This window comes from Podarcis raffonei, chromosome W (genome assembly GCF_027172205.1).
Source record: "Podarcis raffonei isolate rPodRaf1 chromosome W, rPodRaf1.pri, whole genome shotgun sequence".
NCBI lineage: Eukaryota > Metazoa > Chordata > Lepidosauria > Squamata > Lacertidae > Podarcis > Podarcis raffonei.
In genome coordinates this window covers 23,322,474-23,466,652 of record NC_070620.1, presented here as the reverse complement: position 1 = coordinate 23,466,652, position 144,179 = coordinate 23,322,474, and the positions used below count along the sequence as shown (strand labels likewise).

General features: G+C 45.5%; 1 protein-coding gene across 1 annotated transcript; it reads left to right on the top strand.

The window, feature by feature from the left end:
• The first annotated feature begins 41,013 nt into the window (after positions 1-41,013).
• Positions 41,014-90,168, top strand: LOC128406088 (U3 small nucleolar RNA-associated protein 14 homolog A-like). The gene is made up of 14 exons (XM_053373131.1): positions 41,014-41,124; positions 42,002-42,075; positions 43,703-43,767; positions 55,170-55,312; positions 56,521-56,676; positions 65,949-66,068; positions 66,190-66,284; positions 67,429-67,552; positions 68,095-68,172; positions 69,347-69,644; positions 86,093-86,448; positions 88,688-88,878; positions 88,967-89,066; positions 89,878-90,168. Exons 1-14 carry the CDS (start codon positions 41,053-41,055, stop codon positions 90,166-90,168), a joined length of 2,163 nt encoding a protein of 720 aa, XP_053229106.1. The 5' UTR covers positions 41,014-41,052.
• Positions 90,169-144,179: the final 54,011 nt, after the last annotated feature.

Genomic DNA, 144,179 nt, shown 5'->3' with positions numbered 1-144,179 from the left:
TTCCCTTCCACGATTTCCTCAATTCTCATACAAATAACAAAACAAGAAAAAAGCAAAACAGATTATAATTATACACCCTTTGGATTCCCAAACTCCACCCCCCCTTTCCCGGTTCCAATCCCCAATAAGCGTCCATCAATCAATCTATTATCAGCCTGGAGACCTCACATCCGAGGCTCTTAATTCTCTCTCAATTCCTCTCTGCCGGTTTTTTTGATAGTCCTTGGTATTAAACACCAAATCTCGGAGAAGCTCTAGTCCAATAGAGTCCATGTTTCTTCCAGCCAGACCTCCATACTTAAAAGTGGAGTCTGAATCTTGTTTCTTACTCCTTTCAAATCCAAATGTCTCTAAAGCTCCAACTTCCACCTTGATCAAATTTGTAATCCTTGGGTCTTCAGATCTCCACATAAGGAGATCTCTCCATTCTTCAGTCTCCAATTCAGACCAAATTTTCACCATCAAGTTCTTATTTTCCTTTGTAGCCATCATGTCAGGCCTCTGGCTCTCCTTTATCATCTGTAAAATTACAGCTCCTCCTTCCTTTTCCTCAGGAACAACATATATCTCTTTCTTCACACTCTCAAAGCTCTCAAGTTTCTCTTCTTGTCCAGCTACATGGGCTTCCTGAGTCAATTCCTTATCAGATTCAATGAGTTTGTTTGCTGTTAAGTCCAGAGTTGCAACATTTGTAGCCAAAACATCAATTTGGCCTTGTAGCTTTCCCAAGAGAACAAAAACTCTGTCCAATTCAGCTTGAATTTCCCCTCCTTCAGCCATTCTTGTAATGTCCCAAAAGCCCCTCTAGATGGATTTTGGTTACTTAGTATTCTTTCCAGTTCAAATCCAAAAATCAAATTAGTTTGTATCAGTTCTTCCTTGTTTTCAACAAAGTATAGTCAAATTGTAACAAATATAGCCAGCAGAAGCAGCAGAAACAAAGTTTTCTTTTTCCGTCTTGACAGCTAATTTGACAGCTGTCAAACTCTTCAATACCTTCAACAGGCTCTCTCGCGGATCACTCCCGGGTCCGGGGGGGTGGCACTTCAGCTCCCAAAATTAGCTCTTATCCTCCAGTAAGGTTTCTTCTCGTGCCAAATCGTGAAATTAATGTCTTTTGCCCAATAATAAAAGAAAAAATTCTCTCGACCTTAGTTAGCAGGTCCTTGCTTTAGGTTGTTTACAGGACGAGGAGGCGGACTTCCTGTTTGCGCCTTCCCCGATCGTACCTAATTCACACCAAAAAAATTCTTTAAGAATCCAATTTCTGTACTACTCACGGGTTGTTATTTTGAAGTCCAAATCACAAGAAGAAGTCAGCGCTCTCCGGCCATGGCAGCGCGGCTTCACTCCACAGGAGAAGCAGTCGACTCTCAACACCGCGCCGCTCACCCCGTCCCCCGTTCCAAAGCCTTTAAAAAGGCTCCTTTGCAGGTCGGGGGGGCGCAAATGGTGCCCGTCAAGTCACCAGGTTCACAGGCTTCACCGCCTGTGATTTTTAGGGGTCCCCGCGTCGCCGCAGCGGTACGACCCTGATCCTGTGGAGCCGATTCCCTCCGGAGCTCGGAGGGAACCCGCCATTAGCCGCTGGCGCTAACCCGGAAGTCCATTCACAGAATTCAAGTTTGTGCTTCAAGAGGCTCAAAGCACTTAAGATACATTATTTCAATAACTCATACAACAATCCTGTAAGTTACGGCAATATCCAGGATGGGTGAGAAAGCAAACAGCGGTTTCCCTAAGGGAACCACATTCACGACAGAACAGAATTTGAACTGGAGATTTCTTAAATTCAGTCTCAAAGCCCTTATATTAAACTTGTCTCAGAAAAGTGACCATTAGTAATGGACAGATCTGCCCAAGTCTGTCCCTTTCCTTTCCACTGGCACCCAATCGTAGGTCTGTTCCATTCTATTTTGTGCAATTCTTTTTTAAAGATAGCATGGAAAAGTTGTACTTAAATTATATGCACTCCCCCAAAATATGTATTTTTCAATGCTTTTCAATGTATTTTCCACAAAAGGTACATTTTACATGTGCTTTAACCATCAACAACGTTTGTCTGTGCTCTTTTTGTGCACTAAAACTTCATTGCAAAATCCAGTTAAGTGCATCCTCTAATGAGGACTTGTGTTCCAATCCACAGACAAGTTTAGGACTGTTGAACTGTGTCAATACATTGCAAAAAAAACTCCACAAAAAACAGACTAATTGAATTATTCCTCCATCCCAAAAGACTACAGAGCAGAAACAGGAGAACCTATGGCCCTCCAGATGTTGCTGAACTCTAGCTCCCATCAGCCCCAGCCAGCATGGGCAATGGTCAGGGATGATGGGAGTTGTAGTCCAGTATGTTCTGGTGGGCCACAGGCTTCCCACTTCTGCCACAGAGGAAAAACCAGTGTCTGAATAAAGCTTTAGATGTTGTTGGAACATATTTACTAAGAATCAGGGCAAAATTTACAACATACATATATACTGTATGTTATAAAGCCAACAGCTTGTACAGCTTTGAGAGCTTCAGTGGCTGCCACAAAAAGTCAAAATTGACATCTCTGCTGGTGCTTGCAGAGACAAAGGCCAAAAGGAAATGAGCTCCGTCAACAGTTAAAGGCCAGACGGATTAACAACATTTCTTATAGCTCTTGTGTTACAGGTCAGCCCTCCAGATGAAGAAAGAGGTTTATTCCCAACCTGCAATCTCTTTAAGTTAACCTTTGACGGACACATGGTACATAAACAAGTGTGCTCCTGAATCGAATTCCATATATGACATTTTTCTTTTTAAAAATACTTTCCAGCCCCCACCGCATGAAAAACAGCAACCGTCATGTAGGAAATAAATTCAGCTTGCAAAAGTTGCCAAAACTTTAGCAATATGGAGAAGATAAAGTTACACTATTTACTTATGCCGCGCCTTATAACAACCTGGAAATCTGGATGTTGAGAACTTAAGTGAAGCAAGGACTCAGCACTGGCAACCTGCAATTAAGCACACAACACTACTGAGAGTGTACAGAGTGCCTCTTTCTCTTCATGAATTGAGAGAGAACACAGCTCCCATTCTACACATCCGGGTTGAAGGAACAAAGTTTCTAGGCCTACAGTGGCTTGAAGTATGGCACTACTTTTAGAAACAAACCACCACTATACCCAGTGGAAGGCCTTATCACAGTAGTGTCAGCAACCACTTCCAACTGGCTTCAATAGAAGGCATGCATTTGGAGTGCAGGATCAGAGTGGAAGTCCCCATTTAAAACCAGCTCCTCTCGCGGACTTCCGGGTTAGCGCCATCGCCTAATGGCGGATTCCCTCCGAGCTCCGGAGGGAATTGGCTCAGCAGGGGTCGGGTCCTGCCGCCGCGGCGACGCGGGGACCCTCAGAAACCACAGGCGTTGAAGCCTGTGGACCTGGTGACTCGGCGGGCACCATTTGCGCCCCCCCCCGACCCGCAAAGGAGCCTTTTTAAAGGCTCTGGAACGGGGGCCGGAGAGCGGTGCGGTGCTGTGAGTCGACTGCTTCCCCTGCTGAGTGAAGCCGCATGCCATGGACGGAGAGCGCTGACTTCTTTCTCTGAACATTTGGATTAAAAGCAACAATCCGTGAGTAACACGGAAATTGGACTTAAAAGGGAAATTTTCTTTGGGAATTGGGCACGACCGGGTAAGGTGCAAAGAGGAAGTCCGCCTCCCCGCCTTGTAAACATCGTAAAGCAAGGATTTTATTACTAAGGTTGTGAGAATACCTTTCTTCTTTGTGGAGAAAAGCAATTAACTCTACGTTGGGGCAATTTAAGTGATTGTGCAGGAGGATAAGAGCTAACATTGAGAACGGAATTCACCCCTCCCCCAAGACCCGGGAGCGATCGGTGAGAGAGCCTGCGCAAGAGACATAAAGACTTTGACAGCTGTCAAACTAGCTGTCAAAGTTGGGGAAAAAGGAGAACTTTGTTTCTGCTGTCTTTGCTGGTTATATTCGTTACAATTTGGTAACAAATTGTTAAAAATAAAGAAGAAAAGGCTAATTTGACTTTTGGGTTGGAACTGGAAGATATTAAGAAACTAGAATCCCTCTAGAGGGGGTTTAGGACATTACAAAAATGGCTGTAAGTGGAAAAATACTGGCTGAACTGGAGAAGACTTTTTTTCTCTTGGGAAAGTTGCAGGAACAGAGTGATGTTTTGGCAACAAATGTGATAATACTGAATGGAACAGTAAATAAAGTTGCTGAGCCTGGGAGGGACTTGACTCAAGTTTATGCAGTTGAACAGGAAAGTTTTGCAGTTGACTTAAAAAATTTTGCAGTTGAATATGAAAAGAAATTTGAGAAATCCGAGAATGTGATGAAAGAGGAACATGATGATTCGAAGGAAAAAGAAGGAGGAGCTATAATGCCACAGATGATTGAGGAGAGCCAGAGGCCGGTTAAGATGGATATAAAGGAAAATAAGATCAGGATGATGAAAATTTGGTTTGAATTGAAGAATGGAGAATGGAGAGATCTCCCTATGTGGAGATCTGAAGACCTATGGAATACAAACTTGGCTAAAGTGGAAACTGGAGCTTTTGGGACATTTGGACTTAAGAGAAGTAGGAAACAAGATTTTGGCTCCATTTTTAAATACGGAGGCCTGGCTGGAAGAAACATGGACCTTATTGGGACAGAGCTCCTTCAAGATTCGGAGTTTAATATAAAGGACTATCAAAAAAACCGGCAGAGAGGAATTGAGAGAGAATTGAGAGCCTCGGACGTGAGGTCGCCAGGCTGACTGCAGATGGACTGATGGACTTTTTGTTGGGGTTCGAAACTGGGAAAGGGGGTGGTGGGGCTTTGGGAATCCAAAGGGTGTATAACTATATTCTGTTTTAATTAATTTGGTTTTGCCACTAACATAAAAATGGGGATTTCGGGGAAGGGAATTGGGGCCGACCTTAGAAAAAGACTTTTAAGAATAAGTATTGACGTATAAAGATTGAGGTTTATAAGTTAAAATTGGTTAATTAAATTGAGGGGGTGAACCTAGAAAAAGATTTTGAAGAATAAGTATTGATGTATAAAGATTGAGGTTTATAAGTTAAAATTGGTTAACTAAAATGAATTAGAGAAAATAAGGTAAAGTTTGGGGACAAGAACTTGCTGAGCTAAAAATTGGCACTGGAATACAAGAAGGGGAGGTGTGGGGAAGTCAAGGAAATTGGTCATTGACAGTAAGAAATGTAAGTTGTATGTGTGTTTAATTGTTTTTTTTCTTTTTCTTTTTGTTTTGTTTTTATTTTTTTGAAAATTTCAATAAATATCTTTTAAAAAAAATAAAAATAAAACCAGCTCCTCTCCCTCACACTCTGCTTGCGAGTATGTATACAGAATGACTGCCAAAGCAATCTTTGCCTGCACACCTGCTCATTCCCTTTTCTTAAGCGTGCGCAGCCAGGACAATGCACTCCTAAGCATGCAAAGACAATAATGCATCTCCACCGAAGCCGGGCACTTGCAAACTTTTACCATCTCTAGGTAAACCCTCTCTCTTAGTCACACTGTGCAATGGCACAGAGAGAACCATCACTCGCTTGCTCACTGCAGCCTGGCAAGGGAAATCTCACAGTGGAAACCTGTCGCAGCTGCAGATTAACATCATGTTTCTAAAAAACACAAGACAGGCTATCAAGACTGGGAAAAGCCTCCTCCAGACTACAAGCGCGCACACATTGTCCCGCTGATGCCTGCAGCACCTCTTCCCACCCCCACCCCGCAAACTGCCCTTCATCCCCATTTCAGTTTCAAAAAATGTCCCATCCCTTCACTCTTTCCTGCTGCCACTGCCAGGCTCCAATTTCCTTGGCAGGCTGAGAACTACACAACAGTAAACATGCACAACGACTAGCTCCGGGGGCTGCCATTTGTGGGGCCAACCTGGAGGCAGAGCCATGATTACAACAAATTGGAGGGGGGTGTTGCTCATGTGTTACCTAACTCTATGCTCCTCACCAACACAGACACATGGACACTTTTTGTGCTTTGCAAGCATTCTCAAGCCACCCTCCCACCAAGACATCTGAGTTTAAAGGGCTGGCCACGTACACTGCAAAGATGCCAACCAATACTTCCCACTCTTCCAAAGAGGGCAAAAGTTGTCCCCCTCTTTCTGAAAACAAGCTTATGTTCTCTTCGCCTCCTGCGGACACACTCGCTACCGAGACTCAGAGAAATCAACCTCCGGGAGAACGGGTCGCCTCCGTTCCGCCTTCAGCAGCCCATCTCTGCCTCCCAACCGTCTAACATTTGGTTACTGCTTCGAGTTTACTGTAGCTCGCCTCCGCGCCACGTTCCTCCTCTCCTTTTCCCTCGCGGACCACGATCTACGTTGCCTGTCCCTTTGGGACCGTCACGGACTTCGCCCTTGTCTCTTGTTTGAGGGAGGGAGCAGGGTACGGGAAAGAAAGAGGGAGGCGGCGGCGGAAAACAGCAACCCAAGACGCTTGGAAGAAAGCAGAAAGGAGGGACCAACCAAGCTTGAGTCTCTGCCATTCAGAAGTGTATATGCCATTATCAGGTCTCTTCTATCGGCGGATCGCCCCGCAACGTGCGCCTGGAGTGGGTGGCCGCTGAATAATTTCCCCTCCTTGCACAAAAAATTAAGTCCAGAATTTAGACGGGGTGGTGCAGCTCAGGCTCCCCATGCCGAAGGCTCACCCCACGCCCTAGATGCACAGAGACTCGCGCAGACCACCGTATCTGCCTCCGGAGGCCAGAGCGAAAAGGGTGTCGACCCCCTCTGTCCGCCCCGTCGATGGAAGCAGAGGAGAAATGGAAAGAGAGAGTAAGGAAGAGGAGGGTGGCGGTGGTCGAAGTAGTGGGGGTAAGCCCAAGCACCCCTTCCTGAGAACAGAAAGTGAAATAATCTGCCTGCTAGCCTGAAGCGACGATCGCTTCCTCCCTCGTCGTCGGCGCCGGAGCAGAAGCGGCCCTGCTGTCACCATCCTGTCTTGGACGGGACCTTACCGCGAAGGGATGACGGGAGGGAGGGTCAGGAAGGGAGAGAAAAGGGCCGCGGTCCAAGGCCCGCTCCCCGTTTCCATGGAAACCTCACTCACACGCCGCCGCCCCCTTCCCTCCCCGATGGCGAAGGAGGGGGGGAGTATAGCTGTCAACTTTTCCCTTTTCTTGCGAGGAATCCTATTCAGAATAAAGGAATTTCCCTTAATAAAAGGGAAACGTTGACAGCTATTGGGGGCGGGGGAGAGGAGAAGTGGGCGAGGGAAAGGGAATCTCCGGGGGCCGTCCACACGCACCTGCTCCCAGGGCGGGCCCGCGCCGGGTACAAGTGGCATTCGATCCCGAGGGAATCCAGCCAAGCGGAGCCGGAGGAGCACAAGGGCCGACCAGCGCGGCTCCGCCGAGCAGCAATGCAGCGCAAGGAACAGCGGCGGTGGCGGCACTGGCAGGGGCAGCCCGAGTGTGAGGACGAGAACGAGCCGCCGCCGACTGCTGCTTGCTGCGGGGCCTGCCGGGAAGTGTAGTCCGGCTGCCCCCACGCCCACCCCGAGCCGGGCCCTGCCCTGCGGCTTACGCCTCCCCGGCTGCACCGCGGCGAGCCCTGCCGTGCGAGCGGGGCGGTTTGTTCTGAGCCAGCCGAGTCCGGAGAAGGAAAGAAGGGGGGAGGAGTGTTGGGGGTGGGGTTGAGAGGAGGAGGGGCCTCGCGCCCTGCCCGGGGAGGGGCTGGTTGAGGGTCTCCCCTCTTTCCACCCCCGGGGTTACCCATTCACACGCACAAAACCAAGTCCTCGGGTGGTACTGGGCACCCATCCCGAAAATATGCACGGTTAGCTCTCCACACCGACGATGTCACGGGACTGGAGAGAGAGAAAAGAGATGGGGTCGGGGTACATCATACATCGCGGGGGGGGGAGTTAGGTGTTTTCTGGGGAGAGATCTACAATTTTGGGTAATCAAACGGGGGTCTGAAAAGATAAAGGGGGCACAAGGAACCCGCGTGGCATTAAGGGAGGGGGAAGTGGATGTTAGGAGAGGCTCAGAACTTACAGGGTTAAGAGTTCTGAGTGACGCCTCACATTCTGAGGAGGAGTTTAGAACACTGAGGGGTGTGGTTTCCTGTGTTCTTTCTGTGTGCGTGTTTGCTCCGAGGAGAGAGCAAGCAGCCATGAGCGCTCTGTCGCCAGGCAGGAGATTTATAGCTGTTGTGTTTTGCTAAGGAATAAAGACTTTAAAGATAAAGAGACTGCTGCATCCAGCCTGAATTATTGCCCTCACACGAAGAACGTTTCCTGCTTCTGTTCCGCTGTGTTTACGCTCTGCTGCTGGAGTCAAGGGTTCCTGGGGGAAGACCAGAGCCCCGCAGAGAAGTGTGCCGGACCCCTCGGACGCCATTGGCCTCCAAAGGTTATGGGAGATCAGCAATAAAGATAAGAAACGTTCACGTGTGTGAGAGACTGCAGCCAGAGGCCAGCCGATGAGACGCTGGGAAGGGTGACTGCAGGCAAAGAGGCTGAGGAGCAGCCAAAGGCCAGCTAAGGAGTAGCTGGAGCCAGCCGGGAGGAGCTGGGATCTGCCGGACCGGGAGGTGCTACTGTACCGTAAGTAGGCCGGGCCCCGGGGAGAGATGGCAGACAGCCAGAAGTCGTCAATCCCTTGTGATAAGGTGGACGGGAGCAAGCCCTGGGCCGGGAGAAGGCAGGCACTGAAGAAAGCAGTGGGAGCCAGGCCAGAGGGGGCTGAGAATTGCTCTGAGGAAGCACCAAGCCCAGGAGGGGCTGAGAGCTACTCAAAGGAGGCACCAAGCCCAGGAGGGGCTGAGGGACGCCCAAGAAGCCCAGAGGGGGCTGGAAGCCCACAGGGGGCTGGGACTGTGTTGGAGGGCTGCCGGAATGCCCCTACATATGAGCTGCGTGCTGGAAAGTAGCTGAGAGAAGAGAAGAACTTTGCACCAGAGATTGGGGGTGCAGGCCATTCCAAGAGTCTTGAGAGTGCCCAGGCTGTTTGGCAGGAGCTGGAGGGGGTTTGCAGAGAAACCACAGCAGAAGCCAAAGGCCATTTTCCCAACAGCAGAAAAGCTTCAGGGAGTGCTGCTGGAAAGGTTGGGGTGCAGAGAAGACCAAAGGCAAGTTTGCAAAGTTTTCCACTCGGCGATGTTTTGTTTGTGCTTCTTCTGACCATCTGCGTCGCAGCTGCCCACAGAGAGCAAGGGAGACAGGGCAGGATGTTTCCAAGGTTGCTTCCCATGGGAACCAGCCGGGTTTCCATGGCAACTGGGCCTGCAGAGCAGGCAGGCGTGGGAAACCGCAGATTGTACGCGCTCCAGAGAGGGGAGGAAACGCTTATCAGCTGTCTGCGTCTATGGCAGTTTTGGACAACAACAACACCTGCAGCGAAAGCCCCAAGGGAGGGGGCAGCAGGAAGTCGGTTGCTAAGGCAACAAAGAAGGACAACTCCGGAGGGGGGAGGGTCCTACGTTGGGTTGTTGACTCGGCTGCGAATGGCCATCTGGTAACAGCGCCACCTGATGGACAAATGTGGAACTGCAAGGCTGTTTCAACTGGGAGAACAGTTAAATTTGCTACAGGTTCACAGGGACATGTGACCCATGTTGCTAACGTGTTTGTCTCTTTCTTACAGGCTGAATTGAAGGTTTATTTCGTGCCTGAGATAAAACATTGCCTGTTGTCTGTACCGTGTCTTTTACAGGAGGGATATTCAGTGAGTTTTGAAAAAAATGTTTGTACAATTTCCAGAGGGGGGAAACAGCTAATAAGTGTTGAAAAAGATCAGAACAACCTCTTTGTTCTGGAAACACCTCTGGAGGGCGAGGGGAATACTGGGAAAGCCACTGATCACACTCATGTGTCGTGTGCTTGCGTGTGGCACAAGAGAATGTCACATGGATCCTGTGAGGACGTTCAGATGTTATCAGAGTGCACCAAAGGATGCAAGGTAAAAGAATGTGGTCAACCTTTGAATTGCAAGGCTTGCAGGAAAGCCAGAAACAAGGGATTTAATCATCCCAGGGTGGAGAGAGTAACCACAAAGCCTTTTGAGCTTGTGCATGCAGACCTTTCTGATATGCCACAGCCAAGTCTGGGCAAGGCCAAGTGGCTGATGGTGCTGACAGATGATTATACGCGGAATGCATGGGTTTTCACGCTGAAAACAAAGGAGGAGGCAACACAACTTATCAAAGATTGGGTTGCTGAGGTGGAACTAAGGTTCTCCACCAAGGTGCAGGGGTTCAAGTGTGACCGAGGTTCAGAGGTCACTGGGTCTGCTCTAAAGGGTTTCTTTCGCCAGAGGGGGATACGTCACAAGGTGACTTCTCCTCAGGAGAGTGGCGTGGCAGAGCTTAGGAGTAAAGCTCTGGTTCAAGCATCAGAGATTCTACTGGATGACTCTGGTTTGCCTCAAAGTTTCTGGGGGGAGGCGGTAAAGACAGCCAATTTCACGATGAACAGGTGCTACAATGCAGTGGTAGGTGACACCCCGTATTTCCTGCTTCATCGGCAGAAGCCGCTTGTGCATTTCTTTCGCACTTTTGGTAGCAGAGCCATGGTGCCTGTACCAAAGTTTCTGCAGCAGGAGGGTGGCCCAAGGTACCAGGAAATGATCTTCTGTGGATATGAGCCTGCGACAAAAGGGTGGAGATTCGCATATCCAGAAGGTGATCAGACCAAGCTTCTGGTCAGTAAACAGGCTGAGTTCTTTGAGCAGGATGGTTGGGCAAGGCGCAAAGTGCGCTCTGGCGTTCACTCAGATTGTCTATCTGACTCTGAGGAGGAAGGAGAGCCAGAGCCTGAACCTGCTGGTGGAGACCAGGTCCCTGAACAGAGTAGGGCGTCTCCACAGGTTGTTAAAGGAGTGTCCAAGAGTGAGCCCTCATCTCCTGTGCGCATAATGGAGAAAGCTCACAGACGTGTCAAGTCAGAGGGGGAATCCTCTGATGAGGAAGACGCACATGCTGGCCCCAGTGGGTCAAAAGGAGCACCCCAGTTTGTGCCCAGGCGGTCATCGCGGGCTACAAAGGGAATTCCACCTGAGAGGTTTCAGGTCACAAATGCGTGGGTTGGTTTCGCACAGTGCGAACCTAAGGTTTGTGAGGTTCAACAGGTGCCTAACAACGATGCCAGGAAGGGGCGGAAGGCAATGGGGAAGGTGTTGAACACTCAGAAGTCCTCTCAGAACGTGATTCGAGAGGGGGTGTTAGGAGAGGCTCAGAACTTACAGGGTTAAGAGTTCTGAGTGACGCCTCACATTCTGAGGAGGAGTTTAGAACACTGAGGGGTGTGGTTTCCTGTGTTCTTTCTGTGTGCGTGTTTGCTCCGAGGAGAGAGCAAGCAGCCATGAGCGCTCTGTCGCCAGGCAGGAGATTTATAGCTGTTGTGTTTTGCTAAGGAATAAAGACTTTAAAGATAAAGAGACTGCTGCATCCAGCCTGAATTATTGCCCTCACACGAAGAACGTTTCCTGCTTCTGTTCCGCTGTGTTTACGCTCTGCTGCTGGAGTCAAGGGTTCCTGGGGGAAGACCAGAGCCCCGCAGAGAAGTGTGCCGGACCCCTCGGACGCCATTGGCCTCCAAAGTGGAAGCCCCGGGTGCGCACGGAGCCCAAGAGAGTCAAGTGGCGTTGCCTACATTGGCGAGCGCGGGGTCTGGGTTAAAGGCGGATCTACACGGATTCTCATGGATCCCCTTTTTTTAAAATAACCCCAACAAATGCAGTGTCAAATCACACCTGGAAGGCACGCCTACAGACTGGACTATAAAAAACGTGGATCCAACACTTTGCCGCGCTGCAGCACCACAGAAACATGGATCCAAGGCATGGATCCTCATGAATTCATATGATTTTTATATTGGAAAAAAATAAAAACACCATGATACTCTAGACCACATCTTAGTCTGTAGGCAGAACCAAAAAAATCACGCATCCACTGTTTCGTGGTGCCGCAATGGCACAAAAACATGGTTAAAAAACAAGGATCTTCATGGATCCTCATGATTTCTGCACTAGATCAGCCCAAAGTCACCATCAGATCAAACATCATGGCTATGGGCACAATTCAGATGGTCCGCCCCCGCCACTTAATGGATCCAAATGGTTTCCAGAGAGTGGTAGAGCATGCTTTATCCCATGTTGATGGCCTTTCAGCTGATTCCCTGGTGGCCGGCTGGAATGCGGCGTTAACCAGGGCTATCATCTGTCTGGCTCCGAAGCGCCCTCTCCGATTGCATGGAGCCCGGACAGCCCCATGGTTTTCTTTGGACCTGAGGGCGAGGAAACAATCGCTGAGACGGCTAGAGCGCCGGTGGCAGAAAACTCATTTTGAATTGGACCGGACACAGGTTAGAGCTCAACATCGAGCCTACCAAGTGGCGATAGTGACGGCAAAGAAGACTTTCTTCACCGCCCTATTGAATCTGCAGAAAATAGTAGCAGGAGACTCTTTCAGGTGGTTTGCAATTTAATGGAACCACCTTTACCACTGGGGCCTTGTAAAGACCCCAAGATCTCCTGCAACGATTTTGCAATTTTTTTTGCAGATAAAGTAGCTCATATTCGGAAGGAGGGTAGACACCACCGTGGGAGCAGGGCTGGGGCGGAAGAGTGCTAGAGCACTGTCTGGTCAAGTTGCATGGAATCAATTTCAATCTGTTACCCCCAAGAATGTGAACAGGCTGCTTGGATGCGTGAAACCAACCACCTGTCTCCTTGATCCTTGCCCATCCTGGCTAATAAAAGCAAGCTGGGAAGGGCTGGGTGATGGGCTCTGTGGGGTGGTGAATGCTTCCCTCTGTGAGGGAGCATTCCCAGACCTGCTGAAAGAGGCGGTCATTAAACCGCTTCTTAAAAAAACATCTTTAGACCCGGACAGTATGGCCAACTATCGCCCAGTCTCAAATATTCCATTCTTGGGCAAGGTGATTGAGCGGGTGGTTGCTGAACAACTCCAGGCATGCCTGGTGGATGCAGACCATTTGGAACCCTTCCAATTGGGATTCAGGTCTCATCATGGGACTGAAACTGCCTTGGTCGCGCTTGTTGATGATCTCTGGCAGGCTAGGGACAAAGGTGACAGCTGTTTCCTAGTTCTGCTGGATCTCTCAGCGGCTTTTGATACAATCAATCATAACTTCCTTCTGGACCGTCTAGAAGAGCTGGGAGCTGAGGGCACTGTTATTCAGTGGTTCCGCTCCTTCCTCCTGGGCTGTGTCCAGAAAGTGGGGGGGGATGAGTGTTCAGACCCCTGGGCCCTTATTTGTGGGGTGCCTCGGGGTTCCGTCCTCCCCTCCATGCTTTTTAACATCTACATGAAGCTGCTGGGAGAGATCATCAGAGGGTTTGGGCTCGGTGTCCATCAATATGCAGATGATACACAGCTCTACCTCTCTTTCAACTCAGAACCAGTGGAGGAGGTGAAGGTCCTGTGTGAGTGCTTGGAGGCAGTTGGAGGATGGATGGCAGCTAATGGATTGAGGTTGAATCCTGACAATATGGAAGTACTGTTCTTGGGGGACAGGGGGTGGGCTGGTGTGAAGGACTCCCTGGTCCTGCATGGGGTAACTGTGCCCCTGAAGGACCAGGTGCGCAGCCTGGGAGTCATTTTGGATTCACAGCTGTCCATGGAGGCATAGGTCAATTCTGTATCCAGGGCAGCTGTCTACCAGCTCCATCTGGTACGCAGGCTGAGACCCTACCTGCACTGTCTCACGAGAGTGGTGCATGCTCTAGTTATCTCCCACTTGGACTACTGCAATGTGCTCTATGTGGGGCTACCTTTGAAGGTGACCCGGAAAATACAACTAATCTAGAATGCGGCAGCTAGTCTGGTGACTGGGAGTGGCCACCGAGACCATATAACACATGTCCTTAAAGACTTGCATTGGCTCCCAGTACATTTCCGAGCACAATTCAAAGTGTTGGTACTGACCTTTAAAGCCCTAAACGGCCTCGGCCCAGTAGACCTGAAGGAGCGTCTCCACCCCCGTCGTTCTGCCCAGACACTGATGTCCAGCACCAAGGGCCTTCTGGTGGTTCCCTCACTGCGAGAAGCAAAGCGACAGGGAACCAGGCAGAGGGCCTTCTCGGTAGTGGCGCCCGCCCTGTGGAATGTCCTCCCATTAGATGTCAAAGAGATAAACAACTACCTGACATTTAGAAGACATCTGAAGGCAGCCCTGTTTAGGGACGTTTTAATGTGTGACTTTTTAAATGTATTTTTATTTCATTTTTTTTGGAAGCCGCCCAGAGTGGCTGGGGAAATCCAGCCAGATGGGCAAGGTACAAATATTATTATTATTATTATTATTATTATTATTATTATTATTATTATTATTATTATCATCATCATCATCATCATCATCATCAGTACTTTGTAAGATTTGATAATCTTTATAGGTCTTTTAAATTTCTTATCTATCTATCTATCTATCCCCTCCCCCTTTTCCCTTTCTGTACTTCCCTATCCTTATAAAATTGAATATATATATATTGAAAATTTACGGCTCCACAGTTTTCTGGGTCGCCCCATATTCATTACCCAACCACCTATGCTGCTCATGGCCAGATCACTTTGGGGCACTGCCATGTTTGTAAAAAGATTCTCATGAAGCACAGATCCCCATGGATCCTTAGGTTTTTTATGTTTGGTCACCCTGAAATCACTATCAAATCACACATGACGTATATGACCACAGAATGAACCACAAAAACCACAGAGCACAGCCAAGGAACAAACACTATATTCAATACTTTGATCCTCATGGATCGTCATGATTGTTAAATGGACTCCACCAAATTATATTGTAAGATCACACCAATGTCCATGGAATGACCAAAATAAAAACTCTATCTGAAATGGTTCTGCATTAGCAAGAACATTGTATTAAAATGACATTCATATTCATAGCTTCCACTGTGAAAAACTGCACCTGGAAATTTTTGACCCTGCTAAACTTCAAGAATATCCAAGGCAGAGATTGTGATGATCTTACCTGTGAATGTAAATTATCAAACCAACTAGATGGAGACCACCAAAGTAACCATGAAAAACAATCATCTGTCTTGCATCAATTCAGCTACAAATGATTTTGGGACAAAAGTTGTTTTTTTTTGGGGGGGGTAATTATAAATGGAGGCTTAACTGCAAGTTTTCTTGCCAACAGATTTTATCAGTGCAAACTTAGAAATAGGGGGTCTCCAATGTGGTGCCCATGGGCATCATGGTGCCTGCTGACAGCTTTCCTGGAGTCCACCACGTGTTTTTAGAAAAAGAACAGGATTAGTGGTGAATTGTGCCCAGCATGACTTCAAATTGTTCATAGTACGTTTGATTGGCTGCAGGGGCATACGAAGGGGCAGCGGGGGGAGGGGTGCCCCGGGGTGCCCCGTTGGGGGGAGGGTGACAGTACGGTTGCTGTACTGGCTGCCGCTTGTGAGGCGTCCATGTGGGCTGCCGCTCTTGCGGTAACTGTACAAGCAGCCCCTCTCACAGCGACCGTATGGGCCGTATGGGCAGCTGCTCTCGCGGCGACTGTACAGGCTGCTGCTCGCGTAGCGTCCATACAGGCAGCCCCTCTCACAGTGGCCGTACAAGCTGTACGGGCAGCCGCTCTCCTGGCGACCATATGGGCTGCCGCACAAGCGGCATCAGTACAGTCTGCCATGCATGCACAGGACATTGTGTGCGTGCCCATCATCCAGGACTTGTTACCATATTATAGCTGCCACAAAATCTATCGGCATGCCACCAGAACCAGGGAAGCCTTGCCAGTTGCAGCTCACACAGTTGAAGCGAAATAAAAGACAGAAGAGTAGATCGGGAAGAAAGTTCCCCAGACTGCAGGAAAAGGTAACAGTAGCTCCAGCATCTGATTCAGTGCGGGCTGCTGAGGGGTTGGACTCCTTAAGATCACCAACTGACTATGAGACACCTGGAAAGCACTCAACCTCAGATGACCTCCACTCCAAAAAGTGGGAAAGAGGATTTGACAGTGACCAATATTGATTCTTTTGATAGCAGCCCCATATTCTCAACAGAAAGTGAGAAGTGTTTGGACAAATCAGTGATTTGTACATCAGTTCCCCCATGGCACAACTGTACCTTCCCCACACTCAGTCTACAAACCATGGGACTTGTGGGTTCAGTTGGCAACATCTGTGTGTATGACTATGACACAAACACACTGAAAGGATCAAACTGGATAAATGACTGCATAATAGATGCCTTTCTTGCCTCCAGGGTGATCATGGCCAAAGAGCTAGGTCACGATGGAACAATTTTCCCATTTACTTGCCACTTCATGCAGATATGTCAAAGATTGCCAGTGCAAGCTCTGAAGAACTGTTTGAGATTTCGAGTGCTAAAGAAAGATGTTTTGATTATTCCAGTAAATGACAGAGAAGTCCACTGGATACTGATAGTAATCATTTTAAAAAGGAAGACCATGCTCTACCTAGATTCCAAACATGGATTGAACCACTCTGTGATTGATGCAATAACATCCTTCTTAGCATGTCTGTATGAGATGGATTCAAAATATCCCTTGTTTTGCAGACTGGTCATGTTTTGCACCAACTGATATACCCAGGCAAGGTAATTCCAGTGACTACGGTCCTTTCACATGTACCATTGCCCATCTGATTGCTTCTGCTGCCCAATTACAGTTCATACAAAAGGATGGCTGCCATTAGACCCTGGATTGCAAAAGAAATAATACAGTACAGTGGGAAAACCTATTTTGAAGGACAAGACAAATATTTTCAAGTGGAAATTGATGCTGTTCCTCCCAAGAAGAGACAAATCTTGAAAGAGAGTCACATTACTGTGTCTCGATCATGCCCAAAGGGATGGAAGGATACACTAACCTATTGCTCAGATATTTTACCTTCCTTGTTTGAAGGCTGCTGGTCACTATGTTTTTTGAAGGAAGGGTGCAGGAGGCCAGTGGTGACCTAACTATGGTTTACTGTGAAGGAAACTGCAAGGACTGGTACCACTGCTTTCGCATAGGCATTGATTCAAAAGATCTTCCAGAGGTTTTTGTGTGTCCAGACTGTCAATCCACTGTGGCCAAATAGATTTTGAAACTGCGAACTGTCATATTCCACAGGTTGGTATAATACAGCAAAATCCAAACATATAGTTTTCATCATCATGGCAGGGATGGTCCTTTTCCATAGAATTCTTATTCATGGAGTTGGTTTTTATATCCTGCTTTTCTCTACTTGAAGGAGTCTCAAAGTGGCTAAAAATCTCCTTTCCCTTCCACCCCCACAACAGACACCTTGTGAGGTAGGTGGGGCTGAGAGAGTTCAGAGAGAAGTGTGACTGGCCCAAGGTCACCCAGCAGCCTGCATGTGGAGGAGCGGGGAAGCGAACCCGGCTCACCAGATTAGAGTCCACCGCTCTTAACCACTACACCACAGAAACGTATCTCTTAAAACTCTGAAGCAAGCTGTTCAGTTCAGCCTCATAGTGATACTGATTTGCGGAGGGAAGGTTGGTGATGAGCAAGATCTGTTCCTATTTCCAACACAGAGCATAGAGTAGTTTCTTTTGGAGACTGAACCTGCAGAGTGTTTCTGTTCAGAATTTCCGTGGCAGAAATTGGCTAAGTGCCTTTATAAACATTCAGCTTCTCAAATCGAACCCCATCATGAAACTTTCAGGGGTAGCTGTTGGAGGTGGAGGGCAGAGAAGGTGCTAGTCCTTACCTCCCTCCTCCCAGCCCCATGATCAGTTGCCCAATGGGCTGAATTTCAGGGCTTTTGCATGTAAAGGGCAAGCTTGTTCTTTACTTGTTTAGACTCTTTAAACTTGGGAACAGATATTTGGCTCCATGACCAAAATGACCAAAAGGGTCAGCTTCTAGAGGACTGGAAAGATTGCATTTCCAATTTTGGAACAAGAGGGAGATAAATTGAAATTGCAGATCTTTGAAAAACTAAAAAACAAAGTGTGAGATTGGCTTCATTATTATCAGATAATGGAGGCATACAATTTGGACAAGAAAATTGGCTTCCAGGTGGAAAAATCAAAATTGGAAACAGAACTGTTAGATCCTAAAACTAAGATTCTGTCAAAGATGTATAACTTGCTGTTGAAATGGAATACTCAGGATGAAACAGTGAAATCTGCTATGATTAAATGGGCACAAGATGTTGGACATAACATAATGATGGCTGACTGGGAACAGTTATGGACCACAGGTATGAAGTTCACGGCATGTAATGCCTTGAGAGAGAATATTATGAAAATGATATACAGGTGGTACATGACACCAGTCAAGCTTGCAAAAATCTATCATTTGCCCGATAATAAATGTTGGAAATGTAAAGAAACTGAAGGTACATTCTTTCACCTTTGGTGGACGTGCCCAAGTATTAAGGCTTTCTGGGAGATGATCTATAATGAAATAAAAAAGGTATTTAAATATACCTTTCTGAAGAAACCAGAGGCCTTTCTCCTGGGCATGGTTGGCCAATTGGTGCCAAAGAAGGATAGAACTTTCTTTATGTATGCTACAACAGCAGCAAGAATACTTATTGCAAAGTATTGGAAGACACAAGATCTACCCACCCTGGAAGAATGGCAGATGAAGGTGATGGACTATATGGAACTGGCGGAAATGACCGGCAGAATCCGAGACCAGGGAGAAGAGTCGGTGGAAGAAGATTGGAAGAAATTTAAAGATTATTTACAGAAATACTGCAAAATTAATGAATGTTAGAATGATGTCGGAATGAAGTTAAGTGGTTTTTAGCAGCAAGGTTATAAAGGAATATGTAAAAATGGGTTGTTAACAGGTGATAATCTAAAGTTATAATATATAAAGATAAAGGATTAAGATAAACAAAGAGGGAAAGGATTTGCTGAATTAACTAATTGAACTGGAATACAAAAAAGGGAGGTGTGAGGAGGTCAGGGAAACAGGCAAATGAAAGACAAGATATGGAAAGATTGATTTGTTTTTAATTGCTTTTATTTTTCTGTACTTTGTATTTTCTTTTTTTCTTTTTCTTATTTTTGTAACATTTTGAAACTTTAATAGGACTTCCGGGTTGGCGCCATTGTTTAATGGCGGATTCCCTCCGAGCTCCGGAGGGAATCGGCTCCGTAGCGTCTGGGTCTGGCCGCTGCGGCGAAGCGGGGACCCTTAAAATCACAGGCGCGGATGCCTGTGAACACAGAGACTCGGCGGGCACCATTTGCGCCCCCCCAATCCGCGACGGAGCCTTTTTAAAGGCTTCGGAACGGAGGCAGGGTGAGGCGTGGTGCTGAGAGTACTCCCTCGCCTACGGAGTGAAGCCGCAAGCCATTGACAGAGAGCGCCAACTTCTTCCAAGACCGATTGGACTCTAAAATATAAACCCGTGAGTAATACGGAGATTGGAACTTTAAAAATTTTTAATTTTGGATTTGGAACGAGCGGGAAGGGGCTAAAAAGGAAGTTCACCCCCCCCCTTTGTAAACAATTTAAAGCAAAGGACTGGGCAGCTAAGGTCGAGAGAATCTGTTTTTTGTTTTTTAATGAAAGATCCTGACTTCGCGGTTTTGATACTATAAGAAGACTTACTGGAGGATAAAAAGAATTTTGGGAGCTGAAATTTCACCCCCCCCCCCGAGACCCGGGAACGTCCTATGAGAAAGCCTGTTGCATTGAAGATTTTGACAGCTGTCAAGTGAGCTGCTAGTCAGCTAGTTGTCAGCTGGAAAAAGAGAACATTGTTTCTGCTGTTTTTGCTGGTTTACTTGGTATAACTTGTTGAAAATAAGGAGGGCTGATACAAAATAACTGGACTTTTGGTTTTGAGCTGAAAGGAACAACAAGGAACTAAAATCCCCCTAGAGGGGTAATAGGGACATTACATCACAAAAATGGCTGGAGTATGTAAAATCCAAGCAGAATTGGACAGAGCACTCGTTCTCTTGGGAAACTTGCAAGATGAGTACAATGCTTTGTCTACAAAGGTATCACTACTACACTGGACAGTAAACAACAGCTTTGAGCCTGATAAGGACTTGAAACAGGAAGCCCATTCAACTGAACAAATAAATGAAACTGAAAGTGTAGATACGATGGAGCAATATGTTGTTTTTGAAGAAAATGAAGGAGGAGCAGGAGATTTGCAGGAGTTAAAGGAGAGTTACAATATGAGGCCTGACATGATGATAAAAAAGGATAATAAAAAGTGGATGTGGAAAGCCTGGTCTGAATGGGAGTCTGGAAAATGGAGAGATCCCTTTTGGAGGAGATCTGAAGACCTGAGGATTACAAATTTGTTGGTGAAAGCTGGAGCTTTGGGGACATCTGGATTTGAAAGAAATTTGAAACAAGAGTTGGAGCACCCCATAGGCTTTGCCTTTAAGTATGGAGGACTGGCTGGAAGCGACATGGATTCTGTTGGGCCGGAGCCCCTCCGAGACTTGGGGTTTAATATCAAGGACTATCAAAGAGACCGGCAGAAAGGAACTGAGAGAGATATAAGGGCCTCGGATGTGAGATCTCCAGGCTAAATAAATAATATAAAGACTGATGGATATTGGTTGGGGACTGGAACCGGGAAAAGGGTGGGTGGAGGTTGGGAATCCAAAGGGTACATAAGGATAATTTGCTTTTTATATTTTTTGTTAGTGGTAAGGAAATTGGGTAAATCGTGGAAGGGAAATTTTGGTCGACTTTAGGAAAGAGGTTTAAGAATAATTAATGAGGTAAAAGTATTGATGTGTAATTTTAATAAGGTAAAATTGGTTTCTTTTCTTTTTAAATTAATTGAAAATAAGGTTCTTAAAAATAAATTGAAGAAATGGAAAAAAGAAGTAAAGTAAAGCAATAGTATGTTAGAACAAATGTTTAAGCTAAGGTAAAGAAATAAGTTAAGGACTTGCTGAACTGACAATTTAAATTGGAATACAAGAAGGGGAGGTGTGAGGAAGTCTGAGAAATAAGGTTAAGAATAATAAGTATTAGAAACTTTATGTGTTTTTTCTATTTTTTTTGTTTAGTTTTGAATGTTATGTATTTTTGTGTTTTTTGTTTTGTTTATTTTTTGTTTTTGTTTGTTGTGTGTTATTTGAAAATGCTAATAAATATTTAATAAAAAAAAAATGAAACTTTAATAAATATCTTTTTTTTTTTTTAAAAAAAGGAAAGATTGTATTTCCCCTACCCTCAGCCCTAACTCCGTTGAGTATTTTTTGTTATGAGACTGAGTGTTTGGGGCTGATGCTGTAGCATTCTTGTCTGGGGGCTTGATGGAAAAACAGAAAAGTGACCCTCACCTAACTCTCCAATGTCCGTCAACAAGAATGCTGTAGGAAATATTGCTAAGCCCAAAGGGAGGCAAGAATTTGCTTCAGCTCACCCTGTTAATGGAAGAGCAAAAGCTATGTGTTTGTCATTCTCAATCAGTCTACTATCAGGACTGATTTTAGAACCCTCTTATATCAGGCCACATGGTCACTGGAGGTGGCCCCATCATGCAGACTTGACTATCCACACAGGGACCATCTTTTTCTATTTTTTTCTGATACTAGATTTTAAGTTACAGTTACATTTTTTAAAACAGCTGTCAGTATAGCACACTGTATTCCACTTGCCTTCCAAAGGAACACGTGGCTCTCCCCACATAGCGGGTTAGGTTGAGACTGCTGATCCAAAGTGATCAGTAATTTTTACGGTAATTACAATCCTGCTTTCCCTTGTACCAGCTTACCTTGACTTCAGTAAGGCCTTTGAAAAGGTCCCTGTCAGGGAACTGCCATCTGAGACGCAGGAGGTGAAAGGGCTCACGGAGGGTGAGAGAGACCATTCAGCTGAGGAGGGGACCAGCAGGGGGAGAAGTGGAGTTCCAAGGGAAAGTGAGTCGGAGGGAGGGCTCAGAGACACTTCAAGCGAGAACAGTGGGGAGGTTTCAGGACCTCCTGTAGGGACACCCACTCCTCGCCGGAAACTGTCACGCCGAGAGTCCAGAAGACGCGTTTCCGTTAAGGAGCTTTTATGCTGGAAGAAGTTCCGCAAACGCCCACTGTCCGATTCAACGAGCGACTGATGGAGCCATGCTTAAGGAGCTCCGTCACAGACAGAGGTTTGTGGACTTAGCCAAACTCTGAGGGACTAGGATTTTACGCACAAGCAGCTCACCATCCCATCACAGCAATCGGACAGTCCCTGAAAGCAGCTTGTGCAGAGAGGCATCATGAGCAACCCAGCCGGAGCCGGGGGAGCAGGAGGAGCTGGAGAGGGTCCAAGCCTGGAAGAAAGGTACAGGGTGTTGGAGCTCCAGCTAGCGCTGCAAACGGCGAGGCTAGAGGAAAGGAGGGCGCAGGATGCAGAAAAGACAAAAGGCGCCCCACTAGCAAGAAAGATGCCAGGATTGGTGCAGAAGTTTGGGGGGGACCCCAGGAACTATCAAGCCTTTAGGACAGAGATGCAGTATGCTCTCGAGCTGCAGTTTAACGACTTTCCCGACGAGGCATCGCGAGTGGCGTTTGTGATTGGCCATCTTGAAGGGGGGGCGAGAGACTGGGTTCGACCCCTGATGGCAGGGAATAGTGAAATGCTGAAGGACACGAGGAAGTTTTTTCGTGCCATGGATGTGATGTTTTCCAGCGAGATTGAACAGGGACTGGTGCGCAGACAATTGATGGCTTGCAAACAGGGGAGCCGATCGGTTCGTGAGTACTGGACTGAGTTTACAATGTTGATACATAAATTGGGATGGGACCTATCGGCGGAACCCATTCAAATGCTCTTTGAAGAAGGGCTTTCTTCGGCGGTGAAAGACGAACTTTCCCGGGCGCCCAGGGCGGAGTCTATGGACCAGCTGACCAAATCAGCGCTGACCATTGGAGCGCGCCAGGAGGCAAGAGCCTTGGAGAAGCGGGAGGGGAAAGGAGAGCGTTGGAGGGATTTCCGCATTCCAGAGATTCCAGAGCCAAGTTTCCCGCCAGGAGAGCCGATGGAAGTTGGAACAGCGCGCGCGCGCGCGCAGTTTCAAATCCCAGTGAAGGGAGGAAGAAGAAGGGAAAGAGCGCCAAGAAATGTTATCTCTGCCAGCAGCCAGGTCACTTTGCCAGAGTCTGCCCGCAAAGAAAGGAATGGCAAGGGATGGCGGGAGCTGTTGGGGGGAAGGAGGAGGGAGTCCAGGAGCCAGTAAAAGCCAACGCCTGGCTGCCACCGTCAGGGCACTGCAGCCAGGCCAAGGAGCAGTAAAAGTGCCCGCTCCGGAACCTCCAAGACCAGCCCTAGTAATAGAGGTGTTGCTAGAGCTGGCAAACGGATACCCACTAAAGACAAAGGCGCTGTTGGACTCAGGCAGCTCCTGTAATTTTATGAGTAAGGAGTTTGCAGCTGAACACCAGATACAGACACTCCCTTTAAGCAACCCCCTGCAGGTGACCACGATCGATGGGAGGGAGCTGTTGGGAGGAGAAGTTAGCCTACAGACCGTCCCAATGGTTATGAGGGTGGCCAGGCACACCGAAAGGATAGCGTTCAATGTGGCCACCCTGGGAGGGGCTCCCGTCATTTTGGGAATGAGCTGGCTAGCGTTGCATGACCCGCTAGTGGGCTGGCATCAGAGAGTGGTCTCCTTTGGGTCAGCACATGGCCTGGAACACTGCAGAGAGGGAAAGGTGCCAGAAGGGGCAAAAGCCTTTCTAGCAGGGACGGAAGTGGCAGACAAAGGGAAGGTGCCCAAACAATACGCTGACCTGAGCAAGGTCTTCAGCGAAAGGGAAGCAGATAAACTACCACCGCATAGAGACTTTGACTGCCAAATTAACCTGGTCCCTGGGGCCCAGCTCCCCGTGGGCAAGCTGTACGCCATGTCAGACAGGGAAATGCAGGAGTTAAGGGAGTTTATTGATAAAAACCTGAAGAGGGGCTTCATCAGAGAGTCCAGAGCGGTGGGGGGGAGCCCAGTGTTTTTTGTGGACAAAAAAAACACGGATAAACCCAGGCTTGTAGTGGACTACCGGCAGCTAAATGCCGTGTCAGAACCAGTGACTTTCCCCATGCCCAGGATTGATGACATTTTGACCAGGGTGAGGAAGGGAAAGATATTCACGAAACTGGACCTGAGAGGGGCATACAACCTGATACGAATAAAGAAAGGGGATGAATGGAAAACCACCATGTTCACCCCTTTGGGGGCTTTTGAATATCTCGTTATGCCATTCGGATTGCAATCAGGCTCCGCCTGTTTTCAATCGCTCATGAACCATGTCCTGGGACCTTTGCTCTACAAGAATTGCGTGGCCTTCCTCGATGACGTGCTGATATATTCAGAGAATGAGGAGCAGCATGTAAAGGATGTCAGGGAAGTGCTGAGCCAACTGCAAGCAAACCAGCTGTGGGTGAAATTGGAGAAGTGTCAGTTTCACACCAAGGAGGTGGAATTCCTGGGGTACCGCTTATCAGACAAGGGATTAGCCATGGATCCAGGCAAGGTCCAGGCGGTGCTGGAATGGAAGACACCGAAAACGAAAAAGGATGTGCAAAGGTTCTTAGGGTTTGGGAACTTTTACCGTAAATTCATCAAGAACTTTGCCCACTTAACGGCTCCCATCACGGACTGTCTAAGCAGCAAGAAGAAATTCGTTTGGACGGCGGAGGCGGAGCAAGCATTTGAGGAATTGAAAAGGGCATTCGCTTCGGAAGAACAGCTCCTGCATGTGGATTTACAAAAACCCATGAGAGTGGAAACTGATGCCTCAGACCGGGCGGTGGGGGCGGTGCTGCTTCAGCCAGGGAGCAATAAGTCGGAATGGAGACCGTGTGCCTTCTTTTCGCGTAAGCTGAACAAATCCGAGAGGAACTACACCGTATATGACCGAGAACTACTCGCCATTCACGAAGCGTTCCGGAGATGGAGACACTTACTAATTGGCGCACAGCATAAGGTGCAAGTGTGTACGGACCACAAGAATTTGGAGTATTGGAGAACGGCACGAGTGCTCAACCAACGACAAGTGAGATGGGCCCAGGAGTTCTCCAAATTCCATTTTGAAATCTGCTATGTGCCAGGTCCAGAAAACATCAGAGCGGACGCTCTCTCTCGCAAACCTGAATATTTGGAGGGGGAGGGAGCGCCTGAAGAGAGACATATTATCCCAGAGGACCACTGGGTGTGTGGGGCGGCCTGGGTGGGGCAAAGAGAACTGGTAGAGGGAACGGTAAATGATGAATACGCCCAGGATAAGCTCAGAGGTTTAAGGAGAGAGGGAGAAGACCCCGGAGGTTTTGAAGAAAGAAACGGGGCATTGTATTACAAAGGGGCACTATATATACCCGAAGGGGAATTGAGGGGGAGAGTACTCAAACAGCTGCACGACAATCCCACAGCGGGGCATTTTGGGCAACACAAGACCATGTGGTTGGTGACCAGGGAGTTTTGGTGGCCCAAGGTGAGGGAGGATGTACGGGAGTATGTGAGAAGGTGTGACCAATGCCAGAGAGCCAAAGGAGAAAGGCGGGCACCAGCGGGGTTATTAGAACCGTTACCCACACCAGAACGACCGTGGGAGGCGGTATCGATAGATTTTATGACGGATCTGCCTAAATCCCAGGGGAAAACCGCCATACTAGTCGTAGTAGACCTGTTAACTAAGATGGGTCACTTTGTAGCTTGCTCACATGCAGTCACGGCGGAAGAGACAGCGAAATTGTTTGTAGAACATATTTTTAGGCTGCATGGCGCCCCCTTGAGGGTGGTCTCCGACAGAGGGAAACAGTTCACGTCCAGATTCTGGAGGAAACTTATGAGCTTGTTGCACGTAGAGGTCAACTTTTCGACTGCCAGGCACCCTGAGACCAATGGGCAGGCGGAGAGGGCAAACGGTATCCTCCAACAATACCTGAGGTGTTATGTCAATGACAGAGAGAACGATTGGGTCGAAAAGTTGGCGCTAGCGGAATTTGCTTACAATAATGCAGAGAATGTGTCCACCGGGATGAGCCCCTTTTTGGCTAATTATGGGTGCCACCCCAGGGCGTTTCCAGGGGGAGGAGGGGAGAGATGGAGTGTCCCGGCCGCTGAACATTTTGTAGAAGAAATGGAAGCGATCCATCGTCAACTCCAACTCAACTTAGAAAGGGCCAAAGAAGAATATAAGAGGCAGGCAGACAAGAGCAGAAGGGAAGGTGAAACCATTAGGGTGGGGAGTCAGGTCTGGCTATCAACCCAAGGGTTGCCGTTCAAGGGGGGTTGCAAGAAATTGAGACCCAAAAGATTGGGACCATTTGAGGTCATCCAACAGGTCAACCCAGTGGCTTTCAGACTCCGGTTACCGAACCACATGAAACTGCACCCAGTATTCCACAGGTCATTACTGTCACCATATAGGGGGGAAGGTGAAGGGGTATCCACACGGGGGCCAGCCATAGAAGAAAGGGAAAGCAGCAACCATGTGGCGGAAATCATCGACTCCAGGTGGAAGGGTAATCAGGTGGAGTATTTGGTCGCGTGGGAAGGGGAACCGGAGTCGGAAAACACCTGGGTGACGGCAGAGGAGGTCCGTGACGAGATCTTGATCGAAACGTTCCACCAAAGGTTCCCCAGGAAACCTCAGCCAGTAGCGAGGTTCCGGAGGGAGTACTTTGGCACCACCGACGATGAGGAGGAACTGGAAGGATTCAGGGAATCGGAGTTGGGAGGAGGAACAGACTCCGATGAGGAGGAGTACTTGGAAACCGGAAATAGCAAGAGGTGGAGGGAAGTGTTCGAAACTTTGGAAGATGAGGGAGGTTCCTTCAGGGGTTTTGCTCCCTCGCCTCCCGCAGAGGAGGGGAGGGAAGGGGGTGAAGGGGGCCCTGGAGGGGAGGTGGATGTCAGGGAACTGCCATCTGAGACGCAGGAGGTGAAAGGGCTCACGGAGGGTGAGAGAGACCATTCAGCTGAGGAGGGGACCAGCAGGGGGAGAAGTGGAGTTCCAAGGGAAAGTGAGTCGGAGGGAGGGCTCAGAGACACTTCAAGCGAGAACAGTGGGGAGGTTTCAGGACCTCCTGTAGGGACACCCACTCCTCGCCGGAAACTGTCACGCCGAGAGTCCAGAAGACGCGTTTCCGTTAAGGAGCTTTTATGCTGGAAGAAGTTCCGTAAACGCCCACTGTCCGATTCAACGAGCGACTGATGGAGCCATGCTTAAGGAGCTCCGTCACAGACAGAGGTTTGTGGACTTAGCCAAACTCTGAGGGACTAGGATTTTACGCACAAGCAGCTCACCATCCCATCACAGTCCCCATGATATTATTGCAAAAAAGCTAGTAAAATGTGGGCTAGACTACTGTGTTAACGGAAAAATCCGAGGGCTCCCTTGGACAAAAACAAAGACACCAACCAGGATTACTTGGAGCAAAACAGCAGCTGTAGGCTTGGCCTTTATTGAACTGTTGCAACAGGGTGCTCCCCTCACTTGCAGGGGGAACCAGCCAGGTGACAGGACACTCAGGTTACCACCACAACTCCTCCCTCAGCCCCTCCTTTCTGTGATGTAGGTGTGATGTATCTGAGGGGTGGTCTTAGGTTACACCCCTTCTGTGATGTATGTATGATGTTTCTGGGGGTGGTTTTGATCTACAGGGTGGCAATTTCAAAAGTCTTTATAAGGCCTTGCACACCATTTTTCTGGGTCCTTCCTCTCTCCTGCAAGTGAGGGGAGCACCCTGTTGCAACAGTTCAATAAAGGCCAAGCCTACAGCTGCTGTTTTGCTCCAAGTAATCCTGGTTGGTGTCTTTGTTTTTGTCCAAGGGAGCCCTCGGATTTTTCCGTTAACAACTGTTAGGTGGATTTGTAATTGGTTGATGGGCTGAACCCAAAGAGTGCTCATCAGTGGCTCATCTTCATCCTGGGAAAAATGACTATTGGGGTTCCACAAGGTTCTGTCCTGGGCCTGGTGCTATTCAATATTTTTATAAATGATTTGGATGATGGAATAGAGGGCATGCTAATCAAATTTGTAAATGACTGCAAACTGGGAGGGGCTGCTAATACACCAGAGGACAGGGTCAGAATTCAAAATGACCTGAATAGCCTAGAGAGCTGGGCCAAAACCAACAATATGGAGTTCAATAGGGGGAAATGTAAGGTACTACACCTGGATAGAAAAAATGAAATGCGCAGGTTGGGGACACTTGGCTTGACAACAGTACCTGTGAAAGGGATCTGGGAGTCTTAGTCGACCACAAGCTGAACATGAGTCAACAATGTGATGTGGCAGCTAAGAACGCCAATGCAATTCTGGGCTGCATCAATAGGAGTATAGTGTCTAGATCAAGTGAAGGAATGCTACCACACTATTCTGGTTGGACAGACCACACCTGAAATACTGTGTCCAGTTGAAGAAGGATATTGTCAAGTTGGAGCGTGTCCAGAGGAGGGTGACCAAAATGTAAAAGGTCTGGAATCCAAGCCCTATGAGGAGAGACTTAGGGAGCTGGATTTGTTTAATCTAGAGAAGAGAAGATTAAGGAGTGACATGATAGCCATGTTTAAATATTTGAAGGGATGTCATGTTGAAGAGGGACGCGGGTGGCACTGTGGGTTAAACCACAGAGCCTAGGACTTGCCAATCAGAAGGTTGGCGGTTTGAATCCCCGCAATGGGGTGAGCTCCCGTTGCTCGGTCCCTGCTCCTGCCAACCTAGCAGTTTGAAAGCTCGTCAAAGTGCAAGTAGATAAATAGGTACCACTCTGGTGGGAAGGTAAACGGCGTTTCCGTGTGCTGCTCTGGTTCATCAGAAGCGGCTTAGTCATGCTGGCCACATGACCCAGAAGCTGTACGCCGGCTCCCTCGGCCAATAAAGCGAGACGAGCGCCGCAACCCCAAAGTCGCCAAGACTGGACCTAATGGCCAGGGGTCCCTTTACCTTTACATGTTGAAGAGGGAGCAAGCTTGTTTTCTGCTGTTCTAGAGACTAGGATGCAGAATAATGGATTCAAACTATGGGAAAAGAGATTCCACCTGGGCGTGGTAATCCAGTCAGGGAAAAAGGGAGGCAGACTATGTTTAGGGCACCGTTTCCAGCCCTTTCCCCCTTTCGGGGTGAGCACAGTGGATCCTAAAAAGGGCTGCTCAGTCATGGATACAGCTGCTGAGCTGCTCAACTGCCTCATTCCTTGAGTCAGAACGACTGACCGCCCATGTGTCGGTTCATGACTAGGGGCTTCACATTCCTGCCTCCGTAGCCATTTAGTGATCACCATGGGGGGGAGGGTTGGGGGGGTTGGGTTGGGTTGGGTTTTTGGAAGACGCCTGTGCGTGAATTTGTTTTATGTGTGTAGATCAGTGCACGCTGACCAACGCACAGTCTTCGCAGTAGGGCTCTGTTCTGATGGCATGAGTAGTCACGACGAACTGGTGGATCCTATCTGCTGCAGCCTTCATCCGCCTTCACAGCCGTTGTAACACACTGTGTGTTATCATCGGCCTGTTCTGCCGTTAAGGACTTCTCGGATCATTCTTTGTCTAGCTCCTTCCCTGTTATGTACTAAGCTTGGATCCTAGAACAATAGCCAAGTAGGATCCTAGAATGCAAGAACTGATTGGCTTGCAGGAAAAGACCAATCAGGCTCCAGGAGGGAAGCAGAATCAGCCAATCAGACAGGACTCATTGTGTAAATAATGTATATAAAAGCCTGAGGTTTGGGGGGAAATTCAGTCACTGTTTTACAAGCTGCAATAAAGAGCATGAAATCACTACAGGACTCTGAGCATATTTAATTTTCTTTGACCTTACCGCCTTGGGTGACCCTGCTGGGAGTACGAGATTCCCAACGGCTTCGCTCACAAGGGTCATAGGAATGTGCAAGCCCACTCACCATGACAAGTGAGAGAACTGAGATAGATTGCACTGAGCCCTGGTCTCATTAGACAAAGCGTTCCACCAAAAAGGCTCTGGCTCTGGTTGAGGACAGCTGGATATGTTTTTGGGCCAGGGACCACCAGTAGGTTGCTGTTAGATGAGCGTCACACTCATGCGGGGTGTATTGGAAGATAATTCCCACAGATAAGAAAGGTCACAGACTGTTTAGGGCTTTAAAGATTAGCACCAAAACCTTGAACCTGATTTGATACTCCACCTGGAGCCAATCCAGCTGATGAACAACCAACTGGATGTGGGCTCTCCACAAAGTCCAATTAAGAACTCATGCATCTGCATTTTAGACCATTTGGAGTTTCTGGAGCAGTCTCAAGGGTAGCCCTGCATATATATATATATATATATATATATATATATATATATATATATATCACATTTATACCCTGCACTCCCTGGCTCAGGTGTACAGTAGTCTAATCTGCAGGTGACTACTGCATGGATCACCATGGCTAGGTTGGAAAGGGACAGGTACGGTACCGATCGCCTAAGCTGACATAGATTCAAAAATTCCAGTTTGGCTACATTTGTGACCAATGCCTCCATAGAGACAGAAGCATCCAGGATCACACCGGGTGTGACTATTGCTACAGGTGACTATTGTGCCCCATGAAGAGCTGGGAGCTGGCAAACCGAACCGAAATCATTCTGGCCCAGCCATTGGATGCCCATCTTTGATGGATAAAGATTCAGCCGACTCCGTTTCCTCCATCCCAGCACACCCACCTAAAAACTGGCCAATATATCCAGGGTAGCATCTGGCCAGGGCCATGAAGCAGTAGATCTATGATGTTTGTGGTCAGATCTGTGGTTATGTACAAGATATTTGAATAAAAGGTGAATTTGGGGTTCCCCAAAGTGAAAAGCGTGAGGATCCATGAGGTTCCGTGTTTCCAAACCACGTTTTTGTACCACGGTACGGCCAGGAAGCCATGGATCAGAGTTTTTTGTTGTGCTGGCTGTGCCCCTGTACATGATATGTGATTTGCCGGTGAGTTTGGGTTGGCCCAATACAAAAATCATGAGGATCCATGAGGATCCGTGCTTCAAAACCATGTTTTTGGGCCACGGTATGGCCAGGAAGCCGTGGATCCGAGTTTTTTGTGGTGCAAGCTGTGCCCCTGGCTATGATGTGTGATTTGACGGTGATTTAAGGTTGGCCCAGTGTAAAAAGTGTGAGGATCCATGAGGATTCGTGCTTCAAAACCACGTTTTTGAGCCACAGTATGGCCACGCAGGAGTGGATGCGAGTTTTTTGTGGTGCAAGCTGTGCCCCTGGCTATGATATGTGATTTCCCAGTGAGTTTGGGTTGGCCCAATACAAAAATCATGAGGATCCATGCTTCAAAACCATGTTTTTGGGCCACGGTTTCGCCAGGAAGCCGTGGATCCGTGATTTTTGTGTTGCATGCTGTGCCCAGGGCCATGATGTTTGATTTGATGGTGACTTTGGGCTGATCTAGTGCAAAAAGCACGAGGATCCATGAGGATCCATGCTTCAAAACCACGTTTTTGGGCCATGGAGTTGCCTGGAAGCCGTGGATCCGTGATTTTTGTGGTGCAGGCTGTGCCCCTGGACATGATGTGTGATTTGACGGTGAGTTTGGGGTGGCCCAATGCAAAAACCGTTAGGATCCGAGACTTCCGGTTTGGTGCCTCCAGCAATGGCGGAGTTCCTCTGATCGGGAGGAACTTGCCCCGTGGGAATTTGGGTCTGTACCACCACGGCGAAGGTGGAGACCCGTAAAAATCACAGGCGGGAGAAGCCTGTGAACGTGGGATTCGGCGGGCACCTTTTGTGCCTCCCCTACTCGCGGGGAAACCCGGTTTCGGGGATCCAGAGCGACGTGGGGTGAGTGGCGCGGTGCTTCGAATCGTCTGCTTTTTCCACGGAGCGAAGCCGCATAGCTGTTGCCGGAGAGCGCTGACTTTTTCTTGTGGACAATTGGACTCTAAAGTAATTACCCGTGGGTAGGGCTGAAGTGGGAGAATTGGATTTTTAAACGTTTAATTTGGCATCGAAACGGGGAGGTTCAACACAGGAAGTCCGCCTCCCCCTTTTGTAAATAAATTAAAGCAATATGGCTTGCTTGCCAGGGCGGTGGTTACATTCCATGATCGGAGATTGGCAAAACTGATATATAAACACAGAGAACACCTAAAGACAAGTGGTGTAAAAATATCAAGATACTTTAAAAATGAGGCCTCTCCTATCCCACTATTCCCCAGTCCTGAAACCTCGACTGCAGCACCTCGTCAAAAGGCTGAATACCACACTTTAATTGATATAAAAGCCAATGAGGACTCGCCTAATCACCACCCAGAGTTACTTACCAATGATCTTCTAAGACCAGACTCTCCTGGGACTTTATATGAGGCGAGCCAAGGTAACGGGTTTGAAAGTTTTGAAAATAACTTAATTAACTCCTACTGCGCTCTCCCCCAAGAAACTCAGAACAAAATACTCTATAGACTGAATAACCTTCGTTCTTGTCTGACAAAGCTGACGAAGGACCAACTGGGACTACACAACCAAAACATATCTGATTATGTCCCAGATCAGGCTTCATGCTTCTATCGTCACGAGCTGGATTTATGGGTCGGGAAACCCTCCGTCACCCCAGGCCAATTGGTTGTTGCGGAGATGAATCCATCCTCTCAGATCTTGGAATCGAAACGCCCCTCCTATAACCCAGCTCGCATGCAACCCATCTCAGAGGCAAACCTGGTCACTACATTAGCATGGGATAAAATGAGAGAATTAAATGAGACTGAATTGGGCTCCCCAAATAAAGTCCCCAGCATGGGTGCGCCAGGTTGCAATCTTAGCATTCCACCCTCCTCAAATGTGAGCATACTGAATACATCTTTAAACATCATCGAATTAGCATCTGAACTATCTGAACCCGATGAAAGGGCTAATAGTAAGAATCAGAGGAACTTGGTGTGACATCCGGAATGCACCACACATACCTCACTAGCACCCTTAAATCAAAGATCTCTCCAAACTCTTTCTATTATGTCCTGGAATGTAGCTGGACTCTCATGTAAATTAGCTGATTCTGATTTTATAAATTTTCTTGAGTCTTATGATATAATACTTCTGCAGGAAACCTGGTCTCTTAAACCTTTAAATATTCCTAATTTTATTACTTATAATTTACCTGCTACTAAAATGTCAACAAAAGGTCGCCCTAAAGCTGGTTTGATCTGTGGTATCAAACAGTCTTCTAACCTTAAAATTAATTATATCAGAAATATTGGACAGTATGCACAACTGTTATCATTTTCCATTGTTTACAGAGAAATTCTTCTTTTAAATATATATTTTCCTCCCTTAGAGTTAGAAATTAGACCAGATTATGGTTGGAATATAGTCTCTGAAGAGTTGTATTTAATACGTAGTAAATCCCCAAATATCCCCCTGATTGTAATGGGAGACACCAATGCTCGAATTGGATCAGATAATACAGCTCTCTATAAACACTATGTCTCAAATCTAGCTGAAGACGCCCCACTTCCATTGAGAATAGGGAGGAATTCAAAGGACATTATTATTAATAAAGCGGGAGGAAAACTCTTACAATTGGTTTTAGAATTTAACCTCTCATTTTTGAATGGCTCAATGTGGCCGGATATTCCAGGAAATTTTACCTTCAGCTCCAAAAGGGGTAGGAGCGTAATCGACTATTCTCTAGTTTCCGTTGAAATGTTAAATGAAGTTGCCTCTTTTACAGTTGTACCTCGCTCAGAAAGTGACCACTTCCCAATAGTTTTAGAGATGTACAGGAATCCTAGAAAGAATGATATCAGTCCTCTTATTAGTATTGATAAGACTATCTATGCCAAAAGAGTTTATATAAGTGATAAAAATAGGGAGGATCTATTAGCAGTATTTGAAAATAACCCAGTTATTCTCGAACCTGTGGCTAACCAAAATTTGATGCCCTTGGAGGATAATGATTGTTATTATAAGACTATCCAGGATTTATTTTCTTCTTTTTTAGACCCTCAGTTCAGCAACAAACCTTCAAATAAGTATAACTGGTTTGATAAAGATTGTATTAACTATAAGAAAGAACTTAGAACTTGTCTAAAAGAAGCCTATATTACCAACTCTCAAGGTCTCTGGAAGACTTATTTTGAAATGAAAAAAGCTTTTAAGAACATGCTCCTGGAAAAATCTGAGTTCGCACTAGCCAAATGGTCTAAAATTGTTACTGCATTAGAAATTAAAGATACCAAAACTTTTTGGTCACTTCTCTCAATAAAAGATATCATTGATTTCCCTAATATAAGCGATGAGGCTTGGATTTCACATTTTACTGCTGTTTTTTATGATCACCAAGTTTGTAAAAAGGAAAATTTTAAATTTTCTCTGGCAAAAACCACACAATTTCAAATTACTGTTGAGGAGATGAAAAGGATAATCTTTTCGTTTAAGCAAGGGAAATCACCTGGTATGGATGGCATTCCAATAGACCTGTTGAGATTAGATGTAGAATGGTGGGCCAATAAACTTGTACCGCTTTTTAATTCTATCTATCACTCAGCTCTTGTACCTAAGTTGTGGAACAACTCAATAGTGATACCGATCTTTAAAAAAGGTGATAGGAATTGCCAAGAGAACTACAGGCCTATAAGCTTGTTACCATGCATAAGTAAAATCTATGCCAAATCTCTGCTTATTAAATTGGAAGAATGGATGCTGACAAAAGGTCTACCTGGTAAAGAGCAGGCTGGTTTTAAGGCAGGCTCGTCAACTCTTGACCAGTGTCTAGTGTTAAGTCATCTTGTGGATAAATATGTCATGAGAAATAAACGAAAACTCTTTGTGGCATTTGTGGATTTAAAAAGTGCCTTTGATTCGGTCGACCGCAATAAACTATGGACTAAACTAGAACACCTTGGTATCGACCCATATCTACTTACACTGATTCAAAGTTTACATTCTAATAACCAAATATATGTTAAAGTATCAAAAGATGGCAGACTTGCAGGTCCTATTCTGAATAATCGAGGAGTTAGGCAAGGTTGTATCTTGGCCCCTACCCTATTTAATTTATTTCTATCTGACCTACCATTATTTCTTCAAAACGCAACCACTCATACTCCCTATTTAAACAATAGCCCACTCTTTTTATTACTTTATGCAGATGATGCTGTAATTATTTCACTCTCTGTTTGGGGTTTTAAAAAATTATTTAAGAGTTTCTCAAACTACTGCTCTCTCAATAATCTCAAAATTAATTATGATAAGACAAAGATTATGCAATTCAGAAAGAGAGGGAACCCAAAAGGCTGTATAATTAATGGACATCTAATACAGGAAGTTAAGCACTTCAATTATCTGGGAATCACATTCAAAAATAATATGAATTGGAATACACATATATGTGCTGCAATAGCTAAGGCCAAAGTGACAGCCCACCATATTAAATCCTATTTTTTCCCTCCAGTAGGAAACAGATTTATTCCAGCTGTATTGCAAGTGATTGACATGAAACTCTGTGCCCAACTTCTATACGGCACACCAGTGTGGATTTCAGGTGACCTCAAGAGGTTGGATAAATTTCACGCATCCCTTTTGAGGTCATTATTAGGACTTGCAAACTCTGTAAAATATGAAACAATATGTTGTGAGCTGGGAATACTGCCTTTATCAGTAAGGGCATGGCTGAGGACCTTGAAATATTGGATCTTCCTCCATTATAGAGCCCTATCCCCTAATACTATACTTTACAATCTTTTAAGTGATAGTGCAATCTACAATCTATCAGTGATTTGTAGGAGAAAACTGGATTCGATAGGGCTCACTCTAACTGATTTTGAAATCTCTGATCCCAAAGATATATGGGAAATTATCAGGAAGACCCTCACAGAAAAAAGTGTTCTCGCCATGCTTGAGGTTGCAAAGCACAGCACCTGCTCTCCTATCCACCTAAATCTCCCTTTGTGTAGAGATTTCCAAAAGGGATACATGACAAATCTGAAGAAACATGAATCGTGTAGGCTGTTTATGTTGGCCAGATTTAACATGTTTCCCTCGGCGGTAGAGAGCTATCCCAGAATCAGAGCGTCTCTGTAAATGCAGAAAACAGGAACCCGATACTCTAGAGCATATATTCTTTTCCTGTGATTTTGGCAGCTATGCCAGAAGACAATTATTTGAGGCCCTAAAATTTAATAGACAGTTTTTTACACAACCAACTGTTCAGGACCTGCTGGCGGACAGCGATGATCAAATTACTTTAATAGCGGCTGAATTTTTAAGTGCTGTCCATGAAGAAAGAATGGGCCATGATAAAGAGACTTAGTGGTTTTTAATGGTAGGTGATGTTGCTGTGTTGTATTATATTATTTATGTACATTGATTTATTTTTTGGAGTTAAGAATAGGACTGGGATAAATTGTGTTCGCTGAGCCCGTATTCTATACAGTCTGTATATGATGTTTGTTTGTTAATGTGAGGTGTGATATGCCTAATAAAGGATTTTGAATTGAATTGAATTGAATTGAAATTAAAGCAATGAGTCTGCAGGCTGAAGTCTTGGAAACCCTTTTGTAAAAAGACTAAAATCTCCATCGGCAAAGAACTAAACCCCCCCTTTTTTGGAGACAGGAGAAGAGGGGGGGAAGTGGTGGACTGAATATGCCTGTACCAGGAGAGAGTTAAGAGAGTTAAAATACCGCCGCTCAGACCCTGGAAACGGGCTGCTAGTAGGATCGATGGCTTTTGGAATGTTCATTGACAGCGTTTAGAACGTTCATTGACAGGTAGCGAAATAAGAGAATACATTGTTTCTACTGTTCCCGGCTGCTTTTAAAGAGGAGTAAAAGTAACTGAAAACTCAAACTAACTTTGGATTATTGGAACATTGTTTAAAAGAGGACAGTACTGACTAATACAAATAGAAACTGTTTCCCCTAGTGGAAGTTTTTGAAATTGGTTGTTCCATAGGAGCTGGGCTAGGGGAATTTCCAGCTGCAAGATAAGAAGTGTGAGACTCTGGGATTGACCTTGAGTCTCTTAAGTGATATGGCAAATGGAAAGGAAAAAATAGACGAAATGTCGACAGAAGAGGCCTTAGTAGTCGCATTATTGAAAATAAACGATTCGCTGGAACAGCTTCACAAGAAAACAGATTTGATGAATGTGAAAGTAAATGCTGCAAATATTAAAATAGACTTAATGGTAGAAAGTTTAAATAATCTGGGACAAAAGGTGAATACCAATACAGAAACCATCCAGAAATTGATACAGGAATCTACTCTGATACGGCAAACTGCGGATGAAGTTAAGGAGAAAACCCTTGCTGCTGAATTTAAAGCAATTCAACTGGAGAGAGAGAGAGTTCCATCCATACAAGGACAAATTGATGAAGATAAGCTGACATTTGCTATGATTGAACTTAAAGAAAAACAGATGAATTTGAGGATCAGAGCCCTACTTGAGGAAAAGGAAAGTTTGACTGAGTTCCAGGAGGACATAGGACTAACATCGGTGGAGAAAGAGAGGTTTTTGGGGGTTAGTATGACCGCCAGAAATGTGAGTTTATTTAAGGACAACTGTGAAGGACGTTGGATTGAAGAGAAGGGGGATTTGGAAATATGGCCAAATCTGAAACTGTTGTTGGGCCGAGCTGCTGTGGTGGGAATGAGGGTTGCTGTGTTCTCGGGGATGTTGCTTTTGTTTCAAACATTGCAAGCTTTGGATGGGATGGATTGTTCCAGGAGGTGGCAGAGGGACGTCTCTAGATTTGTTTGGCAGGGCAGGAAGCCACGAGTAAAATTTAAGATATTGACGGATGCCAAAGAAGGAGGTGGACCTGCCCTGCCAGACCCCTAAACTTTGTTGTGAACCATCTGCTTTTTGCTGGCTGAGAGAATGGTTGCTGCTTGAAAGCACTGAAGGGTTGGATAATGGCAGATGAAGTTGATGGACTATATGGAATTGGCGGAAATGACTGGCAAGATCCGAGACCAGGGAGAAGAGTCGGGGGAAGAAGACTGGAAAAAGTTTAAAGACTATTTATAGAAATATTGTAAAATTAATGAATGTTAGAAGAATGTTGGAATGAAGTTATATGGCTTTAGTAGAAATGTTATAAGGAATTAAGTATAAATAGATTAATAGAAAATTAAAGAAAAAAATAAGGCAAGAATGTGTTAAGATAATTATAGGATAGAAAACAGAGGAAAATGGAAAGGAATTGCTGAAACAATAAATAGAAGTGGAACACAAAAAGGGAGGTGTGAGGAGGTCGTTGGAAATAAGCGAATGAAAGATAGGATATTGAAAATGTTTGAGGTGTTTTTAAATTGTTTTTGTTTTGTATGTAGTGTTTTTGTATTGTATTCGTATTGTTCTTTTTTTCTTTTTTCTTTTAGTGTTGTGTTGAAGTTGTTTGAAAAGTAATAAATATCATTTTTTTAAAAAAACAACCGTTAGGATCCATGCGGATCCGTGCTTCGAAACGACGGTTTTGGGCCATGGCGTTGCCAGATAACCGTGGATCCGAGTTTTCTGTGGTGCAGGTTGTGCCCCTGGCCATGATGTGTGATTTGACGGTGAGTTTGGGTTGGCCCAATGCAAAAAGCGTGAAGATCCATGAGGATCCGTGCTTCAAAACGACGTTTTTGGGCCACAGTATGACCAGGAAGCCGTGGATCCGAGTTTTTTGTGGGGCAGGCTGTGCCCCTGGACATGATGTGTGATTTGATGGTGAGTTTGGGGTGGCCCAATGCAAAAAGCGTTAGGATCCATGAGGATCCATGCTTCAAAACCACGTTTTTGGGCCATGCCGTTGCCAGATAACCGTGGATCTGAGTTTTCTGTGGTGCAGGCTGTGCCCCTGGCTATGATGTGTGACTTGACGGTGACTTTGGGCTGATCAAAAATCATGAGGATCTATGCTTCAGAACCATGTTTTTGGGCCACGGTATGGCTAGGAAACCGTGGATCCATGATTTTTGTGTTGCATGCTGTGCTCCTGGCCATGATATTTGATCTGATGGTGACTTTGGGCTGATCTAGTTCAAAAATCATGAGGATCCGTGCTTCGGAACCACCTTTTTGGGCCACAGTATGGCCAGGCAGGCGTGGATCTGAGTTTTTTGTGGTGTAGGCTGTGCCCCTGGCTATGTGTGATTTGATGGTGAGTTTGGGTTGGCCCAATGCAAAAAGCGTGAGGGTCCATGAGGATCCGTGCTTCAAAACCACGTTTTTGGGCCACGGTATGGCTAGGAAGCCGTGGATCTGAGATTTTTGTGTTGCATGCTGTGCCCCTGGACATGATGTGTAATTTGATGGTGAGTTTGGGCTGATCTAGTGCAGAAATCATGAGGATCCATGAGGATCCGTGTTTTTTAACCATGTTTTTGCGCCATTGCGGCACCACGAAACAGTGGATGCGTGATTTTTTTGGTTCTGCCTACAGACTAAGATGTCGTCTACAGTATCATGGTGTTTTTGTTTTGTTTCAATATAAAAGTCATATGAATTCATGAGGATCCGTGCCGCGGATCCATGTTTTTGTGGTGCTGCAGCGCGGCAAAGTGTTGGATCCACGTTTTTTATAGTCCAGTTTGTAGGCATGCCTCCTAGGTGTGATTTGACACTGCATTTGTTGGAGTTATTTTTTAAAAAGTGGAGGATCCATGAGGACCCGCCTTTTACCCAGACCCCGCAAAAACACACACACACACCACGTTAAGCGACAGCAATGGAGGGAGAGAAAAGCCGCGCTCCTGCCGTGCACGGCTGGCTCCACGGAGCAGAATGACAGCAAGGGATTTTCATGTCGTGGTGACAGGGAAAGGGGCCCACTCGCGGACCACGCCCCACGCGTAACAAAAAGAAAGAGGGGAGGGTGACACCACGCCCAGTGCCGCGACCGGGAGCAGGACAGGCCGTTTGTGTGAGGGGCGGAGAGCACAGTGCGCTGTCCTGAGGGAACACCCGGGGCCCCGACCTCACGAGTTCCAGGAACGGGTATGGGAGTGCTTCATTCTCCTCTGCCATGGCTCTGGGTCTTTTTTACCATTGCCATTTCCTCCGCTCCTCCTCCCTTCCCTCGCACCGGCTCGCTCGCGTATTTCTGCCCCCTCACCTGCCGCTCAGCGCTGTCGGGGCTGAGGTTGGGCTGCGTGCCGCCGAGGCCTTTTCTCTGGCACATCGGCTGCTTATTGGTTGAGCTGTGCTTCAGCACCGCCTCTCAGTTCAGAGGGGATGGCTCGATTGGCTGAGCTGAGGATCGCTCACTCACAATGTGGTGAAGGGAAGAGGGTGAAGGCTAAGTTGCTGGGCCTTTTCTCGCTCCCTCCCACTTCATCCATTAGGATCCTGAGTGGGGGACAAGCACTGGTGCGCTTGGCTCAGAGGCCGCTTCCTAAGACCAAGAAAGCGGCATACCAGCAGCGGGGCGGCAGCTTGTTTACTTCAGGATCGTAGTAAAAAAGGGGAGGAGGTTCCCCCGCCTGCTGAGGAGAGGAACTAGGCTTTCCGTTGGGCATCTCGTTCTCAAGTACCGCCTGCCATCCCTGGTTCCGCATTTTCACTGGCCGAACCGCACGTCATTCAAAAAAAACAAGCGACGAGGGAGGCGGAACGGCCTGATGAGCAGGGATGAAGGGCAGGAGCCGACCAGAGTTTTTTTGCGTCAATGGATCAAAGGCGGGCATTCACGTGGTTGCTGTTTCCGGCACGTCATTGGCCCTTGCTAAGCCCCACCCTCTGGTCTTGTCCAGATTCCAAATGAGGCGTGGTCATGAGCTGGTCACGCCCCCTTATTAAAATAGCCAGTAGCCTCCGGGAATAAGCCTTTGTACCCTTCTTGCTCGCTTCCCTTTTAGATTGCAAGGTACGGGTGTCGTTGCACGTATTTGCATGTATTTTGAATAATTAATTGGCATATTTAAATAAGGGCGTGTCACGTGAGACATGCCCTTGCCCTCCCAGAGCAGCGCAATAGCGGCCCCTGTGGCCTCACCAGTGGGGAAGAGATGGGAAGTACTGCAAAAATTTAGGTTCACAGCCGGAAGTGCTGCTGTGTTTGACGGTGCGCAGGGTGCTATTTGCTCTTCCGGGGTTTAACCATCCGCGTGGTCAACCTCCCTGGATTGAAGAAAAAGGGAAGGTGATTATTGGGGTGTCTGAGCTCCCCCCATGGCAGCTGCAGAAGAGGAACATCCCTTGAGGAACGAGCTGGTCATGAGTGAGGACGAGGAGGAGAAGGAGGTGAACTTTGAAGCCCAACCGTATTTATTTCCAAAGCTGTACTCTGTGTGATCCTACGTGTGTGGGAGGGGATGGTTTAGAGCCATCCGCGCGTGGGGGAAGTGCTCTGTAAGCTCGGGGGGGTACCTTTGTTCCCTTCTCGGGGTGCTGCGGTATTCCTGTTGAGACGCTTTAATGCAATTGGCTTTATGGATTTCTTTGCCCCGTGAACGATGCCCAGGACAGCATGCTGTAGGCGTAGCCGAGGGTGAAGGGGGACAATCACGCCGGTTCTGCCCCCCCCAAACAAAAGTCCTGCTCCCCAACTACGTCCTGACCCACCCCCCGCAAAAATTCTGGCTACGCTCATGCAATAAGGAATAAATATATTAAAGTTCTGTGAGATTAAACAGCAGAACTGGATTGATGCCTCCTTGCAAAGGCTTGAATGGCTTTTGAAAATTCTACTCCTAATCCTGAGTTTTGATCCCTACATCTGTGTCTCCCCTTGTCCTTTTCTTTTTGCGTTTTTCCTTACGGCCACTCTTCAAAGCTATAAGCAGTGCTTTTTTCTATTAAAAGATGTGCTGGAACTCACCATGAAATTCTCCCTTGTAATGGCAATGGCAGCCACCTGAGAGGTGCAGGAACTTAGTTCCGGCAAGTTCCAACTGGGGAAAAAAGCCTTGGCTATAAGGCAGTAAGTCCAGTGAGCAGGTCAGTCTGATTAGCTGGCAGCTGCATCTCATCACAGGTTAGCACTGCCATGCTAGAGGCTAGGTATGCTCAGTGGTACCCTTTGAAGTTATTATTCATCTTGTTGCAAGGATGAGTCTGGGTTCAGCCCTCTGTGAGATGGTCCTTGGCCCTTATTCATTAGTAACCTTTTGTTCCCCAGGCAGACAATGAAGAAGCAACAAAGAAGCACCATCAGCTTGTGGATTCACTCACTGCCTTGGCTGGAGCGAAGCGGTATGAAGGAAGGGAGATAATAATATAATAATAATTTATTATTTATACCCCGCCCATCTGGCTGACTTTCCCCAGCCACTCTGGGCGGCTCCCAATCGAGTGTTAAAAACAATACAGCATTAAGTATTACAAACTTCCCTAAACAGGGCTGCCTTCAGATGTCTTTTAAAGATAGGATAACTGCTTATTTCCTTCACATCTGAAGGGAGGGTGTTCCACTGGGTGGGCGCCACTACCGAGAAGGCCCTCTGTCTGGTTCCCTGTAACCTCACTTCTCGCAATGAGGGAACCGCCAGAAGGCCCTCGGCGTTGGATCTCAGTGTTCGGGCTGAACGATGGGGATGAAGACGCTCCTTCAGGTATACAGGACCGAGGCCGTTTAGGGCTTTAAAGGTCAGCACCAACACTTTGAATTGTGCTCGGAAACGTACTGGGAGCCAATGCAGACCTCTCAGGACCGGTGTTATGTGGTCCCGGCGGCCACTTCCAGTCACCAGTCTAGCTGCCACATTCTGGATTAATTGCAGTTTCCAGGTCACCTTCAAAGGTAGCCCCACGTAGAGTGCATTGCAGTAGTCCAAGCGGGAGATAACTAGAGCATGCACCACTCTGGCAAGACAGTCTGCAGGCAGGTAGGGTCTTAGCCTGCGTACCAGGTGGAGCTGGTAGACAGCCGCCCTGGACACAGAATTAACCTGCGCCTCCATGGACAGCTGTGAGTCCAAAATGACTCCCAGGCTGCGCACCTGGTCCTTCAGGGGCACAGTTACCCCATTCAGGACCAGGGAATCCCCCACACCTGCCCACCCCCTGTCCGCCCAAAACAGTATTTCTGTCTTGTCAGGATTCAACTTCAATCTGTTAGCCGCCATCCATCCTCTAACCGCCTCCAGGCACTCACATAGGACCTTCACCGCCTTCACTGGTTCTGATTTAAAAGAGAGGTAGAGCTGGGTGTCATCTGCATACTGATGAATACCCAGCTCAAACCCCCTGATGATCTTTCCCAGCGGCTTCATATAGATATTAAAAAGCATGGGGGAGAGGACAGAACCCTGAGGCACCCCACAAGTGAGAGCCCAGGGGTCTGAACACTCATCCCCCAACACCACTTTCTGGACACGGCCCAGGAGAAAGGAGCGGAACCACCGTATAACAGTGCCCCCAGCTCCCAGCCCCTCTAGACGGTCCAGAAGGATGTTATGGTCGATGGTGTCAAAGGCCGCTGAGAGATCCAGCAGAACTAGGAAACAGCTCTCATCCTTGTCCCTAGCCCGCCGGACATCATCAACCAACACGACCCATGGTGAGGCCTGAATCCTGATTGGAAGGGATCCAAATGGTCCTCATCCTCCAGGCGTGCTTGGAGTTGTTCAGCAACCACCCGCTCAATCACCTTTTGCCCAAGAATGGAAGATTTGAGACTGGGCGATAGTTGGCCATGTCGGCCGGGTCTAAAGATGTTTTTTTAAGAAGTGGTTTAATGACCGATGGAATTGGCTGGAGAGGGAGCGGTCTTCCCAAACACAGACTGTTTCATGGCCCTAGTGATGGAGACAAAGAATGATTAGCTTGATTTTCCATTCCTAACTAGGTCAATGTCCTTTCTTTTTTTTTTTTTTTGAAGATGGAGGGCAGTTGAACGCGCTGAGGCGAGCAGACAGATATCGGAATTTGATCTTTGTGGTGGAGGTGAGAGCTTTCCCCTCAAGCTCTCACAGCATAGCAATCGCTGGCACAGATGAATCCTCTGTTACTGATGGGTCATGGCTAAGAGGGAGCATGTGACCAGATCCATTTACCATTTCTCAATCTCTAGCAGAGAGGCATGGCTATACAAGTTTGGCCTTCTAGATGTTACTGAACAACAACTCCCATGATCCCTAGAAGAAGAGTTTGGATTTGATATCCCGCTTTATCACTACCCGAAGGAATCTCAAAGTGGCTAACATTCTCCTTTCTCTTCTTCCCCCACAACAAATACTCTGTGAGGTGAGTGGGGCTGAGAGACTTCAAAGAAGTGTGACTAGCCCAAGGTCACCCAGCAGCTGCATGTGGAGGAGCGGAAACGCGAACCTGTTTCCCTAGATTACGAGACTACCGCTCTTAACCACTACACCACACTAGCTATTGACCATGCTCGCGGGGCTGATGGGAGTTGTAGTTCAGCAACATCTGAAGATGCCAGAGGTTCTCCACACTTGCTATAGAACATGGGTAGGCAAACTAAGGCCCGGGGGCTGGATCTGGCCCAATCACCTTCTAAATCCAGGAATCAGCATGTTTTTACATGAGTAGAATGTGTCCTTTTATTTAAAATGCATCTCTGGGTTATTTGTGGGGCGTGCCTGGTGTTTTTACATGAGTAGAATGTGTTCTTTTATTTAAAATGCATCTCTGGGTTATTTGTGGGGCATAGGAATTCATTCCTGCCCCCCCGCCCCCAAAAAATATAGTTTGGTCCCCCACAAGGTCTGAGGGACAGTGGACCGGCCCCCTGCTGAAAAAGTTTGCTGACCCCTGCTATAGAACATATGCTTTGCATGCAGAAGAAAGTCCCTGGTTTGGTACCTCCAGGTTAAATGGTCACAAATCAGGTGATGGGGTAGGTCTCTGTCTGAGACTCTGAAGAGCTGCTGCTAATCAGAGTGATGATACTGGACAAGACGATGTTGATACCAAAACAAGGACAAGACCTGACGCTAATTAAAAACTATAGGCCCATATCACTGCTGAACAGTGATTACAAAATATTCACTGACATTCTAGCCAACAGATTGAAAAAATTATTAAATGAAAGTATACACAAAGATCAAGCTGGCTTTCTGCCAGGTAGATACATACACAGCAGCATGAGGAATGTAATAGATTTACTAGAATACCTTGAAGAAAAATAAGACAAAAAGGCTGCTTTAATATCAATAGATGCGGAAAAGACATTTGACCAGGTGTCGTGGGACTTCATGAAAAGGGTCATAAAGGAAATGAAACTGGGGGAAGATTACCGTATTTTCCCCTCTATAACATGCAGATTTTTTCTCCTAAAAAGTAAGGGGAAATGTCTATGCGTGTTATTGAGCGAATGTGTGGTCCCTGGAGCCGACTGGCCCAAGTGCATCACACATTTTCTTCGAGGGACGTCTTCGTTGCGGTCAGCAGAAGCCAGGGAAGTGCTTGCTAGGAGGTTTGGCCACTCTGCAGCGCGACTGTGTGTTTGCTAGTGTGTGTGCTTTGAGTGTGTGGTTGCCTGTGTGTTTGTTCGCTAGCGTGGGTGCTTGGAGGGAGTGAGAGAGTGACTGACTGCTGCATCTTCTCCTGCAATTTGCCTTTTAAAAAATTGGAAGCAGCGGGGCAGTAAAAACCACCTCCGAAAGCCCCATTTTTCCCTTCTAAGGCTGCAGCTCGGCTTTGGGAGCCCTGAACCCCTGCCTTGTTCTTGGGGGATCTTTGAGGTTTTCCCTTTAGCTTTAACCCAGCCCCCTTATTTTACCAGTTTATCTTCATTCTCTGCGTTCGAGCCTCCCGAGAGAGAAAGCTGTTGCTTTCCTGCATTCTGCCTCAGGGTCTTACTGCCCACCCGCTTCTGTTTCATTACTGTGTTTGCTCAAATGGAACAAAGAGCAGAGAAAACCCCTCCCCTCCAGGCAAGCAGAGGGGAAAGCAGCGCGTCCTTCCTTCTACCGTAATTCCTCTCCGTGCTCCAGTGCTGCTGCGTCTAGGGACTCGCAGGCAACACGCAGGTGGGGAGAGAGAAAGAGAGAGAGAGCTGGCTGGCTGGCTGGCTGGCTGGCTTGGGTGGGTGGGTGGGTGGGGGAACTTTTGCCTTCCTTTCCTCCCTCCGGTAAAACCCCTCTCCTGCATTCTTAGCCAGCTGCTTCTCCGCACACCCCTCTCGGTGCTCCTTGTCCATTCTATGTTTTTCCTTCCCTCCCCACTTAAAACGTGGTTACAAAGCACGGATCCACATGGATCCTCAGGATCTTTGCATAGGGTCACCCCAAATTCACCATCAGATCACATAGCATATCCATGGCTACAGCCTGCACCAAAAAATTCACGCACCCACTGTTGCCTGGGGCTGCAATGGTGCAAAAATGTGGTTACAAAGCACAGATCCACATGGATCCTCAGGATCTTTGCATTGGGTCACCCCAAATTCACCATCAGATCACATAGCATATCCATGGCTACAGCCTGCACCAAAAGAATCACGCACCCACTGTTGCCTGGGGCTGCAATGGTGCAAAAACATGGTTACAAAGCATGGATCCACATGGATCCTCAGGATCTTTGCATAGGGTCACCCCAAATTCAACATCAGATCACATAGCATATCCATGGCTACAGCCTGCACCAAAAAAATCACGCACCCACTGTTGCCTGGGGCTGCAATGGTGCAAAAACGTGGTTACAAAGCACAGATCCACATGGATTCTCAGGATTTTTGCATTGGGCTACCCCAAACTCACCGTCAAATCACATGTCTGTGGCCACAGCATGAAGCACAAAAATGATACATCCACTGCTTCATTCAGAATTTTTTTCCTTGTTTTCCTCCTCTAAAAACTATGTGCGTGTTATGGTCAGGTGCGTGTTATCGAGCGAAAAATACGGTATATTAAAGCTATAGATGCAATATATAGGAAACAAGCAGCCAAACTTATTGTTAATAATGAAATGACAGAAGAATTTTGTATAGAGAGGGGGACAAGACAAGGTTGCCCCTTGTCACCACTACTATTTATTATGGTACTGGAATTATTGATGAATGTCATAAGAAATGATAATAAAATAAAAGGTATCTCATTAGGGGAAAAGGAATATAAGATCAAAGCATTTGCAGATGACCTGATTCTGATTGTTGAAAACCCCAAAGAAAGTATAATACAGATAATTGAAAGAATATTAGAATTTTGGAAAGTAGCCGGCTTTAAGTTAAACAAGAATAAAACTAACATGATAGTAAAAAATATGACCAAGCAAGAAAAGGAAGAACTACAGGAGATATTAGGATTAACAATAGTAAATAAGACGAAATATTTAGGAATCTGGCTGACCAATAATAATAGTAATCTATTCAAAGATAATTACATAAAAACCTGGAAAGGAATCAAAAGAGATTTAGAAATCTGGAATAAGTTAAGATTATCACTTGTTGACAGAATATCGGTGGTTAAAATGAATGTATTGCCGAAAGGGTTCCGGTCAAGATGGCGGCAGGCTAGGCAGTCAGCTCCAGAGCTCCACAAATTTTAACTGAGTTTTAATTGATTTTATCTCGTTTTAACTTGCTTTAGACCAAGTATTTTATTTTTCTTAATCACAACTGTTTCTTTTAACTTGGAGCTTGCGAGCAGAAGAATGTTGAGCTGTGAGCAGAGAAAGTGCCGGATGAGTCAGCGCTTTGCAGATAAGGAATAATAGACGACACCATTAATCTTGAAAGCCTGTGACTCCCACGGCAAAGGAGCTCAACAAATTGGTTTTAATTACTTGCCTAGAGCAGCAGCAGCCTTGACGCTGCCCTGTCCGCCCGTCACTCGCTCGCCAGGTCTCTCCACAGTCTCACGACCATCTGAGGCTGAAAGAAAGCGGCGAGAGTGGAAAGCTGCGAGGCTGCGAGGCTTCGGGTTGCTGTAACTACACTCCGAGAGGTGAAGAAGAAGTTTTCGGCAGAGAGGGGTGAAGAGAGAGGAGACGGAAGTTTAAATCAATCAAGCAAAAGCGGCTCTGATTTACAGCGGCGACGAGGTAAGACGCATTTGCCGGAGTTCATTTCGAATCCGCCCTAAACTTTGTGTTGCGGCTCCCAGCCTTTCAAGCTCTTGCTGAAGATTGTATCAGGGAGTTGGAGCCCATGCCAGGAGTTCACATTACCGATAACTGTAAAGCCTGCATCGTAAATCAGCTTTAATGAGCAGATAACTGTATTCTCCGGCAGTCTTGGAAGCAGCCTCCGACTCACTGGCTTTCCGTCGGCCCACATCCGGTTGTATTTCTATTTTTACCATTTTTATTACCTTCTAAGTACTGCTATTTTAAAAGACTCACAACGATGGGCCATGGCAAACGCCGAAGGGATTGTGACGAGGCTTCGCCCTCCCCAAGAACTAAACAATCAAAAACCGACCCCCCCGCATCTGGCAAATGGAGTGTCCCCACTGATCATTGCTATAGGGTGAAAACTCAGAACCGTTTCTACCCTCTAATGTCTCCAGAAACAACGTCAACTCCAGAGGAATTATTTTTACCCCAGACTAAACCTGCGGACGGCAAGCTTGGAGGAAGAGGGAGTTTCCCACTGGGGCTGGTGCAGAACGCCGGAGCCGAGGACTGCGTTAGACATGAACAACACGAACATCTCCACCTTGTGGTCAGAACCCTTAATTGCATATTCAAGAAGATTGATGTGCTATCCTCCCAGCTATGTAACCTTGAACAGAAAATTGATAACCTCTGGTCAAAGTCTAAACCAACTGTAGATACGGGGGAAATGAAGTGCCAGAGGACCTTACCTTCAACCAAAAAAGGAAGTGAGACCCCTAAATATAAACCAAATCCTGCACTGAAACATCAAGCATTGTCCCTGCAACCTAAGAAAATCTGCCTAAATATCGGGGTAGGGTCAGCAAGGTGGCTCACCCTGGGTGGGGTTAAAAAGCAACTAAGCAATCTCCTAAACATAGAAATCACACAATGCGATCTCATTGCAGTATTACCTTTGAACCAGCACCTCAGGCAACAGAGAGTGATGCTTGCGTTTTACTCTCCAAGGATCCCTTCAGCTATCATCAGGCAGAAATCACTCTTAGCTAGGTATGATATCATCCCAACAAGAGTTTTTATGGACAGCATGATCCATCCCCTTCTACTTGCCGGCTACGGCACGGAGCGGACCCTGTCGGAGAGGTCGGGAGCACCTCGGGATATTGAGCCTCCTTTTCCGGAGGATATCCATCCGTACCGAAACTGGACTTACCCTACGTCCCCACGAGCTCTAAAGGAATCCACTGGCGCAAGTAATTCTCTGACCCCGCCGGAGGAAAGAGAGCTTTTAGCCACCTTTGGCGACCTTCCACCGAGGGAACAACAAGAAATAATTGATAGATTAGAAGTACTTAATCATCAGCTCATACATGTCCAGAAGAACGGAAAAGCCCTGCCCACTTTTCAGGATAACCTTGCCAGCTTTTCGGAGTCGTGTTTTAAGGAAGCAGGAAGTCTTCCATATCTCAGTCCAGCTCCTAAACCCATGCCTCCCCCACTTGTGGGCAAAGCCCATCGACGGATGGCAGACCCAGGTTTTGCCTCACAAGTTGGCCTCTCATCCCAACTCTTGATAAATTTTGACTCGCCCTCCAAGAGTCCCCCGTTGAAGAATGTAATTCAGAGTCCCTTCCACCAAAACAATTCCTTACCATCTAATTCATCAATGCCGGAATTGGAGTCCTCATATTCCCCTGAGCGGCATAGACCCGACATACAAACGGTATCTGTACGTCGAGCACCCCCAGTACCTTCGCTAGCATCAGGTCAGGGGAGTGTTCCACCTACATCAAAAAATGACCCAGATTTGACTGAAGACCCGGCCGGACATATAAATCAAATGGTTTCATTGGCGACCTTTAGACCTCGCGGTGGGGCAGTCTCAGCTAATCCTGTGGAGTCTCCTACTGAAGTGGCTACCCTTGGGTTAGCCAGCGGGAGACCCGCTTTGTTGCCCCAGTCTGAACACCCCATTACCAACTTCAAGATTAGGTACCTCCAGCAGGTGCCTGCCACGCAAAGTAAAATAACTGACTTTTTTGTGGGGTCTGCCCTGCCTCCAAAGGACCCACTTCTCTCCCTGAAATGACAGCGAATTGAACACAACAGGAACTCCCCCCTATCAGTCCTCAGCTGGAACATTGCGGGCTGGAGGGGGAAAAAACATGAGCCAGAATTCTTGGAGTATATCAACCGGTTTCATATCATCTTGTTCCAAGAATCGTGGGAAGTAGAGAAAATTGTCCTAAATGGCTTTGAGCTTCTAGAACTCCCTGCCTGCCCCTCCCTGAAAGGAGGCCGCCCTAAAGGGGGCCTAATAATAGGCATCTCCCTCAACCTACATTCTAAATTTACTCTAGTACAGGCCTTGCCTCCCTACGCCCTTACCGGGCTGATTGCGGGGGAAAAGATCTCGCTCCTAGTTACAAATGTCTATTTGCCACCTGGGGGTTCTTCCCTCGAACTGGGCTCTAAATGGGGCTCGCTAGAAGAGCATTTGCTCTCATGCTATGTTAAGTTTCCTAACACCCCGGCCATAATAGGTGGAGATTTTAATGCCCGTACAGCAGCAAACTGGGACTCGCTGACCAAAGCCAAATGGTGGGTTACCCCAAACCTTGATAATTATGACCTGGAACACATCATGAAGAGAACTTCTAAAGACCACAGAGTAAATGAGGCTGGAGTACTCCTCTATCAAATGGCCATCCGTTTGAATTTGGTCCCCTTAAATGGCACATGCCTCCCCGACATTCCAGGGGATTTCACTCACCTGAGCGTTAAATCAAACAGCGTCCTCGATTACTTGTTGGTCTCTAGGGATCTACTTAAGTGTATTTCCACTTTTAAGATCGAGAATGTACAATTTAGTGATCATCTTCCCCTTGTTGCTAAGCTTTCCTTGAACTGGCAGCTGGAGGCTCATAGACATCCGACTCAGATAGTAACCAACGAATCTCTCCAAGTAAGAGGAATCAAATGGTCGGAGACACAGGCCCAAAGGTACCTGGAATTCTTTCAAAAAGAAATCCTCGGGCCCCATCCCAACATAGGCCCTGCCTCAGACGAGCATAGCATAGTGTTGAAGCGCTTCCACCATCATATGACTGATCTTACATCCTTCTTCAGGTTACCACCCAAAAATTTAAATCGAAACGAGTATACTTACGGTGCCCCCTGGTATAATTCTCAGTGCAAACAAGCAAGACAGCGCCTCCGTGCTATATATAATGTATACAAGACCTCCGATGCATCTACTCTGCCAGCTAGCTATGCACATGCCAAGCAAGTTTACAAATGCACGCAGAAAATTGCCAAGCGTGAGTGGCAACATAATCGTTGGCAGGCTTTGATCACTGCTTCAAAACCACACAGATCCAGGGAATTCTGGTCTTTGATTAACAGAAGGGGGAGGAATTCCCCAAGGGCAGTCATCTCTGCACCGACATGGGAACTGTTCCTGAAGAGATGCTTCTCACAGGCAGATGCTCCCTCCGACCATCTGATGCACCTGTTTACCCACCTACCTATTTGGCCTCCCACCGATCCTGACGAAATAGCCAAGTTAATAGCTCAGCTGAAACCGGGCAAGGCCCCTGGGCCCGACCTGATCCCTGCTGAAGCCATCAAACTACACCCAAAATGGTGGGCCGGCATCTTGGCCAAAACCTTCGATGCAATCAATGCTTCCGGTCTCATCCCCAAAATATGGAAGGAGGCCATAATAGTACCAATTCATAAAAAAGGTTCTCCAACGGAGCCGGAAAACTACCGTAACATCAGCCTCCTTTCGATCATAGGGAAAATTTATGCCAGCTTTTTGCTGACTAAATTATTGCGATGGGTAGACGAGACTAACCAGATTGGTCACGAACAAGCAGGGTTCAGAACTAAACGCTCTACAATCGATCATGCGATAGTTCTTTATCACCTGGCACGGAAGTACTCCTCCCCTCCCCGGGGCTACCTCTGTGCCGCCTTCTTAGATCTAAAGGCAGCCTTTGATAGCGTTCCTAGAAATATTCTTTGGGAGAAACTTGCGAAACAGGGCATTGATAGAAGACTCTTATGGCTCATAAGCCAGCTCCACGAAGGTACTCTTGCCAGAGTGAGACTCACTCCTGCGGGCGACCTCACAAATTCGATACCAATAAACAAGGGAGTGCGCCAAGGATGCATATTGGCTCCCTGCCTATTCAACCTATTCATCAGTGATATGCGAGCACCCCTAGTTAACTCATCTCCAAGTATACACGCGCCTAGACTAGCGGATTACCGCTGTCCACTCCTCTTATATGCGGACGACGCGGTAATTCTATCTTATACACGTGTTGGACTAACCAGAGCTCTGAAGATCTTTGCCACGTATTGTCAACTCAATCAATTAACCATCAACCATGCTAAGTCCAAGATTCTGATTTTCTCCAGAAGCCGGAGATTATACAAATGGAAGCTTGGTGGAACAAAAATAGAGCAAGTCCTAAAATTTCAATATCTAGGAGTTATTTTTCAATACAATTTGGGGTGGAAAGCTCAAATTCAACACCTACTTAACAAGGCCAAAACCTTGTCATATGCGCTCCTCCGATTCTTCTTTTCAGACGGAGCTTTGCATGTTCCCTCGGCCCTAAAGGTGTTCAAGGCAAAAGTGGTTGCCGTGCTTGCTTATGCTGCCCCGCTCTGGGCCGTGATGACAGATCTTGCTCCCCTTGAGACTCTGCAAAGCCAATTCCTACGTCGGCTCCTAATGCTCCCCCTGTGCGTAAGCAACGCAGCCATGCGACTAGAATTGAAGATCGCATCCTTAGAAACTTGTCTGTGGAAGCAAGTCTTCAATTACTGGTTATCATTGTGGCATAGATTACCAAACCATTACCTTGTCCAATGCTTATGGCGAGATGAATTCTCTAGCCTTTGGACTAGTAGAATTCATGCCAAACTCCTGAGTTATGGAATCTCTCCCTCAGATTCCCTAAAACTAGACCAAATCACTGCTCAAAGATTGATCCGCCAAAGACTGGATGACATCGACTTACAGCGAAATTATATGCTGGGGGGAGGTGTTTGCTCGCCCCAGAACATTGGTATCACTTTAACTTACTGCGTTCCATCATACCTCTCCTCCCTTTCGACTGTTGCCCATAGACTGGCCTTCACCAAAGCGAGGTTTAACGTTTTTCCCTCCAATGTCCTGAGACATAGATTCTCAAAGGGCCAAGCCCCCGCCGTGTGCGAATGTGATAAGGTGACGCCGGAGTCGCTCGAGCACATTATGTTCTTTTGCCCCTTGTTCAATGTGCCACGGGCAAATTTGTTGGGATCAATCATTCAGAAACTAGAGGGTACCCCACCAAAATTCCACCTTGCCCAAATCTTGCAGGACAAGGATACCCACACGACCCTGATGGTGGCTAGATTCCTGGTCGCTGTCCTTTCCCAAAAGCGACGACAAGGAGCACTACAAGCTAATTAAGGCGTAGTATGCCTTTCCATCTTTTAGTATTTTATTGTTATAGTGGTGTTTTAGCGACTGTTTTTTGTTTTTGTTTTTTTCCCCTACGGCATAAGCTGTCACTTATGTGTTGTTTTTACCTGTATGGGCCTATGGCCGTAATAAATGAAATGAATGAAAATGTATTGCCGAAAATGATGTATCTATTCTAAATGATACTGATAATTGGAGGAATGGGAAGTCTTAGATTATGGCAAAAAGAGATATCCAAATTCATATGGCAGTATAAAAAACCAAGAATTAAACACAAGCTTCTAATAGATAAAAAACATAGAGGTGGACTGGCGCTACCTGACCTAAATTTATATTATGACGCTGTCTGTTTATATTGGCTAAAAGAGTGGATTGTATTAAAAATTAGTGATTTGTTAGATCTAGAAGGATTTAACAATCGTTATGGTTGGCATGCGTATTTGCTTATGAAAAAGGGAAAGTACACAGGGGATTTATGAACCATGTCATTAGGAAATCATTATATAAAACATGGACAAAATATAAGGATCTCCTAGAACTGAAAACACCATGGTGGGCATCACCTCTAGAAGCAATTACAATAAAAAAGAAAAATATGGAAGTAGAATGAGCAACATATAAAGATCTGATTAAGGAAAAAGATAATAAATTGGTAATTAAAGATTATGAGGAAATTAAACAACACCTTACGGGTTGGATCCAATACCATCAATTGCATGAAGTGTTCAGGACAGATAAGAAAAACAGTTTCTCAAATGAACCTTCATTATTAGAAAAAGTGTTATTACAAAACTAAGGTAATATCAAAAATGTATGATACATTATTGGAGTGGGAGGTCAAAGACTAACAGGTCAAGGAGGTAATGATCAAGTGGGCTTTAGATATTGGGAAAACCATTAACTTAACAGCATGGGAGTAATTATGGAGAAAGAACTAGAAATTTACAGCCTGTGATGTATTGAGGGAAAATCTAATCAAGATGTTTTATAGATGGTACTTAACACTTACCAAAATAGCTAAAATGTACAGTGGTACCTCGGGTTACATACGCTTCAGGTTACAGACTCCGCTAACCCAGAAATAGTACCTCGGGTTAAGAACTTTGCTTCAGGATGAGAACAGAAATCGTGCGCAGCGCTCCCTCTAGCTGTTCTAGCTTCGCGTGAAGCCTCCGCAGGGCATGGGGAGCGTTCATCCCGCTGCCCTGCGGAGGCTTTGAGCGGCTATCCGCAGCTTTTGCGGGAGGTGGGGAAAGGGACAGAGCTGGCAGCTCTGTCCCTTCCCCTACCTCCCGCAAAAGCCAGGGATAGCCGTGCTCCCTTTAAAGAGCGCTCGGCTCTTGCGGGAGGTGGGGGAAGTGACAGAAGTGTCACTTCTCCCACAAAAGCCAGGGATAGCCGCGCTCCCTTTAAAGAGCCACGCGGAGTGTGTGTGCGGCTCTTGGGGAAAAGCCTGCAAGCGCCGCACACACGCTCCATGCGGCTCATGAAAGGGAGTGCTGAGCAGAGCCTGGGATGCATACAGGCTCTGCTCAGCGCTCCCTTTACAGAATAATTTTTTTTCTTGCATTCCCCCTCTAAAAACTAGGTGCGCCTTATGGTCAGGTGCGTCTTATGGAGCGAAAAATACGGTAAATAAGGAGGCCAGATACAGTACAGGAAAAAGGAAGTCTTTTATTTGGTTGTTTGTATTGTTTTATGTTATGTTTATTGTATTTCTGGGGTGGGGTGGGGGGTTTATGTTATGTTGTAAGTAAAATTTCCAATAAAAAGTTTTTTAGAAAAAGACAATGCACCCAGATCTGGCCTATCATTCAGTGTTACCATGTGTTGTGCATTGCAGGTGCTAGAGAAAAAGTTCTCCTCTCAGAACTGTTGCAATCAGCTTCCAGCTCACCAGCTCTGGGTTCCATTCAAAAGCAGCTGAAGAAAGCCCAGCACAAAAAAACCATCCAGCTCCCACTGAGCAAGGAGGAGAATGAGCGGGTGATTTCAGTGGGCTGTTTTGGGGGCAGCTGTGCTTGGGGTGGTGGCAGGGAGGAAGATGTTGGCATTGGAGGTAGAAATGTGAAGGAAAGGACACTGGAGGGAGAAACCAAAAGGAGAGGAACAGAGGAAAAGTGTATGTGTGTTGGCACAAGTAGGATAGACTGGCAAATGTACCTTTTCCTGTGGTACAGGTGATTCTCAACTTACACGGTTACGTTCCGCGGTCACAGCATAAAGCCAAAATCACATATAGTCACAGCACGTTGGGTACAGTGATGAGTGGGATTTCCATTTTCCCCCAGATGCACCCTGCCTCTTTCAAATTTTTACAAAATTTGTTCGCCAAGCACGTGAAGCTGAGTGCACGCAGGTTCAATGTGTGTATGTTGCGAGTTACCTGTACATCTCTTAATTTTTGTTGTCAAATTCATTTTCTCAAGGTTTGCTCCTAGGCTTATCCTTTTAAAAAAATAAATAAAGGGTCCTATAAATTAATGAGGAATAGGTCCATCAGGGGTTATCGGCTGTAACAGAACAATTCAGAGGCAGTATGCTAGACGGAGCATAAACAGGAAAAAGCCATCAACATTGTCCTATGCTGTTGAACGTGGAATGTAGAACTAAATGTTTTTGTCTTGTGTGATAAAGCAAGGTATTTTTTCTGCCTTGTGAAGAGGAGGGGTTCATGGACATGAATTTAACTTGGGTGTGCTGTGTTAATGGTTTCAAATCAAATAGATGGAGCAGAATTGATACCTGGCTACATTGCCAGCTGTCTCTAAAGTATTGAGATTCCAGCAATGGGATTGCATCATATCCTGGGTGAAGTAATGCCTTCCTAAAGATTTTATACTGAGGCTTATGGACATCTTTATAGTGGGTGCTCTAAAATATGCCTCTGGGAAAGCTCACTGTAGCTGGTCCACCATATATATATTTATACATATCCATACATGCATATATATGTATTTCTCTCTCTCTCTCTCTCTCTCTCTCTCTCTCTCTCTCTCTCTCTGTGTGTGTGTGTGTGTGTGTGTGTATATGTTTCAGACTAGTCAGAGCCAACAGAGGGTCACACTTTTATAGTATGTTCTGCCAGAAGTGGGTTCTGGCTTGACAACTCCCACGTCTCCTTAAAGAAATACCTTTGTGTCACTGGGATCTTCCTGCTGAAGGTTGTGCTTGCCTTATCTGTCTTCCTGCAGGTGGTGAGGGAAGCTGCCTACACTCAGACATCTCAAGCCCTGGCTAAGTGGCATCCAGTGGTGCAGCAAAACAGACGTGCTGAGCAGCTAGTCTTCCCATTGCAACAAGAGAGTGTGAATGTCACGGCCATTGAAGAAGTGATAAATGGATGGCAGGTGGGTGTTGGTTGACCTCAGCAAGAAGTGAGAATTAGGCTTGAGCTGGACCCAGCTGTTGCACAGTGCTCTTGCCTCATGTTCAAGCCAAGCTATGCCCCTAGGAGTGTAGGAAGCTGCTCTTCTACTGTGTCCCATCTAACTTAATATTTTCTGCATTGACTGCCAGCAGCTCTCCAGGGTTTCAGGCACAGTTCTCTCCCAGCCCTACCTGGAGGTGTGTGGGTGTGCCAATCATCTACTGTGGCTTTTGTAGCTTGTGGTCTGGTAGACGGAATTCTGACTTAGCTATTCAACTTCTTAGCTCTGATCTCCTATTTGAGCAGAACTTACCAAGTGGCTGCATATAAGTGACCCTCTCTATCTCAGTTCCTCATCTGAAAAAAAAGAAAAAAGGAAGATTAATACTGTCAGGGAATCAGGAGCAGGAGCACTGGGGAGAGAGGATTGGGAGAGCGAAGGGGAAGAATCTGAGGGCAGCGTAGGGGAGTATGACAGTGGCCCGAGAGATTCCATGAGCTTCTCCAGCGAATCAGAAGATTCCCAGAAGGGGGCGCCAATGGTCAGGGCAAGGGGGGTCCCAGGGGGGACGCACCAGAAACAAGGAGCCAGAGGGGAACCCCAAAGCAGCAGTGGAGGATCGGGACCAGTTTCCCCACCAGAGCATAGTGGGGGGGAGGAGTCACATGTGTCAGGGCCAGCGTCTCCTCCAGAGAGGGAGTCAGGGCTGACCACGCCTCCATCGGAGAGTGGGGGAACGGAAGGGAGGTCAGTTGCAGCTAGCCCCCCCGAAGGGGGAAGCAGTGGCAGCAGCAGTGAAACGGTCAGGAGGAAAGCTGCTGGCTGGGCGCGCGCGCCAAGTTCAAATGTGCAGGCGCGCGGAACAGCAGGAGACCCGGATGGGGAACTAGCTCCTAAAGCCCGCCGGAGGGAGGGAGAAGGCTCAGGGGAATCAGCGGGAGAAGAGGCTAGAAAGGGCGGAACCCCGGCGGGCAGGCGGACCCAGAGGAGGAAGGAGCAGCGGAGAAGGTGGAGCAAGGCTAGGATCTTAAATTGGTGTCAGGGGGGAGGAGACTCAGACGGAGCATCAGTGGTCTGACACTTTAGACGTGGGGCTGCGCGCTGCGGCTCTGGAAGTGAAACTGAACTTCAATAAAGACTTTTATACTTAACAACGAAGCAGCGTTGGTCCTTTGTGAGCTGGGACCTATGGTAGCCCTGACAGTATGCTCCGTCTCCTATAAAAACCTCGCAGCGTGAGTTGGTGCAGCGAGGGGCAAGACTTGGTGTTTTGCGAGCTCACGAAGATAGGCAAAGATGACTACAGAGAGCCAGGTGAAAGAACTGCAAGAAGCAGTCACGACGCTTTACGCAGAAGTAGCAGCATCCAGGAAAAGAGAAGAAGAAGCAGTAGCGCTCTGCCGGGATCTGCAGGCCAGGTGGGACCGTTGGGGGAAAGAGGGGCTGCCAGGACCCAAACCGGAGGGAGTTGGCCTCGGGAAGAGGGGGGGCAGCCTAGTAGCCCACTTTGATGGGAACCTGCAGCAATACCCTAACTTCAGAGCTGACGTGGTTTACGCGCTCAATTTGCTTCGGAAAGACTTTAGAGATGAGGAAGAGAAGGTGGGCTTCATAATCACTCATTTGCATGGGGAAGCAAAAGCGTGGCTGCGGAATTTGTGGCGCGAAAAAGACCCCGCCCTCAAAGATTCCGATGCATTTATCAAAGCTATGGACGCTTGCTTTAAATCTACGGTAGATGTAGATATTGCTCGGAGGGAAATGCATGGACTACAGCAAGGGAAAGCGACGGTGAGGCAATATCACTCGCGCTTTTTTGCCTTACTGAACGTGCTGGGCTGGGAGAAGGACTCTATTGCTGTCAGAGACCTGTTCTGGGAGGGGCTAAGTGGAGAGGTGAAAGATGAGCTGGCAAGAGGGGAACGGCCCCAAAGTACCCAAGAAGTTGCCCAAAGAGCGTTGGCGATTGGTGTGCGCCTGGAAGGACGCCCTTGGAGCAGGGAGGAAGGACGTAAGGCAAGCACCCCAGCCAGGACAACCCCTTTCTTTCCCAGAGAGGCGGGGCGGGCGCTGTCCATGCCTCCTTTGGGAAGGGGAGAAGAGCCGATGGAGATTGGTGGTGCCAGGGCTCAGACTGCCAGCAGAGCCCAAACACCGGGAGCAGTCAAGGGGAAGGCTCCTAGAGGGACCAGGAAGTGTTACATCTGCGACAGTGCACAGCACATGGCCAAAGAGTGTCCCCAGAGGCTCCAGAAGCACACTGCAGCCTCAGCAACAGTAAAGGGAACAGGTGAGCAGCCGAAACAGCTGCAGGGGGAAGAAGAAGCCTGGTTGGAAACAGAGCCACTGGGGCCCAACCAGGCAAGTCAGTGAAGCAGTCCCCAGAGATTTTACAGCCCACAGACCCCCTCCCACCCAAACCAGTGGTGCAACTCACCGCATCGCTCCAGTTGCCCAATGGGCACACCATGCAAGTACCAATAACCATTGACTCTGGGAGCAACGCAGACTTTATGGGAGTGGACTTTATCAAGCAACATCGCATAGCACTCATGCCAGCCACGATGCCCCTAAACGTCGTCACGGTCGATGGCAGGAAGCTACTGGGAGGAGAGGTGGTACAGCAAACACCACCGATGGTGATGCAAATTGGAAACCACCGCGAAGTCATCAGCTTCAACGTCACCCACCTGTCGGACACGCCCATAGTGTTGGGTATGAGTTGGCTGGATAGGCACAGCCCGGCATTAGCATGGTACCAGCGGCAGTTGACCTTCTGCTCCTCCTACTGCGCAGAACACTGCATCCAGACCCGCCAGGAGGAGGAGGGGCAAGAGGATGAACCGCAGCTACACCTAGGCATGGTGCAAGCGGTACCCAACAAGTACAAGGAGTTTTTGGAGGTCTTCTGCGAGAGGGAAGCGGATAAGCTGCCTCCCCACAGGCCTTACGACTGCAAGATTGACCTCCTGCCGGGAGCGACGCTGCCGACTGGGAAACTGTATTCCATGTCTGAAGATGAACTGCAAGAACTCAGGGAGTTCATAGATCACAACTTGAAGCGGGGGTTCATCCAAGAATCTAAAGCAGTGGGGGGCAGTCCCGTGTTTTTCGTGAAGAAGAAGGACACGCCCCAACGGAGACTCATAGTTGATTATAGGACCATAAATTCCAAAACAAAGCCCGCAGCATTCCCCATGCCCAAGATCGACGACCTGCTCGCGACGGTGAGGAAGGGACGGATCTTCACCAAGTTGGATCTACGAGGGGCGTACAACCTTATACGCATGCGGGAGGGCGATGAGTGGAAGACAGCCATGTTTACACCTTTAGGCACCTATGAATATCGCATAATGCCTTTTGGTCTGCAAAATGGCTCCCATACCTTCCAAGCTTTCATGCATCACGTGTTAGCGGGACTCCTCTACAAGAAGTGCGTCTGCTTCCTGGACGACATCCTGATCTTCTCGGAATCGCAGGAGGCTCACGAGAGGGACGTCAAGGAGGTCCTGCAGAGGCTACGGGAGCACAGACTTTACGCCAAATTAGAGAAGTGCCAGTTCGACATGACGGAGGTGGATTTTCTGGGCTACAAGCTGTCCGACAAGGGACTCGCCATGGACAGCGCCAAGGTCCGCGCAGTGTTGGACTGGAAGAGCCCGCGCAATCGGAAGGAGGTCCAGAGGTTCGTCGGCTTCGCCAACTTTTATCGCAAGTTCATCAAAGGGTTCGCGAAGGAGACGGCGGCCATCACGGACACCCTCAGCTCCAAGAAGAAGAAGTTCACCTGGACGGACCAGGCGGAGCAGTCCTTTCGGAGACTCAAGCGTCTCTTCGCGTCCGAAGAACAGCTGCTACATGTAAACCCCAGCAGACCAATGAGGGTTGAGACGGACGCCTCAGACAGAGCGGTGGGGGCCGTCCTGTTGCAGCAAGATCCGCAAGGGGAATGGAGGCCGTGCGCATTCTACTCCAGGAAACTCAGCAAGGCGGAACAGAACTACACCATCTGGGACAGGGAGTTGCTGGCCATTCATGCAGCTTTCAAGGCGTGGCGGCACTTCCTCGTTGGAGCCAGACACACAGTGCAAGTCCGCACGGACCATAAGAACCTGGAGTACTGGCGCACGGCGCGGTTCCTGAACCAGAGACACATCCGCTGGGCGGAGTTCTTTGCGGATTTCGATTTCCGGATAGAATACATCCCGGGAGACAACAACGTCATGGCGGATGCACTATCCAGGAAGCCGCAGTATCTCGAGGAAGCGGCGCCGGTGGCGGCCAAGCACATTTTCGCACCGAAAGCGTGGGCGTGCGCTTCAGCTGCCGTGGACCTGGACGCGGTGCGTCGAGCGCTGCAGACGGATTCGTTCGCACAATCCAAGATGGAGGAGGTGCGAAAAGGCACAGCGAAGGACGACGAGTTCCAGATACGAGACGGACTGCTCATCCGCAAAGGGGCTCTCTACGTGCCCGGAGACGACCTCCACGCGAAAGTCTTGCAGCAGCTACACGACGCGCCCAGCGCTGGGCACTTCGGCAAGGACAAAACGGCGGAATTAGTAACCAGAGACTTTTGGTGGCCCAAGGTGAGGGGAGAAGTCGCGGATTACGTCTCCAGGTGTGACACCTGCCAAAGGGCCAAGCCAGTACACAGGAAGCCGGCGGGTCTACTAGAACCCCTACAGACGCCGCTCGAACCGTGGGAGAGAGTGGCCCTGGACTTTGTCACAGATCTGCCCAGCTCGCGAGGCAAAACAGCGGTGCTCGTGGTCGTAGACATGTTCACCAAGATGGCGCACTTTATTCCGTGCGCGAAGGTGGCCACAGCGGAACAGACCGCCAAGCTGTTCATAGACCACGTGTTCAAAGCTCACGGCTTGCCGCGGTCCATTCTGTCCGACCGGGGTCGCCAATTCGTCTCGAGCTTCTGGCAGAAGCTGCTGGGCATCCTGAACGTCAAGATCAACTTAGCGTCGGCACGACACCCGCAGACCAACGGACAAGCGGAGAGGGTCAACGCCATCATGCAGCAGTACCTGCGATGCTACGCCAATCAACAACCCTCGACCTGGGTGGACTACCTACCGCTGGCCGAGTTTGCCTACAACAACACGAAGCACGGGTCTACGGGAGTGACACCGTTCTTCGCCAATAATGGGCGGCATCCCAGAACTTTCCCGGGGTTAGAGACGAAGGGGGGGGGAGCCAAGGGGAGCAGAGCACTTAGCAGCAGAGTTACAGGAGGTCCACGAGCAACTCCGAAGGCAATTGGAACTGGCGAAACACGCCTACAAAATGCAGGCAGACAAGCACAGGAGGGTCGGGGAGGACATCCAGGTGGGGGACTGGGTCTGGTTAGCAGCCCAGGCAGTGCCGGCCAGGACGCTAGCTAAGAGGAAGCTCAAGCACAAGCAGCTGGGACCTTACCAGGTCGCGGCACAAATCAATCCAGTGGCCTTCCGGTTGACACTCCCGGAGGGCTCCAGAATGCACCCAGTCTTTCATAGGTCAGTGCTCACACCCTACAGGGAACCCCACAGGTTTCAGGCGACAGGGAACGCGCCAGACACACTTAGTGAATCTCCGAAGAGGGAGGGGTCACGGAGGGCGACGCCACTCAACGAGGTCACGGAGATTTTGGACTCGAGGTGGGGGGAAGAGGGGGTGGAATACCTCCTCGCCAGGGAAGGTACCCCAGCCAGTGCCAACAGGTGGGTACCGTGCTATGCCGTGGAGGAGCACTATCTTAAAGACGAGTTCCATGCACTCTTCCCACACAGACCTATGCCGGCAGAGTTTTTCGACGACTGGCTCTTCACACCCACACTGTCAGCCAGTACGTTCCAGGGTTTTTCATCAGCTGAAGAGATGACGCCGGACACTAGCTCCTCGGAGGGGTCTCTCTCGGGGTTTGCCACAGACCGCTCCTATTGGTGGGACACTCAACCGGAGGTGGGGTGGCACAGGGAGCTGCTGCGGGGACCTTTGCAAGCAGTCTCACCAGAGGTACCCGGGGGAGGGGAGGACATGGACGTGTTGGGGGAGGATCCTGGATTCGAGCACATCAGCAGAGAGATGGAAGCAGAGGAAATTGACGTCGACGAGCCCGTTGCGGTTGGGCCGGATCCAGTGGACTGGCTACACACCAGGGGGGAAGAATGGTATCCCGCACTCACACCCACAGGACTGGAGCACCCGGAACCCACACCCGAAGAGGGGGAGGGGGGAAGGGGGGGCTTCGAGGGGGGGATGGATGTCAGGGAATCAGGAGCAGGAGCACTGGGGAGAGAGGATTGGGAGAGCGAAGGGGAAGAATCTGAGGGCAGCGTAGGGGAGTATGACAGTGGCCCGAGAGATTCCATGAGCTTCTCCAGCGAATCAGAAGATTCCCAGAAGGGGGCACCAATGGTCAGGGCAAGGGGGGTCCCAGGGGGGACGCACCAGAAACAAGGAGCCAGAGGGGAACCCCAAAGCAGCAGTGGAGGATCGGGACCAGTTTCCCCACCAGAGCATAGTGGGGGGGAGGAGTCACATGTGTCAGGGCCAGCGTCTCCTCCAGAGAGGGAGTCAGGGCTGACCACGCCTCCATCGGAGAGTGGGGGAACGGAAGGGAGGTCAGTTGCAGCTAGCCCCCCCGAAGGGGGAAGCAGTGGCAGCAGCAGTGAAACGGTCAGGAGGAAAGCTGCTGGCTGGGCGCGCGCGCCAAGTTCAAATGTGCAGGCGCGCGGAACAGCAGGAGACCCGGATGGGGAACCAGCTCCTAAAGCCCGCCGGAGGGAGGGAGAAGGCTCAGGGGAATCAGCGGGAGAAGAGGCTAGAAAGGGCGGAACCCCGGCGGGCAGGCGGACCCAGAGGAGGAAGGAGCAGCGGAGAAGGTGGAGCAAGGCTAGGATCTTAAATTGGTGTCAGGGGGGAGGAGACTCAGACGGAGCATCAGTGGTCTGACACTTTAGACGTGGGGCTGCGCGCTGCGGCTCTGGAAGTGAAACTGAACTTCAATAAAGACTTTTATACTTAACAACGAAGCAGCGTTGGTCCTTTGTGAGCTGGGACCTAGGGTAGCCCTGACAAATACCATATAAGTTGTTAGGCAATCCAATGTTACTATGCAGTTACATACCCATTCAAAAACAAAGGAAACCCCAAAACCATATAACTTCTAGCATAAAATTTAATATGGTTCATACGTGTATATGAAACAGGGAAAAGAAAAACAGCCCAAACAACACTTAACTGTCAGAATATTTTCATGAAGGTTTTGTTGTGGGAAATGAATATCTATGAACTGTTTCTGTTATTGTTTTATTCATATTAGCCAATTAGCAAGCTAAATAACACTCAAAAGACCTTCCTGGATATTTTAGTCAGACAGGAATAAATCTGCTTTGCTCATCTCTTTAAAAAATACAAAAATAATACCTATTAGGATTTCTATCGCTCCATCCCCACGGAGGGCAGAATTGTTCATTGTAAGAAAACCCCAATAGGCAGTTAAAGCAATTAAATTTGGACCTAGAGAAGATGAACCAATATTTGGGAACAGTCACATTATCCATATATTTGGAACAACCTTTGAAGCAGTCAGTGGACAAATCAAGATAAATTGGGGAGCAGGTTTTATAAGCAGCAGTCATTGAGAAATTTGCATCAATATCTTTAACCTGAAGTTTAAGAATACATTTTGCCCAGTAGTGGTACTGAGTAGGAAAAAAATCAACAAAAGTCTGATAACTGTAATTTATTGATACAGGCTTTGGAATTTTCTTCTTCTTTTTTTTTGTTGCTAGAAATAATATATGGCAATTATGTGGTAACGCTCTCTTATATGGGTTATCCAGTTCCAGCTGATCTTTATCCATACCTCTGAGTTACTTTTAAAATACAGCTGAAGAAAAATCTAGAGAATTTAGCCACAGGTGCATTTTTCTGGAAGAAAAGTACCCTTCTGAAAGTTTTATAAGTGTTTACATTTTACTTAAGATGATGTGGCACTTTGAAAACTGGAAAGTGCAACAGAAAAGGAAAAGGTAGCAACCAACCACTTCCCTCTGTTTCTGTGCCCATTCACACTCTGTTGCTTTAACTGCTCTTCCTGCCTCTATCATGCTATTTGGTCTCCATGAGCCTGTTCTTTTATACAGCTTTGCCATTTCAGCCAAGGCAGCCCTCCCTCTCAACATGTTTGGAGAGCACTCATTCTTAAAACTTCCTGTCTGTATTGGAACTAAAACCTATCCTTACTAAAGACTCTGAAAGGTGTGGAATTCTCCCTCTCTTGAAAGGAGGGTCCTGTAGAAATTATTCATGAATTGTTCTTCAGTAGGGGTGCAGTATAAGTGTAACAAATGAATAATAATAATACATTTTATCTATCTATCTATCTATCTATCTATCTATCTATCTATCTATTTATCTGTCTATCTATCTATCTCGCTATCTCGCTATCTAGCTATCTGCCTGCTATGGTTTTTGCTCAGCCAATAACTAACATTCTCTTGGTACGATAAAAGCAGTGAAACAATAAAATAGGAAATAAGTTCTAAAAAGTAGTATTACAACAGTATGCATAGGGACAGAGAAAAGCTAAAACCATAACAACAGCATCTAATCACAAACTAAAACATTTCAGGGGTAAAATAAACAGAGTTTGAATGCCTGGGGGGGTGTTCCTCCCTTTTAAAGGCTTTGCCTGGTTCTAAAACAACATTAGAGTTCAAGCAATCCTCTCTTGTGGAGGGTCTCATGCAAGTCGGGGCCACTGCAGAGAAGGCCCTTTTACCTGGTGGTCTTCTCACCATAAGTTTGCTGGCATAGGTTTTGCAGGAAAGGCCCTCCAATGATAATCTCAGGGCACTTGTGGGTACACAGTGAGATGAAGCAGTCCTTCAGATACTGCAGCCCTAACCCATGAAGGGCTTGAAATGTCAAAACCAGTCGAGCCTTGGAACTAACTTGGAGCCAGTGAATATGGGAAAGCACCTGTGTAACATGCTCATAACTTCGTTAGTTCCTATGTTGCCTCAAGTTTCCAGATAGTCTCCAGAGGCAGCAATGACAAGCATAGTCTGCGAAGGAGAGGTAGCATCCCTTCACCTAAAATCAGACTGGCAAATAAAGTGTTGTGAGGTCGGGGGGGTGGGGTCCCCTGTTTTGTTAGTGACCTTTTGCAACCTTGTTGGACTAGTCTTTAGAGTAAGCTGAAACTTACCTCTCTGTGTCCATCCTTCCCTCTTCTCACACGCTCTAAGGCACAAACACCCCTGGAGCAAGAAATCTTTAATATTCTACACAAAGGAAAGCAGCCAGTGAAGGACCCACTCCTGACGCCACAGGAGAAGTCCTCACTGCAGGCCATGAGTCTGGAGGAGGTGAGTCTAGATCTAGCTGTTTCTTTCCCATTCTCCATCTCTCCCTCCCTCCTGGATCCCACACTGCCTTGCTCTGTAAGCTTTTACAGTCAGCCCTTCTCTCCGTTTTTGCGCATTTCAGGCACAGTTGCGACGTATGCAGCACCAGAGGGCTCGAGTCCTGCAGTCCTACTACAAGGCTAAGGCACAACGTCAGCGGAAGATCAAGAGCAAAAGGTAAGCAGTTGTTGTAGAGCAGCAGCTGGGAACCTACAGTCCCATTAGTTCTGATAGCCGACCACAAAACTTTCCCCCAACCCCCCACAAGCACAGTTACCTGCTCCATACTTGATATTAAATTTTACATTGGGTAAAGACATGGCTGTGGAAGAACAATTGGGAAGCTGCATAGTATGCTCCCAGTTGTTCCTGTTCCAATAAAGGCTTGCTGTTAGTGCTGATCAGATGTTTGGTCACGACAGCAAGGCTTGCAGGGATTGGTTGCACTACAGAGTTCTTGAAGAACTCCTTAGTTCAACTGATCCTTGCCCAAAGCAGGCATTGCTGTATGTGCTGATCAGCTGACTTAAGTTGGAGAAAATTTGTGAACAGCCATCCAACCCACCTTCACCCTTTTAAGTTGGCTGCCGAAAAGAAATGAGGGTAGGTGGAAAAAGTCCTCTTCTCACTTTTGTGGATGAGCCCTGTTCAGTTCCTGCATAGTTCCTTGCAGCCCAGAAAGGACTAGGCATCTTGCTACACTGGGCTCCTTTGGGAGGGAAGGGCAAGACATAAATGGAATTTTAAAAAAAATTAAATAATAAATAACAGGTATGGGCTCTGTCTGTTTATTTTTTACACTTTTCTTCCAATGATCTCTCGAGAAGATGGTGTACATTGCTCTCCCTCTCTCAATGTCCCCATGCCCATTTTATCTTTATCCTGTGAGGTGGGTAAGGCAGAGACAGTGACTCAGTCAGGGTAACCTATTGAGCTAGACAGCTAGCAGGGGTTTGAAACTGAGACTTTCTGGCATTAGGCTGATACTCCAAACAAGGGGTGGGGAACTAGTAGTCCTCAATAAGTTGTTGGATTCCAACCCCTATCATCCCTGGCCATTGGTTGTACTGGCTGAAGTTGAGGGGAGGGCAGCAACATTTAGAGTCACAGTTTTCTTGTCCCATCTCTAACCGCTTCACTGACTCTGCTGCAGGCTCTGGCCCTCCAGATGTTGCTGAACTACAGTTCCCATCAGCCTCAACAAGCATTGCCAATGGCCAGGGCAAACAGCTCTATTTCAGTGATGTCAGTTAGCTGCGTGTCCTTTCCCTCTGGCCTGGCTGTTCAAACCTCTGACATTGCTATCTTCCTCTTCCTGAAGGTATCACAGAATGCTTAGGAAGATCAGGAAACGCAAGGTGCTGAAAGAATTCGAAATGTTGCGGAAAAGTAACCCTGAGGCAGCTCTAGAAGAGCTAGCTAAAATTGAGAAAGTGCGTATTGAGGTGGGTGCAGCCCTCTTCCTGTGGTACTGTCACTGGGCTGCCAGGGAACGCCCCGGAACTGAGGGAGGGGGAGAAACAGGAGCCTGTAGAAGACACAGGAGAAGCAGAGGAGGAAAAGCAAGGGGGAGGGCCTCAAGCGGCGAGAATGCTCTCTGATGCTGAAGAGCAGCAACACCACTCTACCAGTTCAGGGACAGAGGGAGAGGCGGTGCCCATTCTTTCAGCACAGGACAGGAGGGGGTTAAAGCATAGGGAACAGAGGTGGCACTTGGGACTTCCCAGGCTCCTCTGCTGGAAGAGGAGCCGAAAGCCCCCACTTCCTGGATCTGCTACCGAGGACTCGGACGCATGAAGCATGTTCTGTACCTTGTAAATACTATGTGAATAAAGACTGTAAATATATCTCTGAGTGAGCAGAGGTATTCCTTGCCAAAGGCTTCTAAAACCATCACAGGTACCGAGATGAGGCCCCTCTGCCTAGTGGAGGGCGCTCTCTTACTGTACTCCATCATAGTGACATTTTGCCTTACTTCTCTGTGCAGGAGAGGATGAGCCTGAAACACCAGAACAAGGGCAAGTTGGCCAAATCTACAGTCCTCATGGCAAAGTACAACCTAGAGGTAAGAGATGTGTGGAGGGAGGAGGCTTTATCAGCCAAACCCCACTCTTAACATGTAATTAAACCAAGGCAGGTGCTTGAGAGATTTGATCACGCTGAAATGTAGCTTCCAGAAAAGGGTTGGCTGAAAATATCAGGCTATTCCCATAGAAGTGCTTTTTAGAGCACCTTTAACAACATTTGCAAGTGGGTGATAAAAGACATTTCTTTTGTCCGCTTGCCTTCCTGCCATTGGGTTGATTTACATCCAAAGCCAAAAACAGATGGCAAATCATTTTCTGGCCAGTTGCAATTCATACCCTTTCTCCTGGGATATTGACTTTCTCTGGAGAGTATTGTTTAAAATTCTTACTCGGGAGGGGGAGGAAATAGTAGTGAATTATTGTAAGTTGGGCTGTTAAACATTTTACTTGCTTCCTGGGGGGTTATTAGAGGGGTGTATGCTTTGCTGGTCCTCTTGTGGCTGAAAATACGGGATACTGTAAGTCAGGGGAGGGCCAATGATAGATCTACAATCTACTGGTAGATTGTTGGACAATTTGCAGTAGATCAGCAAGCGTTTCTGACTTCTGATTGTTTAACAACAGCTATGTCAAAAAGAATCCTCCAGCACCAGATTGTTCAAGCTCTTATCTGAAGTAATACAGAAACAGGTTTGTCTAGGCAAACCATCCCAGTATCTATGTTGGCTTTTGGGTTGCAGCAGATAACTGTCTCCTCCCCCTAAGCCTCCATTTTGCATATGGCGACACCTTCAAAGGTAGAGTTGTCATATTTCAAAAAGTGAAAATCCGGACACAAAAGTTGTTGAGATTTTGGGCGGTTGTTTTTTTGCCAGAGTTGTTGAACTGTGTATGTATGTGTATGTGTGTGACAGACTTTTTAAAGCTATTTTATGGAAAATAGGCAAAAACGACACTGCTGACATGAGTTACCATATGTCCAGATTTTTCTGGACATGTTGCCGATTTCCACCTGGACACAGCTTCCAACTGCAGTATTCCAGATATGTCCAGGAAATTCCAGATGTATGGCAACCCTATTCAAAGGCTCTACTCTTTGCACCTGGCTTTGGGGGTTGGATGGACCTGGGGTGGTTCTAGTGAAGAAGCAATTAATAGATTTTGTAAGCCTAAGGTCTGCAAGTAAAGGCTATTGCCTGCCTGCATTTCTAGGCTAGGCAAGCCATGCAGGAGCAGCTGGCCCAGAACAAAGAACTGACCCAGAAAGTACGCCCAGCATCTGATAGTGAGGAAGGTGGCAACGACACTGATGCAGAGGGGGATCTCGTGCCAAGTGTTGTCAATGAGAGGCCTGCTGGGCTGGATCCAGACAACCCCTGGATGTTAGGATGGCTCCACACGGAGCCCAAGGAGGACCTTCCAGCTGCACCAGAAGACAGTGAAGAGAGTGACGAAGAGAAGGGGCCACCTGCAACCAAGGAGGAAACTTTGCTGCAAGGCTTCGTTGCAGGTCAGCAGGGTCAGGGCCATAAAACAATGCATGGTGTGGGGGAAATGAACAGATAAGGTGCTTTTATTCCTTGTATAATACGAGGGAAGGGTCATCCAGTGAAAATGATAGGCTGAATATTCAGGATATTTTTATTTTTATTATTATTAATTTTCATTTCTCATAACAATTATTCAATATTGTTAGGGAACTGCCATCAGCTCAGAGGCGAGAGGTGGAAGGACAGTTGAGTTACAGGGAGCCTCTGAAGATCAGATCGTGAGAAGCAGCACTTCCTCCGCGGAGGAGGAAAGCCACGCCTCCAGTGGGGAAGGGATGCAGGGCTCAGAGTATGCAAGGGAGAGACACAGCACCGAGCATGAACAAAGGGGGGGGAGGCAGGTCCCCCTCTGCCCACGCCCTCTCTGTGCAGTCAGTTTATGCGCAGAGAGGGGAGGCGTAGGGTGGGGGTCAAAAGACTGCTATGCTGGGGAAAGTTTAAGGACCGCCCACTCCCAGATTCTGCTAGCGACTGAGCAGACATGGAATTGAGACGCTCTGCACTGTAAATGCTTTGCACAGATAATAAAGCCTTGAAAAGACCGGTGGGAGTCTTGCCTGTTTGCTCTCGAGCAACCACGCTGGCATACATAACAAATATCATTTAACATCCGTTTTCTAGTTTTCCCCCTCCCTGTTGACTTCCCCCAACTTCTATTTCTGGTTTGTTACACCAAATGTTACATTCTGTTTATACATAATGTTCTGTTATCACTAATTCTATTTCTTGTTCTCTGTAAATAAAGCTGTGAACGTTTATTTAAATCCTGCCTGTTGTAAAGGGTTCCCATTCTCTTCCAAAGTCACTATTGTCCTTTTCACGCAGTTTGTCCATTAATTTTGCCAGTTCTGCATAGTTCATCAATTTTTCTTGCCATTGTTCTTTAGATGGTATTTCTCCAGTCTTTTTTTTTTTTGTAATCTAAGCATGGATGGTTTTTTTTAACTTTTAATTTATTTAATCATTTTTTCAATACAAACAACAATCGCAAAAGACAAAAAACAAAAACCATAATAACACTAATAATACAATTTGACAATTCAGATTTGAATACACTGATATACCTATGACTGTGGAGAGAATCAGAACTTACAGGGTTAAGAAGTTCTGAGTGACGTCTCACATTCTGAGGCGTGGTTTAGTATACTGAGGGGAGTGTTTTCCTGTGTCTCAGTGTGTTGTTCCGTTACTGGAGGAGAGACGGGCAAAATGAGTGCTCTGTCACCAGGAGAGTTATGAGCTGTTTTTCTACACGAATAAAGACTTTTGGAAGATAAGGAAGGCACCGTGCGTTAAGCCTGATTTATTACACGCACACACACAGCAACTGTTTCTACGCTGCGTACACTCTGCTACAAGTAGCTGTGGGAAGCCCTGGGAGCAGAGCGCTGAGGCGGAAGCGTGTGGGCTCCGGAAAGAAAAGCTACAAATCAAACATTCCATAATGACTACACCTTTTTAACAATATTTTCCCACCTCTCTCTCCTCCCCCTACTTCCCACCACTATCCGCCTTATCGCTTAAATATTCCTTCCAGATTTCTTCATATTTATCCATTTTTAATTTGCTTTGACATGCAATTTGTTCATATGTAGCTAGTCTGTCCATATTTTCAATCCATGTGCTCAATGGAATCTTTTTCCGGCTCTTCCAATTCATCAAAACAAGTTTTTTCACTTCTAATATAGCACGGTACACCCATTTTTTTTACCCCTTGTATTTTCCCACATTTCCGGAATATAATTTAGAATTAAATTTAATTCCACTAAATAACAATTTCTTTTTATTACTCTTGCTATAAATATCCTCAACTCACACCATCGGGCAGTTAATCATCATATGTACTAAGTTCGAATTTTTACTTCCACATCTCCAGCAGTTGTCTGCACTTGTTATTTTCATCTGGTGTAGTTTTGCTGGAGTCCAGTAGACTCTAAATATTATTTTCTGTTGAATAAGTCTTAGTCTTAGATCCATAGAGGCTATTTCTGTTGATTTTATACTTGACTCCCATATATCATTTGTTATCTGTACCCCTAACTCAGGGGTCTGCAACCCGCGGCTCCGGAGCCGCATGTGGCTCTTTTACACCTTTGCTGCGGCTCCGGGGCGGATACTAGCGAGGGGAGGAGATGCATTGTGTGCCCCGACACTCCCCACTGTGGCGGGCGCTGTACTGGCTGTGACGTCGCATGGGGGCGGTGCGTGCGTTAGTCACGCACCGTCCCAACGTCACCTTCCCGCCCGCCCACTACATTGTAAGGAGCATGTACACTGGTCACTGTTTTGAAGGGGAGTGAAGAACACACACACAAAAAAAGGTAACTTGTTAATTTAACGTTTATTTCTATGAGGAGGAGTAATTCTGAGGGGTCAAACAAAGAAATAATAAAAAAGTGACAAAAAAGTTATTTTTATAATGACGAGTTTTGCGGCTCCCAGTTTGTTTTTTTCTTCGGAAACGGGTCCAAGTGGCTCTTATTCTTAAAGGTTGCAGACCCCTGCCCTAACTCTTCACTCCATTTTTGTCTATAATATTCTAAATCATATTTCTTCCTGTTGAGTAGGGTTTTATATAGTGCAAGTGTAGAGTTTTTTGTTTTTGTTGCAGAGATTAAATCTTGTAGCAGCATGGGTGTTTCCGATGCTGCTAGAGCGTCAGGGCCAAATTGCCTTTCCAACATATGTTTCAATTGGATGTACTTCCATTGTGTTTCACACAATTGTTACTTGATTTCCAATTTTTAATTTTGGGTTGGCCCAAATTTTTAGTTTCTCATGCTGATAGGGGTAATCCTTATTATTATTTTTATTTTTATTCATCCAAATTTTTATAGGTGCTTTAATAGTCTCCAGGATAATAGGATATTTCATAAAATTGGAGCCCAGTTTAGTCCACCCTACAAGAGGTTCAAAGAAACTATATTCGAGAGTAGCCCAATTGGGATTCCTGCTAGCTCTCCAATCATTAGTCTTACTCAGCAGGTAGGCCTGGTGATATAGTTCCAGATTTGGGAGACCAAAGCCACCTTCCTTAGTTGCATTTTATGTAGTGATATTTTTGGTGGCTTTGTACCCCACAGGCACGATCTAAATAGTTGATTTATTTTTTGGAAGTAAAATTTGGGAATATGTATTGGTAATCCTCTAAGAATGTATAAAAGCTTTGCAACAACATTCATTTTGAGGACATTAACTTTTCCCCAAAGGGTGAGGTTTAGAGGTCCCCACCTTTCAATATCAAAAGAAATATTTATAATTTGATTCAAATAAAATTTTATAATTTGGTTTATATCTGATGAAATCATTATACCCAACTATTTAATAAAGTCTTTGCACATCCTAAATTGATGGGTTCTATACAATGTAGTCCTTGGCCCAATTGGTAAAATATCTGATTTTGTCCAATTTATAGAATATCTCTATATTCTGCCAAAGGTTTTTATTTTCTCCATAATTTTTGGAATTGTATCTTCTGGTTTTGTAATAAATAAAAGGATACCATCCGAAAATTATACAATTTTGTAATTATCTTTGTTGTGTTTTACACCCTTGATATGCTCATCCTGAATTATTGCTCTTGTTAATGGTTCCAGGCACAGATTAAATAATAACGGAGAAAGAGGACATCCTTGTCTCGTTCCTCAATTTAAACTAATCAAATTCGAAATTCTTCCATTTGTAACAATCCGGGACGTTGGGTTTTTATAAATCATTTAGATCCAATTACAGTATTCTATAGGGAAACCAAATTTACGTAACACAAACCATATGAATTCTTTATATATTCTGTCAAAAGCCTTTTTTGCATCTAATGACAATATCATAAACTCCTCTTCATCTTTGTTTAAATTTATCAAATCTATTGTTAATCTGATGTTATCTGTAGCTTGTCTTGTTTTTATAAAACCTGTTTGATTATTAGGTATTATTGAATAACTTTTTGTAATTTTGCCGCCAATATTGCATTCAAAATCTTTGCATCAACATTCATTAACGATATTGGTCTATAATTTGCACATTTAGTAGGGTCTTTGTTAGGTTTTGGTATAATTATTATTAAAGCTTTATTGAATGTTGTAGAAGATATACTTTTATGAGCTATTTCCTCATAGACCTCTAGTCTGGGGACTAGTATATTTTTGAATATTTTATACCATTCTATAGGAAAACAGTCTGGTCCAGGTGATTTCCCATTCCCCATTGTTTCTATTACATTCTCAATATCTAATATATTTAGGGGTGCTGACAGCATATCTTTTTTATCTTCTTCAATGCTTGGTATTTTGATATTTTGAAAGAAGTTCTCCATCTCATCCTCTGATATATTTTCTGGCCCTTCATATAATTTTTTGTAGAATTAAAAAAAATCATTATTGATATCTATTGATGAGGTCGCTGCGATGTTATTTTCATTTCTTATTAAGGGTATTATTTGGTTCGCTTTCTTTTGTTTTAGACAATTAGCTAGAATTTTTGTTGGTCTTTCTCCCTATTCCCAATATATTTGTCTTAGACTTAGGCTGAACTCATTTTTTTTAGCTAGTATATTATTCAGTTCTAATGTTAGTTGTTGTAGTCTTTCACATGTAACATTAGATGGGTTATTTGCCATATTGCCCCATAGTGTTTTTAAAGAAATTTTTAGATTATTTTCTTTTAATCTTTGCAGCTTGGCTTTGTTGGCAGAGAAGGATATTATCTTCCCTCTGATGTAAGCTTTATATCCTTCCCATTCCATCAGTCTTGATGTTGAAGCTTTGGAGTTATTTTTAAAATATATTTCTCCAGTCTTCCAGTTTTCTGCTATTAGGATTCTTGCTGCCATAGGTAGCGTACATGAATAATGTCCGATTTTTCTCCGGCATTTCTTGTCCTAGAATACCTAACGAAAAGGCTTCTGGTTTTTCCACAAAGGTTATTTTAAACATTTTTTTCAATTCATTATATATCATTGCCCAATTTTTAAAAATAATCTTACAATCCCACCACATGTGATAAAATGTACCTTCCCCTTCTTTACATCTCCAACAGTTCTTTTGTTCTGTTTTGTACATTTTGGCCAGTTTTAATGGTGTAATGTACCACCTGTACATCATTTTCATATAATTGTCTTTCAACAATATACAATCCGTAAATTTCAAGTTCACTTTCCAAAGCCTTATCCAATCCTCAAATTGTATGTTATGACCTATGTCCTGTGCCCACTTGATCATTACTGCTTCAATTTCCTCAGCTTTAGTTTCCCATTCCAACAGAATATTGTACGCCTTCTTTAACAATTTAGAATGATCATCTATGATATCCTTTTGGAATTTTGAAACTGTAAGTGAATCCTCTCTTGTTATCTTCCGTGAAGATTTCATTTAATTGCCTATAAGGCAACCAACTCTGAAGGTGTTCCTTTATCTCATCGTAATCTTTCAATTTCCACTTCGCTTCTTGTTCTACTGATAAATCTCTATATGTTGGCCACATTCCTTTCATTGTTAACGTTTTAAGTGATAATGCTTCAGTAGGTGACAACCACCACTGAGTTTTGGATTCCAGTAATTCTTTGTATTTTTCCCATACCCTTATCAGGGACTTTCTAATTATGTGATTGTGGAATCCTTTGTGTACCTTTGCTTTTCCATACCACAGGTATGAATGCCAACTGAATCTGTTGTCGTGTCCTTCTAAGTCTATTGCCTCCTTTTCCCCCAATTTAATCCAATCCCAAATCCAAGTAAGGCATGCTGCTTCGTTGTAAATTTTAAAATCTGGAAGAGAAAAGCCTCCTTACTGTTTTAAGTCTGTAAGTATTTTGTGCTTTATTCTTGGCCTTTTCCCATTCCAGATAAATTTTGAAATATCTTGCTGCCATTTTTTGAAGCAAGCATTATTACTTATCGGTATTAGAATAGAACACTTTCATAGAATCATAGAGTTGGAATAGACCACAAGGGCCATCGAGTCCAACCCCCTGCCAAGCAGGAAACACCATCAGAGCACTCCTGACATATGGTTGTCAAGCCTCTGCTTAAAGACCTCCAAAGATAGATGATTGGGGAGGAGCCCGAAGATGGCGGCTGTAACAACTTCTCCTTCATTAACCCTCCGGATTACAAACCTTTTATAGCCTTTTATAGCTTTTTACAGCCGTCTTTTTAGCTGTTTTTATTAGACTTTTAAATCATTTTACCTTTGTTAGAAGTTTTAATCGTTTTACTTCTATGGTTGGCCAATATACGTATCAACAAGGATATTCAAACCTTCTGCTGATTAGTAACGCCGCCTTGAAGACTGAGTTACGTTGAGCAGTGGAGGAGGAGTAGCAGAGGAGTTGCGTCCAAAAAGATAAGTTCTCTTTTATCTCCGTTTTCCTCTACTTTGAACCACCGTAGTTAGTGAGACAGCGACAAATGGGTCATGGCAAGCGACCAAGATCTGCTGAGAAAGGTTGTTCACCTCCAAGAGTAAAGCAGTCAAAGCTTGAATCTCCCCCACCATCTACTAACAATAACAGCAAAACGGAGCAAGTAATTGTTCCTGCGGTCGAAACATACAACCGCTTCTGGCCTCTGTACGATCAAGGAGAGTTGGAAAAGCTAGCTGATCCAGCGGGAGATGGAAGCCATAGGGAAGCCCTCCTCCCTCACACCTTAATTACCCCTCCGTCACCGAAACAGGAAGCATTAGGGCAAACTGCCCATGAATTAGTACCTGATCAAATACAACTGGTAATCAGGACTTTAAGCTTCATTTTCAAGGAATTGGAGGGGATTTCTTTGTCACTGAACAAACTTTCACGGGCCCTTCTGGCTCATCTACCTTCTTCAACTGAGCTATCTAATTTGCATCAATCTCCTGTGCAGCTTGTAAGTGCCTTAAAGAGACAACTTGATCAGAAATCTCTCCTTAAGGGCCTAAGATGCAGGCTGCCACTGCTCCAAAGGAATAAGCAATCTTTGATTTTTCAACCTAATAAAATATGTTTATCCATTTTTTCCCGTGACGCCCCCAGTCTTAGGTGGAATAACCTGAGGATGGCTAAAGGGTACCTACGTGATTTGTTAAATATTCCTTTTTTCCAGATAGATCTTATATCTGTAGCACCCCTAAATGCCACGCCCTGGCCAAGGAAATTTATGCTCTCCTTCCAGTCTGCAAGGATCCCACATCTTCTTGCAAGACAAAAAGACCGGCTGGCACCCTGGGAGATTGTAACAACAAGAGTCTTTAAAGACACGAGTGTTAAACCTCTTTTTGCCAACATCTTAACTGGCAATGAACGCTCGTTTCCCTCTTCTGTTCCTATAATAACGGGAAAAACACCTAGCCGGGTATCCCCTGTTCCACCTGCGACCCCAAGTGCCCATCTAGCTACGTTGAGGAATGATCCAATTGCAAGCGGAGATTGGAATATCCCTGAAGAGAGAAATCTTATCTCCTCTTATGGAAAACTCCCTTCAGAAGAACAGCAGGCTATTCTCAATAGATTGGATCTACTCAAACAAAGACTCCTATCACAAGGGGACCCCTCTATACCGATGAGAGAGGAGAGCAGGCGCTCCACGTCCCACACGGCATCTCCATCAAATGCCTTGATAATTTCTCAACCTGCTACCTTGTTACCCCCTACTGATCTGAATCAGCAGTCACCTGTTGACCAACAACACCATTCTACCGTGGAGGAAGTCGATAAACTCAATACTCCCGTCTCAGACCTTATGCCCAATCAAAATATGGAAGTTGATGACTCCTTTGCCTCAATGCCTGAGCTAGAATCTACCCTGTCTGAAGATCACCAGGAAATGACTATGCATGCACCATCCTCACGTTCATGTCCCTTAATACATCTGCGTGATAATTCTTCTCCATCTGCTCAGCAACTACAAGTGATGGCTGGAACAGCTCTGAGCGCTACCCTGGTTAAGACTGATAACTCTGACGGATCTACCAGTGTAGCCCATCAAAGACTTGTTACTACTCACCTCAATGAACTGCATCCGACCTCACCAACTTTGCCTGATTCTTCCTTCCCGGCAAAGCCCTTCCTGTCTGTTAATGTTACCAAATCATCGATACAATTAACACAGAAGAAGACCTTATCCGCACAAACTAAAATTACCAATTTCCTTATGGGTCCTCGTTCTACCCCCAAGAACCCATTAAACAACTCAATGTGACAATTACCGGGACAGCACAAGGACCCGACATTATCAATACTTAGCTGGAACATTGCTGGTTGGAGAACCAAAAAATCAGACCCCGAATTCAGGAAGTACATAAATTCATTTAAAATCATTCTATTCCAAGAAACATGGGATGAGGAAGAGATTACCATAGACGGCTTTGATCTTCTAACACTTCCGGCCTCCCCTTCTTTGAAAGGTGGACGCCCCAAAGGGGGTCTTTTGATTGGGATCTCACTCCAACTTCGTGCCAAATTCACTCTGGTACGGGCTTCCCCGCCTTTTGCTCTATCTGGACTGATCACAGAAGGGAAGTCCTCATTACTAATTACTAATGTTTATCTCCCCCCCGAAGGCTCAGCGCCTGATCTTGATTGGAGATGGGAATCATTTGAAAATCACCTACTGTCATGTCATACCAAATGCCCTAACTCGTACTCCTTAATTGGAGGAGACTTTAATGCTCGTATTGCCACAAATTGGGACCTACTAACCAAGTCCAAATGGTGGACTCCCCCATGTTTGGACAATTTTGACTTGGAACATGCCAGAATTAGAACTTCAAAGGACAACAGAGTAAACAAAGCAGGAGTGACCCTTTACCAAATGGCCATTCGCCTGAATCTAGTATTTTTGAACGGCACCTTCCCCCCCGATATACCGGGGGAGTTCACTCACCTGGGACTAACATCTAACAGTGTTATCGATTACTTCTTGATCTCCGCAAATCTGGCCGTTAATGTACTTTCCTTCCAAGTTGAAAACCAACATTTCAGTGATCACCTCCCAATAGTGACCACTTTGTCATTGTTCCGGTGCCAAAACGACAATAAACACTCAGTCCTTCTGGAAACCTCATCATCGATCAAAATAAGAGGGATCAAATGGTCGGAGGCTGTGGCCCAAAAATACCAGGTTTTTTTCCATAGGGAAATCACTGCCTACTTACCTCAAATAACTACTGATTTACAAGATTCCAATTCGGTTTTGAAACTTTTTAACCTTCTTATAACAAACCTTACCACTTTTTTTACATCACCTCCTCAAAAGGCGAAAGTGGCGTATTGCAGTGCTGGGGACCCTTGGTTTAACACCTCTTGCAAACAAGCAAGATCCCTTCTTCGTTCCATCTATAATGAATACAAAAACTCTAATGCCCAGGCTCTACCATCCTCCTATTCACAAGCCAAAAGAGCATACAAACAGACTTTAAAGCTGGCCAAACGTGAGTGGCATCAAAAGCGTTGGCGAGCCTTGATTGCGGCCTCGAGATCCCGCAGACCACAGGAATTTTGGGCTCTGATAAACAAAAGAGGAAGGAAGTACCCACTGACGATTATCCCTGCGCCCACATGGGAACAATTCTTGAGTAAATATTTCTCCTTGGCAGAGGAATCCAACTCACCCACGGAATTCCGAGCCGACCATCTACCTTTGTGGCCCTCCACCGACCCAGACCTGATAATGGACTTGATACTAGATCTGAAAACGGGCAAAGCCCCCGGGCCGGATCTAGTCCCTGCTGAGGCTCTTGTTGCGCAACCGAGGTGGTGGGCTGAAATTCTGGCCAAAGTCTTTGATGCAATTAATTCTACGGGGCTTATCCCTAGGTCATGGAAGGAGGCCGTGATCGTGCCAGTCCATAAAAAGGGTCCCCCTGCTGACCCGGAGAACTATCGGAACATCAGCCTTTTGTCTATCATCGGGAAAATCTATGCAAAATTTTTGCTGTCTAAGCTGTCCCATTGGGCAAACGACTCAAATTTGATTGGCTATGAGCAAGCGGGCTTTAGGAACAATTATTCGACCTCTGACCATATGGTAATCATGTATCATCTTGCCAGAAAATATTCTGCCCCGAGTCGGGGACGCCTATGTGTCGCTTTTATAGACCTAAAGGCTGCCTTCGACAGTATCCCAAGAAACTGCCTATGGAAGAAATTAGAGAGATGGGGCATAGATAGAAGGCTGTTATGGCTTATAACCCAATTACACCATGGGTCGTCGGCTAGAGTGAGACTCACACCGGCGGGAAACCTATCCAACGAGGTCGCCATAAATAGAGGTGTGCGCCAAGGCTGCATTTTGGCCCCACTCCTCTTCAACTTGTTTATTAGCGATATGAAGCTCTTTCTGAATGAGTCTCAAGCCAACATTCATGCCCCCCGCCTAGCTGATTTTCGCTGCCCTCTGCTCCTATATGCCGATGATGCAGCGATCCTTTCCTACTCTAGAGTTGGTTTATGCAGAGCTCTAAAGATTTTTGCGGCTTATTGCAAACTTAACCATCTGACAATTAATCATGGGAAATCTAAAGTCCTGGTCTTTTCCAGGTCTCGGAAAACTTACAGCTGGAAGTTAGATGGAGTCCAATTAGAACAGGTTTTCAAATTTAAATACCTGGGAGTCTTTTTTCATTACAATCTAAGCTGGAAGCCACAGATACAGTATTTACTAAACAAAGGGAAAACAATACTTTATACTCTACTCCAATTTTTTGCGGCCGACGGAGCCTCTCACATCCCTTCTGCATTGAAGGTATACCACGCAAAAGTGGTCTCCACCCTCTGTTATGCTGCCCCGCTCTGGGCCCCAGAGTCCAATTTAACATCGCTGGGGACATTGCAGAATCAGTTTCTCCGTCGCCTTCTGAAACTCCCCATGTGTGTGAGCAACGCAGCCATACGTCTGGAGTTAAGGATTGCATCATTGGAGACTGTCATCTGGAAGCGAGTCTTTGGCTATTGGCTGTCCAGCTGGCATAGGCTTCCCGACCATTACCTTTTTCAGTGCCTCTGGCGGGACGTCTTTGTCAACCCGTGGGTAGGAAAAATCCATGCCAAACTTCTGAGCATCGGAATTTCCCCAGCGGACTCCTTAAAGATGAACTTACGCTCAGCCAAAAGCCTTATTGAGCAAAGATTAGCGGACATTGAAAATCAACACAACCTCGCCAGGGGTGGGGGTGTCTGCTCCCCCAGGTATCACGGAATAACCCCACCACTTGGCCTTCCATCATACATGTCATCTCTTTCATCAGTACCACACCGACTTGCATTTATTCGGGCAAGGTTCAATGTCCTTCCATCGAACCAGCTGAGCCACAGATTTTCCAAGGGTTTGGTGTCTCCGCTATGCGTGTGTGACGGGGAAACTGTTGAATCTCTTTCACATATAATGTTCAACTGTCCCCTACATAGCATAGCCAGGACTAAATTCCTGGGTCCTGCTTTACTGCGCTTGGTTGGCAGGCCTGTTGAGTCACACGCCACACTGCTTTTGCAGGATACAGATCCTTCTGTAACTCTGCAGGTGGCGAGATTCCTGAATGCGGTTATCTCACACTCAAAAACCACCAGAAAACAACAACAACATCAAAACTAATCGGACTGTTATGATGAGAGTGCATGTCGGATCTCGTCTTCAGTTTTCCTTTTTCTGTGATCCGTCCCTTGGAGCTCTCCTGGCCCCAAGCTGTCATTTGGCTCTGCTCAATGACCCACCCTTGCATCGTGGTGTTCACCTTCTGTTGTCGGATATATCGGTTTTTATGTCTCTGTGTTTTTATGTTTGTACATATTTTATGGGCTAATAGCCGTAAATAAATTAAAGTAAGTAAAGACCTCCAAAGAAGGAGACTCCACCACACTCCTTGGCAGCAAATTCCACTGTCGAACAGCTCTTACTGTCAGGAAGTTCTTCCTAATGTTTAGGTGGAATCTTCTTTCTTGTAGTTTGGATCCATTGCTCCGTGTCCGCTTCTCTGGAGCAGCAGAAAACAACCTTTCTCCCTCCTCTATATGACATCCTTTTATATATTTGAACATGGCTATCATATCACCCCTTAACCTCCTCTTCTCCAGGCTAAACATGCCCAGCTCCCTTAGCCGTTCCTCATAAGGCATCGTTTCCAGGCCTTTGACCATTTTGGTTGCCCTCCTCTGGACACGTTCCAATTTGTCAGTGTCCTTCTTGAACTGTGGTGCCCAGAACTGGACACAGTACTCCAGGTGAGGTCTGACCAGAGCAGACTACAGTGGCACTATTACTTCCCTTGATCTAGATGCTATACTCCTATTGATGCAGCCCAGAATTGCATTGGCTTTTTTAGCTGCCGCGTCACACTGTTGGCTCATGTCAAGTTTGTGGTCAACCAAGACTCCTAGATCCTTTTCACATGTACTGCTCTCAGGCCAGGTGTCCCCCATCTTGTATTTGTGCCTCTCATTCTTTTTGCCCAAGTGCAATACTTTACATTTCTCCCTGTTAAAGTTCATCTTGTTTGTTTTGGCCCAGTTCTCTAATCTGTCAAGGTCGTTTTGAAGTGTGATCCTGTCCTCTGGGGTGTTAGCCACCCCTCCCAGTTTGGTGTCATCTGCAAATTTGATCAGGATGCCCTTGAGTCCATCATCCAAGTCGTTGATAAAGATGTTGAATAAGACCTGGCCCAAGACAGAACCCTGTGGCACCCCACTAGTCACTCTTCTCCAGGATGAAGAGGAACCATTGATGAGCACCCTTTGGGTTCGGTCAGTCAGCCAGTTACAAATCCACTGAGTGGTAGCATAGTCAAGACCTCATTTTACCAGCTTCTTTACAAGAATATCATGGGGCACCCATTGTCTGAAAAAGGAATAGCATTTTTGGCAATACATTCATTTTTATTGCAGCAATTCGTCCTAAGAAAGAGAGGTTCATACTATTCCATATTTCCAAATTCCTTTTTATTTCATTCTAATTTTTTTTCATAATTGTCTTTGTAAATATTAAGATTCTTTATCATCAGCCATATTCCTAAATACTTTACCTTCTTGTGGATTTCTATATAGAGTCTGGTAGTTCTTTCTTTTCTGATTCTTTAAGATTTTTAACTAACAGTTTGGTTTTGTTTTTATTAAGTTTAAAACCTGCCACTTGTCCAAACTTTTGAATTTTTTCTATTACTCTAGGGAGAGAACTACAGTAATAACCAAATTGTCCGTGAAGGCTTTCAATTTGTGTTCATTTTTCTTTATTCTTATTCCTGCTACTTCTTTATCCATTCTAATATTCCTTGCCAGAACCTCCAGGACCAGAATGAACAAAAGTGATGATAACTATAAACATAAATGCTGCTTGTTTTTCATTTTGCACTTCCAGGTATTCAATTATGTTTAAAACGTTTCTGATAATATCTTTCATTTGTCTACCTGGAAAAAATCCTGCTTGGTCTTGGTGTATATGTTCCTCCAAAGAACTTTTCATTCTGTTAGCAAGGATATATGCAAACAGTTTGTAATCATTGTTTAATAGTGAGATGGGCCTATAATATTTTACTAGTGTTATATCTGAATCTTGTTTTGGTATTAATGTTATATAGGCCTCTTTCCATGTTTCTGGGACTTCCCCTGTTTTTAAAATCTCATTCATCATATCTTTTAAGGGAATCACAAGCTGTTCATTTGATTTTTTATAATACTTTGCTGAAATTCCATCTGGTCATGGGGATTTGCCTGTCTTTGCTTGATTTATTTCATCTAATATTTCCTGCGATGTTATTTCAGCATTTAATAATAACCGTTTTTCATCTTTTATTTTTGAGAGATTGCTGCTTTTTATATATTCTTCCATCAGTGTCTTCTTTACAATTCTTTTTTTATAAAAATCTGTAAAGTACTTTCTAATTGTGTAACAATTTGTGAATTTCCAATTGATCTTCCATAAGTTTTCCCATTGGGCCATGGTTATTGAACGGCCAAAATCTTGTGACCACCTCACCATTGCCACTGTTACCTCCTCCTCCTTGACTGTCCAGTCAAGAAGGAGTCAATAAGTTTTGGAAAGAGTTTTTCTTTTAGAATTTACAAGATCAGATTCGAATCGGGAAATTTCTGTTGAGAACCCCTTTTGTTTGTCAGATTTAAATTTTTCAAATAACTGATGGTATTGGAACCAGTCTGAGATGTGTTCTCTTATTTCCTCAAAGTTTTTTAATTTTATTTGGTTATCTTCATTTTTTAGAAGTGTTCAGCTTTCCTAAGTATTTTTCCGTTTTACTGCTATGGCTTCTATTGGAGAAGTCCACCACGGGACTTTAGGCTCCATCAGGTCTTTATATTTTCCCCATACAGCAAAGAGTGACTTTCTTATTATATGGTTGGTAAATTTTTTATGAATTTTCGCTTTTCCATATATCAGGTAGGCGTGCCATCCCCAACGGTTGTCAAAACCTTCCAGATCCAGGAGGTCCGGATCCTGCAATGTGCACCAATCTTTTAGCCAGGTGAAACAGGCTGCCTCGTAGTAAAGTTTTAGGTCGGGTAGAGAAAAGCCTCCTCTCTCTTTTATGTCTATTAAGATCAGGGGTTTAATCCTAGGTTTCTTCCCTTCCCACAGGAATTTGGAAATTTCTCTTTGTCATATCTTGAGACAACCTGCTTCGCCCAGTATTGGAATCATTTGAAATAAAAAGATTAATTTTGGAAGCACATTCATCTTTATAATGGAAATCCTACCCAGAAATGTTAATTTTAATTTACTCCAGGTTTCAAAGTTTTTTTCTAATCTCTAACCAAGTTTTGGTGTAATTATCCTGAAATAAGTTTATGTTCTTGGGGGTGATCCCAATACCCAGGTATTTCGCTTTTGAGGAGATTTTCAGGCCCAATATTTTTTCTAAGTCGTCCTTTTCTTTCGTGGTTACATTTTTAACAAGCATTTTTGTTTTTGTTATGTTCAGCTTAAAGCCTGCCACTTCTCTGTAAAGTACTTAATGAAGGCTTCCCATATTTCCTTTGGTTTGTCAGTGATCTTACCATTATGTTTTATATTATTTATATAATTTTTTTGCTCACTTTTCCTCATTTGCCATGCCAGTAATTTCCCTGGCTTGTTGGCATGTTCAAAATACTTTTGTTTCATCATTTTAATTTTCCAGCTTATTTCCTCATTAATCAACATTGAGTATTGAATTTCTAATAGTTTAATTGCCTGTTTAACTGTGTCTTTACTGGGGTTTTAATTATTTTTCTTTCTCTGAAATTTCATCTAAAATTTCTTTCTTTTTCTTTTCTCTTGCCTTTTTCTTAATTGAGTTTTGTTGTATAAACAGTCCCCTCATGACTGCTTTGCTAGCGTGCCATACTGTTTGCAGCCTGGTTCTATTATTAAGATTTAATTCAAAGTAATCTCCCAGAACCTTTTTTGCCTTTTCTAACAAGATTTTATCATCTAATAGATCTTCATTCTATCTCCATCTAAAGGTGTATTGCCTTTCTTTCAGAATTTCCATTATTATAGGACTATGATCCGACAATGCTCTGGGATCTATTTCAATTTTTTAAACTTTTGATTCTAATTCTTTTGAAATCCAAACTGCATCCAGTCTGGCACTACTGCCATGTACATGTGAAAAAAGGTTAACTGTTTATCAAGCACATGTTTTACTCTCCAGATATCTATTAAATTCAATGTCTCTGTCATATCAAAAAAAGTTTTGGGTAGCCTACCTTCTTTGGTGTGTTTTTTCCTAATTGTTCTGTCCATCTTTAATGATGGTACCCCATTCAGATCTGCCATTAGTATTACCTTCTCATCTGCAATCTCCAAAAGATCTGTTTCAAATTTTTGAAAGAATTTTGATTTATTTTCATTTGGTGCATATATTCCCACCAATACTATCTTTTCTCCTTGGACTTTGATTTGTACCATTAGAATCCTCCCTTTATCGTCTTTTTGGATTAGTTTGGGTTCAAGTGCAGGTTTAACGTAAAATACTACACCACGTCTTTTAGCATTGTCTGCTGAAATAAAATCCATCCCTAATTCTTTTATTAATCAGAATTCTTTTGTGTTTGTTTGCTACGTGTGTTTCCTTCAGGGGGAAAAAGCATATTTTGACTGCTGTAAGAAGCAATCATTTTATTTAGCTAGTTGACAAATGTTTGCATTTATTTTAAAACTCAAAATAATGGATGTATTAAAATGATATGCCTGGGTAGGCTTGCTGGGGGGGGGGGGTGTATTCAAAAAAGTTGATTAGTGAAATGTTTGGGTCTGCTGATATTAACCATGATGGCAATATGGAGCATCCACATTCCAAGGCAATGTACCCTTGAGTACCAGTTGCTGAAGAGCAGCAACGGGGAGAGAGCCTTGGTTTTCCTACCCTGCAGGATGCTGGGCTAGAGTGATGTCTGATCCAGCAGTGCCCTTCAGATGCTATGATAATTTGTGTCGTGTTCTTGCTTCAGGTCTTAACGGTGAGGAAGCAATGCCCAAGATGACGGACGTGCTTTTACCAGCACCTCCAAGTCATGTGCCAGAGGGGCCACTCCTGAGTGAGAAGCTGGAATGGCTTCATACCTTAGAGGATATGGAGGCCATGGAGCCAGAGGAAGTCCCACGGGAAAACAGAATGCCGGAAGTCAACGGTGCTGAACTTCAGCAGCCTCTGGAAGCTGAGTCATCGCTACAGCCCAAGGATAGCAAGACCCAGACCTCCAATAAGACAGCCAAGCACAAGGCTCTGATTGATCTGAAGGCAGTGCTGGCTCAACCACTTCGTCCCATGCAGTGTCCGTTTTTGCCTTCTGCTGTACAGGATGAGGTGAGCACCATTAGGAGGGGTTAATCAGGGTTTCCATGGATCCGGAAGAGCTAAGTGCTAACGCTTTACTTGCACTGTGTCCCTTCAGGCTAACGACATGGGAAGTGTTCATCTTTGAAAGCACCCCAATGGGAGAAAGCTAGTGTGTCAGGGAGAAGGTTTAATCTCCTTGGCGTGTTTGTTTTCCAGCTGCAGGGAGCCTTATCCCAATGCATCAGGGAAGAGACCAATGGTAGAGAGTATGCTTTACATTAGGGATGGGGCGGGGCTGTGGCCCTCCAGATGTCATTAGTCAACACCCATCAGCTCCAGTTAGCATAGCCAACTATGCTAAGGGTAGTTGTAGTCCAATAACATCAGGAGGTCCACAGGTTCCCCTTGCATCACATGTAGAAGAGCTTTGGTTCATTCCTTGCTTTGTTTCTTGTTAAAAACTGATTTTGGGTAGCAGAGTTGGAAGCAGTATTTGCCTAGAGTTATTGGAGAGCCAGCACTGAGCTAAAAGGACCAACTGTCTCACTGTATGAGAAAGCCAATCATTGCATTCACAGATTAGCTTTTTCAGAGCAGGCTAGCCCAGTTCAGAAATGAATGGCAAACTAGGGTTTGTTGTTAGAAGAAGAAACCTGAGGCTCATGCACTCCTCCACATGTATGAAAGGAGGATGAAAGCTTCTACTTTACCCCTTTAAAAAAATGTTTTTATTTGAATGCACACACATTTTGTGTGTGTGTATGTGTGTGTGCACGTACACACATACATACATACATACATACATACTAACTAATAGAGTATTAAGAATGAATAATAACCTGGTGAAAGCACCTAAACATCAACAACAGCAATTACAAAAAATGAAAACTAGGCTATTAACATTAGTACGATTTATATGCCTAGAGAAACTTAGACATTAAAATAGGAGTAACTAATAATACAATGGTACCTCGGTTCTCAGACAAAATTCGTTCGCTTTTTCAAAAACCGAGGCACGGCTTCCCATTGGTTTCAAGAGCTTCTTCCACTCAGCGGAAGCCATGTTGTACGTTCAGGTTCCGAAAAGCGTTCGAAAACGGAAGCATTTACTTCCGGGTTTTCGGTGTTCAAGAACCGAAACGTACAACAACGGAGGTGTTCGGGAACCGAGGTTCCACTGTATAACCAAAGGGACATTATTATGATTTCACATTTGAATTAATCACAGTTCCCTGTTAAGTCCAGACTTGAGGAACTGTGGTTAGATGTCTTCAATATGCTAGTTTATTTTTTAACGAGCAGCAGATAAAACAAATTTCTGTTCCACAAGTTCAGACATAACAGGGCTTACAAGCAGGTAATTTCAACCTGCTTTCACATAAAGAAGGGGAGAGAGGAAGGGACAGCAGCAGCACACTGACGATAATAGAATCGTAGAAAGGAACCATGGAAGGAACCGTGAGGGTAATCTAGTCCAACCCCCTGCAATGCAGGACTCTTGCCCAACATGGGGCTCGAACCCACAACCCTGAGATTAAGAGTCTCTTGTTATGCAAGTGTATTGTTATCTGATCAGCCTTCCAGGTGGTGTTTGACTATGGCTCCCATTATCTGTAAGCATTGGGTTTGCTAACTGGGGGATGATGGGATTTGGAGTCCATCAGTATTGTGGGGGGGCACATTGAGGTAGGCTGCAATGTGACAAAGCATGCTTTGTCATTTAGTTTGAATCATGCCAGCATGTCTCAAGCAGACAGCTTGTGTACTACAGGAAAGTATTTGAGGACCAAACTGCTCCAGAGAATTCTTGCAAGCGAGCTGAGTCACATGCTGCTGGGAAAGGGAAGGAGGTGTTTTAAAATCCAAACACTAGAGCTCCTGGACAGTCCTCTGGGCAGAGAAATTCCTTCCTGCTCCAAATCCCTGCACTGAGTCAGACTCTGTGAGCAGAAGCAATTCAGCAATCTCCTCGAATGAGCTTTCATTGGATGCAGTTCCTTGCCACACAGCAGTATCTTGCTCCTTGTTGGTTAAGGATGCAAAGTGGGGAGGAGACTCATTTGTCTGTTCTCTTCGTTCATTTTGTCTTTTGGCTCCAGCAGGGCCTTCAAAAAAGCTTAACAGCACTTTCCGTAAAACAATTACATTTCCAATTGAGCATCAAGATCACTGTTAGATTATACTCTTCCTGTGTTAGTTACCTATTGTCTGGAAATCCTGTGAGACTCCTTGTCCACCTGCCTGCTGATCTTTTTCTCCCTTGCAGCTAGAGATGGGCAAAGACCAGCGACAGGTGATCTGGGAGGCCTTTGCAAGTGACAACGTTGTTGCCAACTTTATGAAAGAAAAGCGTCGGGCAGAGCAAAACAGCAAACCGAAAGTTATCAATCTGGTGCTTCCAGGATGGGGCGAGTGGGGAGGTGCAGGACTACGGCCGAGTAAGATGAAGAAGAGACGGTATGTTCAGGGTGGAAACTTAATGGTCTGGCACTGCCAACTGTTACCTGCTTCACCTCCCTTCTTCCTTTTCTTTTTTGCCTTCTAGGTTCCTTATCAAACCAGCAGCTGGGTCCCCAAGGAAAAACAGGCACCTGCCCAATGTTATCCTGAGTGAACAGCGCAATATTTTAGCAGGGGTGCATCAGGTGAGTTTATCACTCTGGCCTAGGAGGCTGCTGTTCACGCTTTCAGCTGCAAAAACAATGTGGGGAAAAGAAGATACAGTATAAATGTTCTTAGACTCATAGAATTCTAAGATGTTAGAATTGACTTCTTCTTAATTATATAGTTGGAAGGGACCTCAAGGGTCGTCTAGTCTAACTCCCTGCAATGCAGGAATGTAATTAAACTCTGTGAATTTAACTGAGGAAAGACCATAGCTCAATCAGGAGAGCATCTGCTCTGCATGCAGAAAGTCCCAGCTTCCATCCCCTGCCTCGCCAGTTTAAAAGGATGAAGTGATGGGAAAGGTGTGTGCGTGGATTGCTGAGAAGCAGACAGTTCTGGGACAGATGGATAAATAGTCCAACCTGTTATAAGGCAAATTCCTATGTACTTGATTGGGTATGTACAGGCAACACCCTGTTTGCATGGGGTTGTGTTCTGGGTTATTGCACGCGTCAGCAGTTGCGCATAAGCCCGTTCTGCCCTTTTCTGGGGCCAAAAGCAGCACGCATGTTGGTGGCCAGACGACAGTCAGATGTGCAGAAAATGGTCACTGCCTGTACTGTGTACCTGATACCAATTCTTTTCTTTTGGTATTTTTTTATAAGGATTGTTTTATCTGCCTGAAGGTTGATAGAGCAGGTTGGAACTACAAAATAATAAAATGCAAGCAGCTCACCAAGACTTTGTGCACGTGCCCCCTCACTCCCAGGAACTGCCTGCTTAGCTGTGTGTTGTTCCTAGCCTTCCACTTTCAGGGTGCCATTAAACTACTTCTTCGCTACACTGCAGGTGAACCAGCTGCCCTTCCCCTTTGAGAACAGCAAGCAATTTGAACGCAGCATCCAAGCACCCATGGGCCCCACTTGGAACACCCAGCGTGCTTTTCAGCGTCTGACAGCTCCTCACATTGTCACCCAGCCTGGCCACATCATCCAGCCCATCAGTGCTGAGGACAGTGAGCTGCTCTGCAAAGTGGAAAAGGCAAAAGCCATGGGAAGGGAGCCGGATTTGGCACTATCATGGTCACCCCACAATCATCACCCACACCATGCCTCAAAGAGGAAGGCTCGGCGGAGCTAAGTCCTACAGGGGCTCTGCCATACAGGCCAGACTCCTTGGGCTAACTGGCACTGTTGTCTTCTTATTTTCTTCAGTCAATTTTATTGATTTTCAGTATATAACACAGAAACACATACAACAAATGTCTTCGTTTCCCATCCCTCCCTCCCTCCGTTTATTCCCACGGAACAAATCAATTTATTAAATTCTGCCAGAGTCCATTGAGTGAATCAGGTGGATGCCGGTCATCAGGGTTATCATTTTGAAAACCCAATGAAAGGATGACAAGTTTCAGTAAAGTCATCTATGTCTTCTGTGCTGTTCAGTGCTTGTACTCTCCTTGTTCCTTTTTCCAGTAAGGCAAATTGTCTGTGCATCTTGCTTCCACACAGAATTCTGTAAATGATCCCAGAGTCTCAGTCTCAGTCAGTTTTATTGCACATAGCCAAAGGCTGCCGCAATGCACACAGAATTATTTGACAATTAAAAGAAAATATACTGAATTGGTAAAAAAAGGCTTAAAACATTTATATTATTAAAACATTACGTACTCTAAACAAAGCTATAAAAGTACCCCAATGTACAAATAAAAACATTAAACAGTAAAATTCATAAGCTAAAATCATCACATGGTCACGAATGTTAAAAACAATATCAATTAATACAGTGTGCAATTTATACTCAGAGTTTGGTGACAAAGATAGAGCATAGCCTGAGGTAGATAGATAGGATCAAATAAATTCATCTCCTTTACAGTTAATGGCTACCTTGGCTATATAATTTGCTCTAATTTTCCTAGCAGCAGTTGCAAAAAGTGCTACCCGCCAGGTCACATACTTATCTGTGTCTGCAAGGAGATATAACATCATATCAAGGGGGTTCTGGCCAGGGGACCCTGTCATTATAGGTACCAAAAATCTTTTTCTTGCATCATTATATAACGGACAGTGCAAGATATAATGCATAAGGTCCTCTACTTCAGAACATCCCCTAATGCAAACACGTTCGTTTTTTGGTATGCCTCTATGTCTCCCATCTCTATAAGCAGAGCTTATTGTATTTAGTCGTAACTCTGTAAAAGCTTTTCGAAGCTGTGCAAAAGTCAATTCATTAAAATAAGATATGTGTTCATTGACCTCTCTAAGTTTAAAATACAATGGGGCGCATGTGGATGTGCGCATAGAGTTTAGATCGTTTTTAGTTGCCACTGCCCTTATGGTTCGTTTAAAAATATTTTTCTGTGTATATAAGGGGAGTTCTTTAATCTCAGTCACTGAGAGATCATATTTGCCCATCAGTTGGGCAGCATGATGTACCCAGTTTTTAAGGGGTAATCCATTCAAGAGCTCAATCAGGCATTTTTTTGGTAGCCTAGTGTGATGGGATGGTGAGCTGCTTGTGCGTAAAATCCTAGTCCCTCAGAGTTTGGCTAAGTCCACAAACCTCTGTCTGTGACGGAGCTCCTTAAGCATGGCTCCATCAGTCGCTCGTTGAATCGGACAGTGGGCGTTTACGGAACTTCTTCCAGCATAAAAGCTCCTTAACGGAAATGCGTCTTCTGGACTCTCGGCGTGACAGTTTCCGGCGAGGAGTGGGTGTCCCTACAGGAGGTCCTGAAACCTCCCCACTGTTCTCGCTTGAAGTGTCTCTGAGCCCTCCCTCCGACTCACTTTCCCTTGGAACTCCACTTCTCCCCCTGCTGGTCCCCTCCTCAGCTGAATGGTCTCTCTCACCCTCCGTGAGCCCTTTCACCTCCTGCGTCTCAGATGGCAGTTCCCTGACATCCACCTCCCCTCCAGGGCCCCCTTCACCCCCTTCCCTCCCCTCCTCTGCGGGAGGCGAGGGAGCAAAACCCCTGAAGGAACCTCCCTCATCTTCCAAAGTTTCGAACACTTCCCTCCACCTCTTGCTATTTCCGGTTTCCAAGTACTCCTCCTCATCGGAGTCTGTTCCTCCTCCCAACTCCGATTCCCTGAATCCTTCCAGTTCCTCCTCATCGTCGGTGGTGCCAAAGTACTCCCTCCGGAACCTCGCTACTGGCTGAGGTTTCCTGGGGAACCTTTGGTGGAACGTTTCGATCAAGATCTCGTCACGGACCTCCTCTGCCGTCACCCAGGTGTTTTCCGACTCCGGTTCCCCTTCCCACGCGACCAAATACTCCACCTGATTACCCTTCCACCTGGAGTCGATGATTTCCGCCACATGGTTGCTGCTTTCCCTTTCTTCTATGGCTGGCCCCCGTGTGGATACCCCTTCACCTTCCCCCCTATATGGTGACAGTAATGACCTGTGGAATACTGGGTGCAGTTTCATGTGGTTCGGTAACCGGAGTCTGAAAGCCACTGGGTTGACCTGTTGGATGACCTCAAATGGTCCCAATCTTTTGGGTCTCAATTTCTTGCAACCCCCCTTGAACGGCAACCCTTGGGTTGATAGCCAGACCTGACTCCCCACCCTAATGGTTTCACCTTCCCTTCTGCTCTTGTCTGCCTGCCTCTTATATTCTTCTTTGGCCCTTTCTAAGTTGAGTTGGAGTTGACGATGGATCGCTTCCATTTCTTCTACAAAATGTTCAGCGGCCGGGACACTCCATCTCTCCCCTCCTCCCCCTGGAAACGCCCTGGGGTGGCACCCATAATTAGCCAAAAAGGGGCTCATCCCGGTGGACACATTCTCTGAATTATTGTAAGCAAATTCCGCTAGCGCCAACTTTTCGACCCAATCGTTCTCTCTGTCATTGACATAACACCTCAGGTATTGTTGGAGGATACCGTTTGCCCTCTCCGCCTGCCCATTGGTCTCAGGGTGCCTGGCAGTCGAAAAGTTGACCTCTACGTGCAACAAGCTCATAAGTTTCCTCCAGAATCTGGACGTGAACTGTTTCCCTCTGTCGGAGACCACCCTCAAGGGGGCGCCATGCAGCCTAAAAATATGTTCTACAAACAATTTCGCTGTCTCTTCCGCCGTGACTGCATGTGAGCAAGCTACAAAGTGACCCATCTTAGTTAACAGGTCTACTACGACTAGTATGGCGGTTTTCCCCTGGGATTTAGGCAGGTCAGTCATAAAATCTATCGATACCGCCTCCCACGGTCGTTCTGGTGTGGGTAACGGTTCTAATAACCCCGCTGGTGCCCGCCTTTCTCCTTTGGCTCTCTGGCATTGGTCACACCTTCTCACATACTCCCGTACATCCTCCCTCACCTTGGGCCACCAAAACTCCCTGGTCACCAACCACATGGTCTTGTGTTGCCCAAAATGCCCCGCTGTGGGATTGTCGTGCAGCTGTTTGAGTACTCTCCCCCTCAATTCCCCTTCGGGTATATATAGTGCCCCTTTGTAATACAATGCCCCGTTTCTTTCTTCAAAACCTCCGGGGTCTTCTCCCTCTCTCCTTAAACCTCTGAGCTTATCCTGGGCGTATTCATCATTTACCGTTCCCTCTACCAGTTCTCTTTGCCCCACCCAGGCCGCCCCACACACCCAGTGGTCCTCTGGGATAATATGTCTCTCTTCAGGCGCTCCCTCCCCCTCCAAATATTCAGGTTTGCGAGAGAGAGCGTCCGCTCTGATGTTTTCTGGACCTGGCACATAGCAGATTTCAAAATGGAATTTGGAGAACTCCTGGGCCCATCTCACTTGTCGTTGGTTGAGCACTCGTGCCGTTCTCCAATACTCCAAATTCTTGTGGTCCGTACACACTTGCACCTTATGCTGTGCGCCAATTAGTAAGTGTCTCCATCTCCGGAACGCTTCGTGAATGGCGAGTAGTTCTCGGTCATATACGGTGTAGTTCCTCTCGGATTTGTTCAGCTTACGCGAAAAGAAGGCACACGGTCTCCATTCCGACTTATTGCTCCCTGGCTGAAGCAGCACCGCCCCCACCGCCCGGTCTGAGGCATCAGTTTCCACTCTCATGGGTTTTTGTAAATCCACATGCAGGAGCTGTTCTTCCGAAGCGAATGCCCTTTTCAATTCCTCAAATGCTTGCTCCGCCTCCGCCGTCCAAACAAATTTCTTCTTGCTGCTTAGACAGTCCGTGATGGGAGCCGTTAAGTGGGCAAAGTTCTTGATGAATTTACGGTAAAAGTTCCCAAACCCTAAGAACCTTTGCACATCCTTTTTCGTTTTCGGTGTCTTCCATTCCAGCACCGCCTGGACCTTGCCTGGATCCATGGCTAATCCCTTGTCTGATAAGCGGTACCCCAGGAATTCCACCTCCTTGGTGTGAAACTGACACTTCTCCAATTTCACCCACAGCTGGTTTGCTTGCAGTTGGCTCAGCACTTCCCTGACATCCTTTACATGCTGCTCCTCATTCTCTGAATATATCAGCACGTCATCGAGGAAGGCCACGCAATTCTTGTAGAGCAAAGGTCCCAGGACATGGTTCATGAGCGATTGAAAACAGGCGGAGCCTGATTGCAATCCGAATGGCATAACGAGATATTCAAAAGCCCCCAAAGGGGTGAACATGGTGGTTTTCCATTCATCCCCTTTCTTTATTCGTATCAGGTTGTATGCCCCTCTCAGGTCCAGTTTCGTGAATATCTTTCCCTTCCTCACCCTGGTCAAAATGTCATCAATCCTGGGCATGGGGAAAGTCACTGGTTCTGACACGGCATTTAGCTGCCGGTAGTCCACTACAAGCCTGGGTTTATCCGTGTTTTTTTTGTCCACAAAAAACACTGGGCTCCCCCCCACCGCTCTGGACTCTCTGATGAAGCCCCTCTTCAGGTTTTTATCAATAAACTCCCTTAACTCCTGCATTTCCCTGTCTGACATGGCGTACAGCTTGCCCACGGGGAGCTGGGCCCCAGGGACCAGGTTAATTTGGCAGTCAAAGTCTCTATGCGGTGGTAGTTTATCTGCTTCCCTTTCGCTGAAGACCTTGCTCAGGTCAGCGTATTGTTTGGGCACCTTCCCTTTGTCTGCCACTTCCGTCCCTGCTAGAAAGGCTTTTGCCCCTTCTGGCACCTTTCCCTCTCTGCAGTGTTCCAGGCAATGTGCTGACCCAAAGGAGACCACTCTCTGATGCCAGCCCACTAGCGGGTCATGCAACGCTAGCCAGCTCATTCCCAAAATGACGGGAGCCCCTCCCAGGGTGGCCACATTGAACGCTATCCTTTCGGTGTGCCTGGCCACCCTCATAACCATTGGGACGGTCTGTAGGCTAACTTCTCCTCCCAACAGCTCCCTCCCATCGATCGTGGTCACCTGCAGGGGGTTGCTTAAAGGGAGTGTCTGTATCTGGTGTTCAGCTGCAAACTCCTTACTCATAAAATTACAGGAGCTGCCTGAGTCCAACAGCGCCTTTGTCTTTAGTGGGTATCCGTTTGCCAGCTCTAGCAACACCTCTATTACTAGGGCTGGTCTTGGAGGTTCCGGAGCGGGCACTTTTACTGCTCCTTGGCCTGGCTGCAGTGCCCTGACGGTGGCAGCCAGGCGTTGGCTTTTACTGGCTCCTGGACTCCCTCCTCCTTCCCCCCAACAGCTCCCGCCATCCCTTGCCATTCCTTTCTTTGCGGGCAGACTCTGGCAAAGTGACCTGGCTGCTGGCAGAGATAACATTTCTTGGCGCTCTTTCCCTTCTTCTTCCTCCCTTCACTGGGATTTGAAACTGCGCGCGCGCGCGCTGTTCCAACTTCCATCGGCTCTCCTGGCGGGAAACTTGGCTCTGGAATCTCTGGAATGCGGAAATCCCTCCAACGCTCTCCTTTCCCCTCCCGCTTCTCCAAGGCTCTTGCCTCCTGGCGCGCTCCAATGGTCAGCGCTGATTTGGTCAGCTGGTCCATAGACTCCGCCCTGGGCGCCCGGGAAAGTTCGTCTTCAAAGAGCATTTGAATGGGTTCCGCCGATAGGTCCCATCCCAATTTATGTATCAACATTGTAAACTCAGTCCAGTACTCACGAACCGATCGGCTCCCCTGTTTGCAAGCCATCAATTGTCTGCGCACCAGTCCCTGTTCAATCTCGCTGGAAAACATCAAATCCATGGCGCGAAAAAACTTCCTCGTGTCCTTCAGCATTTCACTATTCCCTGCCATCAGGGGTCTAACCCAGTCTCTCGCCCCCCCTTCGAGATGGCCAATCACAAACGCCACTCGCGATGCCTCGTCGGGAAAGTCGTTAAACTGCAGTTCGAGAGCATACTGCATCTCTGTCCTAAAGGCTTGGTAGTTCCTGGGGTCCCCCCCAAACTTCTGCACCAATCCTGGCATCTTTCTTGCTAGTGTGGCGCCTTTTGCCTTTTCTGCATCCTGCGCCCTCCTTTCTTCTAGCCTCGCCGTTTGCAGTGCTAGCTGGACTTCCAACACCCTGTACCTTTCTTCCAGGCTTGGACCCTCTCCAGCTCCTCCTGCTCCCCCGGCTCCGGCTGGGTTGCTCATGATGCCTCTCTGCACAAGCTGCTTTCAGGGACTGTCCGATTGCTGTGATGGGATGGTGAGCTGCTTGTGCGTAAAATCCTAGTCCCTCAGAGTTTGGCTAAGTCCACAAACCTCTGTCTGTGACGGAGCTCCTTAAGCATGGCTCCATCAGTCGCTCGTTGAATCGGACAGTGGGCGTTTACGGAACTTCTTCCAGCATAAAAGCTCCTTAACGGAAACGCGTCTTCTGGACTCTCGGCGTGACAGTTTCCGGCGAGGAGTGGGTGTCCCTACAGGAGGTCCTGAAACCTCCCCACTGTTCTCGCTTGAAGTGTCTCTGAGCCCTCCCTCCGACTCACTTTCCCTTGGAACTCCACTTCTCCCCCTGCTGGTCCCCTCCTCAGCTGAATGGTCTCTCTCACCCTCCGTGAGCCCTTTCACCTCCTGCGTCTCAGATGGCAGTTCCCTGACACCTAGTGTTATCCATCTGTTGAACTCTAAACCAGTAGCAGAGAATTCTTTTATCTATTTGGCTCTCTATGCTCAACATGCGAGTTTCCAACCTGACCATGGCAGATTGCACGTCTTTGGGTAAACCTAAAAGAACTCTTAAAAAATAATTCTGTGGGGGTTCCAGACCGGAGACCTTTGAGGTACCCCAAACCTCTGCACCATATAAAATCTGGGCCATTGTTTTTGCTTTATACACAGATAGAGCTGGGTTGACCAGATTTCCACCTTTACATGCAGCGAATTTCAGAATGGCTTTTGCTGATTTAAAGGCTTGCAATTTAATATTGGATAGCTGTGTATTCCAAGATGCCGTTTCTGAATAAATCAATCCCAGATATTTAAACGTATTTACTTGGTTTATGATGTGTTCATCCAGGTGCCAAACATGCTTTTTAGAACGCTTCCCAAATACAATGACCTGTGTCTTATCATAGTTTATAGATAAAGCATTCCTCGTGCAATATGAACTTAATTTTGCAAGCAGCCGTCTCAGGCCCACCTGGGTTCTAGATACCAGTACTAGGTCATCAGCATACATTAAAACTGAGAGTTTTTGGTCGAGAATTGTGACAGGGGCAAACTGTAGGCCCTCCAGTTCTTTAACCATGTCATTAATATAAAAATTGAACAGGAAAGGTGCCAAAATGCATCCCTGTTTGACTCCAGTAGTGGTCTTAATTCTAGCGGTGAGATGGCCAGCCAGATCCACCTTTACTTGTATTGATGTGTCAGTATATAATGTTTTGATGAGAAATAATAGACGGAGGTCTATATTTGTCTTTTCCAATTTTTGCCACAATGCGTGTCTTGGGACCGTATCAAAAGCTGACTTTAGATCGATAAAAGCAACATATAATTTTTGCTTCAAATTATGGATGTATTTACATAGCAGAAAGTTCAGCACAAAGCACTGGTCCAATGTGGATTTCCCTCTTTGGAAACCTGCCTGGACTTCAGATATCACCTTATTTGTTTCTGCCCATTCTTCTAGTCTCCCAAGAAGGAGCCTGGCATATAGTTTGGAGGCTACATCTAACAAACTAATGGGTCTATAATTGGCAGGGTTTTTCTTATCGCCCTTTTTATATATTGGGGCAATTATACTCAACTTCCACCCTTCAGGTATATGACCTGAGCTGTTAATGTATGAAAACAATTTTGCAAATATGGGTGACCAGAAATCAGGTCTTATCTTATAGATCTCCATTGGGATCATGTCTTCTCCTGGAGCTTTATTAGCTAGTTGGCTTGCGATTAGCCTCTTAATCTGATTGGGCGTGACGTCTGGCCATTCTGGCAGTTCTGATAACTGAGTATAGTAAACTAGTGGGGGTAGGTCAGGACAGGGGCCATATATTTCTGTAAAATATGCCACCCAATCCTTTCCTTGGACAGATGCTTCTAACGAGTAGCCCAGCCCATTTGTGCCTTGGGCAACCAGATACCAAAATTTCCGTGAGTCCTTCTGAAGTGCTGCATCTCCCAATTCTTTCCACTGTTGTTCATAATATATTTGTTTCTTGCTTTTAAGTAATAATTTATAGTTGTTTCGTAACTGGGCTACCTCAGCTTGTAGGGCAAGATTGTGCTTATCCTGTTTTAACTTCAATTTTCTAAGTACCCTAGCTAGGGATTTTTTGCTATTCTGACATTCCTTATCAAACCAAGTCTGTCTCTTAAACTTTTTGTTTTTTATCACACTAGCTGTGGTCATCAGTGGCCGCATTCGGTTGATTATGTTCTCATAAAGTCCAATTACTTTCAGCTCTGGGAATTATCTGTCCAATTACTTTCAGCTCTGGTCACTTTCAGCTCTGGGAATTATCCTGAAGGTATCTCGGTTAACTGGCACATTATTAGATGTTAGGATATAATCTATGGTGCTAGTAAATCCTCTGGGGGAGATAAAAGTAAAATAACGCTCTTGATCCCCTTGACCGTGCCCGTTGCATAACAAAAGGTTATGCTTTATTATAAGTTCACAAAGATGTTTCCCAGCGCGATTAGAGGTGGTGTCCATTGCTGCCCTCTGACTGATTTCAGGTTCGTCCTCCAAGTTTAGACCAGAAAATATTGTATTTTGTGGGGAAACAAGGCCGATCCGGGCATTAAAGTCACCTCCCAAGATAAACCGAGGGTTAGGTGACAGAGTCTATGCTTTCGAGTAGTTGGTCAAGTTTATCCCAATATGATCTCAGTTCCCCACAAGACTTTACTGGAGGTATATACACACATATGCAATAAGTATTTCTCAGGAGACTATCAGAAAGGGACAACACTAAAAAATTAGGGGTGGTCAACGAGGGACACTGTTGAATTGATACATTAAGAGAGGTTGACACCAGCACTGCCAGCCCCCCTCTAGGCCTTCCATACTTTACTGTTTTAAGAGCTGGTTGAGTGTAACTTGTAAAACCCTGTAGTTCAACCATAGTGCCCTCTTTTGCCCAGGTTTCTTGAAGAAAGATGATATCATGTGTTTGTAGATAAGAACAGAAATCACTGTCTTGGATCTTGTTCGTCCACCCTGTTACATTCCATGAGAGAAGTTTAATTGTTTTACAGTGATTTACTCTTAGTCAATTGTTGGCCAATGTGCTCTCGGAGTTTACCGGTTTTTGAGGCAACAGGTTATTGCTAATGCTAGTGGAATAATCCAGATGTTCGATTATTTCAGTCGTCGTACATAAAGTGCTCACATTTGTAATCACTGGGCCTTTTCTTTGCGAAATGTTTGCCAATGGGGCTTTCTTGGGTGTATTTCCTGACTCCTCCTCTTCTAAATATCTCATCTTTGTCCAATGCTCCGGTGGTTCTATAGTTATCATTCTGTTGTGGCCATTGGGTCTATTATCAGTCTCTGCCTCCGGTTCTTTAATCTCTTTCAATGTCTGGCTCATAAGATCAAGCCTCTTGATAACTGTTTGTTGCTCTTCCTGAGGGAGATTCCTAAAGGAGCTGAGAAAATCCTCTTCCAAAGGATTTACAGAGTGCTCAGATTCCTGAAGATGATTTTCTAGAGGAATCGGCTGTTCCTTTTGGCTCACCTGGTTATTTTGATGTTGGGCATGATCCTGCGGATTCAACTCAGGCATGTCTGTTTCCTCCCCACCAGCCAAGTTTTTTTGTGATGTCATTACTTCCATTGGGGATCCAGGCTTTGGTTTTGCGAGCCCCTCTGAAGCAGCCGTCCTCATCTTACATAAGGGTGCAACAATAGAATTGCGAAATACCCGGGTTGGAAAAACTCCTCTGCTTGACAATCTGAATTTCAGCTTGTGAATCAGTGAGGGCAGTCTAGTAGAGGAAAAAGTTAACATAATTTTTTGGCTTTGATTTGTGGTACTCAAGAGTTCAGTCCTAACGAGGTCGATCTCCGTAAGTCCAATGCCAAGTAAATCTGATAAATGTCGTTTGGAACGCCGGGCACCTTTCCAGCTAGGAGTTTGATCTGGCCTTCCACAAATTGTCATGCAGATCTTTTTTGGTTGGAAGATTAAATAAGAAGAGTTTGTTTTAAGAGCCTCTGCACGTTCCATGTTGAGCTTAGGGGTCTGCTCTTGTTGTCGCCAATTTCCTTTGGTACTATGGTGTTCTGTTGATGCCTGCTTGTTATTAACTGATAAACTGTGAACCCCTTTGGATAACTGGGTTATTTGAGAGGCAATACCTCTAATTTGCTGGAAGATATGCTCAACCGTTCTTGCAATTAGAGTTAATTGGGTGCTCTCCCTACTTGTTATTCCTTCCTCTCTGAGGAGCACAGGATCAGCTTGCGCCATTGCTGGATCCAGTTCCACGCTCTCACCTTGAATACTCTCCCCACACTCACAATCATCTTCAAGAGGAGAAAACCGGTTTTTTGTTGGAACTGTAAAAGCAGATTTGTTAAAAAAGTCCTCTATTTTAGATTGTTTGGGAACCGGTGAGAGAGCTACATCCTCTGGATCCCTGTGGCGTTTACTAGCAGGCATAGCGTCACCGTGGGGAGTAAACAAGGAGAGGTTTCCCCAACCAGAAAAGAGAGAAAAGAATAGAAAGTGCTCAGTTTGTTCAATTTAAGAGCTTCTCTGTGTGGAGACTGCCAGGAGTTTCAGGGACAAAGTATAGAAGGGAGTTGGCGGTTAATAGCTAGCAGCTGGCGGCCTGCCCAGGATGCTTCACAGAACTTGCCCAGGATGCCTCCCGCAGCATAGACGAGAAGGTGCTGCCAGACTCTCAGTAAGTTAAAAAGTAGAGAAGCAAAAAAGGAAAAATTACTTCCCTGGGTGGCAGTCAATGCCAACTACATTCCCGTCCTCTGCGGAGCTCCAAAGCCTGCTTGCTAAGCCGTCGCCATCTTGGACCAAGACCTGTAAATGATCCAGTCTCTTCCATTTCTGTGCCACCAAGTGGAAAGTGAATCAATTAACTATTTGTATAAAATCATGGAACAGTAGAGTTTGAAGGGATCTCCGAGGGTGACCTAGTCTAACCCCCTGCAATGTAGGAATCTCAACACGCTGTCCCTTGTCCAGTTTGAAACCATACCAGACCCTGCTCAGCTTTACAAATGTGTTAGTAGTTTTGTTGCTGCAATTGAAATTAAGCTTTTCTTCCCTGGAAATGGTTAACAGGCCTAAACTTGATGTGCATTCTGCATGTTGCCCCTTGATGTTGCTTCCCCCACCCCACCCTGTGAACAACTTTTGCCAAAAAGGATGTACATAAGTCACATGTGGAACATTGTACCAATTGTATTGCCAGCTTACAAACACAAGTATGATAATGATTTATTAATATAGCTGCATGTTAGTGGTGTCAGATGCCAATTATGTAACAGCTTAAATGTAATCACTCATATGAGTTGAGACTGATGCTAAGGGTTTTTTGGCCCATGAATTATTCCAATCCATGTATTCACTTTCTATGCTAAATACGTTTCGTTAAAGTTTGTGGGTCGTAAATCCTTTGACTCACGGAGTTTGCTGCAACGGCACTGCAATAAATCTGATTTATTGGCACTCTGACAAACTTCTTTTTTAAAAAATAAATTTTATTTTCAATGCAAAATTATAGCAAAAATTACAAACATTGAATCCAAACTAATACTATACAAACAAGAAAAAAAACTGAACGCAAAAAAGAAAAGAAAAACAAAAGAAAAAGCGCACATCTACAAATAAAACCATACATTCAGTCTAATCTAGTCATTACATACATATACACATATTGACTTCCTTCCTTTGTTCTAAGACCTCAAAATTTTTACTCTTACTAAATTGTTGTATCTAATGTAGATTACTTCTATCTTTATACTTTTTTACACCATTTTTCTTTAAGCCTGTAAAGCATCATTCATTATATATGCTTACTCTAAAACAATGCTTTTTCATATACTCTTTAGCACATCCCCATACTTTTAATAATTTCTGGTCCTATTGTCCCCTTATGAATGCTGTGAGTCTTGCCGGATTTATATATTCACGAAAATTAATTTGCCATTCTTTCATTGACGGAATTTTTCTCCTTTTCCAATTTTTTGCTATAAGCATCCTGGCGGCTGTTGTTGCATAAAGGAATACTTTCCTTTGATTGTCAGGAATATCGTTTGTGATTATGCCTAAAGGGAATGCCTCCGGTTTTTTACTGAAAGATATTTTAAACATCTTTTTGATTTCTTCATATACTTCATTCCAAAATTGTTTAATAGGTCGGTATTCCCACCACATATGAAACATTGTTCCTATTTCTTTCTTGCATCCCCAACAGGTATTTGATTTTAATTTGTAAATTTTTGCCAATTTTACCGGAGTTAAGTACCATTGGTACACCATTTTCATCAAATTTTCTCTGATTGTATAACATGCCGTAAATTTAATATCACATTTCCATAATTTCTCCCACTGGTCCAGCCGAATTGTGTAACCTATATCACATGCCCATTTAGTCATAACTTCTTTTACTTCTTCATCCTTTAACTCCCATTCTAATAATAAATTATACATTTTGGATATACTCTTTTTCGAGTTTTGTAATAATACTTTTTGTAATTTTGATTCTTCTTTTTCAAATCCTATTGCTTTATCCTGATTAAATATTTGGGCAATTAGATGATACTGTTGTTGGGATACTGCCAGGGAGACGGAGGCATCAGGCAGGCCCCCAGTTGTCTCCGGACGATCACCGGTCTCCCGTGGAACAGCATCAGTCAATTAGCGACACGAGCCTCAGAGACATTCCAAGGCCCGTGCACACCCTTTCAGCAGTCTTTTTTTTTTTTTTTTTGGTATTTTCAAGAAACATATAACAAACAAAAACAAAAAATAAACAAAGTAAAAACAACACAAAAATACATAAAATTCAAAACTGAACAGAAAAATAGAAAAAACACATAAAGTTTCAAATACTTATTTTCCTTAACCTTATTTCTCAGACCTCCTCACACCTCCCCTTCTTGTATTCCAATTTAAATTGTCAATTCAGCAAGTCCTTAACTTATTTCTTCACCATAGCTTGAACATTTGTTCTAACATACTGTTATTTACTTTACTTCTTTTTTCCATTTCCTCAATTTATTTTTACCAGCCTTATTTTCATTTAATTTAAACAAGAAAAAAAACCAATTTTGCCTTATCAAAATTACGCATCAATACTTATACCTCATTACTTATTCTTAAACCTTTTTCCTAAAGTCGACCAAAATTTCCCTTCCACGATTTTCCCAATTTCCATACAGCTAACAAAAAAAAAAATATATAAAGAAAAAACAAGGCAGATTATACTTATATACCCTTTGGATTCCCAACCTCCACCCACCCTTTTCCCGGTTCCAGTCCCCAACCAATATCCATCAGTCTTTATGTTATTTAGCCTGGAGATCTCACGTCCGAGGCCCTTATATCTCTCTCAGTTCCTTTCTGCCGGTCTCTTTGATAGTCCTTGATGTTAAACCCCAAGTCTCGGAGGGGCTCCGGCCCAACAGGATCCATGTTGCTTCCAGCCAGTCCTCCGTACTTAAAAGCAGAGCCTATGGGGTACTCCAACTCTTGTTTCAAATTTCTTTCAAATCCATATGTCCCCAAAGCTCCAACTTTCACCTTCAGCAAATTTATAATCCTCAGGTCTTCAGATCTCCTCCAAAGGGGATCTCTCCATATTTCAGACTCCCATTCAGACCAGGCTTTCCACATCCAATTTTTATTGTCCTTTTTTATCATCATGTCAGGCCTCATATTGCAACTCTCCTTTGACTCCTGCAGAATTCCAGCTCCTCCTTCATTTTCTTCAAAAGCAACATATTGTTCCATCGTGTCAACACTTTCAGTTTCATTTATTTGTTCAGTTGAATGGGCTTCCTGTTTCAAATCCTTATCAGGCTCAAGACTGTTGTTTACTGTCAAGTATAGTACTGAAACCTCTGTAGACAAAGCATTGTACTCATCTTGTAACTTTCCCAGGAGAACAAATGCTCTGTCCAATTCTGCTTGAATTTTACATGCTCCAGCCATTTTTATAATGTAATGTCCCTATTACCCCTCTAGGGGGATTTTAGTTCCTTAGTATTCCTTTCAGCTCAAAACCAAAAGTCCAGTTATTTTGTATCAGCCCTCCTTATTTTCAACAAGTTATATCGGATGAACCAGCAGAAACAGCAGAAACAATGTTCTCTTTTTCCAGCTGACAGCTAGCTGACTGACAGCTAACTTGACAGCTGTCAAACTCTTCAATACAGCAGGCTTTCTCATAGGACGTTCCCGGGTCTAGGGGGGGGTGAAACTTCAGCTCCCAAAAATTCTTTTTATCCTCCAGTAAATCTTCTTATAATGTCAAAACCGTGAAGTCAAGATCTTTTGTTAACAAACAAGAAACAGATTCTCTCGACCTTAGCTGCCCGGTCCTTTGCTTTAAATTGTTTACAAAGAGGGGGGGTGGACTTCCTTTTTAACCCCTTCCCGCTCGTTCCAGATCCAAAATGAAAATTTTTTTAAAATTCCAATCTCCGTATTACTCACGGGTTGATGTTTTAAAGTCCAATCGATCCAAAGAAGAAGTTGGCGCTCTCTGTCAATGGCTTGCGGCTTCACTCCGTAGACGAGGGAGTACTCTCAGCACCACGCCTCACCCTGCCTCCGTTTCGAAGCCTTTAAAAAGGCTCCGTCCCGGATTGGGGGGGCGCAAATGGTGCCCGCCGAGTCTCTGTGTTCACAGGCATCCGCGCCTGTGATTTTAAGGGTCCCCGCTTCGCCGCAGCGGCCAGACCCAGACGCTACGGAGCCGATTCCCTCCGGAGCTCGGAGGGAATCCGCCATTAAACAATGGCGCCAACCCGGAAGTCCACCCTTTCAGCAGTCTCCACAACGAAAGATGTAGACAGGAGAGCATATTTACAGCTTTATTCAACGTAGTTCAGAACAAAGGAAAAACATGACTGCTTGCCTCCGTGTCCAGGAAAACAGCCGGAACAAAAGCTATATAAAAAATGGAAGTTCCCAGAAGACAGTGCTGGGAGTAAACAGGCATGTGATACACAACAATCATGCCTGACCCTTTAAGGTGGAACAGAACTGTATCCTAATATCCTCCCCCTTTCCGTGTAACCTGTAGTACCTGTGGTTCAACCCAATTGCAACCTCTGTACATAAACCTTAAGTTGTTCTCTGTTAACAACCTTAGACAACAGATCTGCAGGAATTTCGTTTTCTGGCATGTAGGACACCTGAATGAGTCCTTTCTGAATACACTCTTGCACAATGTAACTTAATCTGCAAGTACTTGGTTCTTTGCTTGCAACTCTCCGAGTTCAGCAAAACCAAACAGGATCTATTGTCTTGATACACCTGTATAGGACATTTCACAGAAACTCTGATGTCCTGAAACAGTTGTATCAACCATTCACAATCCATGAGTGAAAATGATAAGGCATTGAGTTCTGCTTCACAGGAACTTAGGCTTACTGTCGTCTGCTTTTTGCACAGCCAGTCAAACAGACAGTGGTTGTACATGTAGCATACTCCAGAAGTGCTTGTACCATCCGTGGTGTCACTTCCAAAACTAGCATCTGCAAAGATTTCAAGACCTCCAGTCTTCTGACTAGTGAACCTCAGCCTGTAGTGCAACGTCCCCTTCAAATAGCAGGCTATGCGCTTCAGAGCTTTCCAATCCTGAACAGTAGGATTGTTGGCATGTCTGCTAAGCAGATTAGTGCTTACAGCTATGTCAGGTCTTGAACATCTAGCAATGAAATTCAGCTTGCCTAGAATGCATCTGTACAGGGTAGTGTCAGAAAACGCTTCAGCAGTATAATCTACCTGGTAACCTGTCACCATCGGTGTGTCTGCTGGGTTTGCATCAACCAAATTCAACCTGGTTAATACATCAGCAATTTTCTGTGTTTGGTGTACCAGAAAATTACCTGCTTGGTCCTTCCCCACCTGCAGAGAAAGATAGTTGGAAACCTCACCAAGATCCTTCATGTCAAAGTGCTCCTTCAGCTGAGCGAGGGTGCTTTGGTACAAAGCCTGATTCTTCCAAAACATCAAAAGATCATCAACAAAACATAAACAATACAGTTTGTTTTGCCCCTCCTCCTTGACAAACACACATGGATCAGCTTTGCCTTGGTGAAAACCTAGAGAAAGCAATGTCTCAGTGAGTTTTGTGTTCCAACACCTGGCACTCTGCTTGAGACCATATGAGGATTTCCGTAGTTTACAGACCATTCCTTTCTGTGTCTGCATTCCATCAGGTGGAAGCATATACAGCTCCTCCCCCAAAATCCCATACAAAAAAGCTGTGTTCACATCATGATGAGAAACATGCAGTTTCTCCTCTGCAGCAATCTTGAACATTAGCCTAATGCTCTCATACTTGACGGTGGGTGAGTAGGTCTCATGGTAATCCTGTCCTGGTACCTGTGAAAAACCTCTGGCAACCAATCTGGCTTTGTGCCTGAAAACCTTGCCAGTCTGCTCTGTCTTGTCCTTGAAGACCCATTTGCTGCCAACCAGTCTCATTCCTGGGACTACTGGGACTAGCTCCCAGGTTTGGTTCCTATCCAAGGAATCAACTTCAGTCTTCATGGCATTAAGCCATGGCTCAGCATCTTTAGAGGTTAACTCCTGAACCTCTTTGAAGCTTGAAGGTTCCCACACCTTCTCTGAGCTACTAAGAACAGCAGTTGCTGTCTTAGCAAACTCATCAGGAAATCTCTTTGGAGGTTTGCCTTTTGTGGCCCTTTCAGATCTGCGTACTAGACGCAACTCTTCTTCACTCACCTCCTCTTTCTTAGGAGAAAAGTGGCCAATGGTGAACAGTGGTTCTTCCAGTTCAGTGTCAGACGCATCAGATGGTCTGATTGAGGCCTTTGCGCTCTTGTAGTCTGCTGTGTCATCACTGTCACTGACAACAGCAGCAGCACTGCTCACTGAGCTGGAATCCGAACTCTGATCATCATCCTCAGCTTCCCCGTCTTTCTTATCATCATCATCATCTTCTTCCTCATAATAATAATAATAAATTATTATTTATACCCCGCCCATCTGGCTGACTTTCCCCAGCCACTCTGGGCGGCCCCCAATCAAGTGTTAAAAACAGTACAGCGTTAAATATTAAAAACTTCCCTGAACAGGGCTGCCTTCACATGTCTTTTAAAGATAGGATAGCTGCTTATTTCCTTCACATCTGAAGGGAGGGTGTTCCACTGGGTGGGCGCCACTACCGAGAAGGCCCTCTGTCTGGTTCCCTGTAACCTCACTTCTCGCAATGAGGGAACCGCCAGAAGGCCCTCGGCGCTGGATCTCAGTGTCCGGGCTGAACGATGGGGGTGAAGACGCTCCTTCAGGTATACAGGACCGAGGCCATTTAGGGCTTTAAAGGTCAGCACCAACACTTTGAATTGTGCTCGGAAACGTACTGGGAGCCAATGCAGATCTCTCAGAACCGGTGTTATGTGGTCCCAGCTGCCACTCCCAGTCACCAGTCTAGCTGCCGCATTCTGGATTAATTGCAGTTTCTGGGTCACCTTCAAAGGTAGCCCCACGTAGAGTGCGTTGCAGTAGTCCAAGCGGGAGATAACTAGAGCATGCACCACTCTGGCGAGACAGTCTGCGGGCAGGTAGGGTCTTAGCCTGCGTACCAGGTGGAGCTGGTAGACAGCTGCCCTGCGCCTCCATGGACAGCTGAGAGTCCAAAATGACTCCCAGGCTGCACACCTGGTCCTTTAGGGGCACAGTTACCCCATTCAGGACCAGGGAGTCCTCCACACCAGCCCGCCCCCTGTCCCCCAAGAACAGTACTTCTGTCTTGTCAGGATTCATCCTCAATCTGTTAGCTGCCATCCATCCTCTAACCGCCTCCAGGCACTCACACAGGACCTTCACCGCCTTCACTGGTTCTGATTTAAAGGAGAGGTAGAGCTGGGTGTCATCTGCATACTGATGAACACCCAGCCCAAACCCCCTGATTGTCTTTCCCAGCGGCTTCATATAGATATTAAAAGCATGGGGGAGAGGACAGAACCCTGAGGCACCCCACAAGTGAGAGCCCAGGAGTCTGAACACTCACTCCCCAACACCACTTTCTGGACACGGCCCAGGAGAAAGGAGCGGAACCACCGTATAACAGTGTCCCCAGCTCCCAGCCCCTCTAGACAGTCTAGAAGGATGTTATGGTCGATGGTGTCAAAGGCCACTGAGATATCCAGCAGAACTAGGAAACAGCTCTCACCTTTGTCCCTAGCCCGCTGGAGATCATCAACCAGCGCGACCAAGGCAGTTTCAGTCCCATGGTGAGGCCTGAATCCCAATTGGAAGGGATCCAAATGGTCCTCATCCTCCAGGCGTGCTTGGAGTTGTTCGGCAGCTACCCGCTCAATCACCTTGCCCAAGAATGGAAGATTTGAGACTGGGCGATAGTTGGCCAAATTGGCCGGGTCTAAAGATGTTTTTTTAAGAAGCGGTTTAATGACTACCTCTTTCAGCGGGTCTGGGAAGGCTCCCTCACAGAGGAAAGCATTCACCACCCCGCAGAGCCCATCGCCCAGCCCTTCCAGGCTCGCTTTTATCAGCCAGGATGGGCAAGGATCAAGGAGACAGGTGGTCGGTTTCACTTGTCCAAGCAGCCTGTCCACATCCTCGGAGGTAACAGTTTGGAATTGATCCCATGTAACAGGACTAGACAGAACTCTAGCACTCTCCCGCCCTGGCCCTGCTCCCACGGTGGAGTCTACCTCCTTCTGAATCTGAGCAACTTTATCTGCAAAAAACTTTATAAAAGCACTGCAGGAGATCTTGGGGTCCCTACCAGGCCCCGGTGGTGCAGGTGGTTCCGATAGATTGCGAACCACCTGAAAAAGTCTCCTGCTGCTGTTTCTGCAGATGCAATGGAGGCGGTGAAGAAGGCCCTCTTCGCCGTCGCCATTGCCACTTGGTAGGCTCGACGTTGAGCTCTAGCCCGTGTCCAGTCTGATTCAGAATGAGTTTTCCGCCACCGGCGCTCTAGCCATCTCAACGATTGTTTCATCGCCCTCAGCTCTGGGGAAAACCACGGGGTTGTCCGGGCTCCATGGAATCGGAGAGGGCGCTTCGGAGCCAGACAGTAAATAGCCCTGGTTAACTCCTCATTCCAGCGGGCCACCAGGGAATCAGCTGAAAGGCCATCAACTTGGGATAAAACATCCCCTACCACTCTCTGGAAGCCCATTGGATCCATTAAGTGGGGGGGGGGGCGGACCATCTGAATCGGTCCCACCTCCCTGCAGAGGGGAAGGGTCGCATAGAAGTCCAGTTGCACCAGGAAGTGATCTGACCATGGCACTTCTTTTGTTTCACTTTTACTTAGTGTCAGATCACCCACGTCACTAGAGGTGAACACCAGGTCTAAGGCATGTCCGTGACTATGAGTTGGGCCAAACTTATTCAGGGACAGCCCCATGGAGGCATGCTTTCCACGAAGTCCCGAGTGGCCCCTTGTAAGGTCGTGTCAGCATGGATGTTAAAATCCCCCAGGACAACCAAGCTAGGTGTCTCCAGGAGCATATCCGCCACGACCTGAAGCAGCTCAGGCAGGGAATCATTGGTGCAGCGGGGAGGTCGGTAAACCAATAGGAATCCTGTACTGCCCCTATTGCCCAACTTCCAGAACATGCACTCGGAAAACTGGGTCTTCCCAATAGGACGCCTGGTGCAGACTAATGACTTCCTAAAAATCACTGCAACCCCCCCTCCACGCCCACATGACCTGGGTTGCTGTGCGTAAGAGAAACCTGGTGGGCAAGCAGCGGCAAGGACAGGCCCATCTGCTTCATTCAACCAGGTCTCTGTCACACATGCCAGGTCAAATCATCCATCCACAATCAGGTCGTAGATGACAGTGGTTTTATTCATCCTTGACCTGGCATTGCACAGCAACACTTTCAGGTCATGTGGGTTTCCCTTGCTGATTTCAGTATCCTTCCAGTCAGGACCAGACCCGGAGGCAGGAATAGTCCTCAAACGACGACTAAACCTGCCTCCTCGGTAATGACATGGTCTGGTCTTAGTATAACTCCTCCTTCTGCCCATGATCACTGAGATCGGGTCTCCCAATACATCCCCCCCTGTGGAACCTGCCCCAGCCATTCTATTGGCTGAGGCCCACTCCCAGGCAGCCCTGACCCTTCCCCTTAAAAAGCAAAATACAAACTATATAACAACTTAACAGAATAATAAAAATAAAAACAAAGCAAGAAACAATAGTGCTCAAATTAAATTACTCCCCACCCTGACTAAATACTTATCCCACCCCAAGCAGAAATAAAATAATAAAATAATATTATAAAAAACAACAACCACCATTTAAGGTGCAGCAAATTAAAAGCACTTAAAACATTTAAAACCATTTTTGTCCCTTGCTGCAGGTAGCTGCTCAGGCCTCTAAACTGTAGTGGTGAGTGCAGGCCCCGCCCCCTAGGCCCGATGGGGTTGGCAGGAGAGGGAGCGGTCTTCCCAGCACTCACGAGAGCAGCAGCAGCAGCAATCATCTTCATCCTCCTCTGAGTGGCTCTGGAAAATTCCCACATTTCCCCCCCACTTAGAATTGTACTCAACGCTCTTTGTGAACCTAATGGACTGAGAGTCAGTCATGAATACCCTGTATGCACCTTTTTCATACCCCATTAACAAACCATGTGCCCCACGCTTCCCAAGCTTGCTGCTCTGTGGGGTGTGGACCCACATGTCAGAACCAAAGATTCTCATGTGTTTGACGTAAGGTTTCTTACCAAACATCTTCTCATAGGGAGTACAGCCAATAGGTGAAGACAATCTCCTGTTATACATGTAAACAAAATTAGAGACTGACTCTGCCCAATATTGCTCAGGAAGATTGGCATCATGCAACAAGGTTTTTAGGTCTTGCAGCAGAGTTTGATCGCCCTTTCACAAAGTCCGTTCTCCCAGGAAGACCTAGGACTTGAGAGGTCATGCTACATTCCCTTCTCAGTCAGAAAAGCTTCAAACTGCTGAGAAGTGAATTCACCACCTTGATCAGAAAATAAACAGCCAATGCGTTTATTGTGAGCATTCTCCAACCAAGCACAGAACACCTTGAACCTAGGAAACGCTTCTGACTTCTGCTGGAGCATAAACACATGAATGTACCTGGAAAAAGAATCAATTAAAACCATGAAGTACCTTGCTCCACCCAAAGAGGCAAGTGGACCAACCAGGTCTGCGTGGGCTAGTTGATAGGGTTTGAAAGTTATCAAGAACAAGCCATCTATAAACTTCACATGCAAAATGTCCTCTTTGCCCTTCCTGATGACACAGATGCTCTTCTTGAAGGAAATCTCAAAGCCTCGCCCAGTCAGCTGTGGGACGCTGATTCTGTCTGCAGAATCTGGAAAAAAAAGTACTTCGCTGATGGTTGTGTGCAGATTTGCCAGTTTCACTGTCCCGACTCCTGCAACTCTCAACGTGTTTCCATCAGCCTGTTGGATTTCCGCATCTTGATGTGTGAAGGAAATAAACAAGTGCCGATCTTTCGCTACGTGCCTCGTGGCTCCAGAATCGACAAGAAATCTGCCTTTGGCCTTTGGAGAAGCAGTGCCAGGAAACAAAGCCTTGTTTTCCACCGGCTTGGACTGCTGCTTGCCCCCCTGCTCCTGGCCATCTGCAGGCTTTTGTCTCTGTTTACCTCGTGGCTCCAGAATCGACAAGAAATCTGCCTTTGGCCTTTGGAGAAGCAGTGCCAGCAAACAAATACTTGTTTTCCACTGGCTTGGGCTGCTGCTTGCCCCCCTGCTCCTGGCCATTTGCAGGCTTTTGTCTATGTTTACCTTTCGCCTTCCGACTTCTGCGAAGGTGACCTTGATTCTCACAGGAAGAGAGCTTTCAGCTGCCGACTCCTTGGCTCCCCCTGGAGGCTGGAATGCTGTTTGGGATGACATCACAGTCAGCTCCCCCTGCAGCTTGCAACCGGCGCCCTCGGCATCCCTGCGATCACTCTCAATCTGGGAAACAGCCAGGACCTCCAACGCAGTCAAACTCTGTGCTGGAAACGCAGCCAGATGGGCTACTTTCAAAGCATTCCACATCAGACTTGGTGTCGTGTTGCCAGCCAGTGTTACAATTTCCTCCAGAGAGACGGACAAGACGATCACATCTATGGCCCTTGAATCATCGGCCTTCCATCTATCTGTCAGAGGAACTGGAGGGGCTTCAGAAATAGTGTGCCACACTCCAAACTGTCTCATCTGGCCCTCGCAGTACCTTGCCCAGGTCTAATAGTTGTGGCCATTAAGCTTTAGGCACAGGGCCCCATCTGAGGCTTGTAAAAGCTCCATTTCAGCTCTTTACTTCAGCCGTGAGCCTTATTCCCTTCAAAAGCTCCTTATCTTCGGCAGGTCGTAAATTACGAGGCCTGCTTGCTTCTTTCTGCCAGCCTAATTACTTGGCTCAGACTTCAAAGACTCTCTGTCGTGGCACAGAAAAGCCTCCCTTTTCCACATACCTCTGTTGCTGCCAGGATCTCTTTTTTTTTTATAAGATATTTATTAAAGTTTTAAAGATTTATATAAAATAGAAAAAACAAAAGAACAAACAGAAACAACAAAAATACATACAAAACACATACAACAACAAGTATAATTTCAATCCCCTATATTCATAAAACTTACTTTCCCGACCTCCTCATACCTCCCCTTTCGGTATTCCAATCTCTAATTAGTTCAATTCAGCAAATCCTTCCCCTAATTTCTATATAATTTTTGACCTTTCTTTTCTTAATTACATAATCATTACAGCTAAAAACCACTTAATTTCAAAATCAACATCGTTCTAACATTCAATAATTTTACAATGTTTCTTAAGATAGTCCTTAAATTTCTTCCAATCTTCTTCCGCCGTCTCTTTTCCCTGGTCTCGGATTCTGCCGGTCATTCCTGCCAGTCCCATAAAATCTATTACCTTCATCTGCCATTCTTCCACCGTGGGTAGATCTTCTGTCTTCCAATACTTTGCAATGAGTATTCTTGCTGCTGTTGTAGCATACATAAAAAATGTTCTGTCCTTCTTTGACACCAATTGGCCGACCATACCCAGGAGAAAGGCCTCTGGTTTCTTCAAAAAGGTATATTTAAATACCTTTTTCATTTCATTATAAATCACTTCCCAGAAAGCCTTAATCCTTGGGCATGTCCACCAAAGGTGAAAGAATGTACCTTCAGTCTCTTTACATTTCCAACACTTATTATCAGGCAAGTGGTAAATTTTTGCGAGCTTGACTGGGGTCATGTACCACCTATAAATCATTTTCATAATATTTTCTTTTAAGGCATTACATGCCGTAAATTTTATACCAGTGGTCCACAACCGTTCCCAGTCCTCAAACATAATGTTATGACCAATATCTTGTGCCCACTTGATCATAGCTGATTTAACTGTTTCATCCTGTGTATTCCATTCCAACAGCAAGTTATACATTTTTGACAAGTTCTTAGTTTTGGATTCTAACAATTCTGTCTCCAATTTTGATTTTTCCACCTGGAAACCAATTTTCCTGTCTAACTTAAAAACCTCCATTATTTGATAATAATGAAGCCAGTCTCGCACTTTATCTTTCAATTTCTCATAACTCTGCAATTTCAGTATATCCCCTTCTTGTTCCAAAATTTCCCAATATTTCGGCCATTTAGACTCCATATTAAGTTTTTTCACAGCCTTTGCCTCCATTGGGGACAACCACCTAGGAGTTTTGTTTTCCAGCAAATCTTTATACCTGATCCAGACATTATACAATGCTTTCCTGACAATATGGTTTTTAAAAGCTTTATGAGCTTTAACCTTGTCGTACCACAAGTATGCATGCCACCCAAAAGTATTATTAAACCCTTCTAGGTCCAAAATATCTGTATTCTCCAGAAGTAGCCAGTCTTTCAACCAGCAGAAAGCTGCTGATTCATAATAAAGTTTAAAATCTGGCAGGGCAAATCCCCCCCTTTCTTTTACATCAGTTAATATCTTGAATTTTATCCTGGGCTTCTTGCCCTGCCAGACAAATTTAGAAATATCTTTCTGCCACTTCTTGAAAGAGTCCATCTTATCAACAATTTGTAATGTTTGGAACAAAAATAACATTCTAGGTAATACATTCATCTTTATAACTGCAATTCGACCCAACAAGGAAAGCTTCAATTTTGACCAAATTTCTAAATCTTTTTTTACTTCTGTCCAGCATTTTTCATAATTATCTTTAAATAAATTCACATTTTTAGCTGTCATATTAATCCCCAAGTATTTCACTTTCTTAACCACAGTTAAACCTGTCTCATTCTGAAACCTCTCCTTTTCCATAGGTGTTAAATTTTTCTCCAATACCTTAGTTTTAGATTTGTTCAGTTTAAATCCTGCTACTTGGCCAAACTCTTGAATTAGTTCTAAAACCCTTTTGGTACTAGATTCTGGCTCTTGTAACGTAAGTACCAAATCATCTGCAAATGCTCTCAATTTGTATTGTTTAGCTCCGACCTGTACCCCTTTAACCAGCTGATCCCTTCTGATCATATTTAACAAAACCTCCAGGACCGATATAAAAAGTAATGGGGAGATTGGGCACCCCTGACGTGTCCCTTTTTCTATCTTAAACTCTTCCGTAACCACATTATTTACAATTAACTTTGCTTTCTGCTCTGAATATATTGCACCTATACCGTTTTCAAATCCTTGGCCTACCCCCATCCCCTGGAGATTCTTCTTCATAAAACTCCAAGAAATGTTGTCAAAGGCTTTCTCCGCGTCCACAAATATCAAAACTGCTTTAGTATTTATATTCACTTCTAACTTTTCCAAAATGTCTATTATATTCCTTACATTGTCTGACATATGTCTTCTTGGGAGAAAGCCCGCTTGGTCCCTATGAATCTCCTCCATCAAAACTTTTTTCAATCTCTTAGCCAAAATGTCAGCAAAGATTTTGTAATCCACATTTAGTAACGAAATAGGGCGGTAGTTCTTAAGTTGAGTCTTTTCAGTCTCAGTCTTCGGTATAAGTGTAATATAAGCTTCTTTCCACGTTTCTGGTGCCCTTTTCCCCTCCAAAATTTCATTGCAGACTTCCTTCATAGGTTGTAATAGCCACTCCTTCAACATTTTATAATATCTGGAAGTGAGCCCGTCCGGTCCCGGGGACTTGCCCAATTGCATGTTTTGAATGGCACCTTCTATTTCCTGCTCAGTTATTTTCTGATTCAAAACTATTTTACTTTCATGAGAAATTTTTTGTAATCCATAAGTCTTAAGAAATATGTCTATGTCCATTTCTTTCTGCGGCCCTTGTGTGTATAATTGTTTAAAATATCTCTGGAAGGAATTTCTGATCTCATTTGGCTTATATATGTTCTTTCCTTCCACTTCTAAATTTGTAACCGTATTTAATTTTTGTCTTTTCCTCATTTGCCAAGCCAATAGTTTACCACATTTATCTGCTGATTCAAATGTCTTTTGTCTCATTTGTTTAATTTTCCATTCTATTTCTTGATTCATCAGTTCCATATATTGTGTTTGGTATAATTTGATTTCTCTCAAAATCTCTTTAGACTTTGGTTTTGATCTTAGTTTCCTTTCCCCTTCTTTTATCTTCTCCAAAATCTTATCTTTTTTCTCATTTTGGCTTCTCTTTTTTATTGCATTTTGTTGTATCAGAAATCCTCGCATAACGGCTTTACTTGCGTCCCAGATTACTCTTTTTTCAACATTGGTATTCATGTTTATTTCAAAATAGTCTCTCAATGTTTTTTGGGCCTTTTTATACACTTCTTCATCTCTAAATAAGGTGTCATTCATCCTCCATCTGAAGGAGCCAGTTGTTATTTGCTTCATCTCCATTCTTACTGCGTTGTGGTCGGAGCAAGTTTTTGGGCAGATTTCCACTTTCTTTATCTTTGATGCCATTCCTCTAGTAACCCAAATTTGGTCGATTCTGGTCCATGTCATTTTGGCTTCAGAAAAGAAAGTTCCCTCTCTTTCAAGAGGATTCTTTGTTCTCCAAATGTCAATCAAGTCCATATTGTCAGTCATTTCAAAAAAAGTTTTTGGTAGTCTTCCATCCTTAGTAAGTACCTGTCTTTGTGCTTTGTCCATATTTGTAAATACAACTCCATTCATGTCTCCCATCAAAATTAAATTATAGTCCAGATAGTCCAACAAAGTCTCATGCAACTTCTTAAAGAATTCAGATTTCCCCTCATTCGGTGCATAAATTCCTACAATCAAAAATTTCTCTCCTTGGACTTGAATTTCAATTGCCAAGAATCTTCCTTGTTCGTCTTTAAAAATTAATTTCGGTAGCAATTTTTCCTTTGCATATATCACAACTCCTCTTTTTTTGACTTTGTCAGATGAAATAAATTATTGTCCCAATCTTTTATTCACCAATATTTTCCTGTGTAACCTCATCACATGTGTTTCTTGTAAACAAATCAAGTCCAATTGTTCTTTCTTCAATATATGAAAAACAGCTTTCCTCTTTCGAGGCATATTCAAACCATTACAATTCCAGCTTAGAAGTTGCAGAGCCATGATGAAACTATTTACCTCCTACTGCTCCAAGTAGTTGTTCTTCCTCTGTCGGTGGTTTCAATCCAAATGACAAGTTTGATATGTCCAGTGTTCCTCCCAATGGCGTCTGTTCCTCCCCAGATTCCACCTCCTTCTGCAGATCCTCTTCGTGGTCTCTCAAGAATTTGTCTTTATCACTCAGTGTCCTTATTCTTATCTTCCTTCCTCTGTATTTGAAAGATAGGCCTTGTGGAAATTCCCACCTGAAGAATATCTTATTTTTTTTCAGTAAAACAACCAGATCTCTGTAGTAGGTTCTTACGTCCAAAATATGTTTCGGGATATCTTTAAAGATCTCCACATAAGAATTTTCAATCTCCAAGGCTTTTTGGTAGTGCAAATTCAAAATTTTATCCCTTTCTTCTTTTGATCTTAATTTTATCAAGCAGTCTCTTGCCTTGTTCTTCCTTTGTCTTGTACCAAGCCTAAATGCACTCACTATCTTGAATTCGTCCTTCTCCAGGCCCTGTTGCCAAAAGTCCAAAAATTCTTTTGTCAGGAAGTCCACCAGATTATCTCTCTCACTTTCCGGAACTGATCTGATCCTTAAGTTTCTCTCTTTTCTTTGCAATTCGATCATAGACAAAGTCAGATCATGATCCTCCAATTTCTTAATGACCGGTGGTATCCTCTCCTGGGTGGCAACAGCAATTTCCTTTGCTTCCTCAGCAATCTTTCGAGTTGTCGCTGAGTCCTCCAAAAGTCTTACAATAGTCTCTGTATTAGAATTTACCTTCCTTCCCAATTCATCAATACTTTTCGTATTCAAATCAATTTTTGCTGAGACCTCAGCCACTTGTTTATTAGTTTCCACAATTTGTTTATTAGTTTCCGCAACTTGTTTACTTGTCTCTGTTCCCTGCTTCGTTAAATATTCCAAAGATGCATTGATTTTACCAAGTGCCTGTGCCAGGGCGTCTTCTGTTGACATAGCTCTTACTTTTGTTTGAGAGGCAGCAGCTGCGCCCATGCCTCCGGATGTTGAAGCTCTTCGCTGGTGGGAAATATCAGTCTTGTATTGTTTACCAGATCTTAAGCCTTTTTCTTCAAATTTCTCCTTATCTTTATCCATAACACTTTCATTCAGAGCCAAGGTCACGTCCTACACTTGTACTTTTATTTTCAAAAGGAAATTTCCACTGGCTCTCACTTCTGGTGGCATAGTTGTTATTGTTGCAACAAAGTCTCCACTAGGGGGAGAGATTCCAACTTCACTTTGAAATTTTGTAACCAATGTCTCTTTAAAAAACCCCTTTTCTCCTATTAGCCACAATTTCCAATTTGTCTTCAATACTATTTTGTATAGAAGTCCATCCAAAGACACTGTATCTTTACACAGAGTTAATACTACAAACAATCCCAATGTGCTGACAGTCCACCATTCAGTTTCCCTGTCAAGGCAGTCCGACTCCAGAGATCAAGGCAGCGGATATTCTTTTTAAGTTCTTTCCTTTCATGCAGGCATAAAAAAAAAAAGTTCAATTTCCACCCCCCTCCGCTCCTGCCAAACGGTGGGGAGAAATGCTCATCCAAACGATAGATTACTAATTTCAGAAAAATGTTCACTCTTAAGTTACAGCTTACAGTCACTTTGCTTTAGATTATCTACACAATGGAAAGGCAGACTTCCTTTTTGTACCTTTCCCGTGCTAGTGCCAAAATTCTTGGTATTAATTTCAGTTTAAGTCCGTTAATCCTACTCACGAGTAGTTGCTTTTAAGTCCAAATTCTTGGGAAGAAATCAGCGCTCTCCGATCATGGTGATGCGGCTTCACTCAGCAGGCTGGGTAGACGACCCTCAGCACCGCGCCGCTCACCCGCTGCCGCTCCGAAGCCTTTAAAAAGGCTCCTTTGCGGTTTTGGGGGGGCGCAAAAGGTGCCCGCCGGGTCTCCTCGTTCACAGGCTTCCGCGCCTGTGATTTTAAGGGTCCCCGCTTCGCCGTAGCGGTCAGGACCCGAACCTGCTAAGCAGACTTCCCCCGGAGCTCGGGGGGAAATCCGCCATTAATCACTGGCGCTGACCGGAAGTCTGTTGCTGCCAGGATCTCAGCAGGCATCACCAGTCTTACTCTCCTGTAAGCGCCGTGAATCTGGGCCTGAAACCTGTTGTTGGGATACTGCCAGGGAGACGGAGGCATCAGGCAGGCCCCCAGTTGTCTCCGGACGATCACCGGTCTCCCATGGAACAGCATCAGTCAATTAGCGACACAAGCCTCAGAGACACTCCAAGGCCCGTGCACACCCTTTCAGCAGTCTCCACAACGAAAGATGCAGACAGGAGAGCATATTTACAGCTTTATTCAACGTAGTTCAGAACAAAGGAAAAACATGACTGCTTGCCTCCGTGTCCAGGAAAACAGCCGGAACAAAAGCTATATATAAAATGGAAGTTCCCAGAAGACAGTGCTGGGAGTAAACAGGCATGTGATACACAACAATCATGCCTGACCCTTTAAGGTGGAACGGAACTATATCCTAACAGTTGTAAACATGTGGTGCAGTTTTGGGTCACCTCTTCGTATGGTCTTAATTTTAATTGGCCCTGTTCCTCCCTCAGGAGCTGCTGGTATGTCGCCAATCTTCCTATTGTATTTTCCTTTTTAACCGATATTACTTCTAACCGTGAAACCCACCATGGGGTTTTCAGTTCTAACAACCTTCTATGTCTCACCCAGACCTTATATAATTAATTTCTAATTACATGACTTAGAAATTCTTTATGCACCGCCACTTTGTTGTAAATTAGATAGGCATGCCAACCGTATCTGTTGTTCCTTCCCTCCAAGTCTAAAATGTCATTATTATCTAATGTAATGCAGTATCTGATCCAACTAAAGCATGCCGCATCATAGTATATTCTCAGGTCTGGGAGCCATTAACGCGTTACTTCCTCCCATAACCTGTTAAAGTTTGTGGCTCGTAAATCCTTTGCCCATGGAGTCTGCTGCAACGACACTGCAATAAATCTGATTTACTGGCACTCTGACAAACTTCAATGGCACCCACACGCTTCCACTCGTGCGCTGCCACTCTTCTCAGTTGTCGGACGATAGCAGAGTTCACACGCAGCGTAAAATGGCTTTGTCTCTGTCGACGTGGTGTCTTCAATAACTCAGCTCGACACCAGTGCTTCTATTCTATCATTCTTTATTCAGAAGCATATAAACAGAAAGGAAAAATCTACAGAATCTAGCTGCATGTTCGCAGCTTTCTGTCTCTAACAAAAATGAAACTACCTTGCTCACATTCTCAGACAGACTGCTCTCCAGAGAGAGCTCAGCCCCCACAGAGCACAGATCAAAGGAAAATGCCCGGGTCATGTGGGCAGTGCACCCAGTGAATCAGAACGCTTCCTGGAGTGTTAACTCTTGACTGTCCAGAACCACAACAAGTTTCCCACAGCCATTTTACAGGATCATGTTGTCCAATTGTTAATTGGCTGAGTATTTTGAAGAGCATAGGTTTTTATTGCATATTATCATTCTAACTGCATTTTGTAGATGAACCCCATCATTATACTTCTGGAAGTGTTGGTAAATCACTGTCAGTCTTAGGTCTTTTGCCTTGATGGACAAACCTTACCAATAATTTTAAGAGTTTCAGTCAATATACAAATAGGAATAGTCTGAAATGAAAACAATTTTTGTAATACCATCATTTTTACCAATAACACTCTTACCATTCATGATAGGTTTAACTTGGGTCTATTACTTACGGTCTTTAACAATATTTTTAGTAATGGTAAAATAGTACTTTTAATGAGTTTTACCCAAAAATTCCTAGATATTTTACACGCTGTGGACGGATCTTAAAGCCTCTGATCACTTTGAATGTATCACAATTTACAGGATAAACTAAAACACAACTACTTGTTCAGAGATAGCCCAGCAATTTTACCATATGCTTTCCATCTCCCTTATGGCCTCTAGCAGTGATTATTCTGGATCAGAGATCATCAGTGCGATATAATCAGCAAATAAATTGAGAGGGTAAGTCTGACCGTTGCGCAGATGACGTCACCACCACCCTGTCTTTTTAAACAAGTGTTATTTGTTTTTTGAGAAATCAATAAACAAATTTAACAAAATACAACTTGCCAGTTGTTCCCTCAATGTCAAATTTTCAATGTCATTTTCTCCTGCTAACTCAACAGCCCATATGCGCGTATATCATGAGGCAAGTGTCAGACCCATCACCAAATTTCCAGCATTTAGCTTTTTGAGGACAACTGAAGTTTATTCTAGTGTTTAGCTTCCGCTTAACTGAAGAAGCTAGCTGTCTGTGAGTTCAGCCAGTTGTGTTTTGTTGGAGGGAGAGAAGGGAAGGTGGGATAGGGTATTCCATGTGAAGACATAGGTTTACTAGCCACGAATTTGGTGACAGGGTTGGTTGATTTAAAAGTGCAAGCTTGTATTGAAAAATATGTCTAATACCTCCCTCTTTTTCATAAGCAAATTACTTTAAAAATAATGCAGTTGGGTTTGTTCATCTCTTCCAAGATTAAATGTCATACTCTACTCAACCTACTATGGGGAAAAGCTATAAATATACTGCTACTTCAACAAGCTCAAGGGAAATAAAGCTATTAACATGTATTTATCTCCAATAAAACTTCTACATTTGATTGCATCATGTGTGGGATTGTTGTTGTTGTGACTTCCTGAGCTGTAAATCTAAGAATCGGTGCTGAAAACTTCCTGTTAATATTTGCACATTAAAAATGCTGTTAATTCACCAATGGAGGCAAAGGCCGAGAAAAAACTAAATAAGGATACCAAATGGTTGAGATATTATGATTTATTAATAAAAGAAGAAGAAGGTTACAAATTAAAACCATTTGATCAAGTTAAAGATAAGTTAAACTGGTTTATCACCAGATTAATGAATTGTATAAATTGAATAAGAAAAATGGTTTTGCTTTTGAAAAATCTAAGTTGGAGACGGAGTTGTTGGATACTAAAGGTAAAAATTTATCCAAAATGTACAAGTTATTGTTGGAGCGGCATACAAAAGATGAACAAGTTAAATCTGTGATGATAGATTGGGCAAGCGATGTAGAACATAATATAACGTTTTGAGGATTGGGAAAGATTGTGGAAGAAAGGGGTCAGGTTCACCGCATATACTGTGTTAAAGGAAAATATACTGAAAGTGATGTACAGATGGTATTTGACTCCTGTAAAATTAGCAAAGATATATCATAACTGTGACAATCTATGTTGGAAATGTAAAGAAAAGGAAGGAACTTTTTATCATATGTGGTGCACCTGTCCCAAGGGGAAAGACTTCTGGGAAAAGATTTATAATGAATTGGAAAAAAAATGTTGAAATATACATTTATAAAGAAGCCAGAGGCCTTTCTTCTTGGAATAACAGGTTTGGAATTGCCCAAGAAAGATGTTAAATTATTTTTGTATGCCACAACTGCAGCAAGAATTTTGTTAGCGAAATAACAAATCAGGTAATATCTGGGGGGGGGGGAGCAGGTAATGGTGTGTACAGCAACATAAAATGCAGCTTGAAACACTGTGTGTGTATGTGTGTGGGAAATTACCTTCCTGTATTTTAAGCTGCTAATGTGTACATGTCATTAGTTACTAGGCCTGGGATGTGACTCTTCATGTTGCTAGATTGCATCCTGCATCATTCCTGGCCATGGGCCATGCTTGCTGGGGGTGGGGTGGGAACTGGGAGTTCAGCAACACTTGGAGAGCCACAACTTCTTCACTCTTCTAAGCAGATCAATCCAGATGTTTGGTTCAAAACCTTGGTCTTTTTTAAACATGATCACCTTCCTTATGCTTTCCAAAATGCCGCAACTGCACGCCTGCATAACTCACTGAAATTTAAGTCAGCATCAAAATAAAACATAAACATCTGTCTGAAAGCCCGTGTTAGTTATTAAAAGCTCATGTTCTGCCATAATAAAGGTTTCTAAATTTAACAGCCCTTGTAGAAGACAATATGCATGTCATTTGGGGGGGTCCTGGAACTTATAGCAGAGAAGCTGAATCTGTCTTCTTGCATCTGTCTTCTGAGAGGAAGATATAAGACAAACCTTTCTGCCTGAACAGATAGGTAGCCGTGTTGGTCTGCCATAGTCAAAACAAAAACTTTTTTTCCTTCCAGTAGCACCTTAAAGACCAACTAAGTTAGTTCTTGGTATGAGCTTTCGTGTGCATGCACACTTCTTCAGATACACTGAAACAGAAGTTGCCAGATCCTTCTATATAGTGAGAAGGTGGGGAGGGGTATTACTCAGAAGGGTGGTGGGAATGGGTGATTGGCAGATAGCTGTGATGAGCCTGTTGACGACTCTTAACGACTGCAATAGGTCTTACAGGAAAAAGCAAGGGGTGAGAAGGTGAAAAATGGCTTTGTCATGTATAATGAGATAAGAATCCAATGTCTTTGTTCAGACCAGGTCTCTCCATGGTTTTAAGTTTGGTAATGAGTTGCAATTCAGCAGCTTCTCTTTCCAGTCTATTTCTGAAATTCCTTTGTAGTAAAACAGCTACTTTGAGATCTTGTATAGAATGTTCTGGGAGATTGAAGTGTTCTCCTACTGGTTTCTCTGTCTTGTGATTCTTGATGTCCGATTTATGTCGGTTTATTCTTTGGCGTAAGGTTTGGCCTGTTTGTCCAATATAGAGAGCTGAAGGACACTGTTGGCATTTGATGGCATATACAATGTTAGACGATGAGCAATTAAATAGTCCTGAGATGGTATGTGTGATGTTGTTGGGGCCAGTAATGGTGTTGTCCGGGTGTATGTGGCAGCAAAGTTGGCATCTGGGTTTATTGTAGGCTCTGGTGCCAGTGTCCGTGTTACGTCTGGTTGTAGTATTTGAGGAACCGAGGCAAACAGTGGTGGTAAGTAATAAGTTCTACACCTAATAGGCAAAATAAAAACCAACAAATTGCCAGGTCTGGATGGTATCCACCTGAGAGTTCCCAAACAACTCAAAGGTGAAATTACTGGTCTTTCAAAAAGAATATGTAACTTATCCCTAGAAACAGCTTTCGTACCTGAGGACTAGAAAGTAGCCAATGTAATACCAATTTTTGAAAAAGGGATCCAGGAGGAATTCTGGAAATTATAGGTTAGTTAATGTATTTTGTTGATGGACAGTGTTGTTAAAGATAAAATAGCACTGTGTAAGGAAGAAGAAACCTTGTTGAAGCAGAACAAGCATGGCTTCTGCTAGGGGAAGTCCTATAGAGAGTGTCAACAAGCATACTGATAGAGGTAATGTGGTTGATGCAGTGTGTTGGACTTCTAAAAAGCTTTCAGCGAAGTACCTTACCAAAAACTGAGTAAACTTAACAATCATGAAATGAGAGGTGAGGTATTGATCAGGAACTGGTTAAGTAACAGAAAGTAGAGCATAGGAGCAAATGATGATGATGGCAGGATGTAGAAAATGGAGCCCACCAAGGATTGATACAAGGTGAAAGACGTCTGGGGAAATATTTATAATGAATTGAAAAAAATGTTGGAATATACATTCATAAAGAAACCAGAGGCCTTTCTTCTTGGAATAACAGGTTTGGAATTGCCCAAGAAAGATGTTAAATTATTTTTGTATGCCACAACTGCTGCTCGTATTTTGTTAGCTAAAAAATGGAAAACCCAAGAATTACCAACGATAGAAGAATGGCAGATGAAGATGACGGATTTTTCGGAGCTAGCCGACCTAACCGGAAGAGTCCGCGACCAGAAGGAGGAGGAGTATCAGGAAGAGTGGATTAAATTTAATGATTACTTAGTTAAATATGTTAAGTTAAATTAACTGAAAACAGCTTGCAGATACTTAATTGTCTTAGGATTTTGTTTATGTTAAGTGATGAATTAATATGTTTAATTTCATAAAGTGAAGATCTAAGGATGCTAATGTTTAAGTTAAATTTTATAAGAACTGTGATTTGGAAAACCGTTAAAAGGATGTGCAATGAAATTCAACCAAGGGGAAGCGAGGAAGTCACTTAACAATGTTAATAAGTGTAATTTTCAATGAGGTTATGATTTATGTTTGTTTGTCTTATGTGTTTGTTTATAATGTTGTGAAAACCAATAAAAAAATGGGGGGGGGATGCTGTTAATTGTGTGCATGTGTGTGTAGAAAACAACTACACCTTATAAACAGAAATGGGAATGAGAGTGCAGAATACAAATAATTACAAATGACACTTCTATGGCAAATTGTTCCTGTGTTGGCTCTAAAGACTGAAAGCATATTTTGCAAATCAGCACTGTCACACTATGTGTTTCCATTGCCCCTGCTGCAACATATGAACAGCCTGCTATAGAGATAAGGAGTGTTCAGGTATTTGCCTGAACTCTCAAACTCTGTAAAAGGTAAAGGTACCCCTGCCCGTACGGGCCAGTCGTGTCCGACTCTAGGGTTGTGCGCCCATCTCACTTAAGAGGCCGGGGGCCAGCGCTGTCAAGAGACACTTCCGGGTCACGTGGCCAGCGTGACGAAGCTGCTCTGGCGAGCCAGGACCAGCGCAGCACACGGAAACGCCGTTTACCTTCCCGCTATAAAGCGGTACCTATTTATCTACTTGCACTTAGGGGTGCTTTCGAACTGCTAGGTGGGCAGGAGCTGGGACCGAAAGACGGGAGCTCACCCCGCCGCGGGGATTCGAACCACCGACCATGCGATTGGCAAGCCCTAGGCGCTGAGGTTTTACCCACAGCGCCACCCGGGTCCCTTTTCTCAAACTCTGTATCCAAGGACAAAAGCAGGGGTTTGCATGGCAGCCCCACTCCCAAGGTGCACTGTGCCCAGTGTTAAGTGGGAAAGGTATATCGGAGTCCTCAATGTGAGATATTCTATGTTCAAGAAAACAGAAGTTTTTAAAAAAGCCCTGCAGACCTTTCTTGCTCCACACAAGGGAGGTTGGGGACACAGCAAGGGTGCTGCACGAAAGGATGTTCGAGCATGTCCACATTTGTCTGCTGCTCAGAGTTACATGATTCACACAACCAAGTTAATGCCTGTAGCATTTAGGACAGGTGTCAGCAAACTTTTTCAGCAGGGGGCCAATCCACTGTCACTCAGTCCTTGTGGGAGGCTGGACTATTTTTTGGGGGGGAACAGAACAAATTCCTATGCCCCACAAATAACCCAGAGATGCATTTTAAATAAAAGGACACATTCTACTCATGTAAAAACACGCTGAATCCCGGACAGTCCGTGGGCCGGATTTAGAAGGCAATTGGGCCGCATCCAGCCCCTGGGCCTTAGGTTGCCTTCCCATGATTTAGGACCTGGAGAGGAAACTTAACCCTACACACGCCTATGGTCCCAATGGAAATCACCTGCCAGAAGCTAATGGTTGCATGAAATGTGAGCTGCTCTTTGTACCAATGGAAGCTCCCCCCCCCATTTTTTTTATTGATTTTCCAAAAATAAATAAATAAACAAACAAACAAACCTCAGCCGTTTTTAAACCAATCTTAGTAACGTTGTTAAGTGACTTCCTCATATCCCCCTAGTTGAATTTCAATGTATATCATTTTAACGGTTTTCCAAAACCAATATTATAATAAAATTAACTTAATCTCTTAACATCTTTCTTTCTTTCTAATTTGGCATTAAACATATTAATTCATAACATTACATATTTAAATCCTAAGCCTATCTGATATTTGCAAGCTTTTCCAATTAAGTTAACTTGACATATTTAACTACCGTAAATAGTCTTTAAATTTTGTCCATTCTTCCTGGTACTCCTCCTCATTCTTGTTGCGGACTCTTCCGGTTAGGTCGGCTAGCTCTGAAAAGTCCATCATCTTCATCTGCCATTCTTCCACAGTTGGTAGTTCTTGCGTTTTCCACTTCTTAGCTAGTAATATTCGAGCAGCAGTTGTGGCATACAAAAATAATTTAACATCTTTTTGGGGCAATTCCAAACCTGTTATTCCAAGAAGAAAGGCCTCTGGTTTCTTTATAAATGTATATTTCAACATTTTTTTCAATTCGTTATAAATCTTCTCCCAGAAGTCTTTCACCTTGGGGCAGGTCACCACATATGATAAAAAGTACCCTCTTTTTCTTTACATTTCCAACATAAATTATCTCTGTTGTGGTATATCTTTGCTAATTTTACAGGAGTCAAATACCATCTGTACATCATTTTCATTATATTTTCCTTTAACACCGTATATGCAGTGAACTTGGGAAAGCCATTTCCGACCTGGGAGGAGAGGGGGTTGCGGGCAGAAATCCCTCCCACATCTCACACGCGGGGGCTGGCCCTTGCCCCCGCGTGGGTAGGGAATCCCCGGGCGTGTCAGCGACCCGGCCCGCCAATCAGCGGGCCGGGGAGGCGTGGCCTAGCCTATTTAAGACTAGGCACGCCCGGGGACCGCCCTCTTTGCCCCTTTCCAGCTGAGCGGTTTTTTGCTTCTGCTCGGAGCCGTTCTTTTGCTTCTTCTCGGGAATCCACCTCCTGCCTTGTTGGTGGCCTCACTTCCCCTGAGCTGAAATCACTGGGAGATCACAGTCTCAATTTGAGCTGAAATCACTTTTAGAGGGGGCTGCCGGCAGGAGGAAGGTCGGGGAAGCGAGCGGCTCCGCTGCAAGTTTTTCTCTTTGCTCCATCGCCGAGTGATTCCGTTCGCCTCTGGAGGGAGAGCTCTCACCTCAGAGATCCAGGTGGATTTGAACAGCGGGTTAACCTTCCCAAGAGCAGCAGCCGAGTTCCAGGCACCGCGGGAACCGCAACCGGACAGCGATTGGGGTAAAGTGCGCGAAGGGGGAGGCCCCCCCCCGGTTCGCTCCTGGTCTCCGCTGCTGCCTTGCCTCAGCAGACGGTGGGATTCCTCCCTCGGTGGTGGTCTGTTTCTGCTTTCCCAGCGGCTTTCCTCCTTCGGATTTCTACCTTTCTAGCCTTAGACAGCTGTACGAAGAGCCCCGGCTCTGACCTGCCTTTTCTGTTCCTCAAGTCCCTCTATCCAGGAACAGAATAGCACCATTTCCCTCGCCTCGCTGCCCACTAACTCCGTTCACTTTTCCCGCTAGCCGCTCACCTTTCCACTAGATTCTTGCCGGGTTGCTGGGGTTACGGCAGCCACCCACCTGGTTGCGGCACCTCCTCCCGGCTTTCATTTCGAAGCCGCGGCACCCATTTCTGTAAAGGGCTTCATAAGGGCAGATCGGTGAAGCCATCTTGCTGTGAACACGTGGGAGTGCGCTGGCGGCCATTTTGGTTTAGGCACAGGGTAAGGGCGGATAGCGGCCGCCATCTTGGTAGGGTCCACGTGGGGTAGCCCCGGCGGCCATCTTGGGAGAGGCGTACGGAGGCTGGAATACATTTAAACTGCATAGCCTCTCTAGATAATTTACGCAGCAGCTTGTTACGGAAGTGATTCTCGGGTAGTTTATTTACGCTGGGGTTTTTTCGCAAACCGCCGGAGTAATTATTCCTTCTGTGGTGTAGTAGTCAGGAGTGGTGTGTGTTAATTTTGGAGTGATTTAATTGCTCATAATTTTCATGATTGCCATTTTGGTGGGGGTTAAAGTGACGAGTGCCTGAAAATTGTGTGCTGCTTTTCTTTTGCTGGGAGCGTTGTTGAGTGCAGAGGGTGTTATTTTCATTTAGGATAATTGGATAGCTATATTATTTTGGTCTCTATAACAACGCTAAAGTTCAGCTATAGGTTTTTCATTTCATTTTGGTGGGGGTTAAAGTGCCGAGGGCCTGAAAATTTGGTGCTGCTTTTCATTTGCTGTGAGCGTGGTTGGATGCAGAGGGAGTTATTTTCATAGAGGATAATTGGATAGCTATATTATTTTGGTCTCTATAACAACGCTAAAGATCAGCTAAAGGTTTTTTCATTTGATTTGCGAATTATTGGTCACTTATTTGGGTGCCTTTGGGGTACCAAATAAAGAAGACAAGGAGGCCCCCCCTGGCAGCATCTTCCACTGGGCTGCCTTTGGCTAGGAAGTCCATTCACTCTGCTCTTGTCCTTTAAGAGAACATTGTAATAAGAATAATTATAATATCAGCAATAATTAAATACATAAATAAAGGGGAATCAATAATTACTTTCTCTTGTATGTTAATCAAAGTTACACCCAATAGCCCTTCTTTTTAGTTGCGGCTGTCAACCTCTGCATTTACTTTTCAGTAGTTGTGGCGAATTAATAAATAAGCAGAGGGAGTAAATTTATAAGTAGAATCTCTATAAAAGTCAACGGCATCTTAGATCATTGGCGGGCCTTAACCAGTGTAGACAATACCGAACTAGGCAGAGCCCTTTGCCAGCGCCTTAATTTGAGTAGGTGCATTAAAGTAGTGTAGACAATACTGAGCTAGCCGGAAACCCGCAGCAGCGTGCCGATTTGGAGCAGGTGCATTCCTGGTTGGGTTGTTAATTGGAGATTTAGCAGGCCTTGCATTTAGCTTGCAATGGCTTCTGGCGGGGACCAGCAGCCATCCACTTCTGGCAATCAGCTGGCACCATCCACAAGTGGCGGTAGCGCCCAAGTTATGGCCATGCCCTGCGATCCTCAAGCTTTTGCTCAGTTTTTTAGGGCGTTTGAAACATTTTACAGGCAATGCAGGCCTGGGGCTCTGGCTCTTCCGGCCCCGGAACCATCACAGGACGTAATACCTGACACCCCCCCTAACAATCAGGGCCAGCCGGGCATCACAGTTCTGGCAGTGGGTGGCGCACAATTGGAAACCTCAAACGCATGTCGCCCCAATACCCGTGCCCAGGCAGCCATTAATAAGAAAGCCAGCCAAAGCGCTGGAAAGGGCAAGGCACCAGTTAAAGGTCACACCAGGGGGAAGTCTATAGCCAAAGGGACCAGTAGCAATACGGTTTCACAGGTTGTAGACATTCCTAGTGTATTCCAGGAGCAGCAGCCCCAGCACAGCTCTACTGATGACAGCGCGGGCTCCGCCTTGGAGGAGGAGCATGTGCAACCGCAAGGGGCTCGGGCAGCCGCCAGTGTGAACCCAGCTAACGTCGAGGCCCAAGGAGGGAAAAGAAAGTCCAAGAAAAAGCACACCTCTTCGAAGAAGAAAAGAAGTAAGCAGTCCGAGACTGGGGACGATTCAGGTACGTCATCCTCGGATTCGGATAGCGAGGGCCCCATGGATAGCTACTGGGGTCTGGGTGAATCGAATCATGGGATCCCAGTTTGGGTGCATGAAAGGAGGGCTAATTCCCATCGTAAGACCTTTAATGGTGTGCTGGACTGGAAAGATGGGGCTTTAGTGGAGGATGTAAAAGTGGCCACCAATCAGTCCACCGACTTTATATTGGGGAACCATTTGTCCCAGAAGAAGAGGAATAAAATCCTCAATGGGGACTACGTGGGCATGTTCACCCTCCCCCCCCGACTAAGCTAACAGGAAAAGGTGAGAAGAGGCGCTCCTTCGGTAAGCGGAGGTATAGGACCCCTAGGGCGGAGCGAACCTTCGAGAATTGGCTGGATGGGTTCCAGGTTTTCATGGGAGTCGTTTGCGCGGCTTATCCGCGGCGCTCCATGGATTTGGTTGCCTATCTGGCTCACGTGAGGAGGGCACACGCGTTAGCTGGGGAAAGTGCTGCCTTAACCTATGACGAGAATTTCCGTAGAAATGCTTCTCTCCTGCCTTCTACCCGATGGGATCTAACGGATCCTAATTACTGGGGCGAGGACGTCAATCCTTACATTGAAAAGAAAAACCAGGATTCAGCCAAGGCGGGTAAGACAGAGGCGAAACGGCACCGCCACTGCTGGGAGTACAACAGGGGTGTATGCTCACGTCCCTCCTGTAAGTATCTTCATGAATGTGAGCGGTGCTGGGGCAACCACCCCGCCTCTGCGTGCTTCAAGAACAAACAGCAGCCCTTTCGTGGGGGCCGGGGGTTCTTCCACAACAATAACAGGGGCGCCCCCGGATCCTCCCATCAAGGGACCGGTAGCCGCCAGTAATTTGCATCTTGGCCTGGTCTTCTCCCCCATCCATCTTCAGCCCCTCAGAACCTTGCTGGATCAATACCCCGATCGGAAATCCGCACAGTACCTGTGGGAGGGCTTCTCCACGGGTTTCAGAATCCCCGTGTCCTTTCCCCCTAACACCGGGGACCCACAAAATCAAAAATCAGTTAGAGAAAGGCCAGAGATAGTCAGAAAAAAGATAGAGAAGGAAATCAGCGCAGGTAGGGTAGCAGGTCCCTTTGCCGAGCCGCCAGTAGAAGGACTTCACCTATCCCCGTTGGGTATTGTACCAAAAAAGACCCTAGGGGAATTCCACATGATCCACAACCTCTCTTACCCAAGGGGAGGCTCGGTCAATGACGCGATCCCCCAGGAGCTGTGTACAGTGAAATATGCCTCTTTCGACCAAGCAGTAAAAATGATCCGCAAATTTGGGCGTGGGGCACTCCTTGCCAAGTGTGACATTGAGTCGGCGTTTCGCCTTCTTCCCGTCCATCCAGCGGATTTCCGTTGGCTGGGCTTTAGATTCGAGGGGGCGTATTTCATTGACAAAGCAATGCCTATGGGCTGCTCCGTGGCTTGCGCAGCTTTTGAGTCCTTTAGTACCTTTTTGGATTGGGCCCTACGCAGCAGGACAGAATCGTCGGGCGTATCGCATTACCTCGATGATTTTATTTTGGTGGCAGATAACAGACAACGATGCTCCTCCCTTCTGGAGGCTTTCATGGCCCTGGCAGGTGAGCTGGGGGTGCCACTGGCCGCGGAAAAAATGGAGGGGCCATCTACTTCATTGGTCTATCTAGGCATCGAGTTAGACACCGTAGCCCAAACATCCAGACTGCCTCAGGAAAAACTGGCAGCCCTCAGGGAATTGATACAACAGCTACTGCCTCTAAAGAAGGTTACTCTAAGGCAAATTCAATCCCTGCTAGGTCACTTAAATTTCGCTTGTAGGGTGGTGGCACCGGGCCGACCTTTTTGTGGCCGTCTGGCCAGGCTGTCGGCTGGTCTCAGGGCACCGCAACATAGGGTCCGCCTTTCTAAGGAAGTCAAGGCAGATTTGGAAGTTTGGCTACAATTCCTTGATAAATACAATGGCATATCCCTGTGGCAGGACTCCATGTCACTCAATGCTGACTTCCAAGTTCAGTCAGATGCAGCAGGGTCCTTGGGTTTTGGAGTTTATTTCAGGGGTCAGTGGTGTGCGAAAAAATGGCCGGAAGAGTGGCAGGGCCAGCCCATTTCTCGGGATCTTACATTCTTGGAATTTTTCCCTATCCTAGTGGCAGTACATCTCTGGGCGGAGCAGTTTCGCAATCACAGGGTCTGTTTCAACACAGATAACCAGGCAGTGGTAGCGGTTCTTTCCAGGCAGTCCGCGCGCACCCCTAGGGTGGGAAACTTGTTGCGGTCCTTCGTCCTCCTGTGTCTTGAGAACAATATATATTTCTCAGCCAAATTCGTACCTGGTATCAATAACGACATTGCGGATGCTCTGTCTCGCTTTCAGATGGAGCGCTTCCGCTCATTAGCGCCGGATGCGGAACAATCATCGATGCCTTTCCCGGAGCATCTTTGGAGTCTTGGGAGGAAGAAGTGATGAAGGGAGTATTCGGTGCAGTCGCCCCTTCCACAATGAGATCTTACAAGAAAGCATGGGCCGACTTCCTAAAGTTCCGCAATAAATTTCCCAGCATGAAACGGAAATCTGTTCCCTCAACGAGGGAGGTCCTCCACTATCTAGCTCACCTGAAAGAGCTGGGCAGGGCACCTAAGACACTCAATATTCACTCCGCAGGGATTTCATATTTTTGTAAAACCTTTTTCGCCACCGACCCGTGTGCTAAATTTATAGTGCGTAAGACTTTAGAAGGGTGGTGCCGGCTTCAGCCCCCCAGCCCTGACAGGAGGAGGCCCATAACTTTCGACATTTTGACCCAGATACACAAAAAATTACGTGAAATATGCTGGTCAAAATACGAAGCTCGCCTATTCTCGGCCGCTTATTCCATAGCCTTCTTTGGGGCCCTTCGCATAGGGGAAATGGTTTGTGAGGGAGGGGCTCTCCACGCCCAGAGGGGTATTCTCTTAAGCGATCTGACCCTTTCAGCTAACGAGCTTATAGTCCAAGTTTGGAGCTCCAAGACTGACCAGCAGGGCAGGGGGGCCCTACTACGGTTGCCAGCCGCGCAAGGTAGTGGCCCCTGCCCAGTTAGGGATACAAGGCGTTTCCTCTACCTAAGACCCAGTAGCCCAGGCCCCCTGTTAATTCATGCTGACGGAGCGCCTTTGGCTAGGCACCAGTTTACACGGGTGATGCGCAGGGCTCTGGCTGCATGTGGGCAGCCCGCGGCCGAATTTGCGGCTCACTCCCTTCGGATCGGTGCTGCAACCACCGCCGTGCACCTCGGGCTTTCCACGGAGAGGATAAAGGATCTGGGCCGGTGGAAATCTAATGCATACAGAGCTTACGTAAGAAAGAACCTATGACTACTGGGCGCGTCTCTGACCTCGGTTTCTTTGTCTATTTGCTTTTCAGAATTCCGAAAGGTTCGCATTTGGTTGGTGGGCCACAGCATTGTGCACTGGGCCAGGAATCGTGCCATTAGTATCGGGCTGGGGCAAAACTTGAACTTACCCGCTAATGTTGAGCTAACGTGGATAGCGCGAAGAGGGATGCGCTGGAGCGAATTTAAGCCAACCGTGATGGCGAGAGCCGCCTCTGAGGGCCCTCCGGATGCCTTGATCATCCAGTTGGGGGAAAATGACCTAGCGTACCGCAAAGCTATTGATTTGAGATGGAACATCTTTGACGATTTTGCTGGCCTGATGGCTGTTTACCCAGACATTACTATCCTGTGGTCCTCGTTGCTTGAGAGGAGGACATGGAGGGATTGTGTGAGCCCGGTTGGAATCAATAAAGCAAGAAGGGTCTTGCAGCGGGCTGTGGAGCGTAGAGTGGCAGCTCTGGGCGGGGGCGTCATCCGCCACCCGAGCATCCAGTACAGCAACGAGGCCCTCTACAGATGGGATGGCGTGCATCTGTCTGACGATGGAAATGATATTTGGTTGGGGGACATCATAGCAGGGATTAGGAATTGGTTACAGGCTTGAAGGTATTGGCGGCGAGCTTTGCTCGAGTGGCGGTTAGGCATTGGCAGGGGTCAATTGTTATGCAAATGATGGGGGGAAGGAAGTGCCATCACCTTCCCCAAAAGTAAGGGTAGTCCGGTAGAGGACTCTGAGGGGCGTGGCCTTGTCCGAAACCTAGGGAGGTAAGGGCCCCCGGCATGCCCCAGAGCGGTGACACCTGTGGGATCCTAGTTGGCGTACTTCAACAGGACTCCCACGGCTTGTGGACAACCCTCCCCGGTCTCCATGCCGGGTAGTCGATAGGAGCCAATGCCTAAGGCCAATACCTTCCAATTCTGTAATCAATAAAGTTGTGGCCTTTTTATGCCCATTAACCTTAAATACTGTGTCCAGTGTCTTCATTTCACATGGGGGAGGGGACTTGCCACGCAAAGCCATTTCCGACCTGGGAGGAGAGGGGGTTGCGGGCAGAAATCCCTCCCGCATCTCACACGCGGGGGCTGGCCCTTGCCCCCGCGTGGGTAGGGAATCCCCGGGCGTGTCGGCGACCCGGCCCGCCAATCAGCGGGCCGGGGAGGCGTGGCCTAGCCTATTTAAGACTAGGCACGCCCGGGGACCGCCCTCTTTGCCCCTTTCCAGCTGAGCGGTTTTACCATCCCACCCTCCCTTTAGGTTTAGCTAGCCTTGACCTTGCTATGGACTTCGGTTGGTCGCCGCAAGGGGCCTGGTAGGAATTTTTCCAAGTTGGCACACTTCAAGCCTTTTGGTTTTTTCGCCTACCTCGTAGCAAACGTCACAACTTATTTGGTATTGGCGGTTAGGCATTGGCAGGGGTCAATTGTTATGCAAATGAAGGGGGAAGGAAGCGCCATCACCTTCCCCAAAAGTAAGGGTAGTCCGGTAGAGGACTCCGAGGGGCGTGGCCTTGTCCGAAACCTAGGGAGGTAAGGGCCCCCGGCACGCCCCAGAGCGGTGACACCCGTGGGATCCTAGTTGGCGTACTTCAACAGGACTCCCACGGCTTGTGGATAACCCTTCCCGGTCTCCATGCCGGGTAGTCGATAGGAGCCAATGCCTAAGGCCAATACCTTCCAATTCTGTAATCAATAAAGTTGTGGCCTTTTTATGCCCATTAACCTTAAATACTGTGTCCAGTGTCTTCATTTCACATGGGGGAGGGGACTTGCCACGCAATGGAGTTGAGAGACGACCTAACCTGGGGAGAGAACAGCAAAGACCTGGTGAAGAGAGCACAGCAGAGGTTATATTTTCTGAGAATCCTCCGGAAAAACAATCTCTCAAAGGACCTGTTGATGGCATTTTACCATTGCCCTGTGGAGAGCGTACTAACTTATGGTCTCTGTGTGTGGTTTGGGAGCCAGGGAAAAAACAATGCTATCCAGGGTTGTAAAGACTGCAGAGAGAATAATTGGGTGCACTCTCCCCACCTTAGATCAAATCTATGCTGCCAGGTGCCATAAGAAAGCGGCAGAGATAGCACAGGATAGTACGCACCCCGGAAATGATCTCTTTCAGCTTCTGGCTTCTGGAAGAAGGTATAGGGTTATAAAGGCCAGGACTAGCCGCCTGAGAAACAGTTTCTATGCAAATGCAATTCTGGTTCTAAACGCAGCATAAGGGGTCTCTATAGTATAGTGTATTTTAAAATGGGGTTTTAGAGTTTTTAGGGGTTTTAGAATGTTTTATGTAGTTTTATGTAGTTTTGTGGTAGTTTTATGTAGTTTTTATGTAGTTTTATGTAGTTTTTCAATTTCATTGTTCTGCATGGGACAATGACAATAAAGATATCGTATATTGTATATCGTATATATCGTAGCGTATAACTTGACTCCTTCCACAATCTTTCCCAGTCTTCAAACATTATATTATGCCCCACATCTCTTGCCCAATCTATCACCACTGATTTAACTTGTTCATCCTTTGTATGCCATTCCAACATTAAATTATACATTTTAGACAAATTTTTAACTTTAGAGTCCAACAACTCCGTTTCCAACTTAGATTTTTTTGAAGCAAAACCATTTTTTTAATCTAATTTGTACAATGCATTAATCTGGTGATAATGTAACCAATTTATCTTATCTTTAATTTGATCAAATGGTTTTAATTTATAACCTTCTTTGTCCTCCAATAGCAAATCTGAATATTTCAACCACTTGATATCCATATTTAGCTTTTTCTGGGCCTTCGCCTCCATTGGCGAGAGCCATCTGGGTATCTTCCTTTCTAAGAGATCTTTATATTTTATCCATACATTGTACAGAGATTTCCTAATTACATGGTTTTTAAAAGCATTATGGGCCTTTACTTTATCATACCATAAATATGTCGGGAATCAAGCCTTTATCAGGAGAAACTGGCAACTCTCCCAGGCACCCGGCTTGATCTCCTGTTGACCTCCCTGTCTGCATTCCCCAGCAAGATCCAGGCAGAGGTCGTGATAGGCAATCCTTCTCAGCGTGAGAAGAACACACCCCTCTTTCCTGCCCCCCCCCCCGGGCAGGGGAAAGAGATAGACAGAAAACGTATTTACATGCCTTTATTTCTGTCTTTGCAGCGTTACAAAAAACATGACTGCTCTCTTCAAATTCCAGCAGTCGAGAGAGAAACACTTCCTGCACTTCCTGTACAGGAACAAGAGGAAGAGCTCATATTACACTCTGAGCTAATTCCGGTGCTTCGCACTGTGAATTGACTGTCCCTCTGTTTCCCACGGAACAGTCCCAACAAAACATCATGTTTTGCTTTCAAGCTACCAGCAGCTCGCGGGTGCATTGCTTCTATATCGTAACATACTCCCCCATATGAATCAATGTGCGCTGCGAGCAAAGCGTGATCCAGAGAAGAAAACAAACAGTTGTTATACATATAACACTCCCCTGTTGTTTCAGTTCCACCCTTGGAACTACCCGCCACTGGTTTCCCCAGTGTACCTCTCTGGTTGCCTGACTTCCAAGGAATGAGTGCATCTGCATTACCTTGGCTAGGGAATGTAGTGTTACGCTTAGCAACTTCCTGTTGTGTCTTTGTCTCTGACTTAGACACAGCTTCAACCTGTCTTGAGTTGTCAACAATAGTAACACATACAACAGCTGAGTTAGCAAACTCTTTTGAATACCTCTTGGGTGGTACACCCTTTGTAACTCTCTCAGACCTACGTATGAGGTGCTGATCCTCTCTGCTCACTGGTTCAGTCTCACGACTCTTTGGAGAACCAGTTCCAATAGTAAACAGTGGTTCATCCTTCACTTGTGAAGGTCTAGCCATTGTGTGAGATTTCCTCTCAATGACTGTGTCAACTGAGCTCTCCGAGCTATCACTGTTACTCTCAGTACCACTGTAATCAGTAAAATCATCATCATCATCATCATCTGAGTTGTCCTCTGTGGGAAATGTGTGAACAATTACTCTCTCCTGTTCAGGAGCACTCTCTAGAAATTTTGTGAGAATCACCTGACCAGATTCAGACAAAATTACTCTGTAGAGACCCTTTTCATAACCCACAAAAATGCCTCTAGCATTCTTTACTCCACCTGGAGCATCAGATTTCACATGAGACCCAAAAACCTTAAAATGGGCAACAGAAGGTTTTCTATGGAACAGCTTCTCAAAAGGAGAACTTCCCAAATCTTTTGAAACCTTTCTCATCCAAGTGTAACAATAACACATTATCGATTCCGCCCAGTACTCATGTGGCAAATGTGAACTCAGCAATTGCGCCTTCATCCCATTTTGCAATTCTCTGTTCACTTTTACACAAATACTTTTGTTCCATGCTCCTGCAGAAACAGCAGTCTTGTGCCCTTTCTTATACAGGAAATCCTGAAAATCCTGTAAAAGAAAAACTGGCTTTTCATCTGTGAAAAGACAATCAATGTTAGCATTATGAACATTTTTAACCTTGTCACAAAACTCTTTAAACCTTTCTAAGGCTTCTTGTGGTTTCTGCAATATATGTATCCACACATGAGAGAAATAATCCACACACACAAGATAATATCTTGCATTGCCTCTAGATGGTGCTAGAGGACCAATCACATCAGCATACACTCGCTGAAACGCACTGTTAACTTTGGTCGCCTTCTGGACTTCCTTCCGCATACCTGCAAGAGAAATCATGTTAGATTCAGATGCATTACAATTTATGCAATCACTTTGATCAAAAGTTAACAAATACAGTCCATCTTTCTCTCTGGCAGAAAGATATAGCTCTCCATCTTTGAAGATTTTGCAGCTTTCTCTATCATAGGACAAAGTCAGTCCTTTCTTTGTGATCTGCGAAACACTCAGCAGATTGAACTTTAAATCAGGAACCAAATACACATTGTTTATAGTCAAGTTCAGACTCTCAAGATACACAGTTCCAAACCCGGTCGCTTTCAGCTCCTGGCCATTGGCCTGTTTCACAGTGAAGCTTTGCTTCTCAAACGTAGAAAACAGTTCTCTGCGCGACGTCATGTGTTGCGTCGCTCCAGTGTCCAAAACAAAAGCGTTCTCCGTTGAAAATGCGGCTTTTGTTGACAGCAATGCCTTTGCAGGTTTCATCTGGGACTTGGTACGACTTTTGCCTGACGCCTCAGGCTTTGCAGAGCTCCCCTTAGCTCCTTTCTGTTAACGTGGCCTCTTACAGTTCCACTGAAGATGCCCAGGTTGGCCACAATTGCGACAACAAACAACGTTCAGAGCTTCAGCTTGCTCTTTCCTTGCAATGGTAGTGGGGGCGCTACAACTCCGAGCCTCTCTCCCCCTGTCAGCAACATCCATTGCAGCAAGTACAGGAACAGCAACAGCAACAGTTCCTTCACTCCCCCTTTTGGGGTCAAAGCTCTCCTCAGCTTTCGATGAGCTTTTAAGAATTTGGCCAGCACCATCCTGGCTCTCCCCTTCTGGGGTACTACACTTAAGGCTCTTGCTTCTCACTCCAGCGTCACAAGCTTTTCGGAGCTTCTGAGAGAACAAAGCCATCTCAATTTCAAGCCTCTGCTCTCACTCTTGAGCCTGTAAACTCCAAGAGTCTATTGGCTGTTCACTGCGTTGCACTTAGCATCTAAACGCAGGCTGTTTTGAAAGTCCCTCCAAGAGCAGTGAGATAGCAGACAAAACAAACGCTGTTTGCCCAGTGTTTTTTCAGCCTCTCTCAGTGCTCAGCCTTACTACCGTGTTGGCTAGAAACTTTCCACTGTTACTGATGTTTCGTTGCTTGGCAACTGGACATTCCAGGCTTGAGCAGCAAACCTTATCAATCCCAGGAATGCGAAGTATGCAGGCTGTTTCTCCGTGCTGTTTTCAACCAAAAGCAGCTTTTGTGAACCAGAGAAGAATCAATCTGCGTTCACTCTTTTAGCCCATAATTCAGCATACCTTAGCGGTTCCGTTGCTCCTGGCTTATCAGCAAAAACGTCTGCTTCGGTGCTCAGCCATCCTTTGTAGCTTCCATCCGCACACTACCATATCTTCCTCTATCTCCTTGCAGAGGATGAAGTACGATCCATCAACCTCTTCTGCTGCTTTCATGGATTGAAACCATCAGCTCCGTGCTACCAGATGTCGGGAATCAAGCCTTTATCAGGAGAAACTGGCAACTCTCCCAGGCACCCGGCTTGATCTCCTGTTGACCTCCCTGTCTGCATTCCCCAGCAAGATCCAGGCAGAGGTCGCGATAGGCGATCCTTCTCAGCGTGAGAAGAACACACCCCTCTTTCCTGCCCCCCCCCCGGGCAGGGGAAAGAGATAGACAGAAAACGTATTTACATGCCTTTATTTCTGTCTTTGCAGCGTTACAAAAAACATGACTGCTCTCTTCAAATTCCAGCAGTCGAGAGAGAAACACTTCCTGCACTTCCTGTACAGGAACAAGAGGAAGAGCTCATATTACACTCTGAGCTAATTCCGGTGCTTCGCACTGTGAATTGACTGTCCCTCTGTTTCCCACGGAACAGTCCCAACAAAACATCATGTTTTGCTTTCAAGCTACCAGCAGCTCGCGGGTGCATTGCTTCTATATCGTAAGAAAATATGTATGCCATCCAAACACATTGTCAAATCCCTCCAAATGTAATACATCAGTATCCTCTAATTGTATCCATTCCTTAATCCACAAAGCGCCGCCGCTTCAAAATAGATTTTCAAATCTGGCAGGGAAAATCCCCCTCTTTCTTTAGAATCTGTTAGTAATTTATATTTAATTCTGGGTTTTTTCCCCCTGCCAGATGAATCTAGATAAAGCTTTCTGCCATTCTTTAAAACATTTCACATTATCTATAATTGGGATTGCTTGAAACAGAAATAACATCTTTGGCAATACATTCATCTTAACCACCGAAATCCGGCCCATTAATGACAATTTTAAATTTGACCATATCTCTAGATCTCTCTTAATTTCATTCCATAGTTTCTCATAGTTATCCTCATATAAATTTAGATTTCCCCCCGACAAATTCACTCCCAGATACTTAACTTTTTTCACAAAATCTAGGCCCGTCTTTTCTTGTAATAGTTTTATTTCATCATTATCCAGATTTTTCTCTAATACTTTGGTTTTGCTCTTATTTAAGTTAAATCCTGCTACCTATCCGAATTCCTGTATCAACTCCAGTGCTTTGACTGCACTGGAGTCTGGATCCTGTAATGACAGTACTAAATCATCAGCAAAGGCTTTTAATTTATATTGTTTGGATCCTACTGTAATACCTTTAATTTGTTCATCTTTTCTTATCATACTTAGTACTAAAATGAACAACAGAGGGGGAAATGGGCACCCTTGCCTGGTTCCCTTCTCAACTCCAATTTCCTCTGATACCACATTATTTATAATAATTTTAGCTTTTTGTTCATGATACCATTTAAAAAATCTTGAGCAATCCCCATACTTTCTAAATTGTGTAACATAAAACTCCAAGATACATTGTCAAAGGCTTTCTTTGCATCAATAAACATTAACATTGCTTTACAGTTCTTCCTTGCTTCCAACTTTTCCAAAATATCTACAACATTCCTGATATTGTCTTTCATGTGTCTTCCAGGCAGAAAACCTGCCTGGTCCTTATGTATATATTCAGACAGAACCTTCTTTAGCCTGTTAGCTAATATATTGACAAAGATTTTATAATCCACATAAAGCAGGGAGATTGGTCTGTAGTTCTTGACATTGTGTACCAATGGAAGCTTTTTTTGGCAGGACCACACAAGGGACGGTAGGATTAAACTCTCCAATTCCCATGGTCTGGAGGCTGCTATTTGCATATTTAAAAACATGCATGTTGAGAATGTAAGAATAGCCCAACTGGATCAGACCAGTGACCCACCTAGTCTACCATCCTGTTCTCATGGTGTCCAAGCAGATGCCTGTGGGAAGCTTGCAAGCAGGACACGAGCACAATAGCACTTTCACCTCCTGCAGCTTCCAGCATTCAGATGCATTTCTGTTTCTGATCATGGGAGCAGAGCAGAGCCATCATGGCTAGTACCCATTAACAGTCTTCTCCATGAATTTGCCTAATCCAAGTTGGGCCATCACTGTCTCCTGGGGGAGCCATGCGATAGACTTGCTAAATATAGTTTCCATCCTCTCAAGTTCCCATTTTTGGAAGAAGGCAAGATGTCTGGCTAGGAATGCATAGTTACCCCTGTGAATTGCCAACATCAAGTCCACTGGGTGATGTTTGTTCAAACGAGGACTTCCCCCTTCCTACCTGGTGCTCCTTTTTTTGTTTTAAACTCTCCATTGCCCCAACAATGGCAACCAAAAACAACCAAATGCAACATAAAAGCAAATTCCATGCTGGGAATCATTAGGAAAGGGGACACCAATACAGCCACCAATATCCATTTATTGTTACAAATCTACAGTGTGATTGCACTTGGGATACTGTGCAGAGTTCTGATTACGGCACCTCAAAAAGGATATCACAGAGCTGGAAAAGTGCAAGCAAAATGATTAAGGAGCTAGAACAAAGGCAAGGGGGCAAACATGACAAAAGGTATATAAAATTAAGCATGGAATGGAGATAGTGGGCAGAAAGGAACTTGCCTCCCTCTTGTAAATACTAGGGCCCACCCAATGAAGCTGAATGTTGGGAGATTCAGCACAGACAAAAAGGAAGGATTTCTTGACAGAGCACATAATTAAAATATGGCATTTGCTACCACAATATGCAATAGTGGCCCAACCCACAACTTGGACAGCTTTGGACATTTTCATGAAGTATAAGGCTAACAATGAGCACCACTAGTTAGGATGGCTGGATACTACCTCCAGGCTTGGAGATAGTATACATGTGAATACAGATTTCTGGAGACTGCGGGAGGTGACAATGATTTAATGATACTATATCTGCAGTTTTATTTTCCTTTCCCAAATGATCTGTAGGACTGAATTTGCCTTTTTCACAGCTGCTGAAAACTGGGTTGAAATTTTCTTTTTTTTAAAAAAAATAATTTTTATTGAATGGTTTTATGTTACAAAAAACAATACAGCCATACTACCACTAAATATAATTAGAAAATAAAAATTACATACATCAATATTTAGTTTGTTATTTATTATTTACCATCTTATTTCCTCCCAAACATTGCATACAACAACACACATATGTGCAGACACCCACACACCCACACCCGCACAGAAAATGGTAATAATGAAAGTAACTATTTTTTCCCCTTTTATCTTCCAAAATCTTTTCTTCAACTTTGACTTCCTGTCAAGTCCCTTTGAATATGTTTTATCTTACATTTGAATGTACACAAAACAATAAACCTTTATATATAATTTTTCTAATATATTCTGAAAACATAATAAATCCTTAATTGTTGTCCACCTCCTTTTAGTTCCTTTATCACTCGAATGCTAGCACGGAGTCAAAACTATTATTGTATTTTTGAACATATTTTTTATAAACATCCCATTTTTCCGCTAATTTTTGCTTTGAATTTCCTCTGAGTTTACTAGTCAGTTGAGCCGTCTCCACCAATTCCTGTATTTTGATTTGCCAATCTGTTATTTTTGGAGCCTCGTGATCTTTCCATCCCTTGGCCACAAGTATACGAGCTGCTGCGGTTGCATACAAAAATACATCTCTTAGATTTTTTGGGATCTCTTTATCTAAATTACTTAATAGAAATGCCTCCAGTTTTTTAGTAAAAGTTATCCCCATCATCTTTTTCAATTCATCATATATTTCCCCCCCCAAAAATCTTAATCTTTCCAAACGTCCACCACATGTGGATCATGTCACCGTTATTTCCTCCACAGCTCCAACAAGCATTCGCCAAATTTTTATACATTCTTGATAATCTGGAAGGAGTGAGGTACCACCTATGAGCCATTTTCATCATGTTCTCTCTTATATTATAGCTGGCTGTAAATTTCAAATTTACCTTCCATAAGTTTTCCCAATCTTTTAGCATAATTGGACGGCCCACATCTTGGGCCCACTTTATCATTGAAGCCTTAACCTCCTCATCCATTACTTCGTAGTCTAAAAGAAGTCTATACATTTTTGCGATTATTTTAGTTTTACTATTCAGTAATTCTCTTTCAAATCTTGAAGGCTCCTTTTCAAAACCTATCTGCTTATCCTGTCTGAACATTTCATTCACCTGGAAGTAATCTAGCCAACTAGAAAAGTGATCTTTTATTTTCTCATAACTTATCAATATTAGTTGACCCTCCTTCTCCCTTAATATTGTGTTATACGTTATCCAGTTCTCTTTGATGTTGTTGTTGTTTTTAACAGCAGTTGCTTCTAATGGAGAGTTCCATCTTGGGGTTTTCTGTTCCAAATATCTTTTGTATTTTTCCCACACCTTATATATAGCATTTCTTATTATATGATTTGAAAAACTCCGGTGCACCTTTATTTTCCCATAATTAAGATAGCCATGCCATCCAAAACGGATGTCATGACCTTCTAGATCTAAAATATCCCAATTTTTTAATAAACACCAATCTTTCAACCAGAGAAGACATGAGGCTTCGTAATATAGCTTCAAATCCGGTAACCCGAAGCCACCTC

Bases quoted from the DNA above. Each gene is read 5' to 3' on its own strand.
- LOC128406088 (XM_053373131.1), top strand. From the start codon at position 41,053: ATGGCAGCTGCAGAAGAGGAACATCCCTTGAGGAACGAGCTGGTCATG. The intron at 66,069-66,189 runs GTGAGTCTAGAT...TGCGCATTTCAG, and splicing joins AGGCCATGAGTCTGGAGGAG to GCACAGTTGCGACGTATGCA. The intron at 88,879-88,966 runs GTATGTTCAGGG...TTTGCCTTCTAG, and splicing joins AGTAAGATGAAGAAGAGACG to GTTCCTTATCAAACCAGCAG.